This window comes from Centruroides vittatus, unplaced genomic scaffold (genome assembly GCF_030686945.1).
Source record: "Centruroides vittatus isolate TY-2023 unplaced genomic scaffold, ASM3068694v2 contig_815, whole genome shotgun sequence".
Lineage (NCBI taxonomy): Eukaryota > Metazoa > Arthropoda > Arachnida > Scorpiones > Buthidae > Centruroides > Centruroides vittatus.
In genome coordinates, this window is record NW_027122531.1 from 107,706 (window position 1) to 240,950 (window position 133,245).

The 133,245-nt window shown below is 33.0% G+C and overlaps 4 protein-coding genes across 6 annotated transcripts; 3 read left to right on the forward strand and 1 right to left on the reverse strand.

Moving 5' to 3' along the window:
• The first annotated feature begins 9,114 nt into the window (after window positions 1-9,114).
• On the forward strand, window positions 9,115-115,375 carry LOC136982159 (piwi-like protein Ago3). Of its 3 annotated transcripts, none has more exons than XM_067278582.1 (21): window positions 9,115-9,188; window positions 28,855-28,979; window positions 29,062-29,100; window positions 29,292-29,427; window positions 29,534-29,756; window positions 29,832-29,915; window positions 29,994-30,198; window positions 30,297-30,496; window positions 30,568-30,681; window positions 37,474-37,662; window positions 41,433-41,532; window positions 41,623-41,709; window positions 49,845-49,985; window positions 52,317-52,430; window positions 63,396-63,584; window positions 87,015-87,227; window positions 87,344-87,538; window positions 87,742-87,933; window positions 102,101-102,165; window positions 102,233-102,410; window positions 115,047-115,375. In XM_067278582.1, exons 2-21 carry the CDS (start codon window positions 28,872-28,874, stop codon window positions 115,131-115,133), a joined length of 2,859 nt encoding a protein of 952 aa, XP_067134683.1. In that variant the 5' UTR covers window positions 9,115-9,188; window positions 28,855-28,871; the 3' UTR covers window positions 115,134-115,375. The 3 variants fall into 3 exon arrangements, with proteins under 3 accessions (XP_067134683.1, XP_067134686.1, XP_067134684.1); XM_067278585.1 differs by having other exon boundaries at window positions 29,838-29,915; XM_067278583.1 differs by having other exon boundaries at window positions 29,065-29,100.
• On the forward strand, window positions 11,604-13,484 carry LOC136982153 (uncharacterized). The gene has a single exon (XM_067278577.1). The coding sequence runs from the start codon at window positions 11,604-11,606 to the stop codon at window positions 13,482-13,484; it is 1,881 nt and encodes a 626-aa protein (XP_067134678.1).
• On the forward strand, window positions 15,869-16,429 carry LOC136982154 (general transcription factor II-I repeat domain-containing protein 2-like). The gene has a single exon (XM_067278578.1). It carries the CDS (start codon window positions 15,869-15,871, stop codon window positions 16,427-16,429), a length of 561 nt encoding a protein of 186 aa, XP_067134679.1.
• Window positions 115,376-130,804: 15,429 nt separating the features above from the next.
• LOC136982149 (uncharacterized) lies at window positions 130,805-131,951 on the reverse strand. The gene is made up of 2 exons (XM_067278571.1): window positions 131,842-131,951; window positions 130,805-131,250 (listed from the first exon to the last, which is right to left on the reverse strand). Exons 1-2 carry the CDS (start codon window positions 131,931-131,933, stop codon window positions 130,923-130,925), a joined length of 420 nt encoding a protein of 139 aa, XP_067134672.1. The 5' UTR covers window positions 131,934-131,951; the 3' UTR covers window positions 130,805-130,922.
• Between the last annotated feature and the right edge of the window lie 1,294 nt (window positions 131,952-133,245).

The window sequence follows — 133,245 nt, forward strand, 5'->3', positions numbered from 1 at the left end:
TTTTCTAGTCATGGATAGGCTTCCCTTTTATGGTAGAAGATCCATATTTGGTTCAGTTTTTCTTTCATGTCGTTTTTACTGATAGGAAATTCGTTTTGTTTGTGGTGCAAGGTTTGCTCTGAGCTAGCTTGTCTGCTTTTTCATTGAAAGTAAAAAGGAGCAAGCGTCACAGGGCGACCGAAAACCGACCAAATCGTGAGCCAACTAATTTGAAATGCTTTTAAATTTTAATTTATTTTTTAAATTTCAAAAGTGGGAAGAAGCTGTTAATTTACTAAGGTGTTCTTAATTCAAATAAACAGGCAAAGTCGACTTCGAATTAATAGGAGAATTTTTCATTGAATTAAATAGGAATCAGACAGGAAATAACGTCCAGCAACCAGTTCGAAGTAACGAGAGTCTACTGTATATTGAAATTTAATCTCTTCTTAAAATTTTTGACTCAGTACTCAAATGACATAATTCATCATTTTGCACCATTAATAATTATTTTATTTAATGTATTAAAATTAATTTAAAAATGGTTTTCTTTATTCGATTCTTTAAAATCTGGAAGAAATAAATATCTGGTATAACTGTTAACGTTTAAACATTTAAGAAAGCGATACAAACACAATATTAAGGAAAGAAAAACATTTATTGTTACATAGTTCATTTTTAGATACAGTTTGGTGCGAGGGTCTGAACCCCCCCTTTCCCTTTTTGAATAGTATCGTTCTTTTTATTAACTTTTTAATTTTATGGAAGAATTTGAAGTAGGAATTTTAAAGAGACCTTCCAAGGTTAACGACCGCAACGATCTTTACGAAATAGTTGTTAAAAAAATATATATCAACAAGAAGGAGATAATTTGTTTGTATTACAGTAACTCGATAGACGATAGATTCAACAAGACGGGAATAAGCGATGTTTTCATTCTCCCTTTGTTGCACGTGACACGTGGCCGCAGCAATAAATCACATAAATCGTCGTCGAACCCGACATTGGACATAAACAATATCGAAATTGTAGACGAAATTGTAATAGTTATTGTCAGCTACACGCTAATTGATGGGTGAGAACTGTCATGTCTATAGAAATTTATATTTTAAGTTCACCTCTGCGAAGCACTTAAGTCTGTAATTTAAACAAACATCTCAATTCCCGGCGTCCCGTACTAGCCAGATCCAGTCATGAACACAACAACAGGTGTGCGTATAAATCCAGATTATATGACAGTTCACACCCCTTGAATTTGGTATAAAAAGGAATCGCACCCCCTTTAAAGAGAGTAACGTTAAGGATACTAGAAATTCTAGAATAGGACTAATCAACTAGCCTTCGACTCTAATTGACGCCGTCGACAACAGATAGCGAGGTAATTCTTGACTTATTATATGGAAATCTCTCTCTTCCCTCAGCTGCTCGAGGTTTAGTTAAGAATAGATAGAGAAAAGGGTTTAAAAGCCTCTCTCTGAACGCGAGTACGAGCGCCAAACCCCCACTAACCGCCTCATTAACAATTCCGTGAAGGATTATTGTCGCGTCTAATACTATTAGTATTATTATTACCATTATTATTAATATATGTATCTTTTATATAATATCATTATTAAATATGTTTAGAGTCTTAAATATGTGTGATTACTCGAACACGGCCAACACCTTATCGACTTATCCGCGACCTCCCACTCGATTTTTGCACTCCTAAACTGCCATCCACTGACCACGTGAGCGAGACTCTCCTCCCCGTTGTCGGATAACGGGTTAAGCCTCGTCGCTTAATTAACCCCCGATTCTCACATTGGTCATTCATTTCACATCACTTGACTTTCCTGATAACAATACAATAAATTTATACTATGTATAAAACATTTTTATACTTTGCATTTCTATACATTATACGCAAATATGCATATTTTAAAAAAGTTATATTAATTAATAATAAACAATATTTCTTTTTTTACATTTTAAGTTACTTATTTTAAAAGTGTTATCGGCTTATTATTTGTAGTCGTCATTTCATCGTGCAGATACTATATTTATACATGTAGAAATCTATTAGTACTTTAGTAATAAATATATTTTATTCGTAATCATATTCTGTAATTTCTATAGAACGAAGTGTAAAGACTACCACAGAATATCAAACAGTTCTTTGTTACTTCCGTACAATTTTTATCGATATAATTATCAACATAATTATGTTTAATGATAGTAATAACGATAGATATATTTACACTCGAAGATTAAGAGTGTAAAAACTCTTAACAAAGTAACAAAAATATTGAAATTCCAAAATTTTCTTCCCTCGCTAACTGTTGAGAAGCATCTGTATGACGTATATCCGGAATCTGGCAGGAAGTGGCTAAACCGGCTGTATGAGGTAACCTTATATTCTAGGACAGGCCTGGCCAACCCGCGGCCTGTCATGTTAAATTGTGTGGCCCGCTAAGCGATATTATATATCTATTACAACTTTTGTTTCCCGTTATGTGTGTACCAACAATAAATAAATGAAAATTTGCATGTGTCATTGTTATAATGTGCAAGTGCGAGTACGAACTCTTGGTATAACAATAAAATCTTATTCATTTTGTATTTGTTTTACTTTTTTAAAAGCATGTTTGCCTAAATTGTGGCCCACCTTAATGTTACACGTGATCAAAGTGGCCCGCGAAACAATTTGGGTTGGCCAGGCCTGTTCTAGGACCTTGGGTTAGTACTACAAACTAATTGCCTTTTATATGGAAGCGAGCTTCTGTCACATGATAGAACACCTGCGGAGCTACTTCAAAACTTTCTTGGAATTTCAAAATTGTCTGGAGAATTCCCACTCTTTGAATCGCGGTATTCTTCTAATTCTGTCTATGTAAATGGTTTTTATTACTTTCGAACTAAATGAAATTCTACGAACGAACAGTTCAATAAGACGGATTAGCAATGACTAATGTAGGAAAAAGAACTAAGGAATGGAATTAGAATAGATAAGAATCTATTTTGATTTGTGATTAAAAGTCGGATTTTACAGGTCTAATTACAGTGGCTATTCGAAGTACTCGTATACTCTGCTGAGAATTGTTATATCTTTATTGCTGCATAAAACTCCGTATTTCTAATGAAGAATTTTATCCAATTGTAACTATAAAAGAATGTAAACATTCAATTTTAAATTAGAAGCTTAATGATTACCTATAAAACCAACCGATATATGTTAAGAATTTATTCAAACGATTCATCGGGATTTTTATCGGATCATTTTATAGCTCGATAAGAATCCGGATGTATCGTGTTTTAATAAAATAATTAATAAAAGTGTATTTGATGATACATAAAAATGATTTTCATAAAATTTATCGATTAAATAAATTAATACAAGAGTGGATTAATAAATGCACAGCCGGGAAATCAGCTATGTTGCTGCTTTTGGCTGGTTATTTATTTATGACCCTTAAATCAAACTTTTATTGCCATTTTCATATACATATATTCAAATATGTATATAAATATTATCAAATGCAAATAAATGTTACTCTTGTTGAAATTATATGTGAACTTAAACTGGAACAAACGATACAACCTTAGGGGATACTTACAGTTGTGAGATCGAGGACGATTTTGCTCTATTTTACGGAAATTCCTAACATATTTCTCCATCGCGATCGTTAAGAAAAAACATCGCGCAGAAAAAGGATTGAATGTCGTCCTTCTCATCAACAAACGCTAAGAAAGTATAGCAATCTATTGTTAAAGAATGAGAATGTCAACGTCCAACCGAATAAACAGGAAGAATCTAGCATTTCACGAACCAAAGATTACACTATATGTACGACTTATTATCTCCCGGGACACCTGTTTCCCATAATTTTGTAAACTCTCTCTCGGCTCCTTACTCCCTCATAGGAGAATTTAGTTAGATAAAGCTCTCTATCCTGTATACGCGGCTTATTACTCGCTTTTGTATCGGTACTCGTGTAGCCTTTTGTTAGATTTTAATCGTTCATTAAAAGTTAATTTTTTAGTTTGTTATTCGTATCTCGCCCACGCTTTATCAACGACCCTACTCACCCTTCCACTCGACCTGACAAGCCTTAACCCCGGCTCTTCACACAGTAATATATGACAGTTGTCCTTAGGCGATTGATAATGAAGATTGACAGAACGTTGTGGAGGGTAAGGTAACAAATATGGGAAAAAAGAGACAATGATTTATTTCAAATAATTCCAAAAGAAAATATTTTAATTAATCTACACAGATGATATCGTTATTACAAGTTACGCCCGAAATTTAAGCAATTTAGAAGCCTACATATTCTTATATCATTATTGTTATACTAAATATATTATACATACATCCATATAATGTCATACTAACTATCATATACATATACATCATAACGTCATACACCGTAGAACAATAAACTAATAATGATGATAAAATGAAATACATACTGTGTAAGAATAAAGTAACATAGCTGTAACAGACAATTTGGAATCGATAAAAACAGTGTAAATATTATTAAATAATTTATGCTACTATCATTCTGTCTGCCTATTATCAACAAGAATATCAACAGATTGTGTTACGTTAATTAAGCAACGTTCCTAGGCGGTAGACATACTTTCCGTCCTGTGATTTTTCTGCTTTGCTTCAAGAAGAAACATCAGCAGTTAGTTTGAAATTATATGATTTAACCGTAGTAATTCTGTACCAAGAAAACAATATGGTCTAATTTATAAATAATAAATTATTTTTGTTATTAATGTTAATTATTTTCTTTAAAATTTAAAAAGAACACGTTATTTTGTATAACGTAATTTGTTAATTTTTGCAATATAGGTGTTTTACATAGAGTAACACAATACATTAATAATAAACGACGCTTTTAGCCCACGATTTTAATTTAGATAGTGTTAGATAGCTTAATAAATAGGATTTAACAATTTGGAGGGCTTATCACACCAAGGCCGACAGAAAAAAGGACTAGATCTTTTTCTGTCGGCCTTGGTGTAACAAGCCCTCCAAATTGTTAAATCCTATTTATTAGGTTATCTAACTCTATCTAAACAATACATTAAAGTAAAGAGGGACTGACTGACTAGAAAATATATTTAAGTTTTGTTTACGTTTTGTATTATTTTTTAATTTAATTTTTAAATTCTTTCCATATAAAGATTAAATCTCCAAATTCCTTCTTATGTATGAAAGCATTCTTCATTAAACTTTAACACAAGTATTATTCTAAAATTTTGCTTAGTTGTGTTAATTAAAGAATATTCATTTTTTAATGTGAAATCAATAAATCCTTCATAATTTGAAATTTTGCTAGTAATATCTAAATTTGTATTTAAAAAAAAGCACTTGGAAATCATTTATTTGATGTTTGAATACCTTTCTGTTAACCGTTAAGTTCGGAAGGTAACAGAAAGGTTACGCCCGAAATACCCTTCTGTTACCTTCCGAAACCTTTCTGTTAACCAGTGACGTGCCGTGACATTTGATGATAGGGAAGCTGTGTTTCTGTAAAAAGCCGACTTACAGGAGCAATCAATTAATTGAGCGTCAGGGCCCGTTCGTATTCGTTTGTTCAATAAGCCAGTAAAAACCGTATACTTCTTTAAATGTATTTTTAATAGATTATTTGACGTACTTAATAAATAAGAAAGTTCAATATAATTACCTCCGTTATTAGATTCAATAAATTCCCTATGCCCTCTAAATGCCAATTCTTGCTTTGAGAAAAAACATATAACATCTATTAATTTAGATATATCTATTAATCGTAATTATCTTGTTATAATTTTCAATATTTATTTTATATTGTCTACCAATGTTAAATTCTATTCCTTTTTGATTTGCAAATTGCTTCAATTTTACGAAAGAATCGTCATTCGTCATAAATTTTATCGTCAAAATGTCGAAATTTTTTGTTGACGTATTTATATTTAATTTAGGCATTGGTCTTTCTCTTTTAATAATGTTTTCTTTTTCATTATATGGTCTTAAGCCAAAACTTTTTTAAAATAAATTTTTGAATCACTAGCTACGATATAAGAGCTAAAATTAAAATTATAAAAAAAAACTTACGTGGTAAAACAAAATGTGTGATAAATATACAGTAGAGCATCAATTATCCGACCCGCGATTAACCGACTTATCGGTTAACCGACCGCGTTCTAGTCGGCAAATTCAAATGTCCGCTAGTGATGTGGCGCTACAATATTTGGTTACGTCTTGCTACTTTAATATTATTTTTGTTAAATTTTTGCATGTTTTAGCTGGCAGCACTGGCTCGACCATGAAAGAGAGGCTAGTATTTAAACCAGGCGTAATACACTATACTAATAATGTATTTTTTCATACTTTTCGGTTATCCGACTTTTCAGTTATCCGACCAACCCCAGTCCCCAATTAAGTCGGATAATCGATGCTCTACTGTACATACCTAGTACAAAAAATTCTTCAATTGTATGAATATACTTTTAAAGAAACTTATAATTAAATATAACTTTGCGAAGAAACGTACATAAAAATAACAAAATATTCTTTACTTTTTAAATCTTAAAACAATCCACTTAGTGAAATAGCTCCCTACGAGTGGCTAATGAATAGAATCAGAGACGGTCCAGGTAGGTGTGTGCGTGCCAAATCCCGAGGGTGCCGATACCGGTCAATGTCAAATGCCTCTTTTGTCGCATCCCTAGTATATATCAAAGGAGGCGACAGGGTTGTTGTAGATTTTAAACGTTCTGACCATAGCTGTAAAAATCTAAATATGTTAAACTTAACAGATTGTCCGTCGTTCGTTTTCTAACTAATTCGTTTTAGGACCAGTGTCCACGGAAATGTCGAAAATTTACAGCTTTTCGGTCACTCTCATTGAACTGGAAAAATTTCTATCTTTATTACATCTAATATTATGAAGAGATCAGACCCCACTGTACTCGGCAAGAGATTGGTTCAGTTAAGCTTCTGTTTAAGTAAAATTTCGGCTCTTTTATCAGGGTTTTATTTATGTCCTCATTCCCTAATCTCTTAATTATTTAACTACTTCTTAAGTAGAAATAAGTTGAAACCGGTTACTTTGTACTTGAATATCTGTAGTCTTGGGAAAGAAGTGGAAAGAAATTTTTATGACAACCGATACATAAATCGTAAATTTAAGGAAAATAAATTCTAGAGCTTTTTTCTACCATTGTACGTCTCATTCATTAAATTTGGTTGTAAATGATGCTGCCAAAGTAACAGTTAATTTTTTAACACTGTACTAGAATTGTACACGTTTTTTCTGCATCCCCTTACAGATGGGACATACTATAATCGTAATATCACCGGTTTAACATTGAAATCCGTAAGTAATATAAGATGGGAGAGCAGAATAAACCATAAATCGAATATTTTAATGGATTTTTTTAAAACTCCTGTCAACTATACAGAACTATCATAAAAACATGCCAGTAAACTCCTATCGGTTGGGATAAGTTATAAATCTAGTCTAGGGTGGGCAACTTTTTTTATAACATGGGCCAGAATAAATTTTACGTTTTTTCCGCGGGCCGTAGTAGTCAATTGACGCCTTCTTGTGACTCGTGATTTTTTAGTCTGCAAATATGAAATAAATAAATAAAAAGTTTATACTACATTTATTTCTCTTATCGTTTTCGAAAATTACAAAGAATTGGAAAATTAACTATTAATTAGTTATTTTTCCAATTTAATAATCTATTAAAGATCTCGCGGGCCGGATAGAAACTTTTCGCGAGCCGTAGCTGGCCCGCGGGCCGGGGGTTGCCCACCGTTGATCTAGTCTACTCATGATTCACATAATCGAGCGAGGGCGGCCGAATATCTAGCAGGCAGTCGGCTAACAGCGAACAACGAGTCCGCGATATAAAATTAGAAACTTTATGTGTGAAGCATCCGCCAGCTAAACCGGGTGAGGTTGGTGCTCTGTAAACCGCATGTGCCAATGCCTATATAATCTGGCTGATTGGAAACCGACCCGGTTTCGACACTCCTTCCGCCACCGAATTATTCGAATATACAATAGCAATCTTATCGTTTTTTTCACATGTAGTATAGAAATTTGTAAAAGATACATAATGCAGTTATAATAAAATATTAATTTTAATTAATTCAAAGTACGTTAAACTTCTTTCTAATATGAAAATTTATATTTTATAAAATACAAGGGAAGGTCATTGGAAGGTGGAATCGGCGCTTCCATCGCTTCCAATGACGGCAACCCGCTGATTATCAATTATAGCACAGACTGAAGGAACGATTGTAAAATGGGAAGAGGCTAAAGTCATTTAAACGGTGCACTTTCCATCCATTGCGTTGGAGATGGAAAAGGTGGAAATTTATAAAAGTAAAATGAAAAACCGTTGCCTAAATGCTATGGATGCTAATGCGCTTCCAATGGTGTGGATATATATATAATAGAAATAAGAATGGCACTTAAAAACCTTTAAATCATTTCTTTCTACTTAGCTTTGTTTTCTATGTTTTATTTGTTTGTTTATTTATTTAATATACACACTTCTCACAATATATTTTAAAGTTAAATTATTTTTTTGAATTTTAAATATGTAAAATATTCGAAAACGGTACGTTCCATTTTGGAACATTTATAATATTAAACCGGACGATGGCCTATATTAGATAGGGTGAACACTTTGTATTCTAACAAACTACTTTATACCCATAGCAGCCGCCATTATGTAGTTTGCGCTAATACCGCTAGGTGTCAGATCTATCGTTGGCACAAGCGAATCACATTCATTTTCGGAATGAAAAAATTTTTATTATTTAAAAAATTATTTAAAATATAAGATTTAAAGATTACTAGAATAAAACTATAATAACTAGTAATAAAACTAGAAAAGACAAATCATACAAAAAAAAAAGAATTTTGATATTAAAATTTTAAATAATTAAAAAAAAAATAAAAGTTAAGTTTTTCGAAAAATAATTATTTTAATTATCAAAATAATAATATAAAAATCACAGAAATACTAATTTAATAAATAAAACAATTTATTTTTAATTTATTAATTTATTAACTTTAACATATTTTGGCGGGTTTACTAAATCAGAATCTGTCAGCAGGAAGCTTCCTGCAGGATTTTACGGTAGTTTCATGTTTTGGTTTCTGTTTTAGATTGTCGTGTGATTGGGAAATATTTTTCTCTTCAGATTTTGAAAGGTGAGGATTTTTTGTAAAATATATGATGAAGTACAGTTGTCCTGGTGAATATTGAATGCTTTTATGTTAAATTTCGTTTTTATATTGTCTGAGAATTGTCCGTGGTTAGTTGACTTAATTGTTTCACTTAAGGGCAACGTTTTGTAGGTCACCGATCTTTAATTAAATCAGTTTCTATTTCAGCGTCATAAAATTATATACAAACAGAAAAAGCTTGACGCTTAAATTCTATCTAGGAAGTCCCAATGGCCGCTTCCGACTGTTCGTGTTCCTAACGGACTTCTCACGTAGAGGAGCCCCGAGAGTTTAATGTCACTAGTTATTGATTCACGGTAATTCTTGAACAAAAGAAAAAAGGGAATGTCTACTAAAAGTATAGTTAATCTAACCTAACCTAACCCTAACCTAACCGAAGCGCTGCCATTGGGACTACCTAGATAGAATTTAACCTGAGTTCAAATTTGGTAACACCTGAAGATGGTCTATTGCATTAGGTTGTAAACCAAAACTAAGTTTTTGATTAATGGTTTTTGGTAAGTTTTATCGTTCATTAAAATGCACAAATGAATGAATCTGATGTTTTAGAAGTCAAATTGTCAAGATTGTAGTTCTGAATGAGGGGATAATGGCTGCGTTCGGCAGAGTCGACATTTGGAACTGAGCAAAGATGTTTCAATTGGTAACTGTTATGTAGTTACATCTGCTGAACGATGAGTGACATATCTGTTGAAACAAAAAGCAGCCGTCGATGGTCGGTTTCGGGTAACGTAAATGAAAGATGCTACTAAATGTCAGCATTTAGCAGACTCTACAGTTCTGGAGCTGTTTGGTATTTTTCTGCTGAATGCCCTCTACAGTAGCTCTTTTGGAATATGTTTGGTGTTTTGATATCACATTCGGTAGTGTCTTTTGTTTACGCTACCTATAACTACCTGAAACTGACCAACGAGGCTTTTTGTTCCAACGCATGTGTCACTTGTCGTTCGGCAGAAACATAACTACGTAAGGCCAGGAACACACATGCGTAAAATTCAGCGTAAAATCTAGTGTAAAACAGAAAGCGTAAAAATTTTTCTGAAATTTTGGCTGAAACAGACTGAAAATAGAGTAGAGCATGTCTCTACTTTTTACGCCAAAATTCCTCGAATAAAGAGAAGTCTTTTCTGTGATGTCAAAGTAGACACATGCTTTTTATTCTAACAATGGTGGCAATGAGGGTTAACCCTACAATTGTGACGGTCTCGAAAAAACAAAAAATAAATGAAATAGAGGAGTTTATTGAATCCATTCGACCACATCAGTGTCATGTATAAAGCCACTATATTTAAACAACGTTTATGGATGGCTATAGGTGCAAAATTTCACACAACAGGTAGGTCTAGTAGAATTGATTTATACGCACGCACGTTCTTTATTTGAATTCGGAATACAAGTGTATTGATTTAAATTTTCTATATTATAGCAGAGGAAGTGGAAAAAAATGGAAGGTACAAAGGAATAGATACATGACAAGAAAAAATTAATAAAATTAGCACTGTTGGTGGCAGTGGTGTTTCCTATTTAGTCATAATTTTTACGTATGTGTGTTCTGGCATAAAAGCGTAAAACAGAAACTGAACTGAAAGCTGATTTCTGATTTAGTTTTCTGCCACACAATTTTACGCATGTGTGTTCGTGGCCTAACAGCTACCAATTGAAACATCTTGTTATCAGGTGCACAAAATGTAGAGGAATGTAAGATGCTAGTTAATCAACTAATAGGCTTGATGAATAAGGGAGGATTTGTGTTGCTCAAATGGGCTTTATATGACACAAGCCATGGAAAAGATCACTACAGTAGAGCATCGATTATCCGACTCATTTGGGGACTGGTTGGGTAAGTGAAAAAACAGATAACCGAAAAGTACGAAAAAGTACATTATTAGTATATTATATTAGTGTATCCCATGTAACTAGTATATTAATATATCGCTATTAACCTACTTCGTGTTGAATTTTCATCAATGTTAAGCCTAACAAATTTTTAAAAATAATAATCGTCGTTAAGTCTACTCCAATAACCTTAAATTAGCTTCGCAAGTATATTACTTTCTCCACAAACGTTTTCGGTCTCTTAGGACCTTCTTCAGGTGGGATTTAAGCTGAGAGTGACCCTACGAACTAAACTCACGTAACGGATACATTCCAAACCCCCACTCCAGATGTGTACTATAAACAAACATCGCCGCGCATGCGCGGTTACAACGCCGGGTCGTACATCGCTTGCCACGCCTTCGAAAGTTGTATTTCGTCTTTAAAGTTGATAGAGAGGCCCTGGGAATCCGCTTTAAAGATCTCTAGCGCTTCCAAATACTTAAGGTGTTGAGCCTGCCTAACCCTCCGGAATGTATTAAAACAATACTTAGGAAAGGCCCTATGTTTGTGCCGGGATCCTACAAATTAACACCGGAAGCTGTCATGCCTGGTGTTGAGGACCTCATTCGAAACCTGAGCGAGACCCGAAAAGAATACTTCAGATGGAAGGCACACTTCTGGATGAGGAGCTATAACCTAAAAAAGCACGGTAAGGAGGCTGAATACCTGAACGCTTTGAAGAAAAGCAGGAAGTGGCTACGGGAAAATAACATAGTCTTCCTAAGGGCGGACAAGAATAGGGCTCTAGTTTTGATGAAGAGAAACTCCTACACCGCCATTCTGCAGAAATATATAAGAGACACAGAATGTGAAGAAATAGGGAAAGACTTCGTCGATAAGACCCAATCGAGGGTCCACAGGTTTACTCGTACTGGCTTGGCAAAGAAATTACAGCTGGACAACGCGACCGTGGCCTCACCGATGGTTCCGAGACTCTTTGCCTATGCCAAAACACATAAACAGGGGATTGAACTGAGACCGATTTTAGATAAAGCCAACGCACCCGCCAGAAAGATAGAACGTAAGATCCACTTGCTCCTGTCGAAGCATCTCGAAGGCTATCAGTTTACAGTCTCCGACTCAACGCAGATGATCGAGGCTATACGCAAGTGCCAGCCGTCACCGGGTGCCTGGATTACTATTCTGGACTTTAAGGCGATGTACCCATCAATTAAGCTTGAGCCATGTTTCTGCGGTTTACGGGATTGGCTTATGGAGGAGGTAACAGGCAATGCTGACCACAAGCAGATACTAGAGCTTGCGCATATTCTCTGCTACACCTCGTGCTTCCAGCTAGACGGGAAAGTGTACCTCCAAAAACGAGGAGTACCTATGGGTAGCCCCTTATCTGGGGACTTGGCAGAAATGGTAGTTCGTCGTTTGGAGGCCAAGGTCATCCCTGAGTTCCTCGATAACATCGGCCTATATAAAAGGTACATTGACGACATCTGCATCATCTGGAAGAAGAAACCAGACATCGACAGATTTGTGTGCTGTATGAATGACAACCCATACGGTCTTTTGATCGAGTTAGTACAAATGAGCGACGAAGCGGCTCATTTTTTAGACATTAATATTACCTTTAGCGATGGAAGTTACGACACTAATGTATACCGAAAACCGAACGCCATCCCAATATACATCCCAGCTGACTCCAATGATCCGTATAGCTACAAACTGGCGGCATTTAGGGCCCTTACTAGAAGAGCCTACACGCACTGTAATAGGGAGAGGGATAAGCGGAAGGAGATAGAGAGGATAGCAAGGATAGCTGAGAACCATGGCTATAGCAAGAAGCTTATACTGAGTATAGCAGAAGACCAAGAGCGCAACCCTGTAAACCAGCCTGATGCGGTTCGGGAGTATAATCGGCAACAGGGTATGCCTCCCCGCCTGGTTGTTATCACGTATGAACGGCATCTACACTCCTTATACCGTGAGATCGGTGCGTATACTAACACAAAAATAGCCTATAAGCGGAAACCAGACGTCTTCTCCCTGCTTAGGAACGGGAAAGATCCGGTGGACGTTGAAAGGGAGCCGGGGGTATATAGAATTCCACTCCGAGACCATAGATTCGGTAGGGATCTAGTGTATATCGGCTCCACAAAAAGATCCCTCGGCCAACGCATCCGTGAGCATAAAACGGATATCGAGAAAAAAAAGACCAATACGGCCTTAGCTGTTTACGCTAGTGAAAACGGCATTACGCCGGGACTGCAGCGCGCGACCCTGATAAGGAGAACTAGGCAGGCTCAACACCTTAAGTATTTGGAAGCGCTAGAGATCTTTAAAGCGGATTCCCAGGGCCTCTCTATCAACTTTAAAGACGAAATACAACTTTCGAAGGCGTGGCAAGCGATGTACGACCCGGCGTTGTAACCGCGCATGCGCGGCGATGTTTGTTTATAGTACACATCTGGAGTGGGGGTTTGGAATGTATCCGTTACGTGAGTTTAGTTCGTAGGGTCACTCTCAGCTTAAATCCCACCTGAAGAAGGTCCTAAGAGACCGAAAACGTTTGTGGAGAAAGTAATATACTTGCGAAGCTAATTTAAGGTTATTGGAGTAGACTTATTTGCTCTTGCTTCGTTTTCTTACGATGGATTTTAATAATCGTCGTTATTGTATCGTTAAAAATTATTTCTTTATTTTGCACAAAATAAATACAGTACTGTACTGTATATTGAAAAAAATAAAACAAAAAAATATATATTCGGGTAACATATTTTACATAAAGTAGGCCTATACATTAGAAAAAGAAGTCCAAAATTTTCTTTTGCTTCACAGCTGACACTTCGTTTTTTTGCCGCTAAATTTCGCACATATTTTAAAAACAGCAATTGGATATCGTCGTTAAATAAAATTAAGCATTGTTTAAATACTGGCCTCCCTTTCATAGTCAAGCCAGTGTTGCCAGCTAAAACATGCAAAAATTTAACAAAATAATAATAAAGTAGCCAAGATATAGCCAAATATTTAGCGCCACACTAGTGGACATTGAATTTGCTGACTAGAATGCAGTCGGTTAACCGATGTGACGGTTGATTGGGGGTCGGATAATCAATGCTCTACTGCAGTGATGGGCCAAGTACGGCCCGCGGGCCAAGTACGGCCCGCGGGCCAACTCCGGCCCGCGAAAGTATTTAATCTGGCCCGCCGACGGTTCATCGACATGGATAGCATATGGCCCACTATAATTACGTTTTGACAGTCGAGAAGTATAAGGTAGATTCTACTTAGTAGAATAATAGATGCATAATCTATAGGTGAAGCTAAACTAGCCGCGTAGGTCATGTGTTGCGTAATACGGGGCGAAAAGTGTGGTGAAATGAGAGGCGCGGGCGGCGGGGGCGAGTGAACTCAGTCGCCACTCGCCAGCTGTCACTGACCAAGCCGCACGTTTTACGTTAATTTTGTCTCTTGTTCTTGCTTGTTCGCGTAACGCTTTACATTCATAATCGTTTAAAAAAAATCTGCGCTTTTGGGATAATGGTGTATAAAAAACGAAAAGTCGATTCCAAGTGTCGTCTGTGCAAAGAAGAGTGGGCTTGAAAATACTTTTTTATGGAATACAACGGTAAGCCAGTATGTCTTATTTGTAATGAAGCAGTGGCGGTATTTAAAGATTTTAACCTTGCTCGTCATTTCAACACCAAACATTCAAAAACCAAATATGCTTTGATGAATGACGCAGAAAAAAAGGTAAATGCGGAAAACCTAAAAAAAAACAATATCTGCTCAGCGGAATGTGTTTATAAAGCAAAACACTGCTCAAAAGGCTTCTTCACTGGCTGGATATGTTGTGGCTTATAAAATAGCTAAAAATAACAAACCATACTCGGAAGGAGAATTTGTAAAAGATTGTATGGTGAGTATGAGTAAAATTTTATGTCCAGAAAAAATTAAAGAGTTCGAGTCTGTCAGCTTATTGCAAAAATAGTAACAACGCGAATTGATGCCATTGCATCAAACTTGTTGACTCAATTTAGGTAGCGTATAGAAAACTTTAAATATTTTTCCGTGACGATGGATGAAAGTACGGATAGAAGTGACACTGCTCAATTATTAATCTTCATTAGAGGCGTTGACGACGAATTTAATATTACTGAAGAGCTAGCTTGTTTGCAATCGATAAAAGGAAAAACGACGGGGCAAATAATTCATAACGAATTTTCCGAAGGTTTTCAAAATTTAAATGCGCCTATTTCAAAATTATGCAATATAACTACAGATGGAGCCCCAAATATGGTTGGAAAAAACGCGGGATTTTCAGGTATTTTTCGGAACCAGAATCCTAATCACGATGTTGTATTTTTACATTGTATAATTCACCAGGACGTCCTTTGTAAAGCTGCAATAGATATTACGCATGTACTTAATGTGGTTTTAATATTAATTAATACGATTCGATCTCGGGGCTTGGTACACCGACAATTCCAAGAATTTCTGATTGAAGTCGACGCAGATTATTCTGACTTTCTTTACCACACGAAAGTAAGATGATTAAGTTGTGGATATGCATTTGAACGGGTTTGGAAATTAAAAGAGGAAATACAAGATTTCTTAAAGAATAAAACAGAAAAATGGTCTGATTTCCAAATCTTAGAAGACAAAGATTGGCGTACCGATTTTGCATTTTTACCGATTTGCTGGAACACTATAACAAATTAAATAAAAGATTGCAAGGAAAGAACCAATTTATAGATGAGACTTGGGGTTGTCTGAAATCATTTAAAACTCAGCTTTTTCTGTTTTATAACTGCATGGCAAAGAACGATTTAACTCACTTTCTGCGTTTAAAATCCATGTCACCAGTGAGTGAGAACAAACTAAAAGAATTCAGTCAGGCGTTGAAAAAACTTCACACAGAATTTGAAACTAGGTTTCAAGATTTTAAGAACATTCAATCATCGCTAGATGTTTTCTCGATGCCGTTTAATGTGGATCCGGAAAATGTATCTGCAGAATTGCAGTTGGAAATTATTGAAATGCAGTGCAGTACCCATTTAAAGCAATTGTTCTTGAATTCCACAAAACTAGATTTTTATAGAGCACTGCGGAAAGCTGAATTTCCAAAGATGATTGCTCACGCCCAGAAAATTATGGAGATGTTTGCATCGTCTTATGTGTGCGAACAGACTTTTTCGACCATGAAATTGCGGAAAAACTCAATCAGAAACCGATTGACTGATGAACACCTTTTCGCACTGCTGAAAGTTGCTTCGTCACAGCTGGAACCTGCTTTCGAAAATATTATGGAAAATCAAAAACAATTCCATATGTCTCACATGCCTACCATGGCAGGGCCTTCGAATAAAAGTTAAATTAATTATTATTTAAGGTAAAAGGTAATTTGTAACATTTGTGTGTAATGCTGTAATGTTTTTATAATAATATGATTAAAAGCTTTAATACAAAATACATTTTTTCTATAATTCTGGCCCTCCTCTAGAATTTCTTAAACTTTGTGGCCCTCCCATTAAAAAAGTTTGCCCCCCACTGCTCTACTGTATTCTCATTATTTTTAAATTTGTCACTTTCTCTCAACTATTTTGGCTATATATCACTATTTCCCACTTTTTCTGCTGTTACGGGCACATTTTTGTGATGCCAAGCTGTCACTTGTTACTTCATTAACTATTGATTAAATATTTAAATTTCAACACCCATAACACCTTTCTCTTGTTGCACGTTGAAAACTTCTTGTTATTACAAGACTTTTGAGGTCTTAAAAATGTTAGTTATGCAATGACAAATACGAGAGCACACAGTCTAATGTCGACAAAATTATTTTCAAAATAGACTATTTTAATTCCTTCCAAGCCTATCACAATTAACCTTACTCCTTCAATTTGAGGCCAAATGTTAATTAACCAATCTAGAAATGAAAACCAAGTACAAAAAATGATAGTGTTGTTTTATATTATGTTTATCATTTTTCAATTATTGTTTTAATAATTTTCATAGTGTAAGGCCGCGACTCCACTAGCCGTAAAACCCCTCGCCGTAAAAGCTTTTAATCATGTGACCTATTTGCGTTTGCGCTCAGATTGCGGTGGAGGTCCAGCTAGCGAAGCTTTTTACGGCGACAGTACTATTACGGTGTATACGTGATATATCAATATAAAGACAATAATTATATTCTACGAGTTTTCTTCTGTACTATAATTACAAATGTAGTAAAAGTAATATCTTTACTTTCATATATTGACTTTTATTATTATATTATTAAGATAATATACAGCATTTATAAGCTTAGCTTTTTTATTATATACTCCTCTAAATTGAAGGATTTTCCTTTGGCCGTTCATATCGCGTGTTTTAGGCATCCATTATTATAATTGGGATACCTCTTGTCATAGATACATGAATACTTTCGGATGTTTTCGATAAATCTTTCCAGATCTTCTAGAGTAGCCACGAGAGAACGTACACAAAAGCTCGTTTTCTGCCATTTTCGCACCGTGTCACGATGACCTAGATTTCCTTCTGATTGGTGGATGGTACCGGTTTACGATTGTATTCACTTCGAAAGTTGAACACTGCTCAACTTGCTTTTACGTTGGTTTTATGACCTGCTCAGGCGTAAAATATCATGGTCATGTGATTAAAAGCTTTTATGGCGAGGGGTTTTACGGCCCTTTTACGGCTAGTGGAGTCGCGGCCTAACAAAATTGCTGATTAAATTTTTTTCAAGTTTGTTAATAATATATAATTTGGAAAGTTTAAGGGACAATTTAGTAAATTTATAGCTCTAACAGATTACAGGATCTATTGATATATAATAAATGAAAACAGTGTTTTACTTTCCCAGCTTGTTAATATATATATATAACAGAAAAATATTGGAATCATGTTAAATTTGATCTTCTGAGTTTTTTTGCAAATCTTTGCATTTTGAGAAAAAACATTTCTTGTGTGTTGGTGTCTATTTCATTTAATATCTCAGGATGGGTAATGATTAAGAAACGAAATTCAGTGTGGTAGCATGTGTATAAAGGGCATTGATCAAAAAATAAAGAAACTGAGTAAAGAACAGATAAAAATATACAGATATAGCAAAGGATAATTAACGACACCTTTCTCAAAGTTTGGTCAACAGACTCAGATACCATGCACTCAAAAACGAAACCAGAAATTCTAGTTTGTTTCACCAGAGACTGGCATCCATTCAAGTCTTCACTATGAAGAGATTCGCCTTGTCGTACACACATACGGCATAATATACATGTGTTAGAAGCATGTGTGTTTCTATAGAATAAAGAATAGAGATCACAAGAGACTGAATAATTTCAAATACCATTCCATTCCATATAGGGGTTCAAAAATGGAATTTTTTCAAATAATGGATATTTTCCTGGCTGTGTGGGAAATGTTGTTTGCGATATAATGGATTCTTGGAACAGTGGATTATTTTTGGCAGCCCAAGCAATCTGTGAAAATGAGATTCTTCTGTATATGTTTTAATTATAAATAATAAAAGTTTATTATTTATGGAAAATTTCACTAGTCATGTGTTGGATGGTGACCATATGAATTACGTCTAATTATAAAATCATTCAATTTGGTTAACGTGAGATTTTATGTTTAAATACAGAAAGCTCACTAAGATTTGATTCATAAGTTTTACATAGTAATTTAAATTTGAAATGGATTAATTATTTTTGTTTTATCTGTAATGGACCATTGAACCATTCCAGTGTTATAAAAGTTAAAGTTAATATCATTTGTATTAACTGACCCGTTCATCCCACTAGATGGCGGGAATTTGGTTTTTGTCGAGAGTTGGCAACACCAAGAAAAAAGTTGTTAAGTTCCAAAAGGCGCGGGAACATAGTGGAATGCTCTTGTAACCGAATTAATGTAAATAGTTGATTTTTGTTTTGTGTGGAATAAAATCTAAAGATAGATTTAGTGGACTTTTTGCTTGATTGGACATACGACAGGGAACCTGGCGTACGAACAAGACGGTCAGGTGAGAGTTACGAAAATTAATTAATCATTACACGAGACTAGGATGGGCCTGACGCGACAATTAACAGTACCTTCTATTACAAGAAAAAAAATATTGATCTTACATGAACACACCCTTAAATTTTAGTATAGATATATCAGTAAGTGTTTTATGCAGAAGATCAAGTAGGTGATAATCATATAGTGAGCCTGAGGTCACTGAGTTCTCTGACCCACTACAGAGAAGTTCTCTTTGCCACCTTTGGCCAGCTATTTGTGCGGTATACTTCAAGGATGGTGTTATTTAGTTGGTGGATACAGTCCTCGATATTCTTCTTTGACATGTTGTTTATGGGAGGACAGATCCATGAGCTGTGGATTTTATCCTGGAAAACTGGCCAGTTTGTGTGTAGATGATTAGGGCTGTTATGAGTGGTGGAAAGAGCATCAAGTGTCGTTCTAATATACTTGTGATCACTTGCACTGGGGGTTGTGTCAGTGCGACAGAAATTGATTAATTGGGCCATTGGAATTTTGACCAGAACCATGTCAATCCAGCTTTCACCCTGCGAAGAGAAGAATGTTGACAACTTGCTGGTATTACATGAGGTTAAGTTCAGTGCAGCGATCAGCTTGTGGAGGGAATAACCTCTAGGATCCTCTGTGGGGCTCCACCAAAGTGGAGACTTGGCGTTTGGGTCTCTGCTGAAAAGCCAAGGATTACTTGCTGTAGTCATATTGACAGTTTCCAGGACCGTGTTCAGTAATGCGGAACATCTAAGTTAGAATTCTGAGTGGCTTAGTGGGCGGAGCTAAGAATGTTCTGAGCATCATTGATTGATTATTCTTAATTAGACAATTGGGCAAAGTGGTGGGCGAAGTTAAAATTATGTTTGCAACAATTGTGACAAACGAACTGGTCTAAAAGGATGAAGTAACCAATAGAATTATTCAAATGGAAGCTGCGTCAGATTGTGATAAAATTAATGAAGCAATTATTAATTTTTATTGATGAAATGGACCGCTGTCTTCTGTTAAAATGTATTCAGAATCTGTTATACTGACATATGATAATTTTACATTTCAAAGTCATTTTAGAATGAGTTAATGATTCGAATGAGAGAATAGCATTGTGATTGTTATAATAAAATACGTTTAGTCCAACATGATCAGCCATCTTGCAAATCGTACAATGAGAGAAAAACAATGATGTCACTAGTAGAAGTTAGCACAGATGAAAGAAGCTGACTGAACTAGTGGTGGGAGGAGTCGAGCAGTACTTTGAAATGAGTTCAACATTGCAGCTTAACTAGACTTAGCAAGAATTCTGTTACAGAACACGGCCCAGGTCATTTATTAGAGGCTGGATGTCTTGAAGTGGTGAGCAGTATATGGAGAAAATGAAGACTAGTGTTTTGGATGCAAATGGTGATAGTCGTCATGAAGCTGGTGGAGAGATGGGGCATGAACTGTGAAGTGTTGCCCTTATTCCTGATAAGGATAGCGATCTTGATTTTTTCAGTATAACCTTTAGGGGGATAGGTAAGCCATCCACCAAAATGAGGAAGATAACTGTTGATAATGTAGGGTTCCTGTATGGTTATTAAATCAATTTCCCAGTCTTTGACAGTTTTGAGAAGAAGGGATCAAGATCTCACTTTCCTGTCTTGTGTTAACTCTTATGCAGAAGCCATCATTTTTTATTTCTCTTTTATTATTAACATTTTTAACACTAATTTTCAGTTCCTGTGGCAAATTGTCTCCATTATAGTGGATGTGATGTCTTTAATATTGGCCATAGGGGCATCAGAGTCTGTGTTGGCATAAACCAAGACCGTATGATTACCTCCCAGTACCTTCCCTATTTAATTTTTGGGTAAGAGATTGGGAAATTATTCTGGTGGTAGAGCTTGGTTAAATGTTAGAATTGTTTCGAAGTACATCAGCATAGTTTGGCTCGCTCTGCTGAGGTACAGGTGATATGGTTTGATTACCCTTGCCTGGGTCACCCTTCATTGCTCGAAGCATCCTTGGGGATGCTGTACATTTTATTAGTTGCAGCAAACATCTGGGTCACCTTTTTTCTGATTTCTTTTTGTTCTTCTGTTTTTGGGTGAGAACGGGATGATTCTGGAAGTAGGTCCAGAATACACCACATATGCTGGCCGATGTCTAGAGTAATTGATTCTTCAAGTGAGCAGGAAACATCCCCATTGTTTATACTTCCTGTGGGCATGCTGGGTGTAGGCCAGTGGTTCTTAACCGGTGGTCCGTGGACCACTGGTGGTCTTTGAAAGCACCCGAAGTGGTCCGTGAAGTCATCTTAAAATTATTAAATAAATGACGACGAGTTTTGTCAGTTCAAATTTCAAATACATTTTGCTTATTTAGTGGATTTTTTTGCACAAACTAAATAAATTGAACCTTCAACTGCAACGGTCAGGAAATATGAAATTGGAAGGCACTAGCAATATATTTGCATTTGAAGATAAAATCAGTACGTTTATTGCTAAAATCGACCTATTGATCAGCAAAGTTGAAAAGAGAATTTTTCTGCGTTTGATACATTGAACCCAATTATTGACAGACAGTGTGCTGAGATGCCCACCAGTGGCCGAGCGGTTCTGTCGCTAAACACTGAGAGTTTGGTCGCAGGTTCCCAATGCGTTCGGATGGGCTGGCACGTGGAGTTCTCCGGGTTTTCTCCACGTTTGTAACACCTGAATAGGGACCAGTTTCCGAATAATGCCTGGAAGGCATTATTTGGAAACTGATCCACAATCCTTTCATAGTCAACATTTCTGGGGTGCTGGATAAAATACAAGAAGAGTTAATTGAAATGTAACACGATAGTAACTGCAAGGATACTTTCGAGACAGGAATTAATCTTGAAGATTTTTGGAGCCATAAAGCTATTGCTTTCTCTAAAATTCGAGAAATTGCTTTACGGTACCTAACTTTATTTTCAACCACATATTTATGCAAGCAAGGATTCTCAGTGCTTTTGATAATTAAAAGTAAACATTGAAATCGGTTGGATGCCAGTGCCGACATGCGTTTGGCTTTGAGTAGCACTGAACAAAGAATCCAGCAGTTGGTAAACACTATGCAGTTACAAAAATTGCACTAAAATAATATAATTAATGTAACATTTTTGCAAATAATATAATACTCTTGGTTTCGAATAATTTTATACATGTTTAATTTATAGAACAACCTTATAAGAACTTATATTACTGCCAAACAGCTCGTGGTCCATGGCAAGAGAAAAATTTTGATAAATGGTCCGTCATCACTAAAAGGTTAAGAACCACTGGTGTAGGCAGTGCTGTACAATCTTCCAAAGGATCACCAACAACTCTTAGTTTTCTTGTGATAGTCAAATAGTGATGCTAAACAAAAATACTCAATCGGAACTTTCAGAAAAAGTAGATGCAATTGCTAATTGGGCAAGAGACAAAGCCTGAAAACTATGAAAAACCAAAAACTGATAGTAGGCCTGCAGTAGTAACTGAAAGCTCGCCAAAAACTGAGACCAGTACTGGTAAATTAGTGGCCAAAAAACAGGAATAGAAAAAAAAAACGGAGGCCTGCGGGCTCTCCGGCAATGCCAGGCAGCTGTAGCCCTGACACCAGAAGCGAAAAACACCAAAAGAATGCCATTAAAAGTGAGAAAATCTCCTTAAAAACCAAAGAAAGCGACCACCGAATGGGCTGAATCAGGGACGATAGAAAATAACAGCAAAATTGGGTTAGGGCTGTATAGGATGGAGGCACATGTTCCTTTGTCCAGTCCGTAGAGTAATGGACCCTATAACTAAAAAGCTAATAAATGTAGAATAACAAAAATTGGTACAAACACAAATAAAAGCCCCTCTGACGACCATCTAAATATGATCACCTAAAACTAAGCGAAACAGCCAAAAGAATGGCCTAAAAGCCAACTGGAAGTGTCACGATATCCCCTACTAAAAGTACCAAAAGTATAAAAATAATATATAATTGGAACCAGGATTTAATGGTGAATACAATGATAAGCATGAAAATAAGCTATCACTAATAGATTGAGAGAAAGACACTATGAAATGGGCCATTAGGCCAGCCCGTGGCACAAAATCAGTCATTACTCCAGAAAAAATTAACCAAAATAAATAAAATAAATGGTGTTAGACATAGCTAAGTATCACTAATAAAATGATAACAATTACCCAGGGATGGCTAAAAGACCCAAAGATAACTTAGTCCAAAAACAGAGCTGATGTGTATCACAACCTTTCACCTTTGCAACTTGATGCCCTCTGAGCCCCAACAATAGTAGTCTAGGCTGGATGCAGATTGAAAAAGCTTGTAGAGAGGGCTATATGAGCTTCTCGAGAGATGAGTGACTGCTTAGGAAATTGCTTTATGGCATAGCCTAGTCTGTAGTTGGATGTAACCAGTCTGTGTAGAGAGAGAAAGAGAGAGAAGCGACATTGTTGTGGGCACACCCAATGCCGTGCGGAGGGCAGTGTGGATGGTCGTTAGAGGGGCTCCGTCCAGGAGCGGTGCACTGAATTCTGCCATAGGTCTGAGAATGATGTATACAAGGCAAAGGAAGTCGGCTTTGGGGGTGCCGTTTTGGCGAGACACAAAGTACTTGAGAAACGAACCTGCCTGTGTCATTTTTGTCTGCAGGAAAGTTTAATGGCATGTGAAGTGAAGGTCTCAGCAAAGTGTAAACCTAGGACCTGTAGGGAGGTGTGTTGGGGAATATGTCCCGAGCGTAGAGAAAGAGCAATTGGTTAGTGGTGGTGTTTCGGAGAGAAATTGATTTTTGCTGCAGAGAATGATAAGCTTCATTTAGCTGCCCATTGCTCTAGGTGGTCCAGTGCATGTTGAGCACTGCATAATGCCTGGGAGGGCTTGGTGCTAGAGGTGATGGGGTGTAGGTCATCTGTATATAGTATTATGGTGACGTCTGAAGGAAGGGCTGCCCAGAGGTCCACCATGTATAGGGTGAAAAGGATGGGGGTGAGGACACTGCCTTGCAGGACCCCTTGAGAGAAAACATGGGGCGACATCTCACCCTGCCAGTGGATGCAAAAAGTACAGTGTGAAGGATGAAGAAAGCCTCCCACCTATACCAAAGTGTGCTAGTTTGGTCAGAAGCCCTTCCTGGCAGACAGAATCATAGGCTCCCTCCAGATTGAGGGTGATTAAATACATCCAATGCCATTGCGCATGGGCAATGGTGATGTAATGGTGAAGTGTGATTCAGGCCTCCTCAACCCCGTAGTAAGGGAGAAACCCGAAGTGGTGGTGGTGGAAAATATCTGAGTTTGCAACTACAGTTTAACCCGATTATAACGTTATCAGATGTAACGACAACTCTAATATTATGTCAAATTTTTATCAGTTCCACGATTTTGCTATACTAGATAATGTTAAAAAAACCCACTTGTAACGACATAAAACCCTATTTTAATGTCATATTTGAAGCACTCCCAAATTTACAAAATTAGATTACAAATTTTATTTAACAAAAAAAAAAAAAAACACTACATGTTCAGTCCTAGGGTCAGAGTTCACTTTCCTAGAACGACTGTGGGTGGTGCTCTTTCCACCTGACTTTGGTGGGGTGAAATTTGCCACTTTTAAACAACGTGACGATCGGTTATTATGTACTCATTTTTAAATTACTTTATGCTAAATTGTTAAATATTATATTATTTTTAATATAACATATTATATCAAATAGTTTATAAAGAATAAATAAAACTATATTTCCTTACTGAAGAGACAATATAAAATAAAATAAAATAATCAACCATTCCAACTTCAGCAAAAATTCTTTAATCCTAAGAACGTTTTAAGCGTCCATCTTCAGTTACATCTTTAAATTAAATATGAAATTCGAACTAATATTAAATTCGAACAAATATTACATAAATTAACGGTACAATTACAATAAATAAATAAATACATAAAAAATAAAAAATAAAATAAAATAAAATAAACAGGATTATCGTAATTTACAAAATTATGTCAATATTTCATCAACAAATAAAAATAAAATAAAAATAAAACAAAAAATAAAAACGAAACTAAAAAACAACGTGCGGTTTAAACCAATCACGGATTATCGCTATATTTCTTTACAAATGCCTTCATCCGTCATTAAAGATTTAAAACAATATCAGCTCTAGGATTTATCGTACTTCTATGTTTAGCCCAAATCATCGCACAAAGATTTCCAAGCTGTGGAAAGCCCATCAGCGTCCCTATAATTAATGCATTGCGTACTTCTCTGCGCTCTGTGGATCTCCAATTTTTCGAAAAATTTTATTGCGTGTCTCGATCTAGTAGCCCTGATGATAGAGGCTTGGTCCCAAAAGACCGTGATGCCTTGCTGCTTAGCATAACTGGCCAGGACGGTACTATCAACTGATTTTTCCACCGATCGCTTGTGTTCATTAATCCTCTTTTTTAAATTTCTCAAAGTTGCCCCTATATATACTAATTTAGAATCGAACCTATGATCCCTTAATGGTATCGAATAAATTCCTGTTAGTGAGTTACGCTCATACTTCATCTTATCATTCCTTAAAAGCTTGTATATGGTCGGATTACGTCGATAAATAACCTGCAAATTCCTACTCTTGGAAATCCTTTTAACTAACGGCTTAAGAAAAGGAATGTAATCGAGGATCACTTTCTCTCTTGGTTGGTTTCTACTCCTCCCACTCGTTCGGTTATGGTGTTTCTTGATGAGAGCATCTATTTTTTCTGTTCTGTAGCCATGTTGCAAAGCCGTTGTTCGGATGTATTGTAGCTCTTTAATTGTATCTAAAACATTGGTGCAGTGTGTGTGCGCTCTCTGTATCCACGAGCGAAATACTGCCATCTTGATATGCCCCGGGTCTGCAGAGTTCCTAGGGATAACGATTGGGACTGATATCGGTTTCCGATAGACATTCGTGCAGATTTCCCCTCCTACACATGTTATAGTGAGATCCAAGAAATTAACACTATTATAACTTTGCTGATCTAACTCTAGAGTTAAACCATAGGGGTTTTGATTCATTAAATCTATAAACTTTTTGATGTTGCGATTGTCCTTCCACACGATAAAGATGTCGTCCACGTATCTCACGTATAATAAATATCATCTCCTACTATCGGAGAATACTGCTTTCTAGAATGCAGTATTCTCCGATAGTAGGAGATGTATTTTATTATACGTGAGATACGTGGACGACATCTTTATCGTGTGGAAGGACAATCGCAACATCAAAAAGTTTATAGATTTAATGAATCAAAACCCCTATGGTTTAACTCTAGAGTTAGATCAGCAAAGTTATAATAGTGTTAATTTCTTGGATCTCACTATAACATGTGTAGGAGGGGAAATCTGCACGAATGTCTATCGGAAACCGATATCAGTCCCAATCGTTATCCCTAGGAACTCTGCAGACCCGGGGCATATCAAGATGGCAGTATTTCGCTCGTGGATACAGAGAGCGCACACACACTGCACCAATGTTTTAGATACAATTAAAGAGCTACAATACATCCGAACAACGGCTTTGCAACATGGCTACAGAACAGAAAAAATAGATGCTCTCATCAAGAAACACCATAACCGAACGAGTGGGAGGAGTAGAAACCAACCAAGAGAGAAAGTGATCCTCGATTACATTCCTTTTCTTAAGCCGTTAGTTAAAAGGATTTCCAAGAGTAGGAATTTGCAGGTTATTTATCGACGTAATCCGACCATATACAAGCTTTTAAGGAATGATAAGATGAAGTATGAGCGTAACTCACTAACAGGAATTTATTCGATACCATTAAGGGATCATAGGTTCGATTCTAAATTAGTATATATAGGGGCAACTTTGAGAAATTTAAAAAAGAGGATTAATGAACACAAGCGATCGGTGGAAAAATCAGTTGATAGTACCGTCCTGGCCAGTTATGCTAAGCAGCAAGGCATCACGGTCTTTTGGGACCAAGCCTCTATCATCAGGGCTACTAGATCGAGACACGCAATAAAATTTTTCGAAAAATTGGAGATCCACAGAGCGCAGAGAAGTACGCAGTGCATTAATTATAGGGACGCTGATGGGCTTTCCACAGCTTGGAAATCTTTGTGCGATGATTTGGGCTAAACATAGAAGTACGATAAATCCTAGAGCTGATATTGTTTTAAATCTTTAATGACGGATGAAGGCATTTGTAAAGAAATATAGCGATAATCCGTGATTGGTTTAAACCGCACGTTGTTTTTTAGTTTCGTTTTTATTTTTTGTTTTATTTTTATTTTATTTTTATTTGTTGATGAAATATTGACATAATTTTGTAAATTACGATAATCCTGTTTATTTTATTTTATTTTATTTTTTATTTTTTATGTATTTATTTATTTATTGTAATCGTACCGTTAATTTATGTAATATTTGTTCGAATTTAATATTAGTTCGAATTTCATATTTAATTTAAAGATGTAACTGAAGATGGACGCTTAAAACGTTCTTAGGATTAAAGAATTTTTGCTGAAGTTGGAATGGTTGATTATTTTAGTTTATAAAGAAATAATTGAATTATTTTTAATTGGCATACATTACTTTAAACTGTATTTTGTGAATTCAGCCCAACGTGCCATTGGGATGAATCTAACACATGTTAAAAATTCTGAAAATTGTATATAGTAGAGGAATATAGAATTTTAAAAATGTGTTAGATTGGTTACTTGGTATGATAAACCTTTATGTAAGATAACTTTTATAGTTATATAAATCGAGTACTGTAATGTAATATAATAAAAGCATCACAAGTATAAAAGAATCTAATAGAGAGATTGAAGTGCATGTATTCAGCCCAAAATGTGAACGGTGGACAGATGATCGGTGCCATCTGGCAATTCTATACGGTCGATAATGACATTTGCTATGTCTAGAATGGCGAGTAAATGATTGGCTTAAACTTCATTTTTTTTGTGTTTGTGGTTAAAATTATGATGTATTTTATTAAAATAATGTTTACTTAAGCATTTATGAATAGTAGTGTAAAGAAACAGACAATTTTAATCCAGAAATTATTTAATTATTCAATTTTTTATCAAGTGATATGAAGTGCCTGTAGAATTTACATATATTTGTCTTCATAATAGCTTATCTTAAGGTAGGTTTGTTCTTCTACAGCATCTTCTACCATCAACAGTATAATACATAATCAAACATCTTTACTACACCCGATACATATAAAGCTATATAGTATTATAGCCATTTCTCACTTGATTATATTCGGCTTTGGTTGGTGTATAGCATAATACATTTGTAAATTTTCTAAAAATTAATGTTTCGAGATGCTTTTGAATTTACATAATACAAAACCACTACTTCCCTCAACAAAAGTATTAGGTAGTCTTATCATCCGATCGTATGGTAGGAGACACAGTGCTAATTAAGAATAATTATTTAGTGTTTTTAAACATCCTATAAATACTTTTAAACAGTTTAATTTGTTTATTTACATTCACTGGTAATCCTCAATGTTAAATGTATCTGCCATTTTTTCAACAAATTTCCCATGAATCAATGTGCAATATTCACTGAGTTGTGATGATGTGAATAAGCGTCACAAGGTCTTTTACTTGGACTTAAAACGTCAAACGTGTACTTCTGCTTGCTGTATACGTTTAACGTTTGTACTTGCACCTCAACCTCTCTAATGATCTTAATGTTTGTACTTATTTTTTGCTTGGGCAATGCTGGACTTACTTGCTAGTAATATATTAATTAAACTTTTTATGCTGTAGATTAGATGTATTAAGAGATGGCAGAGCAACGAACTTTTGGATGTGGTAGAGGAGGTCGTGGTGCACTTTTATTAGAGGCGCTTAAAAGTCACACCCGTAGACCAGGAATAACATCTGAAAGCAAGGTTTTGATAAGTTTCAATTTTTAGTAAGAAAAACATTTTATATAGTATATTATACTAATTTAATTTTTTTTCTAAAAAAAAGAAGGAAGCACCTGTTTCAGAACATGAAGCTGGAGACCAGGTATTTTTGATTTTAAATTTTAAATATTTAGAATAGTTTTAAATTAACAATCGATATGTTTGTTTTTCTGAATTTGAATAATTTGGAAAGTATTTTATTAAAAATTTATATTTTGAGCTTTTGCATTTTAAGATAATTTGATTTAATCTGACAAACAGTTTTTGTATTTATTATAAAATTAATAATTATAGACACAAAAAGTTACAATTGGAAGAGGAAAACTATTACAAATGGCAATGCAAAAAGCCTCAAGTAGTAAATCAAATGAAGACAGTAGTCATATTAGTAGTCAGAGTTCTCTAAGTAGTCAAAGTATTCCCAAACCAGGTGACAAGTTATTTATATAAAAATTGATTGTTATCAAAATATCTAAATCATTTTAACTAAAGTTGGTTGTGTTTTGTTGTTTAATCATAATTGTATTTAATCAAAGTTGGTCGTGGCATGCTTGGAAGAGGAGCTTCTCTTTTAAGTTTGAAACAAGATACTTTAAGGCACTTACCCTCTTCATCTGCTGCTTCAACATCAGGATCAGCATCGTCTTCATTTAGTGCAGCAGGATTTACTCCAGCTTCTGAAATTAGTACTAGGATTTCTTCAAAGTTTACTCCACTTGATTCCTCAAAGTCAGAAATTTCTTCTGTTCAAGAATCAATGTATTTATTTTTATTTTATTTCTAAAATATAAATATTACTTACAATATAATATATATGTATGTATATATTTTAAGTGATAGTAAAGAATCATCATCTTTGAGTGATAAAATGTGTAAGTTAGCATTAAAACAGAGAAATGCAGAAAGAGGAGGACAGTCGTAAGTTATCTTGAAAATAGGCCATATAATTTTGTTACTTAGATAATATATTGTGATTGTTTTAACTTTTTTTTATAGGATGGAAGTAGAAGTAAATTATGTGAAATTGCATGTTATGGAAGGAAAAGGTGTGTTTGAATACCATGTTAATTTTATTCCACAAGTTGACAGCAAAGGAATTCGATTTAAGCTGTTAAATGATCCTAAAGTGAGAACTATAATTGGGAAAACTAAAACATTCGATGGTGCAAAATTATTTTTACCTTTCAAATTGAATGAGAAGGTATAGTGTTATATTTTGACTTGAATATGTATTATATTTGAAATATAGAAATTACATTAACTGCTTAAAGAATTATATGTAAACATGTTTCCCCCCAGATAACAGCTGTATCTGTAACTTCACCTATAGATCAGTCAGAAATAATGGTTAATATTAAATTTGTTGGTAAAGGCAGTTCTTCTGATTATATGCATTTATATAACATATTATTTCGAAAAATTATGTACAAACTTAAAATGACAAACATTGGAAGAAATTTTTTTGATCCAAAAGGAGGTATTACTGTTCCACAGCATAAGTAAGTAGCTATTTATAAAAACATAAGTTATAAAATAGTTTAAAGTTGTGACACATTTTATATGTTACTAGATTAGAAGTTTGGCCAGGTTATATAACTGCTATACAAGAATTTGATGGAGGAATCATGTTAAATTGTGATGCTTCTTTTAAAGTTTTGCGTTCAGTAACTGCATGGGATATTTTGTGAGTATTTATAAAAAATAAATTTTAAGCTTTTAAGTATATTTAATTTTGAAATTTAGCATTATAGCATTTTTAGTGTTGTATGAATGTTTCTCAGTATTTATATTTATTTTAAAGTAAGTCAAGGAACACACATCTCTGATTGCCACAAAACAACATTTAAAGTCAAATATTTTGATTCTTAATTTCTGGAATTTTAGATCAGTGGTTCTTAACCTTTTTATACTCAAGGCCCACCAAATATTTCATAATTTTTTTGTGACCCCCATTTTTTTAATAATAATTTATATTTGTTAAATTATCTATAATAAATTGATTTTTTTATTATTGCTTTATTTTTTTATATAAAAAATATAAATCATAACTTTATTATTTCATTATCTATTTAAATAACATTCAAACTTCACAATTAAACATAAAAACTCATTTATTTTTAACAAAAATTAAAATAAGAAACATGTCGATAAAATGATCCAAAGTCTATGCTAAAACTAAACTGAAACTAAAATACCCACAACTTGTTGTAAAGATTTTGCATATCTTTTGCAAAAATATTTAAATTTTCAAAGCTTACTAGTAAGCTCACTATTTTTCCTAATTATTTTTAAAATTCCAAGCATTAATAGTTTCTTAGAATTGCTTTGGAATAAAAGAAGTCAATACTGTGGTGTAAGTAGCATATTTGCTTTTATTTCTTCTGTACTAACAAAGTTGTATGTAGGAAGAAATAAAAAAATAAATAAAAAAAACTAAATAGGGGAAAACTTTATCTTTCTTATTTCATAAATATATAAAAAAAAAACGTTTAACAAATTACTTTGCTTTTCGTTTATTCTTCCGTCGTTCGCTACCAGTTGACCAGTCCACATTTCCACAAATACAGAAGGCGACCTTTCTTTATAGGCTACTGCTGCTGTAACAAAATGTAAAATAGGTAAAACGTCCTCTGGTGCTATCGCCATTTTTCGTAAATTACAATTTAAGTAAATATAAAATATAACACATGGCCGACAGTAATACATTGTATAAATATATAAAAAAACAACGTTTAACAAATTACTTTGCTTTTCGTTTATTCTTCCGTCGTTCGCTACCAGTTGACTCAGTCCACATTTCCAGCAAACGGAAGAATAAACAAAAAGCAAAGTAATTTGTTAAACGTTGTTTTTTTATATATTTATACAATGTATTACCGTCGGCCATGTGTTATATTTTATATTTACTTAAATTGTAATTTACGAAAAATGGCGATAGCACCAGAGGACGTTTTACCTATTTACATTTTGTTACGGCGGCAGTAGCCTACAAAGAAAGGTCGCCTCCGTATTTGTGGAAATGTAGACTGGTCAACTGGTAGCGAACGACGGAAGAATAAACAAAAAGCAAAGTGATTTGTTAAACGTTGTTTTTTTTATATATTTATACAATGTATTACTGTCGGCCATGTGTTATATTTTATATTTACTTTCTTATTTCACTTTTCAATACGATATTCGGTTATACATCAATTTTCTTTTTATTATATTCTGAAGGAAATTTTGCATAATTTGGCGGCCCCTGGCAAACTTCTTATGGACCCCCAGGGAGCTGCAGCTCCACTGTTAAGAATCACTGTTTTAGATCAGTCAGACTGCCAAAGAGTAAGATGACAGTAGGTGACAGATTCGAAAATTTATCACAGGAAGTATCAACTACAACATTGTTTCTCATTCCATAGTGGCTACCCTATCATGAGTCATTATTCACAATAAGTTTGTAATAGTTTCTCCTTGTGACTGACCATACAGGCTTAATGTAATAGTGCTGTGTTGGGACATCCCAATACCACAAAAGTATTGATACTGGTATCATGAGTAGTTTTAAGGTATCGATAGTGGTATTGGCATTGGTATTGTTCTTAAAGTATTGATACCAACCAGTATTGGCATCAGATAACTGGAAATCTTGCTGGCTGTCACTTTTTGGTCTGTGGCTTGATTTTGAAATGTTTTGTATAATTGAAACTTTCAAATTTAACATAAATAATGTGATTTATTCTAGTTAATTATTATTAACAAATTATTAAAACTGATTTTTAATCGAAAAGGAAGTAACCCAAGGAAAAGTACAGATATCAAACCAAAAGTATTGAGTACAATAAGTACTCAGTATTAAAGGAAATTATTGATATGGTATTATATCAGCAGTATCAGGATGTCCCTATGTGTTAATAAGTCATTTAATCTAAGCGAACACCTAGTAATTTCCAGAATGTGTCAAAATACAAAATAAAGAAATCAAGCTTTGAACTATTATTGACAAGAACTAATAAGTATTGACCCTCTCATATTCAAATTGACTTGTGCAATGTTTTATCATGTGTCACTTCCAGTAGCAAATATAGAGAGGTTTCAAGGTCTCGTGTCACGTGATAAAACACGTTTGCTCTGCCCCTTTGCCATTTTTGAGGTTGGTTCTGCTTGCTTAGCTTGCTGTTCGACAGGTTGATAGTGCCTTTCTTTTCGGTTTAAACTTATAAAAATACTGCAGTTCTATTATCATGGATAAAGTTAAAAAAGATTTTTTTCTTGCGAGCTATTCTAGCAGTCTAACAGGACAAGATGCAGTTTTACAGGAAGAAACAATTTCATTATGTCAAGGTGATCCATATGAAGCCAGCTTGTCAGACTTTGTTGTAGATCAAGAGTTGTGGCCTTTGAAATATTAAATCTGTAAGCCAAATCTTCCAAACTTAAATTTAAGCAAATCTCATCAAACATACTATCACCTCTTGAAAAGGAGTTAATTTTCTGGAATTTAGATGATCGATTTGTTTGCAATAAAGGTTCAGCACCAATGTAAGCAATTTAAAATTTCTGAATCTAGTAAAAAGTGAACCTTGTTGTCATCACCCTCTTCATTAAGAACATGGTTTTTTTTTTTAATAATGAAACTTCGATTTTTAAGTTTGTACACTCATGTTGCAAGCTTTCCAACTCTTATCCTTATAAATTCAGTCTGGCAAGTGACAGTTTCAACTAAAGATGATGTTTGCATCCTTGCATTACATTTTAAAGGCTCTGCTTCTTCCACTTCTGCAATTGTTGAAATCTCTACATCTTTAACAGTAAAAGGTTGAGAGCAAGCTTCAGTTGCCTTAGAAGTTTCAGCTTCTAAGGCAATTTGTTGTCTCTGCGATTATGTGCTCTTTTATAATGCTCCTGATTTGCAGTTGGGTTGTGGCCACTCTCGTACCCCATGTTGGCACCCAGTCTGGTGATGACTCATTGTGCAATGAGGAAGGTCTTCCTTTGGGGTAAAAAAACTTTTTAAATAATATATTATGACAATTTAATATTAAATTATTATTATTAATATACTGTATGTAAAATTACTAACATTAAACAATATTAAAAGAACTTATCATTATGGTATGTTATACTGTATGTAAATAAATAAGAATTTGTCAGGAACAAGTTGAATGTTACTATTTAATGATTATTTGTTACTAATGTAAAAAATCATTGTAAAAAGTAGCATCTTAAAGGAATGTTAATGTTGCTTACCAAAATAACTTGACTTAGCTATTTGTGAAATGAACAATGGAAATTATTGGTTTATATCTTAAAAAATACACACTTTTATTTATGTAAATTAGACTGGAAGAACAATTGGTTTAAATCCATTTCTAATTTTTCATCTGCTAAGCGATTATCTTTGCTTAACACTTTAATATTAACTCTACTGTATATTACAAGCAGGCACTTTATGATACTCATGAGAAAGTTTACCTAATTTATTGATAACTAGTAATATGAATTATTGCTTAGCTGAAATGAAATGTTTCTGACAAACTCTGGTATTGATATTCACTTTATTCATATCGAAATTTTTCTGGTTAATTCTCGAGAGCCATGCAGATTGTCTTCGTCGTGAAAGCTCCTCGGCTTGGGGTCTTTGATGACAAATAATGCCAGGAATTTTAAAAAATGATGTTCCTTTGTTCTTGAGTGAACTAGCATTACACCCAATTACACAACAAATTACCATAGTGATATTCGAGACGAATAAACAACACAAGAACTCCAGCTAAAGCGCATGTGAACACACACAATACGTAAACAAGTCACAAAGATGGTGCTGGACAATTGTGCATGCTCATGACGTCACTCATGATGTCAACATGAAACCTCTCTATAGGAACAAAATATTTTTACATTAACTAGCCAGAAATTGTTCAAAATATAGGTTAATATTCTGAGGTAATTTAATATAAATAAAACTGTAGTGGTCAAAATAACTTTCATGTTAATAGTTTGTATTCATATATGACATATTTATCTCTTTTACATAATTAAATATGTATTATGAATATTTTTTCCATCACTGCAATCTTGAGTGCGCTGAATTATTCAAATAATTAAAAATAAACATGGGAAGATGTTCTATCATCTTGTCATTAAAAACAGCAAATGACTGGTCATTGTAATTAAAATATTCTATCATTTTATTTATCATCAAAAGTTTAACTTCAGTATGATTGCTAAACTATTTTCTGTGACTATTTAGTAAACTTTATTAATGTATGAATTATCATGATATTTTTCAAACTTGCATACAGTCTCATTTCATTATGATGCTATTAGAGATAAATAATTTCTGTATTGTTTAATTTGAAAAGTTGGCATAATTACTTGAAATTATTTTAATTTAAATTTTATTGTAAAGTAAGGAAAAACAGTAAATTAACAAATATAGTGACAGCAATTTCAATTCTTAACAAATATGAAAATATTTCAAAAATTAATTTAAAAAATGTCTCAAATTAAATAAATTGGATTTTGATAATCACAGAGGTCAGCATATAACATTTGTTATTGTTGCTTATTTCCATGAAGTCATATTGCATAAGACTTGCATTTTGTAAAATTAATACAAAAATTAAAAAAAATTCAATATGAATATTATAAATTGTGAAGTTTACTTTATTATTTGTATTATTTTTCAGTTGAAATTTTTAATTTATTACATTTCATAATTTTATCGGCATCAATTAATGGTGCAATATCAACTTAACAAAGAATGGAAAATAATTATGATACTAATCAATATTCCTTATACTTCAAATATATCAGTTGAAACTTTTTCAGTTAAAAATTTTCTGTTAGATAAACAATAAATGTATGTGTGTGACTGAAGGGTTGGCATGTCACGATGCCATGTCAGGACTGATACCACTATGTCTGGAGGGAGACAGAAATTGCTATGGCCGTTATGTTTCGTTCTATGCACGAGCAATCGTGACTGTAGGCAGTCGGATTTGGAATGGAGGAAATTGTGTGACAGCACGCATCCGAAAGAAGTGCTACAGAGTTAATGTAACAAATAACTGTTTATTTACCCGTAAGAATAGAAGTCTTTAAGTGAGAGAGAAAGAGTTTACAGTTGGCCACACGATTATAAATACCTGTACTTGTTGGATTTCCTTTGAGGTCAGACTCTTGATAGGCTGGTTGTAATATACACCTGGTGGGTAGGTTTTTTGTTTGCTGGCAATACAATGCTAAGTTTGTCTGGATGTTAGGTAGTTTGATATAAGCTCTTCTGATGATAGGTAGGTAGATGAACCTTGTCAGACAAACTGATAAATGGCAGGTTGGATTAGGTGGTAATCGATGGCAATGTTTATCCACAACAGAGCAAACACTCAATGTCAGCCAACTCTCGGTGATGGATGAACAAACTGTCATCATTGATCCCTTTTTCTTTTTTTGAGGGTTCTCCGCTCTAAATTTCAATGCCCTTTTTAAGCAATGCTGACTAGTTAGACCAGCAGTTCCCAACCTTTTTTTGACCAGGGACCACTTTGATTTCATTGTTGTTAGCAGGGACCACAAGGTTTAAGAAAAATAAACTGTGTCAATCTAAAAATAAACTTTAATCAAAACTTTTAACATAAGTAATCGTTAAACTCAAGAGTAACATGCTTTAACAATACTATTATAAGAGAAAACATAACATTTTTAGTAAAAATTAAATTCAGTTTGTATCAATGTAGGAATAATAATTTAAAATGAATAAATGTTTTAAATCTTTTGCGGACCATATTTGAGCTCTTGCGGACCACTGGTTGGGAACCGCTGAGTTAGACCAATGACAATTTTTTTGTGTTATGTTCTTGATACAGTCAGTTAGATGTCATCTCACGTATGTAACAGACCATTAGAAATTGTTTTCTTCGTTTAAATGCAGAATTTAGATGATTACTGTATTTGTTTAATTTAAATTTCATTCTATTTATACTGAATATCATTATACTAGAGATTATAATTTTCTTTTTTCACTAAGTTATCAGAAATACTGTATAATTAATTTTTTAATGTTTTATCTGTATAACTATTTAACTTGGATTTTCCTGGCACCAATACAAAAATTCAAAAATATTGAAATTTTTCATATACAAATATAATTTTCGTATTAATGAAAGTTTTATTGATATTCAATCTGTGTTAAAATAAATTTTTTATTTTTGTGGATAAAATATACGTCATTGACTTTTGTCAATGTGATTAATAATGTACTTATTTCAATAGTGTGTATATTATTTATAATTTTTGTATATAATTTTTGCCATTAATATTTTCCAATATAAATTTCATTCAATGTTCATAGTTGAAAAATCATCATGTGAGATTCCTATTATTTTTACTTTTTATTAATTGTTAAAGTTCAATTGAATTTATGTAAGTCCTCGTTAAAACTGAAATGTCTTATTTTATTATGAATTAAAATTTGTATTTTTATATTTTACAGAACTGAACTAACTCATACTCATACAAAACAAATTCAGGATATGGCAGCAAAACAATTGTTAGGATCTGTTGTGTTAACTAGATACAATAATAAAACTTACAGAGTTGATGATATTGATTGGAATCAATCACCATTATCTACTTTTACTAATAGTATGGGTCAGAGCATAACTTACAAGGATTATTACAAGTGAGTGATGGTTTTATTGTAAAATGTTTAACTTGCTTAATTTCATTTGTAAATTTGTTTTTTAATTTATTATTATATTTTTCATTTGCACAGTTAATATTGAAATATTTCATATACAAATATACTTTTTGTATTAATGAAAGTTGTGTTGATATTCAATCTGTGTTAAAATAAATTTTTTATTTTTGTGGATAAAATATACATGTCATTGATGTATATATACCAGACATGGGCAAATGCGGCTCTTTTTGAGTTACGTGCAGCTCTTGCTGAAAGTGTTAATTTCTGCTTTTTATTATTATTTTTACAATTTTATTTCCACAATTTTGTCTAAATATGTAATTGTATATATGTAATATTTAGTAATTTATTCCCAAGTTGGTGCAATAAATTAAATTGACATTTCAAATCTATTCTTTTAAAACAAGTTCTCGACCCGGATGGAGGACACCCTATCCTTCCCTGCCTTACCATACTATCTGTCACCACAGTACAGAACTGTGACTCCAATGCATTTTGCAAAACCTACATTTTGTCTCCCACTGAACTCTTGCTTGCCCACCTCTGATATATACAATGATGTTCAATTTTTCACTAGAATAATATGAATATTGGTTAAAAATGTTTATTTAAAATTTTATATGAATTAATGACACAATGAAGTTTTTTATATAAGGTACATAGATAACATAAATGCCTGAAACTTTGTTAAATTCAGATTTTCTATGTAATGATCATATTGCAATATCATGTAATTTATAGATAACTGATTTGTAAGCATAAACTATATTGTTCCTCATTTAAGTTACTTCTATTATGTGCACATACTTTTACACTCACTCACACCGCACACACCAGGTGCAAAAGAGTTTTTTTCAGTATTGCACAAGTATATGCAAGGTTTGCACAGATCTGGAGAGTCAAGGAATAAGATTTTAGCAGGGAATTTGTCTGTCGCTCTTGCTCTTTTTTTATCTCAATACATCTTTAAATTTGATTTGGTACAGGAGGTCTATGAAAACTGGAGCGAGTAAAAGAATGGCAAGATTTGTTGTACTTATATGTCATAAACTATAAATGTTAATTCAATGATTAAAATTTTGTTGGATACAGGGTTTATGTTTGTATTTAAAGTGGTGGGTAGTGGGTCATGCAGCTGTGAGGTGAGGTTGCAGTTGCACGTGAATACCGAAAATGGCAATGCAGCACAGCATTTGGGCAGTGTGTAACATCAGATTGCACAGAGATAGGACATTGAAATTAGTGTTGATTTCTACAGGTATGGAAAGGAAGAAGGTCGTACTCATAGGTGTAGCCTTTAAATGAAAAGAAAAAATAGAAGGGAAAGAATGAGAGGAAGATTTGTGGCAGGGGCCAAGACGGTGAAGATGTTGAAGAGTAAGGAGAAGGGGAAAGGGAGGTCATGTGCCGGATCAGGGACTTTATTAAAATAAAACAAGTTACAGTATACAAGATGCCAAATACAAAATACATAGATACATATTGGTAACTGATGTTAAACAAAATTCGTGGCAGGTAATAGAGTACACAAAAAATAAAGTATAGTGATTAAATGATTGTTAATTAAAATACAGAAAAATACAAAGGTAAACAAAAAACATGATATGCAGTGGATACATTTAACCAAAACACGATATAACTACCTGGTAAAATATGAAGATTAATAGATGGATATAAACTGTATACAAATACATCACAAGTCAGAAGTTAACTATATTGCAGATATCATAGGAGAACAGTTTTAAACAATAGACACACACACACAAGACAATTGTGCAAGAAGCAGAACACCACTTAGAGTTGATAAGGAGAGTGGTGGAGCCTAATCTAATATTTTAATGTTCTTTGCAAAGTCCCTAAGATCCTTGAGAGTGTTTTTGTCACTAGTCAGTTCATTGAGCTTGCAAGGCCAGTGGCGTCCTGTGCTGTATACAATGTCTGTCAGGGTTTTCCTTTGCATGCTGTAAAGAGGACAATTGAAGAAAATATGTACAGTATCTTCTTCCTTGTTCAGATTGCATGGGCAGAGTTTGTCAGTTTTACCCAGGAACCTCTTAAGATAGGTTCTAAGATTCCCATGGCTGGTAACCAATTGGGTGAGTTGAAAGTACAGAATGACAGGATCTACAATAATATTCAGCAATAATAACCAATAAAATAAAATTTATAAAGTTATAAGCTGATAAATGTGCGAGTTGTTGAAAATTTTAATAATGCCAAAGAAATTGCAAAGGAAATGTGAACAGAAATGTAAGAAACATATATCATTGGAAAGAAAAATTTAAAATGAATTAGAAAAGCCCAAAATGACTAATGCTGAACGATGCAAGTCATATAGAGCTTAAGAATACTGAGCATGTCAACTCCAATACGAATACTTTGAGTGCACCCCTGAAATGATAGATATTGACTTATAATGTGATAACCATCAAAACTTTTATTTGTTTACATTTTATTCGCCCTTCAATAACATAAAAATAGATTTACACCTTAAACCATTGCAATTGTATCCTGGTACACAACCCTCCCAATTTTTTTGACCTGCATGATCTGCATGAAGTTTTGATTAACCTTTTGCAGTCAGTTGATGCTGTGGGGGGGACAAAGAACTGTTAGTAAGCTTAATGATATTGTGTACAGGACATTTTGAACTGCATGGCAGACTTTACACAATTTATGTATTATTATTCATTACATTTTTCACTGCTGGTCACATACAGTATGTGGAGAACATAATCCTGTTAATTTTGATGGATTGATGATCTATGATATGTCTTTTCTCTAACTGCAAATTTTCATCTTCAGATAGCCTGCAGAATTTTAGAAGCATTTTTCAGAAGTATTATACTAAAATATCACCATAGAGTTAAAGTTGAATTTTCAAATACTTATCTACAATGACCCACTTTTCCGTCAAAACTTTGCTTCTCCCATTGTAAGTGTTGGGAAGAAATGTAATGACTTTGAGTGGGTCTATGCTGGACCAAAAATAGCATGCAATAAACAATTTCTCCCTCTTATGGCGTGCATGATTTATACTATTTAAATTATTCTGAATTTCCTGCTTCTTTGATTTAAGAAAATTCAATTTTATGATGTAAAGTGAGTCTTTTTCTTATTTGAATAAACTTTATGACTTCATTTAAATAAAATGATGAAATTTTTTATATGACATAGCTAATTATGTAATTGATTTTACACGAAGTTTTTATTTTTGTAAAAGTGACTAAAATGTCTTTTAATAAAAAAATTTATATAATTGTGTGCAAAATGGGCTTAAGTAGACTTGGCTGAATATTACATAATGGAAAAGTGAAATGCAGAGACCTTTCAGGAATGTCAGGGAATCATAGATGGAATTACCTGTATGGATTCTGTGTATGCAATGAAATAATGACCACTTTCAATGGCAATTACTCAAATTGACAGAAAATGCTTTTTCACTGATTCCCCTTATCAGTAAATTTGTATACACTTACATCACTCCCTTCAGAAGTTGCCATACAGCATTTCTACTTGTACTTGTTCTGTGTCTTTATAGCAGCAAAAAATATCTGTACTCATGAATTCCTTAAATTATGGATATGAGTGTATATTTTTATGAATGAAAAAATATATTATTATTTAATGTGCATAAAATGAATATATATATATATATGTGTGTGTATGTATTTTCATTAAATATATGCATTCATGTGTATATGTATTTATTCTGAAAGCTATAATAAGATGAGTACATTTTATTTCAGGAAATCATATGACATTGATATTAAAGATAATACCCAACCATTACTTATTCACCATCCAAAGAAGAAAAATATTCCTGGTGCTGCAGCTGGTGGAAACCAGGTATGAGTTTTTTTTGTATGTAGAAAGTTATATTTAATATCATTAATAATCATTTAATCATTAAAATAATAATAATATTTTTTATTTTAGGATTCAAAATTTCTTTGTTTAATTCCTGAATTGTCATATTTGACTGGATTAACAGATACTATGAGATCTGATTTTAAAGTTATGAAGGTAATTTTAAAATTATTTTAAATTACATATTCATATAAAAAATTATAAGGGATATGCAGTTTAAGTGATGTATGTTACTGTGTTAATTAGAAAAACATCACTTTGGATATTTAGTGGATAAATCTTGTATTTTGTTGTTTAACCACTCAGCAGTGAGTGACAGATATATCTGTCAAGGGCAATCACATGGTACTGGTAAACAATGTCTATATCTGCAAAAAAATTCATATAAAATACTTGGATCATTTTGTGAAGTTATAGAATTTTTACGAGTGGTTGGATTCTCCACCTTTGTTTTGGAATATCCTTTAATTCTCAAGAAATTACAATAAAAGAGAAAATTAAAATAAATATGAAATTTTAGAGGGTTATCTATCGACATAAATTGAATTTAAACCTCCTGCCATTATCTGATTGGTTAAAAAAATTAATATTCCTAATTGGCTTGCGTCAGAAAAAAGTAGGTGTGACTTCTGTAAATCACACTATTGTGAGAGCTCTGATACAACCTGGAAAAGCTGACAGTCTACGTCATCAGTCTAGTGGTCCTTGTCTGACCTACTTTTTCTGAAATCAACATCAGAGTAAAACGTAGTAAGACATAGAAATTTATAGTAAAATGGTTTTCTCTAATATTCGTAGTAGTTTGTAAAGCTTGAATTTCAATTTAATAAGTATTATTTAGTTCGGAAACATTAAAAATACATCATTAGGTAGGAAAATAACATAAAACTTTATTTTTTAGTATAATACAATTTACAAAATCAGAAGTTCGTATATCATAATATTACGAAAAAACTAGATCGAAACATACAAAATCAACTAATTTGCTTAAATTCAGTTCATTATACAACTGTTGATACGCTTGTCTTCATCAGTTTCCTAAAACAAAATTCAAAAACTTCAATTAATCCTGTAAATATTTTAAGCACCATTACTATTCAAATGATATATTATTATATCAAGCCTGAATTTTACATAATTTGTAACTGAGATTACAAATATAACTGAAAAATAACTAAAGCTTCTCCCACACCGGGTTGTATAAAACAAAAGATAGAAGGTATATATTTTTGTTTTAACTGAAAAATATTTTCAATATAAACACTGGGCCATAATAATCAAAACAAATTCTTAAAGTACAAGTTCTTCTAAAATCCTCCAATCGGTCTTTGACATAGTTCTACGTAATAGCACTAAATCTGTAGAGATGCTAATTAACAGGCTTATAAACACTAAAAACCATAAATGTTTTGAAATTAAGACTAGATAATTATATGCACAAATAAATTAGTAGACCTATAATACATACCTTCATCTATATTCAAGTATTATATCCAAAAAAGATCAGTTCTTGCTAATTGTCAAAAATAAATTATAGAAAGAAAAGTTGAAAAGTAAAGTAGCATATTCTGAAACTAGTTCTAAATTCACAGTAAACTTTCCACCTTTTAGCCATTAAAAACAATGCAAAATTTATAAATCCATGTAATAAAAATTTATCACAGTGAACTTCAAAAAACGAGAAACACCAAACGCATTCTACAAAATCTGGCGCAAAGTGATTCCTATGGGATGAGCTAAGAATGTCATGTGACCAAAAGTTTCCTGGATAAATATTTAGTTTCAAAAAGTTCTTCCATGAAACCCGATGAATTTAATTAATACAGAATAACTAAATCTGTTTAATAAAGATTAGTAATGTACTATCACAAATATGTAAATTAAATATGAAAAAGATGCTGGGAAATCTCCTGCAAAGGTGATAAATATAGAACGATCATGTGACCAAAAGCTAACACTAACTAATATGAAGTAATATGTTTAAAATTTGATGTTTCTGTACAAATTAATAAATTTTAACACAAATTTCATCAAAGACAACAGAATAATTTTTAGCTTACATAAACTGTACAATAAATGATTATTTCTTCAAAAGAAGTCAATATACACGAATCAATAATAATTATTTAATAATGTTCTTATCCATTTTAAGTTGATATTGTAAAAACTAAGCTATTTCATTTGCATTTGGCTTTAATAATTTAGAGTTTCCAAGTATTTTACTGTAAAATTCAATTTAGTAAACAGAAACAAAGATGAACTATTAAATATAAACAGAACAATACAATAATTTTTACGTAAAATGAGTGTAAATACAGGAAAAACGAATTATATCAAAGATGGGACAAATAAGCCGACATCCCTCAAACAGAGCTTATAATTCATTGTCGTTTTTTGCTTGGTTACTATTTCGACTGTTTTTTGTTGGTAAAAAGTTAATGTTTTAGGATAAAAGTACATATTCTTAGTGAAGGAAGATAAAAGTATCAAAATAGAATATTCACACACACAAAAATATTCATGTATGTCATGTTTATCCATTAAAACATTTGCATTGTTTTAATGGATAAAAGGTGGAAAGTTTACTGTGAATTTAGAACTTGTTTCATAATATGCTATCTTATAGAAAGAAAAGTTGAAAAGTAATTTATTTTCAACAATTAGCGAGAACTGATCTTTTTTGGATATAATACTTGGATATAAATGAAGTTATGTATTATAGGCCTACTAATTTATTTGTGCATATAATTATCTAGTTCTGATTTTGAAACATTTATGGTTTTTAGTGTTTATAAGCCTGTTAATTAGCATCTCTACAGATTTAGTGCTATTACGTAGAACTATGTCAAAACCAATTGGAGGATTTTAGAAGAACTTATACTTTAAGAATTTGTTTTGATTATTATGGTCAGTGTTTATGTGTATTGTTGTACTGTAACTTGTTTCGTTTTACTATGTTAGAGAAAGTAGGTCACACATTAGATTGCTGACATAGACTGTCGGCTTTTTCAGAGTGAAGTGGACTCTCTCAGTGGAGTGTGTTTTAGGGAAGTTATGCTTTTTTTTTCTGATGCATGCCAATGGTGAAAATTGGTTTTAAAATTAAGTATCGGTCAATGAAGGTAACGTATGTAATAAATCTGAACTTGAATATAAAAAATATTTCTACATTTTTTTTATTGTTTTTTTGTTTCTTAAAATCTTATTTATTTAAATTTATTATACATAAATTAAGTTTACTTACCAAATGGTAATATTTTAAACTGCTTTAATATTTGGGTGTAAATATCAATGATAAATTTTAAAAGTAAATAATAGATATACTGAAATTTTCTTTTATTTACAATGATTACGTCACTTCTACAGAAATTAGAACATGAGACGACCTACACCTCTTTTCAGTCTGGGGATAAGACCGCCAGGCATGGTAGTTGTAAACATAACAACCGTTATGTCATCTACAGTCATGGATGAAATTTGTTAACTGTCAATTACATTTTCTTGAATTTGATTCGCAGGTTGCAAAAATTTGTCATGACTTAAGTGCCTAAAACTTTAAAAAATTATATAAAATTGAAAATAAATTCAAAACTTTTGAAAAAATTGTAATGGATGGAAAATCATAAAAGAATTTAATATAAATTTGAAAAAAAAGGTTTTAGCCAAAAATTACTCCGAAAAAAAAATACATATTATGTGACAATAAAGAAAGATTTTTTCTTTACTAGACATAACTGTTTAAAAAATTGTTTTCTGAAACGGAAATGAGAAAAACGCGTAGGAAAATTCTTAAAAAATTTTCCATGCTTATTCTCCATTACCTTGTGATAGCGCCACATCTGACTAACCCACTGTAGAAAGGCTAAGTTTATTTTCTTCTGGAATTGTTCTGATTCTTTGTGTATTTGGCATGTGATATTAAGTGAATAACAATTATTGTAATGTAGATTTATTGCTGCAGTTGTATGTTTTGAATTCAGATATAGCAGTGAGTTTAATGTGTTGTTGTATACTTTAGCTAGGATTTTTTATTTATGTATGCTCTTCAAGCTTCATCTGTTGGAATCCTAAATAATGCTAGACCTCTCTTGATCATTCATTCTTAATCAGAGAAACAGATATCACTTCTGAGTGCAATATCATCTTCCTACAGAAACTTTTCTGCAGAGTTTTCTACACTGCTGGCCATTAAAATTGCAACACCAAGAAGGAAAACAAATAAAAAAAAAAGATATTTATTGTATGTAAACAGTATGGCATGAAGACAAAATGATTAAATTTGCAAGCAGTTTGGGGGTTTACAGAGGTGTGAAATTAGTAGAAACAGTTGCCACCCCTGGCAGCTAAAATGGCCTTTATCCAGTTAGGCATGAAGTCGAACTGGGCTTGGATGACAGAAATGGGCAACTCATTCCATGCTGCTTCAAGTCTATGCCACACTTCATCAACTGTATTAGCTGGAAAGGGGTGGCAGGCCAGTGTCTCAGCAACCCACGACCAGATGTTTTCAATTGGTGAGAGATCTGGAGACTGTGCAGGCCAGGGCAACAATCGAATACCCTCTGTATTGAGGAAGGTCAGAACACGACATGCAACATGTGGTCTTGCATTATCTTGTTGGAAGATGGTGTTTTGCAGGCCTCGAAGATAGAGCTGGACGTAAGATGTCAGAAATGTACCAATCTCCATTTAAATTATCGTCAATCTGAACTAGAGATGTGTGTGTCGTGTACCCAATGGCTGCCCATACCATCACACCAGGTGCAGGGCCCTTATGCTGATATTAAATGCAAGCAGGTGACGAGCGGTCTCCTTGGAGCCTCCAGACATGTATACGGCCATCAGAATGCTGCATGCAGAACCGAGACTCGTCTGAAAAGATGACATTGTGCCACTCCTGTATCCAGCTTTGTCATTGGGTGCACCAGAGTTGCCATCTCTCTCTATGCTGCATTGTCAAGGGAAGCTGAAGTTATAATTGCCATGCTGACAGTCCATGCTGCTGCAAACAAGCCCATTTCCTGACTAATGGTCTGTGATGTGGTTGTACGGTTTTGCAGGCCAACCTCACAATGTGTGTGTCCTCTTGGGCGTTAGTCATGGGAGGGCGTTGAGATTTTGCATGCCATTCAGTATGACCCTCAGCAACCCATTGATTCCATATTTGCATGACTGGTTGGATTTCGACCAGTGCGAGTGGCAATATCCACATGGAATGATAATCCACACTCTCGATAGGCAACGATTCTGCTTCTATTGAATCTCAACACTTGCTGGTAAGCATTTCTTCTTATTCGAGGCATAACATGATATTCTGATGAAACCCCGACTTTACAAAGCGATTTCCGAAGGAGAAATCCACTACACAATTTTTCTTTTATGTAGTGCTTCAGCATCATCTAAATGCGCTGAAATACTAATCATTTGCATATCCGAACCTCTTCTTCCGTTTATATGATTTTGATGTTCATACAATCATTCCTTCCTGGTGTTGCAATTTTAATGGTCAGCAGTGTATTTATCTAGACAAGGAGCTAGCAACCTGTAACTCCAGCTAGTAGCTCTGAGGTGTATATGACTCTTTGAGTGTTTTTATGGTTCCTGATACCATTCTCTCTTTCTTTTTGCAGAATGTCTTGATTATTTTAGCAGCTGGTGAATTATTACATTTTAGAAAATGTTCATTAAGAAACTATGTCTTGTAGAGCAGTGGTGTGCAAACTATTTTCATTTTCGACTCCCCATTTTGTGTAAAATTTTGTCATGACCCCCTAAATATGCATGCATCAACATGTGTTTCTGTTGCAGCGTGTTCTACTTCTGTTGCTGCAACATTATCAGTATCACTGTCTGTTTGCCTGCTGGTTGCCAAAGTATAGTTATTAGGTACTAATACACACAATTGTTTTGTAAAAAAAATATTGTTCTTATAAATAGTTTTTTTTATAGTTTTTATAAATAATATAAAGTCATTTCACTATTTTACTAGTATCTGATACTTGTTGAAGAAAAGCCTTACCTTTTATTGTTAAATAAATTTCTCTGAATTTGGCAATGCTGAAAAATTTTCTTGCAATCCCTCTGGGGGTCATGCACCACTACTGTAGAGTATAAATAATGAGCTACATTTTTTAAAATTAAGCCAGGATGATTTAATTTACAATAAAGAAAATAACTTTCTCTAGTAGAATTGTCTTATCCCTCATCTGTGTGAGAAATGATCGATTGTATAGACACATTATGTAAGTATTGTCTACTAGAGAAAGTTATTTTCTTTGTTGTAAATTAAATCGTCCTGGCTTAATTTAAAAAAATAGTTTTATTATATTTAAAATGTTTTTTCATTTACATATTCTGTAGGTGTGGATAAATTGATTTAAATTGAAATATAAAAAATTGACTCTTGTAAGAAAGTTTGTCAGAACCTAGTTTAGACTAATTCCCATTTCTATGTCTTGAATGAATGTGTTATTTTAAAAGTCATTTAGCTCTGTTTGTAGGGAAAATGAACTTTTTCATCTACTGAGTTGTAATAATTAAAATAACCCCATTCAGTGCTGTCTAGAGAGATATTTAGCAGTCCAAATGAATCATATCTATTACAGAGACATTTCAGAAGACGTGGAAGACATTTCTGTAATGAGTTTGCATCAAAACTTATCATTACAATACCTTTGGCATTGCAAGCAACAAGCATTTTATTTATATGATACTTGTGATATACAGAGACTTAGCAACCCAGAGGATACTGCTTAGAATAGGCGGTTCCTATTCTGAAAGTGTTTAATGGTTTACCATAATTCTCCATGATACTTTTCATGTGCCATATGGTGCTGTTTTTCAAGGCTGCCAAATTTACAAAAAGTCCTCAACAAAGCATACTTTTTAAGTGTTTGCAAAGCCAAAAATTGCATGGATTCAGCTATGGAATTTAAGGACACTAGCAGTAAGAAATGCATGACAATCTTATATTGGTGAAATATTATCACAGAAACTGCTGTTCACAGTATCCAATATGTAGGGGTACTCCATCTTGCATGTAAGCAGGTGACTCAATCTGTTTATTCTGTTTATTGAATGTGAAGGTGTTGTAAATCAAGATTTAAAATGTTTCTAATTAAATAATATAATAATAATTCTAATGTTTTGGTAATTTCAACTTTAGTAGTTTATCATATTGGTGCTGGGTTTTGTGTATTTTTATGACTAAATATATCATTAAGGTTATTCAATTATTCTATTTATTATTTTTTTAAGATTATGAATTCATACAATTGATTGATATTATTGTTAAGTGTAAGTTACTCATACCTTCAAAAAAATTTTCTCTGAACTCTTAAAAGGTGAGCTCACCCCACTCTGATGATTACTAGTCTAGTTATAATTACAAACCATTATAAAATAAGTAACACATGACCAAATTTTGAGTCAGAAACAAATTGCTGTCATTTACTGATGCTTTTTATACTTATTTCAAATAATTTATAGTTTAACTTATCCTTATATGTGGCTAAGAAACTGATAAATATCCAATGAATCAGAAGCAGCTCTTAATTATGATTTTTCATATATTTTATTGAATGGTTTATGCTATCGGAAGTTTCCTTTCTTACTGATATTGCTGTATGTGTAATTAGAATTATTTATCTCTTGCATATTACAAATAGGTAACTAGTGAGTTTTTATATTATAGTACAAATAATATATTTTTATGATCTTTCTTAACAGAAAAGTAATGGTTATATATACTGGTATAAAGTCATGTAGAAGTCAACTTTTTAAGCATGAAAAATATCTTACCAAAATGAAGGGTTGACTTTTATAATTGTATAAATCTAAACTAGAATTTTTAAATATAAAATATAAATATGACTTTACAAAGTTGGAACTTTGTTTTGTCTTTACTTCTGTCGTTCACACCATCAGCAGTCCTTTTGAATTCACAGGCATGTTTTACATTCTTTTACGGAGGCAGTAGCCTCAAAAGAAAGGTCGTCTCCGAGAGACTGTGAATTCAAAAGGACTGCTGATGGTGTGAACGGTGGAAGTAAAGACAAGACAAAGTTCCAACTTTGTAAAGTCGTATTTTTATTTTATATTTATTAAATGTGAATAATGCTGGCCATGTTATGTATTTTATTTTTATCTAGAATTTTTAGCTGAAAATCTTAGAAATTGAGATTGACTTATATAACTGCATTTGTAGTTCAAATATTTATTTATACAATACAAAGGTATAAACTGTGGCAATAAATTTCTAAATAAATTTACACTTGTGTTTTATTTTACAGGATATAGCAAGCCACACACGCATAACTCCCAATCAAAGACACCTTGCAATTAAACGATTTGTTGAAAATATTAATTCTAATCCAGAAACAGTTGAAGATCTTTCTGCCTGGGGTCTTCGTTTAGAAGATGCTGCAGTTAATGTAAGTTGAAATAGTAACTAGTTATACATACTGTATATAAATTTTTATGTTCTTGGCTGTTATAACATGATATAGGAAAGTATTGTAATCATATCAAATTTCACTCTGGGTTTCTTGAAAATCTTGATATTTTGAGATCCCTGAACCAAAAAAAAGTAAAAAACAGTAAAAAGTTTTTCAGATGTTTGTGTGTGTTTGTTTGTGCATCTGTGTATTGGTTTGTTTGGAAAGTTCATAGCAATTTTTAAGAGAAATAAAAGAAACTGTTTTAAGACTAAAAATAGACTTTTATTCCATTATGTATGCACCATTGTTTTTAACCTATTCAATGTTGAATTTTTTCTCTGTTGTCTGTGACACCATGTTGAATTTTTGTCGATGTTAAGCCTAACAAAATTTTTTTGTAAATAATAATTGTGGTTACTGTGTCGTTAAAAATTATTTTTTTATGTTTGCACAAACAAAATAAATATATTGAAAAATGTAAAACAAAAAAAAATTACTTGTAAATTCTAAAAATAAACTATTTTTAGATTAAAAGACGAGTAAAAAGAAACACACTTTTATAACCAACTTCGACTAATTAGCCAACAAATGATTAACAACAAATACTAACTTCTACTAGAACCAATTTTTGCTGTTTATTACTTTCAACATCTCCAAATGCATTTTGCTTTGTCTAAGCCTCTTCAGTGGAGAACCCAACAGCAAACTGTTTGTTTATTTTATACTGGTTACGCGTTCCCAGCATGCATCAATGTTCATCCCGACATTTACGTTTATCAAGATTACATAACCCACAATACAAAAGTGTTGGATGGTTATAAAAGTTGGTTATAAAAGAGTGTTTCTTTTTACTTGTCTTTTAATCTAAAAATAGTTTATTTTTAGAATTTACAAATAGTTTAAAATACTACCGATCCCATTGTTTTTTTTATTGAACAACAAAAAAAATTATATTTTAAAAGTTTGTTTTAATATAAAAATTGTGACGCATAGTGACATGTAGTATCAAAAACGTTCCAATGCAGACACGAAAATATTTGGGATTGCCCACGCTGGTCAATGAGGTCAACACAAAAATTTTCGGGATCAACACAGGACAGTTAATGACGTGTTGCTATCTATGGGGAAGCTTCATGATACTATCTTCATAGAACTTTCCAGTTTTTCCCACACAAAAACTGATCCATGTGGTTTTTGCAAGCTTCCAAAGTATCTAAGTTTTTATCATGAAGGGAATTTTGCAGAGGATGGAACAAATGGTAGTCTCAACTGTCGGCTATCAAAAATTGCTACAAACTTTCTGAACAACTCAATATATTATCATAAATATCTAAAGAATTTATTTCTATTTTTTCTTTGAAACCGTGTTTTGTTGATTGTTGGACTATGAACCCAAAGTTGAGTTTTAATTATACATTTGGCTTTATTTCCATCTTTATTTAGTTGAACTAAATAAAGATGGAAATAAAGCCAAGTGTTTAATTAAAACCCAACTTTCAGTTCATAGTCTAGAATTTATTTCATTAATTCTGTAATAATGTCTTGCATGCAAAATTTAAAATGCTTTCGGAAGTCTCAGAAAATGATTTACAAGTAAATTTTTATTTTTAATAAAGCTAATTGTTATTCACAGAAAGGATAGTGTAATGATTATATTTTATTAAATCCTTTTTTACTTGGATTTTATAGGATAGACATAATTGGGTCAGTAAGTCCTTGCATTTGCATGGATGAAGAAACAGAAAACTATTAAACTTTTTATTACAGTAGAGCATCGGTTATCCGACTTAATTGGGAACTGGGGTTGGTCGGATAACTGAAAAGTCGGATAACCGAAAAGTATGAAAAAATACATTATTAGTATAGTGTATTAGGCCTGGTTTAAATACTAGCCTCCCTTTCATGTTCGAGCCAGTGCTGCCAGCTAAAACACGCAAAAATTTAACAAAAATAATATTAAAGTAGCCAAGACAGCCAAATATTGTAGTGCCACATCACTAGCGGACAATTGAATTTGCCGACTAGAACGCGGTCGGTTAACCAATAAGTCGGTTAATCGGGGGTCAGATAATCGATGCTCTACTGTAATAAAAGACATTATTAAATAGCTCATATATTGAAAAATAAAGTATTACATATATTCATTTTTCAATATACAAGCTGTTTTTTTTTTTTTTTTCTCCATCGATGTGAGTCTGAGGACTTAATGACCAAACTGTATTGCTATGATCTAGTCATTTGTATTTTATAGAAAATAACTTCAATAAATTATGAAATACTACATTAAAGTGTTGATTATAAATTGAAATTAATTATTTTTAATAGTTAAATGGGACTTCCTTGCCATTTGAAGTTATCTACTTCAAAGATAATAGGATTGAAACTACCGAAGAATGCGACTGGGGTAGAAATGTAACTCGAAGTGGTGTTATTGTTGCTGTAAGTATTATAAAATGTTTGTATATATGGCCTATTTATTTAAGAGACAGATTTATAGACATATTTAGCATCTTTATTATATATTATCTTTATTTAAAAGTATGTTAAATAATTTCACATGTTTTAACCATTAAGTGTTATTTGTTAATTAAATATATAGAATGGTTTTATAAGATATTTGCAGAAAAAATTTGATTTTGAGAAAGTGAAAGGAAATTAATATTGAATTATGTTCATTGTATTTATGGTACCAATAGATAGATTATTTTTTTAATGATGACGTAGTAAAATACAGAGGTATAGAAAATGTCTGATTGCATAAACAAGATTTATGGTAACTACAACAGTCCCAGGGAAACTTGTGATATTATTATTATGTTTTGTAACAATAATTGCAAAAATGTTGCAATAAAATGGAGTAGGGTCTCGCTAATCCTATAGACATTAATTAGGAATACTTGCCAAGACACACAGAAATCACCTGTTTTGAAATTGAAATGCTTCTTACTGTGTTTCTGATCAGTTTTGGTACTTGTTATATCACTGCCTACTTACACAGTTGTGTTTGCAGTAAAGATGAATCTGTCTCAAATACTGAACCAAGGTTTTGACTTTTAAGAAAAACCAAAACCAAGAAATTGCTGTAAAAAACTGGAAAAAGATTGTTCTTATTTCAAAACTCTTTTTGATGCTATTTAATGGGTTAAACTGTACATCAACATGAATTAAAACAAAATATTCACACATCCCTCGTGTGGAAAATTTGCAAATTAATAAATTGCATATAAAACTTAATTTAGTTGCCATCAAATCCATCTAGCAAACAAAGTGATAATTATAGATATGACTTACTAACCTTGTTTAGTTTTTCTGGTGCGACTTCAATTTTTGGAAAAATTGGAGTCTCACCAGAAAAACTTATAAAACACCTGAAGTGGGTTGAAAATGTTTGTGTTACGTTTTTAAGTAGTAACTGCAAAGCTATACAAGGCTAGTAAGTCGTATCTGTAATTTAGTTGCTTTTACATCCTTATCTCTTGTTTTATTCTATTATAGTCAACTAAAAGCTATCTTATTAATGGGACATTTACACTGGTGTGATAGTTATTTGCAATAAGTATGAATTCTTAATGAGAAAAAACAAAATCTTTATTTTTCACCTGTTGTTCCTGTACACATAATACACATATTACACATATTCGTGTTTTTCGGACACATACGTCCCTCATCAGCAGATTTACAACGATGTTCTAAAAAGTATGTAATAATTAAATTTTATTTTACAATGGTTTAAAAAAATTCTCGACAATGATATGGTAAAAACTTACAAATTTTTTGTACTCAATTATCTCGAAATATGCATAAACTGCATATAGAATAATCACCAATTTTACATTCTTTGAATACATATTTTTGCATAAAATTTTTTTAAAAAATGGGGTTTAAAATTACAAAAACAAAACATTCTTAAAATTAAATTGAACTAACATAACCATCCTTAGCTCGCTTGAACAGATAATTACCCATCACCTATCACTTCCGTCTTTTTATATCCCTTTGCCTAGTATTTTCGTCATCGATTATGCTCTGCCATGATTGGTGGATTTTCCGTCCTAAGTTATTGTTGATTTGTCTTTTTATATAGATATGTTTAAATAGCTGGTGTTTAAAATTGTTGCTTTTTTTTTTCTTTATTTTAATCGTGTTTAAATCTATTTCACCATCCATTGCTGTTATAGTGGTGGAACACTGTAACAACAATGGCTAAAGCACTGCAGAATTTACATATTTTCCCTTTATTGACTTTACCTGTTCTTTTATATGTATTTTTAATTTTCTTTTTGTTTCACCTACATATGTTTTTCTTGGGTTACAATTACAGTTAAAAGAATAGACTACCTCTTCCATTATATCAGTTTTTTTTAATCTGACCTATGATATAAATATTTTTTAAATAAATCTTTTTTTTTTTTTCGGGTATTAATTTTAATCTATCACTTAAAACTCTTTTAACTCTTTCAAATAGTTTCGGTTTATAAATTAAAGTTATACATTTTTTATCTTTATCAAATGTCTTATTTCAATATTCATTATTAATTATACAATGTAGCCATTTTTCAAACAGTTTTTTTGGGTAGCTATTAAATAAAAACATCTTTATAATTTGTTTTGTTTCTATTGTTGATTTTCAATTTTACTTGTTCTATGTTTTATTTTATCAATATACATTTTAAAAATATCGAATTTCATAGTTATTGGGCTATTTGATTTGTAATTAAGGACTTCAGATATTTGCATAGGTTTGACAAATCTTTTGTATTCTAATTTATTTTCATTTCTTTCAATGGCTATATCTAAATAATTAATACTATTATTATTTTCTTTTTCTATATCAGACTGTATATTTTCTCTGTTAGGTTTGCTTGTTGTAAAATTAATTGCAAATAACTACTACACCGGTGTAAATGTCCCATTAATAAGATAGGTCTTAGTTGACTATAATAGAATGCATATAAAATTGTTTCTGAATAGTCTTGATTAAATAGCTAAATAGAAAAGAAAATAATAATAATAAAGACAATGAAAACAAAAAGTATTTGTCTTTTTGCAAAAATTTAGTTCATCTCATTTCTTTCAGAAAAAAATTGAACGACCATCGTCATTATAAATAAATTTTGTTTTTTTGAATATCAAATAGTCTGTTAATTGTCCTGTGACATTGGCAATGACTAATTATATTGAGTTTATAATTGTGTATGCTATTGTGAGAAACCAGGGGTTAAGGCGCGAGACCTAATCATTTCTCCGATGTCAGCCTGGTAAAGGCTGCTCACTTTGTCACTGGATGGCTATTCTGTTAGATGTTGTCAGGATTGTAAGATCCCTTTGATGTCAGGTCCTGACACCAGTAGGATAGTATTTCTGCAAGTCCTAACTCGAAATAGTATGTTCTACTCTTCTAAAGATATGTTCAAATAGGAGGGTACAGTAAAACGTTGTTTAATGCTACCTCGATGCTACACTGATTCAATATAATGCGGTATGCTCAAAGCCTAAAAAAGAAGCTCAAAATTTATGCTGATTTAAATTAATGCAGTATTTCATTGATTCATATATAATACGATTATTCCCGAACACGAACCAATCAACAAAAGGGGCAATTCATCGCAGCACTGTACTTTGCTTAAGTCTATGTTTGTGTGGTGCAATTTTGGAAAAATATAACATCATGGATGCCATAAGCAATATCGATTTTGGTTGGCAAGAATTAACTGATAAATGCATGTGGAGTGTGGAAAAAGGTATAGCCGGAAGTTTCCATGGATTCTCAATGAGAGCAGCTTATTGTTGTCCAAATTGTCAACTTAATCAATACCAGCAGTACTATGAGATATTGTAGATGAGCAGGATATTGAAGAGTTACTGCAGGTTTCTGGTGAGAGCTTTACCAGTAACCATCTTCAAGACCTGGCAGAACAAGGAATTCATGTAGAACTGGAAAATACTGATTCTGAAAATGAAGAACCCAAAAAATTTCTTTACAGATTTCCTTAGTAAAAGTTTGATAATGATAACTGAAATCATTGATTAAATTGTAGTGAATAGTCCAGATTTTGAAAGGAGTGCAAAAGCAAAACGAGGGGTTTTTGGGTGTGATCTTCTGCTACCAACATTTGCTTAAGGAAAAAAAAAGAAAGCGACAAATGAAACTACATGACTTTATTGCAAAAAACCAGAATTTCATAAGAGCCAGGACCTTCATCACAAAAAATGAACTTTACATCTCTGTGTGCATATGTTTGTGTGTTATTTAACATATATTATTATGCAAATTAATATAAAAATGACTTAAAATTAAAGTAAAATCTGTTTATTTTTGGTTGCATGTCCCTCTTTCCTTATTTACTCTGTGTTAAAATGATCTCATTTAATACTGTTTCATTTAGCTCTTTGTCATCTAGGAACCTATCCTGTGCGTTAAGGGGGGTGTCTTACTGTACTTTGTTGTTCGAGTGGGGAGTGTGGTGGGTAAGTCGATAAGAGTCTGTTTCCTGAGTAATAACTGAATCGATGCCAGGTTCACTAAACAATAAATTTAATAGACAAAAAAAAAGGAAGCATATAATACAATAATATGCTACAATTATAGTTATATGCAGAGACAAGCATATATGAAGCATGCAATGCCATAAGGTTGTAAATGCCATTTTTCTCAAAATTCGTTTTATTGAAGAAATGAATTTTAAATGCAATGTTTTTTCCTACAAAAAAATATTGTGGCGATTGTGGCGCTCTAAGTGGCTATATTTTGAAGATGACGTTATGTGCAAGCCATAATGTTTTAAGCGCCAAAGCGCAAGCCACGTGACTTTTGGCGCGTAAAATGTTACGGTTTACTTTTACATCATTTTGTTATTCCAATTTGTAACGCAGTGAGTTTTTTACGAGTGAAATGAATTCCTTAAAGTATGAAATACCTAAAAGAAGTCTAATCCAGCAACTTCAACCTTTAAATTTCCGGTACAAACGACGAAAATTAACAGAAAAAACTAACGTTTTCGAATCTCCATCGAGATCTTCTTCAGGTTCGTTAATGGAATGAAGAAAGAAATGTGCAGAAAAATGGAAGAAGAACATTCGAAAGAAACAAAAAAATAGTGGCTTAGAGTACATTTCTCCCATAAGCACAGAAAGTTAATCCGAGAAAGGATCCACCAACAGGGGTAAGTAAAAGACTTAATACTTCAAAAATATAGACGTGGATTTGAGATTTGCAAGATATGGATAGTTATTGTGTCTATGCATGGGTGAACAACTTGTATATGACTGTTTCCAACAAGTTTGTCAAACTTTTTGTTTACGTTACAGGTGACATGCAAGTGTTCCTTCGCTTGCAAAAACGTAACGTTGGCTTACCGTCAGGAACTCTTCCAACAATTTTATGAACTGGCTGACTACAATAAGCAACAGAGTTATCTTCAAAGACTTGTTCATCCCCAGATGATAAAAAGGAGACGATATGGGAAGTACCACCATCCTTCTGGAAGTAGAAGGCAACACTCTTTCAGTTATCATTTGCTTCTTCCCGGTGGAAGTGAAATAAGAGTTTGTCTTAAGACTTTGTGTAATACATTCGGGGTTACTGCAAGAAGAATTCAGTTGATTAGAGAAAAGATTTTGGAAGGAAAAATGGATGCTACTGATCAAAGAGGAGGCCAGCGAAAATGTACTGAAAAGCAGTTGTGGACGGAAAAAATAATTGAGCACATTAAGAGTTTTCCAAGTGAAGAAAGTCATTATGCTCGAGCCAAAAGTACAGATAAAATGTACTTATCACCTGATCTCAATGTTAGCAGAATGTATAGAGCCTTCCTTGAGAAATATTGTCAACAGTATGCTGGGAGCAAAGCCCCAGTTACTCGACAATGGTACAACGAAATTTTCCTGACCAAATTCAATCTGTCTTTTCAAAGACCTCGCATGGACACTTGCTCAACTTGTGACCGCCTTGATGTACGAATAAAAGCTGGTGATGCATCAGCAAAAACAGAACTGGAATTACATCATTACAGAGCTGAAGTAACCACAAAAGACATGTCTGATGACACAAAAAATGCTAAAACCTCAGATTCGTATGTTATATCTTTTGACTTGCAGCAGCAAATGTATATACCACAATTAACACACACTGAAATGTATTATGCTCAACAATTGGCATGCTACAACCTTGGAATTCACGATTCAATTAAAGAGAAAGGATGCATGTGTTTGTGGAGTGAGAATTTTGGAGGAAGAGGGTCTTTGGAAATATCATCCTGTATATACCATTATATTACTACTGAGGCTGCTATTGGTGACCGAAAGAAGCTGACTTTGTGGACAGACAATGGTGTTGGTCAAAACAAAAATCAATACGTGATAGCCATGTATCTGGTGTTATTGGCCAATAATGTATTTTCAGAAATAACACATAAATACCCTGTAAAGGGTCACACATTTCTCAGCTGTGATCGAGACTTTGCTCTAATTGAAAAACGGAGGAAAAAATGCAAAGCCTACACACTAAAGGATCTTGTGGACATCATTAAAAGTGCAGGGACCAAAAACCCTTTTACCTGCATCGTATTTGAGAAATTTCATGACTTTAAATCGATTGCCCACGCATTTTTGAATACAAAAGACCTGGGAATCTCAACAGCATCCCAAATTAGACTCATCAAATAACTTTGGTAAAGTTATGATTGCTAAAGATGGAGGTAAAGCAGCAAGATGGTGCACTGGGCTTAATGTGCTGAAAGATGGAGTTAGCATTGATGATTTCAAAAATCTTCCACTTCCTCTTGCTCGCTCCCATTTTGGGATTCCTCAAAAGAAGAAACCTGACATTGGTAAAATGATACCATTTTTAAATCCAATAGCACAAACCTATTTCAAGGAGATTCTAGCAGAACCGGATAACTAAATGTCAGTTTATTAATAGTTAACCTGTCACTTTATTATTTGATATTTCAAAATGATATTTGGACTTCCATTAATCTTCCAAATTTGAAGTTTTTAAATACGTTTTAACTTTTATTACACTAAATTAATACCTTATTGATAAAGATTACAGCCCAGTTCAAGTCATTAATAGATTATTGTCAGTTTTTAATGTTAAAATTGATATTGAATTTGTAAATTGTGTTTAATAATTTAAATGTAAGTTTTTGGTATTCAAAACTGTTTTTCAGCTGTAGAAACATTAATTTTATGACTGCAATCGTTTTTGGCATTTACAACTTTATGCACTTGCACAATTTTTGCATTTACAACGTTATGGCTCTAACCCTGTTTTTAAACTTTTTTTGTTTCCTTACTATTATTTGTAGGTGTTTGAAATTAAACCCAATGTTTTATTCCAAACTATAAATTGTTAAAATAATTTTTCTAGCATTTGATTAAAGTTTGTTCATTAGAAAAAGTGTTTTTTCTCTCTCCTGAAAAATTTGTTTTTTGGCATTTACAACCTTATGGCATTGCACGCTTCATATATATAACAATCCAATATCTACTGGATATACTTCATGGGCTATATACAATTGTAACTTACTATCTAAGTTGACCGAGAGAGAGTTTATAAACATTTCTAACATAATACCTCTGAGAGATTGACAATATCTTCTATTTTCATCAAGGTGTATCAGTAGGTAAACTTCCATGGAGATAACTTAGCCAGGAGTATGACAAGTAGAGCTGCTTCCATGGTGGTCTACCTGAATATGTCTTGGACCACCTGCTTCTATGGTGTAGTCCATGCTGAACTTCGATTGCGTGCTCTTTTTATCCTCCTAATCATGAGAGTAGAATCAGCTGATTTTGATTTAATGTGGTCTAAGGTCAAGATGTGTCACTACATTGGCTGCAGCGGGCTGCAAGAATTTGACAACCTGGCTGGATTGTTGATACTTTCTTGCCAGGTGTTATGACTCTTTTTACCCTGTAAAGCAAACAAATTCGAAGTTCTTAGATGTGATCGAGATGTTGTGACTTATCTTATAAACTTACTTAAAACAGTGTTAAAGATTAAAGATTTTTGGTGTTGTAAGGATATTAGATCATTTTTTATCTATCAGATCAGAGGGCAACAAAAATGCCAGGTGTTAGAAAAACTGGGGTTTTTCCACTTTCTTAATTTCACATTTTAATTTTAATTTAACTACTTAATTGTCCCCAGGATCTCACACTATCCTATCTATGATGGTGACACATGCTTGAAGTGCTTTTTGAATTTAAAAGTTTTTAAGTGATGTTCAGTGTTGAGCAGCAAATTATACTGTAGATCAGGGGTGTCCAACCTTTTTGTTTCTCTGGGCCACATTGGAAAAAGTCATGGAGTTTTGGGCCACAAGTATATATAATATACTTGTGCCCAATCCTTAAATATACAAGTATATTTTAGGATTACCGTGTTTTATGGACTATAAATGCACTTTTTTCTTCGAAAAATTGCCTCCAAAATTCAGGTGCGTCTTATAGTCTGTAAAATACGGTAACATTTCTAGATTATAGTAATAAGTATTAAAACTTTATCACAAAAAAGGATATTTTAAAAAATCACTTATACAGACACTTTCAATTCTTACTTAGAAATAGATAAATTCATTTATTATAAAGGAGATAAACAAAAATTTATTTGTAAAACACAAATATTTGTATTATTTGGGTCTCTAATTAATAAAAAATGACGAAACACCATTTTAAAGTGCATTTTTATTCAACTAATACATTTATAAATAATATGTAGCCCAAAAATAGCCAATGTGCCAAATGATGTTTTTTATGCCAAACTATTTAAAGGGTAACCAAATCTTGCAATACTGGACGGAATACTAAATAAAGAGGGAGTTGGGACTCAAAAGACCATAGACCCAAATGTGGGGAAAGGAGAGAAAGGACAAAAGATAAAGAAGTGAGATAGGTTGGAAAATTAAGGGTCAATATTTGCATAACAGAAGATTATGCAAATTTAACATTTCTTACCACTTTTCATCTTTTGTCCTTTCTCTCCTTTCTCAAAATTTGGGTCTATAATCCTTTGAGTCACAACTCCAGCTTTATTTAGTATTCCTTCCTCATTCACATATTTCCATGTATTTGAAAATATTCCCTTTTTGCTCAAAAATAAAATATATATAAACTTTGTGAAATTTATTTTTTGAGTTTGTCATTGAAGTAAATAAATAAAAAAATAAATAAAATTTTCAGTTTTGTTTACATGTTTATTGGGCCACATTGGAACTTACCTTAGGCCACATCTAGCCTGCGGGCCGTGGGTTGGACACCCCTGCTGTAGATGCAATTAATTATTTGTATGATTTATTATTACTTTGAATTTTGCAAACTATACAGTAGTAATTATTAATTGATTTGTAAATTGTTTTACTTTGTTTGCTACTGTATTTCTGAGGAACTATTTGGTTCTGAAAATATTCTGCACCTCTGGTAAAATATTACTTGTGTGTGTGTGTGTGTGTGTGTATGTATATATATATATATACACAGTAGAGTAAACCCCCCATAACACAGTAGATACGTTCCGTGTTATATGAATTCCATGTTGTACGAGTCGAGTCACTTAGATTTTACAAATACATTAGCTGTTCACAGCCCGGCACTTGTGCAGTTTAGGGGGTACAGTTGTTTGAAAGGTTTTCTTCCATAAAATTAATCAATTCTAGGCTAATTTGACTCGAACATTTCCAAAACATGTATTTTTTGGGAATAATCTATATAAACTATGCTATAAACAAAAAATTGTAGGATTACTTACCGAGTGTGCGCCATTCAAAGATGCCATTGCTTAAGCTTGTTTTCATTGCGGAGTGGCTCATTGAACAGTGGACGTGTTTCCTGATAAGTTATTCTTTCTGTGAAAAATTTGCTGAACTTTGGAGACATCATTAATAGAAATATAATTTTTATGGCCGTTGAATAATGTTTTTTTAGTAGGTCTACTGCTTGTTTAAACTCAACGGTTTGTGCAATGTCCACTATTGGTCCAGATTCGATCAATCCTGTTGTGACACGAGTCAACCATGACAGTCTGTCATCCTTTTACCATGTTATACAAGCCTCTTTTAGCGTGTTATATGAACGCAATCGCAATTTTTCTGCCGTGTTAAATGAATCCATCTTATATGAATCTGTGTTATAGGGGGGAGTCTACTGTTTACACATACAAGTAATATTTTACCAGTAATATATATATATATATATATATATATATATATATATAATGCTTTGTAGTACTTAGATCTTAGATCTTCTGTTCGTTTAAAAATAGAATATAGTAATGTAATTTTTGTTCAGAAAATATTGGATGACAATTCATAATTCAATAATATAATTCATAACTTTTAATTAGTTTATTAATTTAAAAATTAAAATTAGGGACAGTAAACATTGTTCAATAAATAGAACTATATAAACTTTATAGGCAAAAATAAGGAATAATTTCATAAAATATATTAAAACAAATGAAACAACTAGTAATGTACAATAAATAAGTCCTATAGAATTTTATATCTTTTATGTTGAATATTTACTTCAGTTGTTGCTGACCTATGCTTTCAATATTCATTTCAGTCAGCATCAACTGATATTTTTGATACATTGCTTAGAAAAATCCTTATAAAAAGTTTTAATTGACAAATATTTTAGCTTTTGTTATTCTGAGTAACATTTTGAATGAAATTCATTTTATTTATGCGTTATCTTTATAAGCATAAAATTAAGCCATAAAACTGAATTAGCTGTATGGAAAACCCAGTGAACTTTGACATATTGACCTGAAAGTTTTGCATGCACCTCACTGATAATGAGAAAGGTTAAATTTAAAATTTAAATTTTCTAGACCCAGTATTTTTTTCTCTACAAGTGTCTGCAGTGCTGGATGAAGAAAAAGAAAATACAGCTCTTTTGGTTATTTTTGCACTTTTCAATTGCTTATATTTCAGCAACTGCTTTATAGAAAATCTTAAAACTTTGCACACTACCTAAGAACACAATGTGCTTTTGAATGAGTTATTTGGAACTACTTCAGGTATTTGGGGAACAGAAATTGATTTCTGAAAATTGGCAACTCTGATTCCTGTATATATAGTCAGTAAGTGACTTTTTTAATTTTTAATCTGAATGTTTGGCTCAGCATTATTCAGTACTCATCAAGGAGTCAAAGTTTTTAAGTGAATTAGAAGTAAAAATATTACAGCAAGTAATATATTTAAACAACAAGAAGTTATTTATGAAACAAAAATTTATTAACTATTATATTAAATACAAATGATATTGGATGTTGCTTGTAATATGAGAAATGAAATATACGTATCTATATTGATAATTATGTTGGATTGAATTTAAAACAGTCTACTGTTGTTAAATTTTTTGTATTTTTTTTTCCATTAATATTTCATATATTTTTTTTAGGTTGACCTGGAAACATGGCTAATTGTGTTCTGGAAACGTGATTCTAATAGAGCTCATGATTTTATTCAGATGATGAGGAAAATATCTAATGGTATTGGCATTAGAATAAATGACCCACGTAAAATTGAAATAAATGATGACAGAACAGAAACATATCTAAAAGCAGTTAGAGATAATGTTAATCCTCAGGTAATCCTATTATAATAAAATTAAACAATTTTTTAAAATTTATACTTGAATTAAATATTAATAAGAAAATTGTTATTTAATATATTTATTTATTGTATATAGAGTGTATTATATATTAATATGTCAATGTACAGGCAGTCCTCTACTTACGAACTTTTGAAGTTACGAACAAAGCCGACAGATGGCAGGTTAAAGTGCAGTTGGTTATTTTTTATGTATAGTCAAGTTTATTTTTGAAGTTTTACATTAAAACATTTACAGTACATTACATATGTACAGATACGTGCAATGAAGTTGGCGAGCTGTCGGTCGATTGCGCAGCTCAGGGAGTTGCTCATCCGTGACGTAAGAACGTCTAATCGTCATCCAGGTGGATTAGTCTGATTTCGATCAACAGGGGCGCGGAAATCGATCGGAGGGACGCGTTACAGCACCGTAGATTAATAATACTACTAGCTTATTGCTTTTCTAATGCTTAGCATCGGCCATTTTTATTTTAAAAGCGTAAATGTGCTTACAGCCGATTATCAGAAATTATGATCGAATCTGTTATTTTCATACTTTTTTTTCTTTATTACGTTTTATTTACGTTTATTTCTATGAAATTAGAGACGATACAGCTTTAAAATAAACAGATCAGGTTACATTTCTTAATAGATTATCTCTATTGACGTCGGTTTCTTTGTAATCGGAGAGGAAGAGATTGTGTGTCAATTTCCAGTGTTTATTGCTTTTGCGGTAATCTGAGAAGTCACTTGATAAACCGCCAAGTGTTTTATTACTGTTTAAATAACTGCTCCCCACTTGTTATTCTTAGTAATTAGAGACAGGTAAGATTGTCTGTCAAGGTCGGTGAAAGTTTATTGCTTTAGCAACAGGGTGTCATATGAGCTGCCACCCACTCCCCTCTGTTAATGACAACAACGCGCTAAGTGCTTTATTACTTTGTAAACAAAAACTTTCCCTGTCAGAACTGGGTCAGATGTCAAGGTCACTGATTAACTGTATTGAACAGAACATTGTCCTTGATATTTAAGAATCCAGTTTTGTCAGAACTGTTTACTTTTAATACATTTCTTTTAATTTATTTCTGCTTCGTTTATAAAATTGTTTTTATCATGTTTTAAATCGATTTGTTTTAAATTATACTTTTATAAAGTTTATGAATTAAAGTGTAAAAACAGCAATGAAAATGTCGTTATTTCAAGATATATTTATTGATTATACAGTTCAACTTTGCAAAAAATGTTTTCATATCTTTTCGTTATTATATATATAATATCGCCATTTTATAAAAGAGATGTTATTGAATCGTATATTCAATTGTTATATTGTTTTGTTTTTATATTTATATTCTATTCGAATTTACCTTTTACAATTTGTAATTATTCGTGTATCACATTATATTTCATTTATTTAATTCTATACTACTTGTAATTATGTAAAAACTATTTTTATATCGTTAAATTTATTTTCTGTTTATGTCCCATTCTCCTACAAGGCTGCAGCCTTTAATACTCTGGTTAGAAGGGCGTTTTTCCACTCATCCACTTCACAAGCCCTAGTCACTGAGTTAAATTACATTAAGAAGATAGCAGCCAGACACAGATATTCTAATCTAACACACTGGCCGGTTGAGCAACATCAATGCTTGCAATACACACCCACTACGCATGTGAAGGCCAGCACTTACCCGGAATATCATATCCGAATATCCCAGTCACGTTTAATGTATATGTTAAAGTGGTATATGCAGAGATTGCCAGCAAGCATCAAATACAAATAGCGCATAGGAGATGTCCCACAATCTTCAACATCTTCAGAAATGGAAAGGACTCTCCTGATTGTAATACCCTGTTCGCACCAAGCATTTCAATCTAGATTGTGACCAAGGTTGGCAACTATGCCTTGATGCGACCTCTCTCGACCGTTTCTGTCTCAACTGAAACAAGGTTCAGTTGCAATCAACTCAAGAGAGTTGTTGAAACTAGATCCAGTTATAAGAGAGATCCCACAATCCCACGCACACGAGAAAATACAAGATGGCTGCGGAACACGTCAGGCTATCGAGATAGAAATAAAAAAGATATTTGGAGAGATGATGACATCTGTCTATTATTAGATATATGGCAAGAAAAAGTATTTATTTCTAATCAAAACTTCCATTTTGTTGTGTTGGTGTTCGTAACTTACTGAGTAGTTATGCCAGTTTTATCATCGCATGTAATAGCCAGGTTCTTCTCAAGCAAACTGCCTGTGCGAACAGCACAATGTTCGACTGGCGACAGTCACAATCCAGATTGTAGGTAAATCGAGATCGAAGTGAGTTGTGGATTGTGTGTGAATGTAGTATAACAGATGTGACTAGAGCCTTATATATATCAGTTCCACCAAGTGCTCTATAAATACCAGAATATGTGATCACCAGGTGGACCTTTGACACAGGCGACACATCACTGCCATGGCCACCTATGCGTCTGATCCCGACATTGAGGTGGAATTCGACAAGGCCAACGTTATCGTCACTGCACCCCACCTAGAACATCTAAAATGGCTAGAAGTCGTATCCATCTACAAGGCTAACCATGTGAGCACCTATATCAACCGAAAGGATGAACTTAGTCTTTCCGTAGCATGGCAGGCCTTTATAGACTGCAACCTTTAAATATTGCCATCCGCACACGAGTGCACGTGCCCATCTCAATGAGTTTCGTTATGTGAGCAGTCGGTTTTGTTTTAAATCTCCACATTCTTTTTTCAAAGCATTTCATCGGATTTTTTGCCTGAGGAAGAACTATCTTAGAAAGTTCGAAAACGTTTGTGAGGAAAGATTTTTTTTCACACGAATTACACTGGTAACAGATTATGGATTTAGTGTTGATTATAATAATATATAAAGCGAGAGTGTTTGCTTGTTTGCTAGAGGTAATCACAGAATCTACTAAATCAATTTTTTAGAATATTTTTGGTTTTAGATGAACAAAACAGTATGTAGCCTATGCTACATAGTGTTTTTATATTAAAAAAGAAAAATGCACACGAATAATGATTTTACCACTGCATCTGTCTTAAATTATTGTGTGTCTTTCTGTTTAAGGTCAATCTCCTTAAACACCTGGTGGGTGGGCAGGCTATTTAAACTTATTTTCTTATATTTCAGATTTTGGTTTTGATTCATGCAGTTTGGGTAGTTGTATAGGCCTATATGCTTTGTGTATATTGTCATGGTTGTTCATTTCTTATAATACTCTTATATTACATCAGATATAGCCTGCCGAAATCAACCTACTTCTTGGTGTGATCAGGAGTTACGCTGCATGCTCCACTATGACTATCACATTTAACTATTCAACCCAGGTGACTATGTCAGCTTTGAGGCTATGTTAAAGGCACTGATTGCTATTCCTAAAACATAACTTACTTGGAAATGCAACATCCACAAGCAGGATTGTGACTGAAACTAATGCTATTGAGGTTCCATATTTGGAGGCAAATATCTTGCCAAGCAGGGCCGGATCATCGAATAGACAAATGAGGCAAATGTCTAGGGCCCGGTTTTTTGAAGGGCCCAGTCAAACTGTCTACTGTATTTTGAAAAGATTTGTAAATAAGATAGTTTACTTTTCTGTTGGACAACTGTATATAATAAACAAATAAAAACATATTGCTTCTTATATTGTTATTATGAATTCTAAAATCTAAAAAAAATATCTTCTTATGTTTCTTCTTATTGAAAGTAATTCTTCCAATAATTTAGAATTTTTTATAGCGATAAGAATAATAATAACTATATGTATTCTTAACATCCTGTGAAATATTGTTAAACTAGCCGCCCGAAACGCTCCTAGTGGGCATTTATAAATAATAATATACTCAATTATACTGAATAAAAGCTGAAAATCATAGCTGGGGTGCCCTTGTGGATGTTTTTGGCAATGTCTGTAAATCTAGTGGCAGCAGTGTCATTCTGTGACAATAATATTTATATTGTTAATTTAAATAGTAGCTAGGGGCGCCCCTAGTGTTTAACAGTATGAAGTTCGTTGCAAGTGTGGATTTTGAATTCTTTACTTTTCTACTGTAAGGCAAGTTGAGGTTCAGAGGTAGGTGATTTACCATTATTTTAATAGAGTAGACAACCGTATAACACGGTAGATACGTTCCGTGTTATATGAATTCCGTGTTGTACGAGTCACTTAGATTTTACAAATACATGAGCCCAACACTCGTTCACTTTAGCGGGTACGGCTGTTTGAAAGGTTTTTTCCCATAAAATTAATCGATTCTGGACTAATTTGACTCGAACATTTCCAAAACATGTATAATTTTTTAGGTAAAATTCATATAAACTATGCTATAAACAAAAAATTGTAGGAATACTTACGGAGTGCACATCGTTCGCACACGCCCATGCTTAAGCTTGTTTTCGTTGCGGAGCGGCTCGTCGAATGGCGGACGCGTGTTTTCCGATAAGTTATTCTTTCTGCGAAAAATTCGCTAAACTTTGGAGACGTCATTAATAGAAATATAATTTTTATAGCTGTTGAATAATAAATGTTTTTTAGTAGGTCTGCTGCTTGTTTAAACTCAACAGTTTGTGCAATGTCCACTATTGGTCCAGATTCGATTAATCCTGTTGAGACACGAGTCGGCCATGACAATCTGACTCATTCTTTTACCGTGTTATACTGGTACGAGCCGCTTTTAGCGTGTTATAGGAATCCGTCTTATATGAACCCGTGTTATAGGGGGGTCCTACTGTAATTTTATAATTTTGATTATTTGAGCTTGTTAAATTATAAATTTTAATATATTAGAGAAAATGAATTATCATCACGCTTCGGGTTCTGAGAAAAGAAAGTGCGTGAAGAAGTTGGAGGAAGAAGCAAATAAACAGAAACGCTCTGCTAAAATATGTTATTCATACAAAAGTAGACGATATCAATGTGGAAGTTGAGCCTGAAGAAAAGGACGTTGGTGAATATTCTGGAAACAGTGAAAATCAAGAAGTACAAATAGAGAAGACAGAAAACAATGAAAATATAATTGAAGTAGTTGAAATGAAAAATATAGAAGACAAAAACATACCAGAGGTTGAGAAGAAAAACGAAAATGCAATTAATGAAGTAGAAATACAAAATGTAGAAGGTAGATCCAACATCGTTAATGATATTTTAATTTTTGACAATTTGGACATTTCATTATGGCCTTTAAATTTAACAACAGACACGCAACATTATTTGCTTAAAAATAAACCATCGTCAAATATTTCTCTTGTACACACCGCTAAAAAAGTAGTGACAGAAGGTGGAAAAACTGTAACTCGGTCATTAAAGAAAAATATTTTTACTCGTAACAAGGCAAACGGTGAAAAAATTGAGCGAGAATGGTTAGTGTATAGCCCAAGAAGTAAAGCAATGAACTGCTATGTTTGCAAGATATTTGCGATCAGAAGAACCGCTTTTACAGAAGGCTACTCGGACTGGAAAAATGTAAATGTAAGAGTAAAAAAACATGAACGTTCTACTGACCATAGGCATTCTATTGAAATTTTGATAGGAAGAAATTCAGTTGAGGGACGTGTAGATACTATAGTTGAATAAAAGTATTTAGAAAAAAAAAATACTGGAGAAAAATACTGCTGCGGGTAGTAGCAACAATAAAATTTTTAGCTAAAAATTCTCTTGCATTTCGTGGCTCTAATGAACTCTTTTCTGAATTGACATTCAGAAAAGAGTAAGAGGGAATTACATTAGAACTCTTGAATATTTGTAGAATTTGATGAGTTTTTACCATCGCATATAAAACAATATGGGTCAGCTGGAAAAGACAACGTGAGTTATCTTTCTTCGACTATTTGTAATAAATTTATTGAAATATTGAACAAGAAAATGTTAGAAACGTTTGTGTCAGAAATTAAAGCTGCCAAATATTTTTCTATAATAATTGACTCTACTCCTGATACGACACATGGAGACCAAATAACTTTTATATTGCGCTATTTATCAGAAGATGGAAACCCAATCGAGAGATTTTTTGGGTTTATTCCCATTTATTCTCACTCGGGGGAATCATCAGAAAATGAACTTTTACAGAATATTGTAAAATTAGGACTTGATATTAGCAATTGTAAAGGACAAAGCTACGATAATGCAGCAAATATGTCCGGCAAATACAATTGGCTCCAAAACCGCATTAAAAGACAGTGAAACAGCCCATTACGTTCCTTGTGCTTCGCATTCATTAAATCTAGTAATAAATAGTGCTAGTGAATCATGCTTGCAGGCAATAACATATTTTAATTTACTGGAAATCATTTATACCTTTTTTCGGCTTCTACGTATAGGTGGAACATTTTAGAAAAAAATCCTTTTGCCGCAAATAATAAACATTTTACAGTAAAAAAGTTATGTACTACGAGATGGTCTTGTAGAGCTGATGCAGTTAAAGCAATTCGCGCTGGGTTCGACCAAATAAAAAGTGCTCTTCTTGAAATATCTTTAGACGAATCTCAGAAATGTTCTGTTAAAGAAGAATCACGAAAAATAGCAAGCAAACTGAATACTTTAGAATTAATTTTGTTAACAGTTATTTGGGATAAAATTCTTTCCAGAATAAATGCAAGCATTTTGCAGTAAATATTTTTGACAATTTATATCATTACGTTAATAGTTTAAGAAGTTCATTTCTGGAAATAGAAGCAGAGGCATTAAGCATGTCAGAAATAAAAGTGTATTGTGATTTTAAAAAAAGGTCCCAAAAAGAAAACGTTTCTTTGATGATGCTTATAATGATGAGGGAAATGTAAGTTTTTGTCAGAGCCAAGAAATGTTTAAGCGAAATTGTTTCTACGTAATTTGTGATAAAATATCTCTTCAATTAAAAGTTAGAAGCAAAAGTTACAAAGATATTGATGAAAATTTTTAAAACTCTTCGTACAAACATAGCTGCCGACGAAGACGTATCAATTAATACCGCATTGCTAAAAAAAATGGTACAGTGGCGACATTGATACTGAAGAATTGGACGAGGAATTGTTGCAATTTAAATTAATTTGCAAAAGCCAAAATTTAACGTTGCCATCTGATATGCTGCAATTTATAAAGAGCACAAAAATAGTATCAACATTTCCAAATACAGAGATATTATTACGAATATATTTAACTTTGCCTATATCAAATGCATCTGGTGAAAGGTCATTCTCAGTATTAAAACGTGTAAAAAATTATTTACGAAACTCACTGAATGAATCAAAATTAAATTCGTTAGCTGTTTTATACATCGAACAAAATGCTTTGGATAATATTAATTATGATGAAATAATTGATAATTTTGCTGAATTAAAGACTAGAAAACAGAATTTTTAAATAAAGTTTATTTAAACAGTAATACCTCGGTTTTTGTTGACTTCGGTTATCGTCGATTTTTTCGCGAAAAATTTGTCTTTGTTTTCGTCGGCTGTGCTCGAGTGACCTCGCTGCTAATTTTGCGAAAACAAAGGGCGACCCACGCGTTTTCCGGCGCAGTGTGGCGTTATTTCTCGTTGTGTGAATATTACCCCGCGACGGCCGACCATTGGCCAACGGTTCTGTTTCCTGAACACTGGGAGTTCAGTCGTGGGTTCGCGCTTTGCCAGGGCAGGCTGGCCACGTGAAGTTTTCCGGGTTTTCTCCTACGTCTGTAACGCCTGAATAGGCGCCAGTAACCCTTAAACGGAATTCCCAGAAGGCATTATTCCCTCGATACGACCATCATAAACGCATACAACTACTATTACATGACAATTACGTCACACTTTACCACGGGGCGATATAGGCTAGAAGCTCGTGTGCAACTAGCTTCTACAAGATAAGACCCTGCGTGTCTAGCCGAACAATTCCATTGCTTTTATCTTTATGCTAATTAGTTTTTTATATTAATTTCTTATTTCTTTTAGTATTTAACGCTATATTAAGTCTGTATAAAATGTGTTTTTGGGATGTATTTTGGAGTGTCTAGAACAAATTAATTGGATTTACATTGATTCGTATGGAAATAATTGCCTCGGTTTTCATCGGTTTCGAATTTCGCCGATTGTTTTCGGACGGATTATCGACGAAAACCGAGGTATCACTGTGTTTATATACTTACTTTTTCAAAACTATCTTGGCTTTCATTTAAATTATTTTTTTCATTATTCAATTTACCTCTCATGGGTAAAATATTATATTATTTAAATATTAACCAAAAAAATTAAATTAAACTATTAATATTTTAAGGTAATATCGTTATTGTATAACAACTTTTGTTAGACATTTAATAAAATAAATTTCAATTTTTTTAAATTTATAAACAAACTTTTCTAGAAAAACTAAAATTTTTTGTTGTATATTAAATATTTTTTATTAATAAAAATTTAAGATTTGTTTTAGTTTTTCACATTACAGTAGTACCTCAGAATACGAAATTAATCCGTTCCTAAACTGTCATGAAAATGTCGTAAGGTGAATCATTTTTCCTCATATGATTACGTGTAAAACCAAATAATCCGTTCCAACACGAAAAACACACTCAAATTAAAGCTAAGTAGTACATTGAAGAAAATAACTTTAGTAAGGAAAACACTGAAAAATGCGTTTTGTAGTTGTAAATGTATAAATATCCATAATAGAATAACAGTTGATAAAAAAATGTAGCTTTATTTGCACTTTTACCTTTGAGGATAGACGACGATGGAGGCGTAAACTGGTGATGGAAAAGAGGGAGAAGGGAAATGATACTAAAACTTAACTTACATAACATAATGTATCAATAACTAAAAATAACTTAACACTGATTTTTTTAAATCTTCTCTGTTTTATATATTTTCTAAATTTTTTATTCACTGCTTTTTGCTTTCTTTCCTTCACTTCCACCAGCACTGTCACTGGAAAGAGGTCGCTTGGTAAAATATCTATCCAAAGAGGTTTGGCTTTGCCTACTTTTTAAAATGTTTCTAAAATGACTTAGGCAAGTATCATTAAACTGAGCAGCAATGCGGCCAGTGTGAACCTTTTCGGGATGTTTCTTTTCAATAAAATCGGTCACATCACAATCAGAAAGAACACGTGATCATGACGGTGGCGCTGCGAACTAATGTAACGTCGTATGGTGAGCTTTTGTTCGTACCGTGGAGCAAAAATATGTTCGAATTTCATGTCGTATACTGAAAATTTCGTACGCTGAAGCGTTCGTATGTAGAGGTATTACTGTATTAGTTTTGTTTTATATTTGTTGTGTGCATTATTTTTTGTGGGAGAGGGAGGGGGCCCGGTAGAAAAAATGTCTTAGGCCCCAAAGTGGGTTAATCCGGCCCTGTTTGCCAAGGGTTGCATGACAAACTTTTCTTTATTCTTTACTGATAAATATCATTAGAATGTCTGACCATCATGCTGGATTGTCTGTTAAATTCATGATAGGCTTAGTGGTGTACAAAGCATGACTCCCTATAGAGCAGCGGTTCCCGATGTGAAGGTTCGAATATAAGAATAATGAATTTTTATTTTATTTGCCAACCGATTTTCGACAGTTAGGGTTAAATCAAACACAGAAACAAAAAAACGGAAAAACACCGACAAATTTTCTCGTAAAAATTAATCATAAACTATCGTTCCCACGGTAATACTTCCTTGTAGAAGATGAGTTAACTGTTGAAAAATAATTATATCATGTAATTCACCATTGGTCAAAAGGGACTTCCACCCTTGACGTACTTCACAAAATCTCGAACCCAAGATCCCGAAATAAAAGGAAAAACGAACGAAGATGACGAGAGAGGAGAGAGAGAAAGAGTTTCGACAACTGTCAAGTGTGTGTGTGTGCCGTGGATTATCATCTCCCGCCGTTGAAGCCGTCCATTTCATCTATCTACAGTCCATTGACTCTTATTTTCAAGCGAACTCTCGTTCCTCGGACTTTGTGCAAATCTCAGGATCACTAAGGTATTTATCCTGCTCGCGATGTTTTGTAAACTCTCTCTCTCCGTTCACTCGAGACGCGGTTTAATAATTCGATTCGATGATATAAATACTTCCAAATATGTTAATTGATGTATTCCCTATTAATCTCAAAATAAACGGGTATTTTTGTTTAATATTAGAAGAGTGTGCGTTTCTTCCTCCATTACCCTCATCATCGGCATCTTATGCTTCCGAAAAACGCGTATCTATCCGCGAGAAGTTTGATAGATTGGTGTCAGTTCCTGACGTAAACCGGATCTTACGATCCCAAATCCGTAACTAATCATTGACCGCTCGAGCCTTAATCATCCTTTCGACAACCGAGGTCGGACCTCAAGGTCTTGTGCCGTTAAGAGGTAGAGAAGATAGGAATCATCCTCCATCTCCTACCCTCGGTTAACCTCACACTGGTTGGTCAGAAGTGGGATCTGTTTCGATTCGTTCCGACATCTCACCCCCATACATCTTTTCCGGCGATTCTAAGAATCGAGAATGGAGACAACTGGAGACGGTAATCCAGGAGGAAGCGCATTCTCCGGAATGTCGGGAATGATTCCCCTAACTCCCACATTTTCAGGAGACACATCAGGGTTGCGTATAAGGGACTTCTTTGACTCGCTAGATGAAATAGCAAAACTGACAGGATGGACAAAAGCGCAATGTCTCGGAGTTGCGAAGCTAAAACTGACAGGCATAGCAAGAGATTTCGCGTGGAAAGATGAGCGAATGCGAGCGATCGACACGTATGATGAGTTCAAACAGCAGATGACGCGGAGATTTGAAAAGGAGCCATATGCACTTAGACTGCAAAAATTCTATGCATGTATACAAAAACGCGATGAGGATGTACAAACATACGCGGTTCGGCTGCAAAGCCTAGTTTCAGAAACGATACTCGAACAGACAGGGGCCGACGCGCGGGAAACGGAAATAATCAAGCGATGTCAGGCTAAAGAACGAGACGAGAGACTACTCGTCCAATTTGTAAACGGTCTTAATGACAAAATAAAACGTACCGTAATGTCTAAAAATCCTGAAACATTTCAAAATGCAGTCAAAGCGGCCATTTGGGAAGAGACGGTGCTCCAATTAACAGAAACCCCTCGAGGAATAATTAGAACGATTAATAATCCGGAACACACAAATAGCAATCTAACCGCAACGATAGCGCATTTACAAAAACAATTGAATGAACTAAAATACAAGGAGGAAAATCGGCGGCGGAGAGGAATACAATCGGCGAATAGAGGGAGACAACATTACTCATCCCCATCAGAAGGACGCGGTTATGTTCGACCCAATTTTTATGGTGGAGGTACACGAGGCGGAAGGCAACAAACCCGACGGGAAGACCACAATAGCTCAAGCGAACAAACAACCCAATTTCAGTCACGACAGACTCCATCTCAATCTCGACCCCTACCGCAAGGGAGAATTAACAAAATGAGCTGGCGAAGAAATGGCGGAAACTGCAGGAATGTTGGACAAGGTTCCTCATTCTCCTCCCGGACGAATTCACAAACTACAAACAGCAACGGTAGGCACAGAGAATGTAAACCTCGAGTAGGAGTAGGAATAGTGGCCAAAAACTTTGAACCTAGCTTATGTTGTTCTATCAATGACTACCCGGCTCGACTGGCCATAGATACAGGTTCCACGGTAACCCTTTTATCTCGATCCTTCGCTCAACGAGCGACTAAACACAAATTCGAACAGAGGGAAAGAAAGGTATTATTTCAAAGCGTCACAGGACACGGAATCAGAACATATGGAGCCATGGAATTCCGCTTCTTAATAGGACCCTTGCATTTTTCGTACTTATGTTACGTGGTAGAAGATCAAATACCTTATCCGTTCGATGGCCTGTTGGGACGAGACATAATCAAAGCTCAAGGCCTCACTATAGATTTGGCACGGGAAAAAATATTATTTCGAGGAGGAGAGGAAATCGATTTCCGGAAGGCAGGAGTAGAAAGGATAACGCCAAACCGGAAACGCGAAAAACGAAATCGCAGAGGTAAACCAATCCAAGTTGTTTCTACATCACCCACACAAAATGAGAAAACAACACCTCTCGTTTCAACGAACCCCATCAAGGAGGGACTAATCCGACAAGTATTATTATTGACAGATTGTAATATTCCTCCCAGATCAGAGATTTTTGTCACAGCAAGGATCTCCGGAATAAAACGGAAGGGTGAAATAGGAATTATAGAAACAGAAATAAACAATCGAGAAGATGTAGTGGGAGTCGATTCTGTAGTTAAAACGACAAGGGACGGTCAAGTCCCAGTTCGAATAGCGAACTTATCTACTCAACCAAAAAAATTATCAAAAGGGGACTGCATTGGAACTTTCCATGAGGCAGTAGAAGAAACAGAACCTCCGAACATCAACCCAATCACTAACGCCCAACCCTCTACCTCAATTCTAAACAAGCAAGAATTTGGACAGTTATTCGATTGGTCCAACATAGGAAAGGACAAAAAGAAACCTTTATTAGACTTATTATATAAATATAAACATGTATTTGCCGTCAACGACTATGATTTGGGATACTGCCCGATCGTGGAACACGAAATACGCACCGGAGACGCTACACCCATATATCAGCCACCTTATCGAATCCCTTATGCTCAACGGGAACAAATGAATAAAATCATCGACGGACTTTTAGACCAAGGTATCATTGAACATTCGAAATCACCTTGGTCTGCTCCCGCTCTCCTGGTGAAAAAACGTGATCAAACATGGCGTCTCGTTGTAGACTATAGGAAATTAAATAAAATAACAAAGACAGATCCTTATCCCTTACCACTCGTGCAAGAAGCACTTAGCCTAATCGGGCAAGCGAAATACTTTTCTACCATGGATACCCTGTCTGGTTTCTGGCAGTTGGGGTTACGAGACAAGGAAAAATCCGCATTCTCAACACCGGACGGTCATTACCAATGGAATCGTATGGCAATGGGACTTTCCGGAGCCCCCGCGTCTTGGCAACGGGCTGCCGATTTTATACTACACGGTCTGAAAGGAAAAATTTGTCTGGTCTATATGGATGACATACTGACCTTCAGTCCAGACTTCCAAACTCACTTGATTCGTCTAGAACAGATTTTCCAAAGACTCGCAGATGCAGGACTAAAACTAAAACCAAAAAAATGTCACTTCCTTCAGCGACAGATAAAATTCCTCGGACACGACGTCTCGGAGGAAGGGATCAGACCAGATCCAGATAAAATCAAATGCGTTTTACAGTTTCCCCGGCCAACAAATGTACACGACATTAAGTCTTTCCTAGGATTAACGGGATATTATAGACGACATATCGATTCATACGCTAAAATAGCAAAACCACTGACTGATCTACTGAAGAAGGATACCAAGTTTCAATGGGGAGAAGAACAGGAACGTAGTTTCGAAAGGCTAAAGGAAATAGTCACTTCAGCTCCGCTTTTAAAATCTCCTGATTTTGCGACTCCATTTATACTTTCGACAGATGCTTCGAACGAAGCGATAGGAGCAGTTTTATCCCAGGAGGATGAAAAAGGAGAAAAACCTATAGCCTATATTAGTAGGATACTTCGAAAACCCGAAAAGAATTACAGCACAACTGAGAAAGAGTGCTTAGCTGTAGTTTGGGCTACAAAATACTTCAAACCATACCTATATGGGAGAAAGTTCACAATAATTACAGATCATCGACCATTGAGATGGTTAATTAGCAACAAGGACTCTTCAACAAACTCGCGAATAGCCCGATGGATCATTTTCTTACAAGAATTTAATTTCGATATTAAACATAAGGCAGGAAGTTGTCATAAAAACGCAGACGCGTTAAGCAGAATCCCTGTCCGACATATTTCTACAGTCAACGATGTTGACCCCATTTATTCAAAATCACAAATCGGGGAATTCCAAAGACGAGAGGAGAAATGGAAACTTATTATTCAACGTCTAGAAGACGGAGATGACGCAAAAGACATACAACGCTATTTCCTCGACGAAGAAGGAGTGTTATATCATGAATTTCCTTCCCCACAAGGAAGATTCGTAAATCAATTAGTCATCCCATCTATACTGATCCCTTACATTCTACGTATCCATCACGATACACCTATAGGAGGTCATTTAGGATCTCAGAAGATGCAACAAAAACTCCAGTCATTGTTTTACTGGCCTACTATGAAACAAGATATCAAAATTTATTGTCAAAGCTGTCAACGTTGCGCTATACAAAAAAGAAAGGACAAGCGACAAGAGGCGGAATTACAATTATTTCCTCCTTTAACACGATTATTTGAACGAACTGCTATGGATATCATAGGTCCTTTACCTATTACTACCAAAGGGAACAAATATATACTCGTCTTTATAGACCATTTTAGCCGTTATGCCGAAGCTATACCTTTAGCAGATACCCGAAGCCAGACTATAGCCAAGGCTTTCGTTACTCATATCGTCTTAAGACACTCAACTCCCGTTCAACTACTTACTGATCGAGCACCTAATTTGATATCTAAAATGTTTAAAGAGGTGTGCGAATTGTTACAAATCAAACGACTTCTCACTACAGCATATCACCCTGCATGCAATGGAGTAGTAGAAAGATTCAATAAAACCTTAATCGACATCCTCGCCCATTACGTCGCTAAGGATCAGCGAAACTGGGATGAATGGATCCCCTATGCCCTTTTTGCCTATAACACAACCATTCATGCATCTACCAACGACAGTCCTTTTTTTTTATTATATGGGAGAGATCCAACCTATCCCTTTGACCTTGTAACCAGCCCCACTCGAACGAAATATGACGTCACCGACAACTACGCATCAGAACTTAGATGCCGAATGGCTGAAGCTCATCAGGTAGCACAGAAACATGCCGAGCAAGCTGCTCAAGAAAGACAAATACACCATCGACAAACTCACAAAATACCCACATATCATGTAGGCGACCGAGTATTTCTCAACGAGGTTACCATACCTATTGGATTAAAACGTAAATTAGCACCTAGGTGGTCAGGACCATTTCGAATTGTAACTGAATTGAGTCCCGTCAATTTTATCATCGAAAATATAGATACAAAGAAACAAATTCAAGTGCACGCCAATCGTCTCAAACATGTTATTGCTCGACAAGAATTCGACCAGAAAGAACTTGTAAACCAACCTTCGACTACCACGACTATCCAACAACCTTCCCTTTCGGAAGAACCCCCTTCCACCATTGATCCATGGGACGAATTTATCTTTGCAGAAATGGCACAATCTCAACTCGAGTCTTCATCTGAATCCGAATCTGAGGAAGAACAAGAAACAGAGATTACACCCTCTATCGAGGAACAACCAACTACATCTTACACCTTGAGGAGTCGAGGCCCAGTAGAGGATCGACCTTGGGTCCTCCCACTTCCTAAACGAAGTTGAATTCCTAAACGAAAGGCCAGCCCAATTAAGGAAGGGAATAATGGCCAACTTCCCAAAATCACAAAAAGGGGATCCCAACAAACCGAAGAGGGAACGCAATAATGAACTCAATAAATTTAACTTTACCCAATAACCTTGTTTAATTTTGAAAATTTTGCATAATAATAAACTATATTTTACCGCTTTAAATCGTAATTTCTTACAAACAAATATCACGCTAAGCGCGTCACTAAACATGTCAAAAACGTGTTATAAAAAAAAAAGAGACATTAAATGTGTTAAATTAAATAAAGAAATTAAATAAAGAGTTATTAAATAAAGAGAAAAAGAGAGAGAGAGAGAGAGTAATTAACAACGAATTGTTAACAACGTAATCGCGACGTGTCAAAAACTTCCGACATAACGGGAAATAATACTGTAACGCGGTACAATATATATAAAGAGAGAGAGAGAGCCGGAACAACTTCGTTAACTCATCCGTTTCATAAAAATCCAGCTTGCTCGTCAAGAGTAAGCTTGATTTTAGAAAGTCCGCGGTGATGTGAAGGTTCGAATATAAGAATAACGAATTTTTATTTTATTTGCCAACCGATTTTCGACAGTTAGGGTTAAATCAAACACTGAAACAAAAAACGGAAAAACACCGACAAATTTTCTCGTAAAAATTAATCATAAACTATCGTTCCCACGGTAATACTTCCTTGTAGAAGATGAGTTAACTGTTGAAAAATAATTATATCATGTAATTCACCATTGGTCAAAAGGGACTTCCACCCTTGACGTACTTCACAAAATCTCGAACCCAAGATCCCGAAATAAAAGGAAAAACGAACGCAGATGACGAGAGAGAGAGAGAAAGAGTTTCGACAACTGTCAAGTGTGTGTGTGTGCCGTGGATTATCATCTCCCGCCGTTGAAGCCGTCCATTTCATCTATCTACAGTCCATTGACTCTTATTTTCAAGCGAACTCTCGTTCCTCGGACTTTGTGCAAATCTCAGGATCACTAAGGTATTTATCCTGCTCGCGATGTTTTGTAAACTCTCTCTCTCCGTTCACTCGAGACGCGGTTTAGTAATTCGATTCGATGATATAAATACTTCCAAATACGTTAATTGACGTATTCCCTATTAATCACAAAATAAACGGGTATTTTGTTTAATATTAGAAGAGTGTGCGTTTCTTCCTCGATTACCCTCATCATCGGCATCTTATGCTTCCGAAAAACGCGTATCTATCCGCGAAAAGTTGATAGATTGGTGTCAGTTCCTGACGTAAACGGGATCTTACGATCCCAAATCCATAACTAATCATTGACCGCTCGAGCCTTAATCATCCTTTCGACAACCGAGGTCGGACCTCAAGGTCTTGTGCTGTTAAGAGGTAGAGAAGATAGGAATCATTCTCCATCTCCTACCCTCGGTTAACCTCACACCAACCTTTTTTTGACCAGGGACCACTTTGATTTCATTGTTAGCAGGGACCACAAGGTTTAAGAAAAATAAACTGTGCCAATCTAAAATTAAACTTTAATCAAAACTTTTAACATAAGTAATCATTAAACTCGAGAGTAACATGCTTTAACAGTACTATTATAAGAGAAAACATAACATTTTTAGTAAAAATTAAATTCAGTTTGTATCAATGTGGGAATAATAATGTAAAATGAATAAAAGTTTTAAATCTTTCGCGGACCATATTTTAGGTCTTGCGGACCACTGGTTGGGAACCGCTGCTATAGAGCCTGGAAGTAGGCTGGTTTCGTGAATGCTATATCTCTTAAAGGGTCACACATAGAATTATAATTATTTTGAAGTTTTTGTTCCTATGAGCAAGCTCTACAGTGCTGTTAAGGTCCTAACAGTGTCTTTCACATCTTAAATCTTATTCAAACGAGCCTTACCAATGATAAAATGCCTTAAAAAAGTCACAATTGTCATGAAATACATCTGTGTCAAGGGACCATTGGAAAGTATATTACTTTCTTTTGTACATAAGCTACTTTGAAAGATCCTCACTACTTCCTGCTGATTTCATCTTTCCTACAAACTCCCAAATTCCTCAGGTATTTTATGGGAAACATGGGCTACCATAAAACTCTGAACCCTCTCTCTTTCTCTCTGATTTCTTCCCTACCCCAAAACTCCCAAACTTTTTGAATGATTAGGGCAAATTTTGCATAGTTAGTCTCTATAATCCTCCAAAAATTATAAACTACTTTCAAACTTGGACCCTCACTCCTTTCCCTGATTTCATCCACACAAATTGACAAACTCTTTGATTTGCATTAAATTTTACATAGTTACTCTTTGGCACCCTGCAGAAAACATATACAGGCGGCCCTCGACATTCACATGCAATTGGTTTCTGAAAGTGTGTGTGAATGTTAAATGTTCAAAAGTAGAGGGATGTAAAAAAATATGCACCGAAAACTGTTTTTAAAGTGTTTGTTTATTAATATGTATACATAATGAAGTTAACAAAGTGTGTTTAAGTGCTTTCAGGTGTTTTCTTTATAAATTTGTCAAGAGTTAGTTGAATACTATCCCCTTTTTTTTCTTTTCTTGATAAAGATTTCTATAACATGCCATGTCTTTTGGAAACAATCTTTGAAGATACATTTTCACAATTTTGAACATATTCCTTAATTTTACTCTTATTTTTCAAAATTGAACATATTGTAGATCTGTTTACCAGTGACGTGCCATGACATTTGATGATAGGGAAGCTGTGTTTCTGTAAGAAGCCGACTTCCAGGGACAATCAGTTAATTGCACATCAGTGAAGGTCTAAGGTCCATTTGTACGTGCATGGTAGTGGAGTAGACAAAGACAATAAGTATCTGACAAAAACCATTTATTTTAACATAAAATAAACGTACACTATGTACAAAATAGTTTGCTTTAGGACAATCAGCTGTTCGGATGTCCTGCGCGTCAATGTGGTTCTTTGATTGTCGATCGAAGATGGTGTTGACAAGTCTGTAAGGCAGAGGGAGACTTCCTCTGTTGGCATTGGGGACACAGTCTAAGTCTGAAGTGGCACAAGTTATAGGTTGGCACAATAGATGAGAAACTGCATTTTTTTGCACGTTGACACACAGCATTTTGGTTATTCAGAATGTTAATCGAGTGCGAGGTGTCCTTGATTGTCGGGGATTATATCAATCTTCGTTCTTTCTTTCTTCGTCATTTTGATTGGTCGTTCTTTCTCAATCACACTTCCTGAGTGGCTGGTCCCTCGTTACTAAGCATAACAAGACTCCTACCTAGAGTGCGAGAAAAAACAAAATCGAAGATGAATTCGATCTTCCTCCGATCATAAGACGACTTCCTTCTGCGATTTATAATTTCTGTGTCACAGTTTGATATAAACAATGAGTCTTCGACTACAAATGATTCTTTCCTGTTTTTTTTAAACTAATAAATTTTTTTGTAAATTAACCATTTTTTTGTGTCTTTTGTGACGGTTCGGATCTTTCCAGAACCTCACATTTCCATAAAAATTTTAAACAAATACTGGAAATGACAAAAATATACAATTTATGTATTTTAGTTCTAAAATACAAATAATACATACATAATACAAATTGATATGATACAAACAATGATAGAAAAACTTGTTGTTTAATTTTTTATAAACTAACTCTATTCGGCAATTTTTTTTTTACACAAAGTTGTTAATTACTTTATCATTAAAGTTTCTGGTCATCGACTCCATCAATGTATTTGAAAGCTCTTTTTCTATCGAAAGAAATGCTAGCAACAATTTTTCCTCTGACTGAGTGTTCCTGGCCAATGTATGAATTTGCTTTGTGGTTGAAAAACTGTGCTCAACAGATGCACTGGTAGATGGTACCATAAAAATTAATGATATTAAATCATATAATTCTTTTAGTACATCTTTGTTTGGATTGGCATTAATTATAATACTTTTTATGTCTAACAAGGGGAGGGCACGACCTGGGAAATTCACTTTGGGATGAGACTTGGTATATAGGTAGTACTCCTTTAGGATGTTCAATCCTTAAAACAAGAAAGTGCAATGGCCAGCCAATTTTAAGAAAAAGGCCTTTAAAAATTCGAGCTCAGCTTATGTACTAATAAGTTTTGCTAGGTCGGCAGCTGTTGAGCAGCTCAGTCGACATCGTTCTTGGCTACTGCCAAGTTTTCAGGGTTCAAATCTCGGTCTCGATTAGTATTTTTTTTTTTCTTTCTAAAAATTTTTAAAAATAAGTATTTTGAATATATATAAATATTAAAATTTTATTATAATAAATAATTTCATTTAAAAAGATGTTTAACACATATTATGTGTCATTTTAATTATAATAATACAAAATAATTAATAATAATAGTTATGAAACAACAGTTTTCATTTATTATTCTATTGTATCAAATTTTTCGATGGTTACTACACTTATTAATTCTCACCACTTAAAAATAAAAAGTATAAAACATGTCTTTTATATTCATCCTTTACTTCCATTTTAACAAAAATAAACAACTAAAATGTTTCCAATTCCAACAGTATTATATAAATGAGATCCAATTTAACACTTCAGTGTGAAAAGTATCACATTAGACTGACATTTTCAACAGCAAAACAAGATTTTTCTCAAGGTCATAAAAATGCCCATGGACTTATGGACTGACCTGATATTTAGAGTGTCAGTTTACTTTTGGATTTTGAAGAGATCATAGTGTTCCGTAATATATCACACCATAATACAAATAGTTTCAATATTTTACAGTAAAATGTCTGTGAATGAAGATACTATCAATTTACCAACAGTTGATGATGATGATTATTAATACACTTATTAATTATTTTGTATTATTATAATTAAAATGACATGTAATATGTGTTAAACATTTTTTTAAATGAAATTATTTATTATAATAAAATTTTAATATTTATATATATTCAAAATACTTATTTTAAAAAATTTTTAGAAAGGAAAAAAAAAAATACTAATCGAGACCGAGATTTGAACCCTGAACGACGTGGCGGTAGTCAAGAACGATGTCGACTGAGCTGCTCAGCAGCTGCCGACCTAGCGAAACTTATTAGTACATAAGCTGAGCTCGAATTTTTAAAGGCCTTTTTCTTAAAATTGGCTGGCCATTGCGCTTTCTTGTTTTGAGGATTGAACATCCTAAAGGAGTACTATCTATATACAAAGTCTCATCCCGAAGTGAATTTCCCAGGTCGTGCCCTCCCCTTGTAAGAGTAACTTGTCAATATAGTCCGGACATGAATAAACAGTTGAGAGTCGAAAATCGGAATCAATTGGGGACTGGGGTTGTTCCGATTAGTCATTTGTTCCGATTACTCATTATGTACGAAAAAATACATTAACCTGTCCGATGTTCAAATTTTTCTCCGTTGCGTTGTCGCTTCGTGTTGAATTTTCGTCGATTTTAAGCCTAACGAAAATTTTTATAATAATAATCGAGGCTATCGTATTGTTAAAAATTATTTCTTTATTTTGTACAAACAAAATAAATATATTGAAGAATATAAAAACATGAAAATTATATTTTAGAAGTAAATCTAGTATCAAAAACGTTCGATTCAGCAGGACACAGTCCGACTGAAAATCGTTCCGATTAACGACTCTCTACTGTAAATATTGCGATTCAATATGTAATTTAGATAAATCAAAAAATTCTCCATAAAATTTACTTAATTTAAAGAATTAAAACTCGCTTGGGAAAATTGTTTTTCATAATATTTAAAATTATTAACATCTAAAAGTGATGAAAAATTCTAAAGGTTTTATGTCTGAAAATCTGTCAATATAATTATAATTAAATATAACTTTGCAAAGAAACGGACATAAAAATAACATTGAACACTCTTTACTTTTTAAATCTTAAAACAATTCACTTAGTCAAATAGCTCTACCAGTGGCAAAGGGATAGAATTGTTGGAAGCATTATGGTATGTAACATCCACCAGCTAAACTGCCAGAGGTTGGTGCTCTGTAAAGCACATGCGGCAATGCCTGTAAATTGGCTGCTTTACACTATTCAAATATTTTTGCCCTGGAAGCTGTCCCATATTCGACAATACAGCACTTCCATTGGGAATATGCGCACACAAATTTAGATTCAAATATACAATAGTGATCTTATCATTGTTTTTCACATATATTTTATTACAGATATTGTATTATTATTATTCTGCATTATATATTTTATTACAGATTTCATATAGAAATCTGTAATAAAATACATAATGCGGTTATAATAAAATATTAATTTTATGTAATTCAAAGTACATTCAAATATGAAAATAATTGCACAATATGTATTTATATTTTAGAAAATACAAGGAAAGCGGCGCTTCCACAGCCTCCAGTGACGGCACGCCACTGCTGTTTACATCGTCAAACATTCGATTGAAGCAAAAGATTCACTGTTTTCAGAACGTTTAATTATTTCCATTTTTGTCTCAATCATATGAAGTTTGAGTCCTTAATTTCTTTTTGTTCGTATCAACACTGCAGTTTCCCCGTTTCTCACTCATGTTTATCAATTTATAAGGATGAAATATTTAAATATAAACAAATAAATTGGCAAAACACATAATACGTTGACTCACGCCCTAATGCAAGACTGAAACTGTTTAGACCTCTTGCTTGGAACAACACGGTAGTGATTATGATTCTAAGAAGTCTGCTATTGTAGGAAATAGTGTGTGTCTGAGAACATAGAGCAAGCTACCACACTTGTAGTGTATGAGCATTCTGCATGGAAGCAAATTTTTTCATTATTGACAAAAGTATTTAAAAAGTTGAATTTTTAAAAATGTGTGAAAGTAGAATGTGCAAAAGTCGAGGGTTGCCTGTACCACTATAACAAAGAACTCAATCCTGAGTTCCCAGGCAAATCTGGGCATTCTTTGCTAGTAATTAATATCATCTTAGTCACTACCACAATACTGGTATAACATAGTAATAAGTACACTTATACACTAATAACCAGCAAAAATGGATATATTTTAAACAAAACAAACTTTTTCTTTTGTTTTAAATGGCATCTTCAGGTTAGAAGAATTTAAATAGAATTGGATGCATATTCTAAAAGTAAAACACAACTACAATTTTAAAAATTGAAACTGTTGTGAATGTGTATATGCATATTGTGTAAGTAACTTGGTGGATCGATTAAAGAAAAATGATAGAAATTTTACTTTTTTTATATAATATTAGAAATACTGAGATTGTTATTTCTGACTTAAAGTATTACATTAGAAACAGTATTAACCTATAAACATAATGACAACGAGTGACATAAATTTATGGTTTTAAAATATTTTATTTATTTTAATAATTTATCATCGATTTCCAAGATAGAAGGTGTAGTCCAAAACTAAAAAATTTGAAAAGAATTTTAGTTAAACACTATACACCTTACGTTTATCCTAAACTACATTTCACTGTAATACTTCAACATGTTTCCCACACTTTTCAACCTGGGGTTTATTTTTAACAGCATCTTTATTTTCCAGGGTTTAATCAATGAAACAGTAATTGGCAATTCTTGATACATGGTGGTAGTGATAACAATTTAAACTACTTTTGTGGAAAACAATCTTGTTTATATAAATTGTGACTTCATCAATAAGCAAACAAATTTAGAGAAATGATTGATTTAAATTTCATTTTTTGTATGTGGTAGTAAGGTATTTGGTTTGAATCCAATATAGTCTTGCAAAATTTATCACAGATAGGAATCATCTTATCCATACTATTCTCTCTATCCATTCTGGCTGATCCTCTTGTAGGTCAGGCCTGTCTGCAATGGGAATGTAGTTGTAATCAGTCAAATGGAATAAATATATATGCTGTTTTTTTACATATTAAACTACTAATCACTTAGTAATTTCCATTTATGTAATAATCCAAGTTATTCTGTACATTCAATTTTCTAATAATTATTGTTTTATTTTCATTTTGTAATGTAATTTAGAATTTATATTAGTCAATTATTAAACTAACAGAATTATTATTATAGGTACAAATTGTAGTTGTTATCTTTCCTACGGCGAGAGATGATAGGTATAGTGCAATTAAGAAATTGTGCTGTGTTGAAATGCCTGTACCCTCTCAGGTAATTAATTCAAGAACTATTTCTGATCACAAGAAACTTCGGAGTGTCGCACAGAAAATAGCATTACAGATGAATTGCAAACTTGGTGGAGAATTATGGAGTCTTCAAATTCCATTTGTAAGTATTACATAAGATAAGATTATTTTATATTAATTTTATTTGTTGAAATAATTCAATGAATTTTGAGAAGTGCACAATGTATTCTTTTTCAAATCTTTGCTTTTTCATTTTAGAAAAGTGTAATGGTCTGTGGCTTTGATAGTTACCATGATCAAGCTGTAGGAAGAAGATCTGTTTTAGGGTTTGTAGCTAGTTTAAATCAAACAGTTACCAGATGGTTCAGCATGGCAAAATTTCAGCAGAAGGGACAAGAATTGGGAGATTATTTAAAAATTTGTTTGTTATCAGCTTTACGAAAATACTATCAAGTAAGCACAACTGAAGTGTGTGTAGTTTATAACATCATGTTTGGTTTACTGCATTTTTGACTCATATTAAAATATTTTATAATGTTTAAATTTCCATCTCAGGATGTTTCCTTTTATTAATTTGCAATTATTTTTTATGAAGTTTACACTGATTTTTATACTTTATATTTGTTGATGAAAGTTTTTCGTTTGTTTAATTATAGGTAAATCACTTTTTACCAAATAAGATATTTATTTTTCGAGATGGTGTCAGTGATGGACAATTAAATCATGTAGCAAAATATGAAGTAGAACAGTTTACAACTAGCTTCAAACATTTTCAGCAAGATTATAATCCTCAATTAACAGTAGTTGTAGTTCAGAAAAGAATTAATACCAGAATATTTCACCGTTTGGTAAGAAAGCTTTTGTTATAAATGTCTTATATTATAAATGCTGGTTTTTTTTTGTCAGAAAAAAAAATTAAATTATTGAATATTGAAAAAAGTATTTTTAAAGAGAATTTTATAATTTTCTCTACTCCAAAATTTACTTTTTGCAATGAGCAATATCATTTTATATTATATCATGTGAAATATAGAAATATTTACATATTTTATATTTTATTTATTTATTGACAAGACTATGTCTTGTTTATAAAATTGTACTGTCTGCTGTCTTATCAGCTTAGAGCAGCGATTCCCAACCCAGGGTATGCCATATGTTGTTTAGGGGTACAGAAAAAAGTTAGTTATTATGGCAGAAAAAATAATATATTATGTATCACAAATTAATAGTATTAAAAAATTATTAGGTATAAAATGTTCCTTGAACAATCACAAACTTTATTATACATTTCAAAATGCAAAAATAGAAATAAAAACTTATGCTGCCAATTGTACAGTACAATGCAACAGATCAATAAATGTTGCGCAGTTGGTCAATGGTAGTGGGGATACCATTATGTGTGATTAGTGATTATGCTACGGACTTTCGATGGTGGGGCATGTTACCATTATTATTATTATATCTCAACAATATTCCCACGTATTATTTGTTTATAAAAAGTATTTTTTATTGTTAGCAATGAAAAGGACATAGCTAGTTTCTCTAGATTTTCTCTACAAATGGTAATTTTTTTAATTATTTATTCAGTATTTTTATTAATTTTTTATTGACAAGACTGTCTTGTTTATAAAATTGCACCGTCTGCTGTTACCAGCTTAGAGGTATGAAGGAGTACATGTCAGAAGTTGCAATTTGGCACAGAGTATTAGGTGCCCAAATCATGCGTGCATAAAAAGAAACCAGATTTGTAGGTATTCGTGGGACCGAGAATCTAGTCAAAATAAAATTCAAAATGGCGACACTCTACAAACAGGCAATGCGAGATTTGCGCATGCGTTGCTCGTTGGGAAGTTGGAAATGCCATGGGGGTACACTAATGAAAAAAGGTTGGGAACCATTGGCTTAGAGGTATGAAGGAGTACATGTCAGGAGTTGAAATTTGGCACAGAGTATTAGGTGCCCAAATCATGCTCACATAAAAAAAACCACACTTGTAGGTAGTCAGGGGACCGAGAACCAAAACACAATAAAATACAAAATGGCGACCCTCTCTACAAACAGACATTAGTGCGAGATTTGCACATGTATTGCTGGTTGGTAAGTTGGAAATATGAATATTGTGAAATCGAATTTTGACAAACACGTGCGTTGGGAAGTTCGAAAAGCGAATGTTGTTAAATTGAATGTTGACAAACGAATCTTTGAAAAAAACCCATTTACCTGTCCCATGTTATTCTCCACATATTTCTGGTCGCCACATGCTAACCTCGACCGATTGACCAGAGATATCTCGTTTCATCATCGGAACTTTTTGAAACTAGATGGTGCATTATTATAATTTTATATTAAAACTAACTTCTGAAATAGAATTATTTTTTCTTTTTACATTTATTAATATCTATATATATATATATATATATATATATAAGCCATTGTTGTGTCATGTCTGTAGCGTCTATAACAGTATCCACTCAACCCCGGATATACACCCTGATTTTCACACCTCTCCACCAAGTTGGACCCACCATGTCGCAAAGGGGGTGGCAGAAAAAGATGTAAGGCACAATACATCACCTGTTACAGTAATCTGTATTTATGTCATATATTATCGATATTGTACATATTATTTACATATTATATTGATTACATGATATATATATATATATATATTAATCTGATTTATTTATTAAGCATTTGTTTTTTAAGATAAAGAATTGTATATACAGTCGACTCTGCATAAGTTGACACCCCAAGGGGAAGTGGAAATGTGTCGAGTTATCCGATGTGTCGACTAAAGCAAAGTTGGAAAAAAAACCATAAAACTACAATTAATAAAATACAGTAGTGCTTTATACAGTAACATAGACTTACAAAACATTGTGTTCTCCATTTACAATTATTCTGTAGATGATAAACTGAAAAATTTGTTTAGTGTTGTTTGTTTTGAGCACTATCTTGACTTTCTTTTTCAACGAACATGAATGCCTTGAAAACATCATCTTCGCAATTGTCACTTGTTGGCAAGTAATGTCTAGGGATTCTTTAATGCCTCTGGCGTGAGAAAATGCAAAATTGGATTCTGGTGTGACGATGTAGATTGTATATTTTCTTTTTGTTTATCTGTTATTATTTTATACATAAAAATACATAAAGTGTTAAGGCATTTTTATTAATATGTATATATATTAATAATAATAATGTATTATTATATTATTAAATATATTAATATTGATATTGTCTTAAAAACTAATCTTAATAAATGAGATTAATATATATATATATCGTATATATCAAATAATTAATATTAATAAATAAATCGACTCCCCCTCCTGAAAAAAATGAGTTCACACCTCACGTGCGGAGTGAATTCATTTTTTCAGGAGGGGGTGTTGACTTATCGGAGTGTGGGACAGCAAAAGTATGTTGACTTATCCAGTGGTGTCAAGTTAAACGATGTCAAGTAAACTGGAGTTTTTTAATATTAATGCCTATGTAAGTCGGCCGGGACCACAGAAAACTGACTACTTAACCAAGGGTGTTGAGTTATCTGGGTGTCGACTTATCGCAATTCAACTGTATTTATATATATTAAGAATGCCCACTAGGGGGGGTCCCAGGCTACTAGTATATATATATTTTGTTTGTGCAAAATAAAATGAATAATTGCGAACGATACAATAGCCACTAAGTTTTTTCAAAAACGGGAAATTTTTGCATTGGCAAAAATTCAGCCTGGGGCGTCATGCAATGGAGAGAAATTTAAACATTCGATAGGTTAATTTCAATGAAAATGCATCGTGGAAGACCTTATGATCGTGGCTGTGGCCGGCGAAGTTTGAATGATCTGCTCAAAACCAGCAATACCAAAAATGATTGGAGAATGAGAACGAGACCTGTGGTTAGCGTTGAAGTGATCCTGCTTAGTAGAGTCTTCGAGACATAGTCTTGTCTGAAATACAGCCTTGCCATTTTACTTGTTTAAAATATTACTGGCAATGTCATTAGACAATGTTTGCCAACCTTTATACAACAAGGGAACAACAGAGTCAGTAAAATAAATAAAAAATGTTATAATACAGAAATAAAAGGAATAAAACATAAATAAAAATAAAAGAAAACAATTTTTTGCAAACAGCCTTAAATTTAGTAATTCAATATAAAGTTTATCTTTAATTTTTACAGCAGTAAGTAGTGGTAAAAAAAAGATTTAATGGTATTTATTGGTAACATTTTAAGATAAATCAACTATTAGTAATCTAGAAGTGTTGAACACAAGAGCGTGTTAATAACAATCACATGGCTTTTTCCACCTTTATTTAGTTGATACGGTACACGTTTCGGGCCTTGTGCCCCTCATCAGTCAACAGTCTTCTCCCATTATTAGTAATCTGTTTATGCTAATATTTCTTCTTGCACAAATAATAAGCTGCATAATTCTTATTTCATAACTAATCTTGTTTAATTTAATATATTTACATTTCCACATGTTAATTTTTATATTTGCTTTTTATATTAGATTGTGTTTTTTAAGTGAACATTTTAGTTCACTTAAAAAACACTTGTAATAAAAGTAACAGTATTTGTGAGTTCTAACAGAATTTCTTTAGTCTGTGTATTTTTTTACACCAGTTTATTATATTGTGTACAGGGTAACTATTCATAAATTCTGTGATGAACGTGTGCAATTATTTTTAAAGTAATTCAATGCACAGACCATTTACATTGAGCCACAGATGAACTACAGACTATCTATGTCTTTATCTATTTCTCATCTTGTAAATACCATCTTAAATATGTGCCGAAATATTGAGTTGGTCAAAAAGTTTGCTATTATGTAAGATATCACTAATAGTGATTAATGGTTATGAATGGAAGTTTATATTTAATTGTTTGGTCAGTTTCAACATAACACTAATATTCTGTAACATAGATTACAAAACACAAATTAAAAGTAAAGATGTATGACTGCCAGAGTACCCCCCCATTTTTCGGCACCATGGAACCAAAGGGTCGACATCACATTTGTGATGACTAATTTGTCAGGACTGACACCACTGTGTCTTTAAGGATAGACATAAAAACCTTGATGACCACTAATTTCATTTTTGCACGAGCGGTCGCGTTTATAGGCACTCAGATTCAGGATGGAGATGGCCTGAGAGACATCTGGAAGAAGTGTATGCTACTATGAATTTAACAATTAACAATACCCGTTTATTTATATAGCAAAGAGATACAGTAGTGGGTAAAAATGCTTAGCTAGTGCTAATTCTGAATAACAATTATAGGAAATTACCCTTCTTCATTAATATTGTAGGTCCCTGTTAGAGAGAGTTAACAATCGGTCACGCATTGTCATTGCACCTTAGTAGTAGAAGTTGGTCCTTTGTCAGCGTCTCAGAATTGGCCTAATGCAGGTTTGCCAAGTGGTTTGGAAGTCTTGGATGTTTTGAGAAGGGTAAAGGATCAGCAAAGACTTGAGCAGTATGCCCACGGATCGGGTACAAACACCAGTCAAAAGTGAACTCATGATGATGGCAAACACTCCTTTTTGTATTTGGAGGTCTGTCGTGGGTTTTTCCCATGACATCATTAGGAATTATCATACAACAGTCCAATTGTTGAATTTCAATCATCTCTTCCAGGTGACACATTGAAAGTGTCACCTCAAACAAGGAAACAAGTCCGTGGGAAAAGTTATAATCATCCTCTCTGATTTTTCTCTTTTTTGAAAAATTTTTGACTAAAATTTTATCAAGTCTGGGCACTCGCAGATGAGATGATTATTAAGTTAGCTGATTAATGATGAACAATTAATTGGGATTGTATGATTGCCTGATCAAATGATTAGTCATTAACTAATCTTTGTTAAATATTTTTTAAAAATATTAAATTTTAGTTTTTTAAATTTAGTGTATGTAATCTTTTTTAGTTTTAACATTTTATGACAATAATTTTGCTTAGTATCTTTCAATTAAATATATACTTATACGTATTGAAAAATAAATTACATAAATTGTCCTTGATCAAGTTGGGTTACTATTATGAAGTTTACTAGTCAGAGATTTGATATGTATACAAAGGAGAGAGGTTTTCATTGTTTTGTAGTTTTATTTATTTTTTCCTTGTGTTCATTGGCATTGGCTAGTAAGAAAAATAACAATTGCTAATGTATTGAATAAACCAATAAGAAGTGCACAATATGATTTTATATTTAGTGTCCTTTTACTTAATATCCTGTCCACATTGTGTTGTACCAGGCCTGCTTGTTTGATGTGCAAGATGCAAAGAGAAGTGTGTAGTTAGCTATGTAATTAACTTAACTGGCACATAAATAACAACTGTATTCATTGCTAAACATGATTCTTAAATTAAAATAGAGTGCTATACATGCTATCATTCTTTGCTCTCATAATGTTTTCGGTAGGTTGTTCCCTATTACTGGGAAATATTAACTAACCTGACTTATCTGTAATAAGTAGGGTTGCCACAATTTTGTTCTGAATGAAACTGTCTGGTTCTATGCATCTTATTTGGTATTCAACTGATAAGTCAAACCAAACAAGAGTTTCATCTGAATAATGTAATGTGGTAATTTTCTAACAACTTATCATAATCAAAATTATCACAGTAAACTGTTTCATAGTTTTTTGATATTGATTCAAGATAATATGATAATTTTATCTTTTTCTTTTATCTTTTCTTTAGTACTTTGATTATATGCTTTTTTGGCAAGTCTATACCGATGCCATTCTCAGCAAATAGGCACAATGGAATTATTTTAGTATTTCTGTAGTTATGTTTTTCCATTATTATTAAATATATTCATTGAATTAGATCACAATTACTTCCATACATCAGACATTCTTTTGAGTGCAATGTCATTAACAAAACAATATAAAATATTAGCAATGTAATAACAATCTACTTGTTTAAAAATGAAAATTTTCTTTTAAAAATAGGCAGATGGTAATGAAAATTAATTAATCAGATGTGAAAATTGGCTGTGAATGAGATTGAAGCTTATTGTTTAAAAATATATTACTACTAATTTATTAGTATCCTAACTGAACATTTTTGGATTGAACAAAAATTTCAGATTGAAAGCACAGATACAAAAAGCTAGTAGTTTCTAACAGAATTGGATATCTTGTCATGATTATGCTGAATTATCATTATTAATAAAGTTATCATTTCTTTAATCATCATTTTTTAATGTTATTACATTTTATATTAAATATTATTATATTGTATGTTTTTGATGGAATGATTATTTACTAATTATTCTAAATATTAGAAAATTAATTGTCACTTAATGATTAATCTGTACAAGACCCTATTAGTATGATTAACAATTAGCAAACAATTAATTGGTTTATCTCTAATAAAAATTATTTCTTTTTTGTTTGGGTATATTTAAAATTTTGGATTAAAAATGAAGGATTTTAAGTTACATTTTTGTTGTGCTTTTGTTTTTTTACTTCTATAAAAAGAAAAGCACTACAATTGCACAAAAAAGATCTGTGCTGCCAATGTTTGTATGTGTAAGAGTAGTTTTGCACAAGGAATTTGTCTTTGGAAGATGCACCATCATCTAGAACAGTGTTTCTCAAACTTTTTGGTTCGCGACCCCCCTTTTGCACTTAAAAATTTCAAAGGACCCCCGAAGAATGAGTATGTGTAGAAAAACATCCCGGAGGTAGGGGGTCAATTTAAATTCAGGAGGAGTTAATTCCTTTTGTTTAATTAATCTATCCCATGTTGAAATTTCTCTCCATTGCGTGTCGCTTTGTGTTGAATTTTTGTCAATGTTAAGAACTAACAAAATTTTTTTTTTAATTATTTGTTTATTTTTCACAAACAAAATAAATATATTGAAAAATATAAAAACAAAAAAAAGTTATATTTTGGAAGTTAATCTAGTCTCAAAACGTTCCGATTCAGCACAACACAGTTCTCAGAAAAACTTACCACTCACGATGGGAAAAAATTCTCGTTCAAATATTGGTGCGTCCTTACATACCCTCTCATAGTCCCGCCAGTGCTGCCAACTAAAAACGTATATCAACTAAAATAATATCAGAGTATCCCAAGACATAGCCAAATATTGCAGCGCCACAGCACTAATGGAAATTCAAATTTGCCGTCTGAAATGCTTTTGGTTGATCGGTTTTTGGGTAATCAACGCTCTACTATATTTCTAACTCGACTTGCCTACAGACGCAATGCTGCTAGCGAACACCGTTCCAAATGACAATGTTGTTCTACAATAGTTTAGGCGGAGAGTGGAACTCGGGGATTCCCCAATAGTGCACAAATTTATGAATATTATATTTAGGCTCATATTTAAATATTTATATTATTTTTATTGTTTATATATGCAATTTATTTAAGTAAAAATTATTTTATATATATATATTTTTTCTGTTATTTTTAAACATGAATCCATAGTAAATTTTATAAAATATTTGAAAAAAAAAAGTGATCTGGAATCAATTTTTCAGCGACCCCCCCCCCAAATATTTTTCACGACTCTCCACTTTAAGAATCACTGATCTAGAAGACCCTTAACTGTTGTTGTTGAAATCTCTGCATTAATTTAATTACTAGGAAAAATTATTGGAATTTGGATGGGCTTTTTTGTCATTTCCCATATCTCTCAATCTTTTGCTTTCAGATTACTATTTACTTTGATCTCGCCACAATAGTTTGCAGAAGTTCAGTAATTTAAGAGAATGTGAAAAACCACTTAGAGAGATATTTTGATGAAAAATTTTCAGAATTTTTTGCTTGTGGAATGACAATCTACTCAACAGATGAGCTAAAGTTTTAGAAAACAAAAATGTGTGTACATAATTTAATAAAGTCAGTTTTTAATTTTTAAAATTTGAGTATTATTAGTTTAAAAAAATGAACAAAATTTTTGATCAACCAATGTTTTGTCTATCTGGCAATTTAATGTATGAGAAATGTAATATGCAAAAATATTTTTCCTCTGGTTAAACAGTATAAAATTGCATTTTGATAAAATGACTAGGTCAGTCTGTGGATCACCTGGGACATGTTCACAGAACTACTGAACTAATTAACTGTTTATTATTATTTATTTTTTGTAACTAAACAAACACCTCCTTAGTATTGTCCTAAGTTAAATTCAGTTTTATAAATAGCAAAATGTTTGCTTGTATTTCAATTTGTAATATATATAATACTTGTAAGATGATGCAGAATATTTAAATAATTTATATAAAAGGAAGGAAAACTCACTGAGTACTGCATTCATAGTATTTTGTTATTGCTAGTGCTTTCAATGAACTTATGTTCATTGCCATCAGGCGAACGAAAATTTAAAAATAGAATACAATGTTTTAACATGAGTGGAACACACATTATTTAAATTAAAATTAAAAAACCGTTACGAGCATGCAACAAACTTTGATTATGCTTGATGTTATGATGTCAGTCTATGCATACATGGGTATAGATCTATGTTAAAGGTGTGATAGCATATGCAAATGGGATACCCCCTCTATTAACTTCACTCGGGAGAAAGAGATTGATGTAGCAATAACATTCTTGCATTTGCACATACATAGACTCTGATGGGCTACTGTTCTCGGTTTACCATAAATTTAATAAGGTGCCTCATATCATCCCAGCAGACTCTTTCTAACGTTCACAATATGTTGATGCCACTATTGCTGCCCTCACTAGAAGAATGTTCTTGTTACTGTCAAGCACTTGTTAACATTCAGTTAAGCACCATTAGTTTGGCAGTACACACAGATGGTTTTTCAAAGTTCACGCATGTGCTTAACACGGTCAGGAAATCTCTATTTACAAGCACAACACTATGTAACAAGAGGTAGGTGTCAGTATTTCAATCACCATTACCATACCTCAGACCTCTTTCCAAACATATTTGCTATATATTCAGGCAACATAACTTTCTCCTGCCTAGGGTTTCTCGTTTCCCGGTGTTTTGCTTGTCCCGGGATTCCGGGATAAAAGTGAACTGTTTTCCGGGATCCCGGGATAGAATTAATTACTTTTAAGATATACAAAACATCAGGAAACAAATGATATAATTATTTTTCATTTTTTAAAGTAATCTAATACATTCTACAACCTCCAAAATCACATTAATAATGCTGTGTAAGATATATATTAAAAATTATCTTTGAATTACGTAGAAATGTTCACTAATAGAAAAAATGTATTAAAGTTTGCTGGAAACTGCATACAACAACAACAAAAAAAAAAAAGACTTTGAATTGAGTTGAAAATTTAAAGAAAAAATGAATTTAGATCAAACTTCTAACTTAGAAGGTAATTTTCGTTTTTTAAATAAAACAAAAATTTACAATAATATTTTGTATTATAAGATTTTAAAAAGCAAAGATTGACAATACTCTGATCACTCAATCTAATTCTTATTTTAGTAATGAAAAGTCTTGCTACCGAGAATGCCCTTTCCAATTCAATTGATGTGATTGGAATCGTGTTTAATGCATTTAAGAGAAAATAGATGTTATGTGTTTTTTCACCCGTAGCTTGGAAGATTTCTAGTTCGTTTTTAAGATTGTAGTACTTCTTTTGCTCTCTAGTATTCTTGATTTGTCTACCTTGGCTGCTTTAATAGTGGTATTAAGCTTGTAGCCCAATAATTCGACAGTTCATTTGTCTTTAATAATCAGGTTTATGAAGAAAAACTTCATACTCGATTTGCATCCTTGCCAATTTGCACAATCTGGCATAATGCAGTTGTTGAAGCTACTGGGCATGGTTAAAAATTAAGACAGCATAAGCACAATTGTTCCAGATATTACAGGTTCTGACAAGTAAAGAATTTTTAGAGTCCTGCCACAAATAAGCTACGCATTGATTATTGACCATTTGTAACATGCCATAACGAGGAAAAAATTTAAAAAACTAATAAGTAGGTTTAAAATTAATAAATACAAATTTATTCTGACAGTTTATGAGTTAATTATGCTTTCTATTTGCAAAATTTCCTGAACTTTACACAAAATAACAAAAACGTGAATTTCTAAGAAATTTGTGGGATTTCCCGGGTTAAAAAAACGGCTGGGATCCCGGGATCTTGGAATCCCGTTTGAGAAACCCTACTCCTGTCCCTATCTCCACTACCAAATTTGTGTGGACTCATCCACAACAATCAGGATAAATTCTCCAGCTTTGAAAAATTGGGAGTCTATGCTGTACCATTGGAGAATCCCATAAAGGGGATGAACTTGAGATACATTGGGACCACAATACAAATGCTTGATAGCTGCCTCACTGAACACCAAAATGATGTGGTGAAAGGAAAGCATACCACAGAGTTTGCAAAATGGTGCTTGAACAGAGATACAACCTGTTATGGGCTCAAACAATGCTGCTCAGATGCTGTAGTGACTGGAAACTCAGGTTTATATGGGAATCTCTCCTCACAATAACCTTGGAACCATGCAACATTCTTATGCTTGACCTGCCCAACATATGGTTGCCCTATATAAATGGTTAAATAGTGATATACATCTGCTATCACACCTTTAATGTGGGTCTATATTTATGAATGTGTTGCATGACATCATAACATTGCGCATAATCAAAGTTTGTAGCATGCTCATAACGGTTTTTAATTTTAATTTAAATAATGTGTTCTCCACTCATGTTAGAACATTGTATTCTATTTTTAAATTTTTGTTTACCTGATGACAATGAACATAAGTTTGTTGAAAGCACTAGCAATAATAAAAAACTATTAATACCATACTCAGTGAGTTTTCCTTCCTTTTTATCTAATATTTGGCATGAGGATCAAGCTGTATTGTGTTAGACATTGTTTTAATCTATAAATTATTTATATCAAAAATTAAATACAATTTTTCAAAGCATACATTATCAATATAATTGTTAGGATTTTTAATATAGTTACAAAGAAAATGGCTCATGAAAACAGTAAGTGAGAATTTAAAGAAATAAAATAGTTTGATGACTAGATAATTTGATTTTTCTGTTTTCTAGACTATTTTCCTCCTTTAAATTTTTTGCCATTCTTTTGAAAAAACCAGAGAATTAATTTGAAAAATATAATGCATAATAATAAACATGCCATAAAAGATATCTAACATCAACTTGTCTTTTTGATATTTGAAGATTCATTTTTGTTAATTACTGATATAACATGTTTCCAGAGAGTAGACAGGAAAATCAATAGAAAATTTATAAAAAGCAAGTAAATTGCTTTTTATAAATTTTCTATTGATTTTTCTGTATATAATTATAGTTAATTATATTAATTTATAGTTTTAATACAGTTTGTAAGAAATTAATTTTCACTTATTAAAATTAAACTGATTTAATAATGCAGTTTGCACTGAAAATAGAAGTGATGGGGTTTGTATTACATGTGTATTTTGGTATGAAACAAATACCTATATATTTGTCAAAGTATATTATAAACTTCATTTAACAGCAGTGTATCAAAATTAAATTATAAAAATGAAGACCTAGTAACCTCTAATCATTTTTGACGACCTAATGTCATCAAAACTGATGTCTGAATGGAAAATCACCATCTTATGCATGCAATCATTGACAATAAACAAAAGTTGTGCACTATCTCATATTGCAAGGTGGCAAATTTCCACAGCAGTTTTTGGGGGCTTGTGATAAACAAAATTTTTGACTAAAATTTTTCACAGGTGGATAGCATGTAGCATGAAGATAGCACGAAAGTACAGTTCAGTGGTCATTTTGAAAAAATGGCAGTGAAAAATCAAGTAGGCTTGTAAAATTGCTAATATTGCATGTGATCACAGGTTAAGTGAAATTGACTTATCGTGTTGCATAATCATTTTGAGTAAAGTGATATCTGATGAGTGAAATATAATCTTGACATTTTAAAGCTGGATGTGATATAGTAATATAAAGAAATGAAAACACTTTCCTGTTTCGGCACATTTTTCTGTTTAGCTGTTCTGTCATCATCCAGGCCTTTCTATTGGGAACATTTTGATATACAGTGGTGCCTCGTATAACGTACGCCTCGAATAACGGACGCTGCGAACAATGGACTTTCTGTTTGGCCGTTATGTGACTCGAGCAATGGACTGGCTGCAAACAACGAACTTTCCGGCATAACTGGTAACTGCTGCATGGGTTCGTTCTTTAATAGCGGTCGCTCTGCGCCTCCGCTACTACGGGAGTGCGCTGCTGTTTGTAGGCATTTAGGAACGACGGTGAAAGAAAGAAAGATGGCAGCGCCCGCACTATCGATAGTATCGTGATGGAGGAATCTATAATTCTAAAATATGAGCTTTTAAAGGCAAAAGAAGGATTCCAATTGTAAAATTTAACCATAAAATGGATTATTTGTTGAAAGAGCATTCAAAATAGCCACAAAAAAAATTAGATGCCGGCTACCATTCAAAAAAATTCGTAAAGACGCTTACATCACTGCATGCGCTAACTTGCGCTTTCACAATTTCTAAATTTTCATTCATAAAACCACATAATTGACCCGAAAACGAAACTATCTGAGCCATGGAGGACGCCATGTTGCTTTCCACTGTAAACTACTGCTACAAACGCCGTTTTTGCCGTTCGACGGTGCGCACTCCCACCGGAATTTAGGAACGCGTTCCGCAGGAATTTTTAAACGGATGTCGCTCGCGCAGAGTTACGCGGAGGAATAAAAGAACGCACTCCATGTTCATTTTTTTATGATACAGTATGGTTATTTAATGCTGCGGAACGAATGAGATGTTTTAACATGTATTTCTATGGGAAAATGCGTCTCGTATAACGGACGTTTCACTTAACGGACATGCACCTGGAACGGATTAAGTTCATTATATGAGGCACCACTGTACTGATATATTGGTTTTTGATTAGTGTTATTTACATTCCATTACAATATTATTTACAATAAATTCATATGCCTCATTGAATGAATAGTTATTTAATTATATTTTGTTTAATAATCTTATTTTTAAATATTTAATTTCTAACATTATTAGATTAAATTTATTAGAATAACATCAAATTCTTCAAACTCAGACCGGACAATAACTATGAATGATTCAGTAATCTTACATCCATATGGTACGTTAGCATTCCAGTTTAGAACTCTGTTGTTACCGGGGAAGGCTTTTGGTATAGGCCAAAAACATTTGAACTAATTTGTTATTATCCTGCTGGATTGGATGTAAGGTTACTGAAACATTTATTAAAATAACATTTAAAAATTTTTAATATACAGCAGAATCCATTATTTTAATCATTTTGGGACTGATTTAATAACAACATCAACACTGATATAAATAACTGACTAATAACATTTAAATGGGGCAGTAAACTGAGGCTACAATTAGGTAGACTTTTATTGACTATGATATCAAAAAGACACAAGTTGTTTTTTAATAATTTTAAGATTCATTAATTAATACTAATTCATCTAGTATATAATTGAAGCAGTTAATGCCCAATTTAAATTATTGTACTGCTAGTAAATAATGATTAAAACAATGTTGAAAATAGTAGTTAATATTGATGATTATAAAACTTTTAATGATTGTGCCATTATCAATTGTATATTGAAGCTTATAGCATAAAAACAAACTTAAATATACATACCATATGTTTCTAAATTCAACACTGATATCACTGGTGAGTTATATAAGTGTTGAATATCCATACGTTTCTATATCACTGCATATAGAAATGTATGGATAGTTTCCTGAAGATAATGATAGTTGTAACTGATTTTCTGATTACAGTAAGTAGTTTTATAAGTCTGTTTCAGTTTATATTTTTTGAGATATTGAATTAATAACAACCGTGATTACAACAAGTGGATTCTATTATGTTACAATTGGTTTAATTTTTGCAATGTTTAAATAATTAAAAAATTTAATTCAAATATTTAATTAAAGTTCTATTTTACTAAAAGTGAGATGTTATTTAGCAAAAAAGCAACTAACTTCATATTTTTAAAAATATTTATAGAGAGGAGATTTGAGTAATCCTAATCCAGGTGCTGTTGTTGATCATACAGTAACAAAAAAGAACTGGTAAGTATTTATATAGTAAGAAGTTAAAAGAAAAATTTATTATTTTTAATAAGTTAAATTTTTATAGGTATGACTTTTTCCTGGTTTCACAACATGTGCGACAAGGAACCGTCAGTCCTACTCATTATATAATTGTTCACGATACCAATGACTTGTCACCTTATTTTATGCAGCGATTAACATATAAAATGACCCATCTTTATTACAATTGGCCTGGCACTGTACGTGTTCCAGCACCTTGTCAAGTAAGTATTTTTGTGAACTTGGTTATGATAATATTAGCTTTTTTCATTATATTTGAAAATATAATTTATAAACAATACTTAAGTCTATAAACTAACTTATTATCTAGGCATGAAAGTACAGTAAACTCTTGCTTTATGACTACTTACTTTATGTTAGGTTGTAAAGGTAAAATTTAGACATTTTGATAAAATCTTTATTTTCGTTTAGTAATCTGAAACTGTGCTGTAGACTTTGTTATTGCTTTGGACACAATAAAGTGCTATAATTCACACACTTGATGAGAAAAACTGCCAAATGTGTGAATTATAGCATTTTATTGTGTCTGAAGCAATAATAAAATCTTTACTGTTAACTTAATAGTGATTACAGTTGTCTTGTAAGGTGCATTTTTCTTGAAATTTTTATTCCTCTCCCATTGTTCAACTTTCTGAAACCCCTCCCCTCTTTGGACATCCAACAAAACTCAATTTCCCTTAATACTTTTAACACTTTATGAATTATATATATCATAAATAGAAGCAATGGAATTATGTCCAAATTGCTCTTACAAGATTGCAACCTTTCTAGTAAGTTATGACAGTGTTTTTCATGATGCATTCATTATGCAATTGAAGTAATATCTTCAGAAGCACAGAAAATACAGCTGAACATTTTGTAAATGTTAATCCTTTCATATGACCCTCTTCCTTGATCATGCTTAAATTGTTTAAAAAAATTAATTGTTGCACATTCTTTTTAAAATCTTTTAATAAAACTTGGTTTAAATTTGACTGGGTTCCCATCAAGGAGGAGGATGTGTTCCAAGGAGCAGATCAAGGAAGATCATTCGTCACTGGGATCAAAGACGCAAAGATAAAGAGTAAATAGATGCAAAACACCTTTTTTCATTGCCGAGATATGTTTAATTTAGAAACAAATGTTTTCGGCCTCATCCATAGGCCATCATCAGGTCGAAAGAAGAATGAAATTGGAACGCTTACGTTCCATGAATGGAATACAAAATTCAAACTAAACAATTTTACAACGGAACAAAACAACGGAAAATAAACTTAGAATGAGATAATAGAAAAATAAATAAAGATAACAGTAACAAATTAATAAAATAACATAAATATTCAAATAACACTAATATAAATAAAAATGATAAGTCCCATTAGTTCAAGTTTCTTGCAAACTTCTTAACCATGAACTTCCATGCCAATGGTAGGCTTTCAGCATCCCTTGCATTCAAACAACCTTCTTCCAGCCTGCTCCTATATATCTCAATCTTCTCTGCAGTTATTGCCAATGTTGGGGAAGAGATAGGTTTGATAATAGATGCCTCATCCCAGTTCACTACAGAGCTTTGGGTCTGTTCCATTTGGGACAGCATTGTTGTATTAGACTGCTTTCTGATATTATACATATGTTCTTTGCAAGAAACTTGAACTAATGGGACTTATCATTTTTATTTATATTAGTGTTATTTGAATATTTATGTTATTTTATTAATTTGTTACTGTTATCTTTATTTATTTTTCTATTATCTCATTCTAAGTTTATTTTCCGTTGTTTTGTTCCATTGTAAAATTGTTTAGTTTGAATTTTGTATTCCATTCATGGAACGTAAGCATTCCAATTTTGTTCTTCTTTCGACCTGATGATGGCCTATGGATGAGGCCAAAAACGTTTGTTTCTAAATTAAATATATCTCGGCAACAAAAAAAGGTGTTTTGTATCTATTTAATGGTTTGCTGATTATCATCTACCTGTCTCCACCATATTTCAGTCTTTGCCATGTTGTCTTTCAAATTGACTCTTCCTCAAGATTATCTCAAATAATTTTCAAATCATTGCTAGTAGTGTCAGAATGCTGAAATAATCTTCCTACAATACTTAGACACGACTGCTCAACAGGTTATTTCATGTGCATAGGTTTTGTTGCTTACTACCTATGTATATGCAGTACAGTAGTATGGTAATACTTGCATGTAGTACTGTACCTGAAATAAAGAGGTACTTGAAAATCCACAAATTTCATACCATCTAAAAATTAAATAACTCAAATTTCTTAGGATTACAGTCAATCTATAGAGATTTTTCCACTAAGTGGTATACCAACTTTTTAAATATTAGTAGATCAACATTACAACATATTTGCTAATAATGTTTAAAAATTAAAATTTAGCCATACTCTCACTACCAGCTGAAGAGAGGTATTTTGAAAAAACATCTTTCCTTAAAAAAGAAATGTACAAGAAATTTTGAAATAAATATAATAAAATGCATAAACTGTGTAAAATTTAATGAAATAAAATGAATGTCCACTGAAGCTCAACCTTCCCTTGTCTGACTTTGTCCAACTTGTCATAAACCCTCTCTCCCTTCTACTGCAGATGTCATTTATGGACAGCCTCTTCTAATCACCATCAATATCAATCATATCTTGCCATCTTTGCTGCAAACTTTCAATCCCAGGACGATGGAATGACAGTTTCTTTGAAGAAAGTCTCAAGTGTCAGGTATTGCCATTGAACTATATACCAGTCATATGGTTCTGCAGGGTGTGAAACAGATGGTAGTCAGTTGGTGCCAAGTCTGGGTTATAAGATGGATGAGGCAGAATATTCCAGCCAGATTGGCTGGCTTCTTTAAGATTATCTTTGCTGTATGTGCTTATACATTGTTGTGATAGTATTGGACAAAGTCCAATACTATCACAACAATGTATCAATGTAACAATGTATCAATTTTTGGAATGTATGGGAACACTCAAGTTGTGCCAATTCTCTGATGATCAACTGTAGATTATTTCAGATAGAGTTAAATAACCTAAATAAATAGGATTTAACAATTTGGAGGGCTTATCACATTAACGCCAACAGAAAGAAGGACCGACCAGATCTTTTACAAAAAAGTTAGTCTTTAATAATTACATTCAAATTTAGGTAAGAATGCATTTTGGGTACAAGGACCCCTCATCAGCTTACAAACACATGGCACCAACATAATAATTATAACACTAATAGTTAGCCAATACAATATATATAGTATATATACAATATATATATATAATAGTAAATACAGTGCACTGTATATATGTAATATATACAGTGCACTGTATTTACAATTTTTAATGTAACCCATATACTACAGAACTAAAACTATCGAGCATAAAATTTTAATACAGTGACAATGTGATATATCATCTTCTGGAAGAAAACTCACTATGTTCAGTGTTAATAAAGTTCCTTTAGTATTAGCACAAGCACTTTCGATGAATGTATAATTGTCATAGTAAAGTGAAAAGAACAATTTTCAGGTGAAAAGAACAAAAAATCATTTTTTTTTTTCCACCTGACGCCGACGATTATATATTCGTCAAAAGTGCTTGTGCTAATACTAAAGGAACTTTATTAACACTGAACACAGTGAATTTTCTTCCAGAAGATATCTAAACGTTGGAGCGAGTCTTTAATTTTATTTTTGTGATATATCATATTATTTGGGACCAGTAACTGTCTTATTTTCTCTATTTACTGGTCCCAAATAATATGATATATCACATTGTCACTGTATTAAAATTTTATGCTCAATAGTTTTAGTTCTGTAGTATATGGGTTACATTAAAAATTGTAAATACAGTGCACTGTATATATTACATATCCCTTTGTATTGGCTAACTATTAGTGTTATAATTATTATGTTGGTGCCATGTGTTTGTAAGCTGATGAGGAGTCCTTGTACCCAATATGCATTCTTACCTAAATTTGAATGTGATTATTAAAGACTATAACTTTTTTGTAAAAGATCTAGTTGGTCCTTCTTTCTATCGACCTTGGCGTGATAAGCCCACCAAATTGTTAAATCCTATTTATTTAGGTTATTTAACTCTTATCTAATTTATAGTCATGGGCTAAAAGCGTTGTTTTTATTATAATTGTAGATTGTTTGTTTATCAATTGCAGGAGAATGTTGTCGTCATTGGTCGAATTGCTACCTGGATGGGGGTTCATCTTGAAGTATACAAATTCTCCATCCTTGAATCTCAAACCAATATAGCAGGTCTGCCTGTGGACCATGTCCTCACCATATGCCCCTTGCAGATGAGATTGTGTGAGCCTTCATTGCATTGTGTTCACTTTTGAGGTGATAGAGCAATAGTACATGAATGTATTCTTTTAAAAGTTTCATATTGTCAGACATTGCTGATGTATCCATTTCAAGTGAAATATGGTTACTTATATACCTATACTTGAACATTCTAGAATATTTTTTGCACTTGTTTCTAGAAAAAAATTCAAAATGTATAAGTTTCACCTTTACAACCTAATATTTCTTTGCTATCATGACTATATGAAATACCATAGTTTAAGTAAGTACTGTATTTCTAGTAACTATGTTTATAGAAAATACAACAGTCAATTAGCTCATAAAAATAGAGCCCTACTGTGATCTTAATGATAAATTCTTTGTTTATATGAAATGGGTTTATAGCCTATAGTTAAATCAAATTTATCTGAATTAGGGATTGCAATTGCTGGATCCCTCATCCAGCAATCCAGCTGGATACTGTGCATTCTTCAACCTGCTGGATCTGCAAATACTCAATTAACTTTCTAAATAATGGTGCAAAAGTCTACGTTGTCGGTGTTGCCACTTTGCACGTGTGCTATCACTCTGCGGCAAGAGTGACGTTGTCATTCAGTGTGGCACGTGCTACACCCCCTCTCTATACTGCTCCGCCCGCCCTTTTACCTTTGCTGATCTAATTGCCAGTTGATTTTCCACTCTCGCTAAATAAAGTGTCTTTGCACTAAATAAAATAAGTAAGTCCTCTCCTAGCCTTAGTGCATATTTCTAATTTATGATCGGTTGTGATGTCAATGAATCACGTGGCAGAATGATTTATTATTATTTGATGACCCTGAAATCAATTAGTGTAGAGGTAGAAAGGGCCTTCTTCACAGTGGGATATATATGCAATTCATTAAGAAGTAGGTTGGGAGACAACACCATCAATACCATTTGTTTCTTGAGATCCTACTTCCAGAAAAGTTAAAAAACATAACAGAAGTGATTGATTTAATTTTATTTAATCCTTTAAAATATTTTATTCAAGACAAGACTAATATTTTATAACTTCTACTCTAATTCTATTAAGTAAGAGTTTTTAACTTTTATTCTATTAGGCTAGGCTAGGCAATTTTATTGTGAAAATTAGTGAGAGACTGAGACTACCTAGTTAGTTAAATTGTTAATTAAATGAATGAGTATCAATATCTTAGATATATGATGATATGAATGTATGTGATTCATGATTGTGATAATAATAACTAATTACTTACTCACTACTTTACTAACACTAATAATTAAATTACTTATAAATAACTACAGACTGATATGTAGAGCCTATATAAGAAAACTGGTAAGACTGATAGCCACTTAGCCACTGATTATTCGTCCTTACATTATTATAACATATTAATACAAATTAATTAGTAGAATTACTTTTGCTATTATTTAACTTAAAGATTACATTATAATTATAATCTAACTAAACATTTAAAGGTAATTATTTCTATCTCAAGTGTTAAACTGAACCAAAGTTAAGTTTACTACCTAAATGTGTAAGACGTTTTACTGATTTATAGTGACCAGTCTAAATTATAAAAGTTTCTTAAGTATTTTAAAAAAATGTTTTATTTCTTTAAAAAAAACACCATAAATTGCTGGAGAGAGAGATAGATAGACAGATAACACTTTATTGCACCAAAAATACATCTGCACTGGATCCAGCTGGAATGATGTTGGTCCAGCAAAAATCCAGCTGGATTGAAAACACTGCTGGATTGCAATCTTTAATCTGAATATACAAAGTTCTTATTATAGCAACATTTGAGTTTACTTGAACTGATAAATAACGTATTAAACAACATAGTGATTAGGGTCATAATTTGAATTTTTTTTAATAATATAGAAAGTGTGTGTGTGTTGAAATATTTTAGCCAACATAAGCATAACTTTTATTTGGTTTATTGTGTAAAACAGTAAATATTTAATTCATAAAAAAATGATAAATGGATGAATTTACATAACAATAATTTAATAATTTCTTTTCACTCACATCTTACTTTTCTCCAGCTCATAAGACAGACAGTTAATTCTCATTTTTCAATTATCTTGTTAGAATATACTTGCAAATTGATAGTATTCCCATCCATGATTTCATTAGTTCCAGAGTTCTTGCACTTACTGAATATTATTATTTACATATTTGTTTTCTCTTGATATATCAAAATTCTTATTAAAAATTTTTATTTAGAAATTAAAAATCTGATAGGAGAAATGCGATCTCTCTTGGAGTTTTGTCTTTCTGATAGTCTTTACTAGTTATTACAAACATCTTTCTGTATATCATGTAGCTTTATATTTATTTTTTTGAATTGATGCTTTTGCAAATTGCTCAAATATTGTTTGACCAATTTGCAGACCAATATTGTGGTATTTTTTTCAATTATAATCCAAAAGTTTATGCTCTACATAATGTACAGTACATTATATGAAATAAAAGTATAAACATAAAAATTATATGAAAAAGTTGTGACAGTACTATATTTTGTAACTAACTTTTTAATTAGTTGACTTTATTACAAAAGTGCAGAATCTTCTGAAAGCATCACAATCACTGGTTAAGATTTATTATGGAAGGGTCAGATATACTGTTTTTTTTTTTTTTTTTCAGATTAAGTTTAAAGAGACTTGTTTTCTTTTCTTGTTAGATTTCCCGGGATGAGAAAAATTTCCCATGTCAAAAAACAACTGGGATCTCATTTGAGAAACCCTAGTGGGAACATATAGGTCTTCAATTTGAAAACTGTAGTCCAGTAATCTCATCAATATAACCTATGTATGATGAACACACTAACTGTTATAGATACAGTCAAGCCTTATAAAGCGAAAACCTGTCTACTACGGAGGAGTTGTTAGGTCTCTTGGGATTCTGTTATAGACAGGTTTGATTGCATATTGAAAACTGGACAAATTAAGTCAAATTAAGAACAATCTATTTTACAAAAATAGCATACTGTAGCAACAACATATATTAAGAAATGGTGTAATTTGAATTTAAATTAGTATAAGGTTGATTATAATGCAGTCAGTTGCATATACATAAAGAAAATTGTTCATATTGCATAACGTTTAAAGGATAGAAATCCTAGAGCAAAAGAGTTATACCATAATGGTTATGTTTTGAATGGGATAAATATTATTCTGAATTACATAAAGTATTAATTGCAAAGAGGTTAGATACCCTTTTTGGCTTGCAACAATATAATTCTAATACTCAACAAATTAACTTTGGAGCAACTAATTTCATTTGTATTCAAGGAAATGCTATTGTAAAATTGTTATTAAATAAATATTATATTTGATAAAGTACCTACTTTTACCTTTATTTTTTCCCTAATTTGTCACAAATATACAGATATGTGTAAACAGATTTAGCAATTATGTTGTATTCTATAACAACTGGAAAAAAGTAAAAATAATCACAAAACAGAATCAGTTAAGGAATTAGTAAAATTTTTTGCCAACATAGACACCAACTCTTTAAACTACTAGTTCCATCTACACCATTTCCCCAGCCTTGGTTTTTCTTTAATAGAAAAGATGCAGACAGTACAAAACTAGCATAAGATTTAGTTATGCTTAGTGGGAAAGCATATTGCTACAGTCAACTGTAAAAAAAATACATACTTAACTGAATTTTTAAGAAATAACACTGATCTTATGATAATTCATCACTTGCTTTAATGTATTACTATTTTTTGCATGGAAATATATTTTATGTTTATAAGTAAAAATAGTCCGGCCTACATTTAAAGATAATATAAAAACCTCCTTTGGACACAGTATTTTTGTCCTGCAAGTGTCTGTTACAGACAGATTTCATTGTATTTACTTTTTGACAGTGTCAAAATTGTATAAACTACAAATTTGCTCATTACTACAAACTTCTTCATGTTTACCGATAATAGAAAACTGTTTTCTAAAACATTTTTATTTCTTAAAACTTTTGACAATCAAAGTTTTTTTCACTGCTGAGTCTAACACTCAGCAGTGAGAAATAGCAAATTTTCATAATTGCTATCTTATGCTTACTGAGAAGTACTTAATTATATTTCTTGGCAAATTTTATGTCAACATCAGGTATATTTCTGTATCCAGGGGTATAGTACTATACATTTTGATGATCTATAGAATTTAGGTTGAAACATTTGTAATAATATAAATAAATATTGCTCAGCAAACATGAGGTGGTTTATAAAAATTTGTCGAAACTTTGTTAATATGTTCAAAATCAAGTATATTCCAAAATTTTCATTTAAGTATAAATACTTGATAAACAAAAATTGTTTGATTGTGGTTACCAAAATTGACTAACCTGAAACATTTTCTGTTTTTGGTTCAGGCTATATTCAGCATATTTGAATCAATAAATCAAATAATCAGGCATTTTTTGTTTATCGAAAATTATGATGCCAAGTTTTATGTATTTTCATCTAAAGACTTAAATATTCAAATTTTAAAATAAAATTTCCTTTAGATAGGATAGATTCCTTTGCTTTAATAATGTTAGAGAATAAAATTAACATAGTCTAATTTAAGCTTGTATGAATATTTATGTATTAATTTCTGAAGGTTTTCAATAAATCAGATATAAATTCAAATCTTTTAAAAAAACAATTTGAATCTTCTCTTTAATTAGTCATATATGGTATGGAATCAGTTTTCTTGTTTAGTGTGTATAAAGGGTGTCCCTAAAAGAATTTAGTGATTTCAGAAATGTACAAGTCCATCAAGTATACCAATGGATAAGCAAATTGCCAAGTTTCCTATTTCTTTTAAGGGTCTCTTGATGTATGCTTCTCTGGGTATTATATATGTTATGGACAAAGTGATTAATACGGGCATTATGAATAATGACCAACAAAATCGGGCATTGTAATAAATTTCAACAATTTATCAAATTGGCCGGTCATTATGAATACTGCTACCATCTAGTCGGGCAAAGTGATAATAACATGCTGAGAAGTGATCATGTGATATACGCTAGCCAATCAGAACTTACATCTTAGTAGCGCATGCGTATTGCATTTAGTTCCGAATTTTAAATTTATGTGACCAGTAGTTAATCTTTCTTCTTTGACAAAAGTAACGATCATGGAGGAATCATTAAGTGATATGAATAATCGCTTCAACAACTGATTAAACAAGTTAATAGCAAAAAAAGGTGAGAACAATCAAATTTTTACAAAATCAGCATATTTGTCAATGATAGAAAAAGTGAAACAGTCAAAAATGAAAGTTACTTCCAAGTTACCAGAAGAATATCAGCATTTACATAGATATGACATTGTATCTATTGGAAATTTATAAAAACTAATTATGCCTGTAAAAGAAGGTAATGTGATTAAATATTACGTTCACATGGAAGAAATATTTAAGATATTGCACGATGCCCATATCGCTATTGGACCGACATGGTGGTAGAAACTGTATGGAAAAAGAATTAAGTACGAAATATAAAAATATTAGGGAGATGATTGTAATTTATTTGAACGTGTGTGAAATCTGTCAGAAAAAACGATGTTCCTAAGAAAGGCTTGGTAGTTAAACCGATTTTATGTAATAAAATGAACTCAAGATGTCAGGTTGATCTTATAGATATGCAGTCAGAAGCTGATGAGGATTATAAATTTATACTCGTGTATCAAGACCCTCTAACTAAATTCGTTCAACTACGATCATTAAAAACCAAAAGGGCTGAAGATGTAGCCTATGTTCTTTTAGACATTTTTACAATTTTCAGTGCACCGAGTATTCTACAAAGTGATAACGGCAGAGAATTTGCCAATAATGTCATCAAAGAAATGTATAATATGTGGCCCAAGTTAAAAATGGTGCATGGAAAGCCCAGGCACTCACAAAGTCAGGGTTCAGTAGAAAGATGTAATCAAGATGTAGAAAATATGCTTAGTTCTTGGTTGGAAACTAACAATACTTACAAATAGTCAGAGGGATTATGTTTTGTACAACTGATGAAAAATTGAGCACATCATACTGGTATAAACTGCAGCCCTTATGAGGCCATGTTTGGAGCATAGTTAAAAGTTGGACTAAAGAATTTTATACCCAATGAATCGTTGACCAACGTTAATATGGAGGAGGATCTAGAGAGACTTTTTAAAACTATCAACAAAGTAAGTCAAAGTTGTTCAAACTGAAAGTTCAGGTACCATCCAAGAAAACATTATAAAAGATTATTCGATAATGCCATCCTCACATAGCAATATAACTGGTGAAGTTCAAAGATCTACATTGTCTTCACATGAAAAAAATCTAAACCAGGATGTTATTAGTATTACAGAATTGATGAGTGAAGAAGAAACAATCCAAACAATTGATCCAAAAATAGAAGAAAAAATAAGAAATATAACTAAAACAAGGGAGATGGCTTTGTTAAATCTTAAAAAGCAAGCAGAAAAAATGATTGGTACATCAAATTCCAAATACACAGCAGCTAATGTTGGTGATACAGTAAGGATTTGTGTACCTGATGTAGATCGAGCCCGCAGTGATGGAAAAAATATTTTAGGTGTTGTCGTCGCGGTTAAAGATAAAAACCTTTACAAACTGGGTACCAAATATGGCATATTAAATGTATTATATTCCAGAAACCAATTTACTGTTTGTAAAGAAAACTTCATTTCTGTTGAAGATGTACCAGGTGAAGAAATTTCGCTTAGAGAATGTGCAAGAATGTCATCAATTTCTGGAGGTCAAGGCTATAGTCGATGCTGCTGCAAAATTGGTTGCAAATCTAATAGATGTAAATGCTACAAAGAAAAAAAATTATGTAATTCCAAATGTCATCAAAATCTTAATTGCTCAAATAAATAAACTAAAAAACATTTTATATTTTATATAATTTATACCAAAAATGAAATTCCAGAAGTTTCCTGTAAATTGATTTTTTAATTAAGTATAAATTTGTTAATAAATACTTTTTGTTAATATTAGTTTAATTAATATAGTTAATAGTACTTTGAAATAATTTACAAAAAATAAATATTTCTAAATGAAATAAGTGGAGTTTTTTTTAATCAAATTTAAAATTCGGTACTAAACACGATATGCACACGCAACTGAGTGCCAATTGGCTAGCGTATGTCAGATGATCACTCCTCAATGTATTATTATCGCTTTGCCTGACTAGGTGGTAGCAGTATTCATAATGACCGGTCAATTTGATAAATGAATGAATATTTATCACACTGCCTGCCCTTTTTGGTCATTATTCATAATGCCCGATTAATCACTTTGTCCATAACATACACATCTAGCAGTACTCTTAATTCCTCCCAGATACATTACAGCTGTAGCAAATCCATTGTGATTGCAGTCACAACAGCAGTGATATTGTTGCAATGCTCGTTGAGATTTTTGAGTGGTATGCAGTCTGTCTTTTTTACAAATAAATAGCCACAAGGAATAAGTCACATGGTGCAAGGTCTAGGAACATGGGTAGTCATGGAGAATCTGAAGGCTATGGGCACTAAAGCATTCAATCCGGCAATGAGAAAGAATGCAATTCAAGAATCTTCAACTTCTAGATGACAATGAGGTCTCATCCTGTTGGAAAATGTAGTTTGCAGAATCATCATATAATTTAGGGACTAGCTAGTTTTCCATGTTGGGTTAGATGGTACTAGTCATTGTATTTTTGGCAAAAACTGAAAGAGGTACACTAACTTTGATGTTGGAAATAGCACAGAACAAAGCCTTTAGTGAATCCTGTTTATGTCCAATACAGCATGTTAATATTCTGTGTTCCAGGTATGCACATTATGGCAGTTTACCTTTTCCATGATATGGAACATTGTCATTGCTGGACATGAGATAGGTAGAAAAATTCTTATCATCTATTTCACTTTACATGTTTGTGCAAAAATTTGCTCTGTCTTGTCAGTGGGCTATAATGCTTGAAGCAATTGGAGCTTGTAGAGTTTTGTCATCAAATGCTAGTGTAAAACTCTTCACTCTGTTTTCAGCATTTATGTGATTGGATCTTCTTATTGACTTCCTTGGGCTCCTTGGAAAGGAGTGCCAGACTCTGTCAACATTGTCATTGGAAGTATGTTGATATCTTCAAAACTTTTGCTTTTGCACAAACAGTCTACATCCGAAAGCTGTCAGTACCACTGACAAATTTTCTCATAGGATGGGTCTTTGTCAAACCATCAATGGAGCTTATATCTAACAGTGAATACCAACTCAAGAGTTTGCAAATTGTATCACACAAAACACTTTCTCTTGCTATGTCTCCATTTTCGTTTTCAAACAATTGTCAAGATCCAAAGGAAACAACACCCCATAACATAGAACATACAAAACAGAAATTTATGGTGTATTGGTATATATTAACATACCTGGAAGTAAACTGTATTGGAAATAGAAAACATTAATTAAAATCACTACATTTCTTTTATGGACTCTCTATATTTATTAATAATATAGTTATAAGGTGCATTTGTTCATTATTTTTTCTATTTTAAGTTTTTTATGATTCTCATTTTTTTTTATTACAGTATGCACACAAATTAGCATATTTAGTGGGCCAGAATATTCATAAGGAACCAAACGTTCATTTGACAGATAAATTATTCTTTTTATAAACGTACAACAATCATTTACATTGTCATCATAGCTCATTGTGAAAACTATTTGTATTTTACATTGTATATTTTCAAACATCATGTATCATCTGAATTTGACGTTAACGGATGGTTGTCAAATGGAAAAAATATATATACATTTTATAAGTTTTTATAGACATGCTAATTATGCATGATTTTGTACTTTGTACTTCTTAAAGTTTAAGATGTACAGAATAAAATTTTAATTTTATATAAATTAAAACAAAGCTTGTATTTTATTTGCTTTACAAATACACTACAGCAGTACAGTAGTCATGATTATACTTCATCTAAATGGAACTACCGGTATTAGTAAATTATACTTAGCTGATAATTTGCACAGTACAGGTACTGAAATAGTATGATTTCGGTTTAACAAAGTTGATAAAATGTGAAAAATTTCATTGGGCTGCAATTTGAAAAAATTATAGACCTATAAATTTCTACTGTTACCTGGTCACCTGTCCGCACGCCCGTCTTTTCTTGATCTCGAGAACAGAGTTAGATAGATAGAGGACGAGACCAGATATGGAAACTTAATCGGGGTCTCCTGCCCTTAAACTATATATGAACTTCCGATGCAAACCGGAAGTCACGTTATTTCAATTCAAAATTTGCCCTGAAAGCAGTTAATAGATGCTGGCACAACTGTATTGTTAAAGGAAAAGTATTATGTACAGGGGCAAGCCAGTACTAATTTGAGGTGAAAGTGTACAGTAAAAACTGCTTAGGTGACCACCTAAGAAAGTTATCATATTTACGATTTCTTGCCTTTCACAATGCATTCTACGCCATCTTACAGTTTTCCCCTAGGTGGCGCTGCTTGTAGTTCAGTGTACGTTTCCTTTTTTTTGCGTTTGTTCAAGAACTACCGTGAATCAATAACTAGTGACGTTAAACACGGTGGCTCCCCTCCGGAAGGAGTCCGTCGGAAGCGGCCATTGGGGCTACCTAGGTAGAATTTAACCAAGTCTTCATATAAGTTACTTGTATTAAACGACTACCTGTGTAACGCGTACACGGGCATCGATTTTTTATCGGAAACAACATACAACAACTAATAAGCGACTACTTCCGCGAATATATCTGGTCAAACTATTGTTCGAATCGATCTCAACAGCGTTTCCCACTCCTAATATAATGAATTAGTCTAAACTAGGACTTCTCATTTTCCGGTCATTTGCTTGTCCCGGGATTCCAGGATAAAAGTGAACTGTTTCCCGGGATCCCGGGATAGAATTAAATACTTTTAAGATATACAAAACATCATGAAACAAATGATATAATTATTTTTCATTTTTTAAATTAATTTAATACGTTCTGCAACCCCCAAAATCATATTAATAATGCAGTGTAAGATATATATTAAAAGTTACGTAGAAATTTTCACAAATAAGAAAAATTTATTAAAGTTGGCTGGAAACTGCATACAACAACAACAACAACAAAAATATTTTGAATTAAGTTGAAAATTTAAAAAAAAAAAAACTTAGATCAAACTTCTAACTTAGAAGGTAATTTTCATTTTTTAAATAAAACACACAAAAATTTGCATTAATATTTTATTAAGATTTTGAAACCAAAGATCCGATCACTCAATCTGGTTATTTTAATAATAAAAAGTCCCAATACTGAAAATGCCTTCTCTAATTCAATGGATGCGGGTGGAATCGTCTTTAATGCATTTAAGACAGGGCTTCTTAAACTTTTTTTATTCACAACCCCATTTATGATTGTGATTTTTTGCGACCCCCCAAAAAATATATATATATATAAAATAAAGATATATAAATATTTTGTGGTGATTTATTGATTAGGTAACTATATATATATATGAAAGATATAGTTTTAGAATTTGTTTAAAAACATACAAAAATATAAAATTAAAAATTGCACAGAAAGTTGTAAAATTGTATTTATTATAGTTACAAAAATTATATACCAGAAATGGGCAAATGCCGAAAGCCGCATGCGGCTCTTGCTGAAAGTGTTAATTTCTGTTTTTTATTATTATTTTTACAATTTTTTTTATAATTTTGTGAAAATATGTTTATTTAAAAAATTTAATATTTGTTTTATATTATATTTATATTATATAATACAATCACGCGTCTTACCATACTATCCGCCACGACAGTACAGAACTGCGGCTCCCATGCATTTTGCAAAACTTACATTTCGGCTCCCATTGAACTCTTGCTTGCCCACCCGTTATATACCTAATTTTCATCAAAACTGCATTATTTGCAATAACATAAATAAAAAAGAATATTGGGCAAAATATATCGCCGCTGGTATATATTCGAACCTGGGCATTTTGGCCGTCTTCGTTCGAATATATTCGAGTATTCGAGTACAGCCGTTAAACGGTTAAGCTTGAAACTGGGTGAACAAATCGTGCCTCCCACACACAATAACGTTAGTTTTTTGCATTTCTCGACGTTTCAGGTCTCGAACCCAAGATTTTTACATTACAAAAAGAAAGTTTGTTTTTGTTTGTGAGAAATTAAACAGTTAATAAATACGACAGTAAATCGAACCCATTGTTACGCGTTATTGAAACAATACAACAATTAAACATTATTAAAATAATATAGACGAAGGAAAGATCAGAAAAAAAAGGTATTGAAACTTTTAATTTAGAAAATTATTGAAAAAATTGAGTTAAGGTAAGAGTAAAGGGAGATATGTTGAGGTCCTACCTCCACCCATTATAGTTGCGAACTGAAGACTTAATTAAGCACGATGTTTTTCCATAGATTGTTCAACACGAGAGAGATTTAACAACTTTTCAGCATGGATCTCAAATTAACAACAATTTTGCTGATTATGTATTTCGTCGCAATTTCATCGGCCTGGAAATGCTCGAAAAGTATTTTTAATCAATTATTTACAAATTTGGTTACGTATTTTCGTGATAATTACCTGTTATATTCTACAGGAAAAGATTTTGATGATACGAGTGAAGGTTCTTTCGCTTCGACATGCCACTTCTTGGGGGAGACGTTGGTGAACGTGTTCAATTACACAAATCGGGCTTTTGCATCGGCATGTCAATGTTTTATGCATTGGCTGAAAATTTTCGTCTATCGCATTTTGTGCGCAGCCGAGAAGTGCATTTCTCTGGCTAAATGCTACGTACGACCGAACGAGATGGAAAATTCCGCATTCGAATCGGATTTTCGTCCCAAAGAAAAATCGTTTTCGATTTTCGTGATGGTCGGTAAAATCCTCCTAATTCCCGGAGTTATTACCATTTTAACCTTCATAGGAGTGAGTTGGACGTAGTGTTAGCATTAGCATGTAGATTTTACAGCTTCGTTCTTTAACGATTTCGTCTTTGCGTTTCAGTTCGTGTTTTTCCAGGAGTATAAAGATCAGATTTCCAACGTGATCAACGCTCTTTACGAATTGGGAGCTGGAGGACAAAATTGAAAGGAAATGAGAATATTTAATAAGAAAAACAATATATATATGTAAATTTAATTAAGAACATTTAAAATCAATCTTTGGCAAATATCAAATAAATAATGAATAAAAGTTTATTATTTGAAAATTTCCTGTTTATCAAATGAATATTGAAGCAATTTCCATCGCGAACCGATCAAATTCACGTCACGTATTTCATTAGTTATTTATAAATAATTTTTTAAAATTTAAATGCGTTATGGTTAATGGTTGTTATTAATTAGCAATATAAGAGAATTTCAAATACAAAGTGAAAAAGTCAAATATTGCGGATAAAATTAGGTTTTATTTTAGGTAACATTTTAGGAAACGTTTTAAATTTAGATTAAATTGGAAAACAGAAATAAAAAAAGTTCCCAACAAAACCACTAATTTCTATAATTTTAATTAATAAAATAAGAATTATTATATATTGAAATCTATCGTGTAATATTTTAATACATTCAGATAGTTCAGCTGTATTAAAACATTATAGATTACGAAACAAATTTCTTATAAATAAGATATTGTCATCACTTCAAAATCAATTCTATACAGGATATATTATATGTAAAGTTTAAATTGTTTTAATATTAATTGGAAATATCTAACTTTAATCAAATTCTTGTGTTTCAATAAAGTGCCGAAAAAGGAGGAACACAGAGGGATTTTGAAGTAAAATCGCTTTATTGGAAATGTACAATGAAACTTCTCTTATGTGGCAATCTCTGAAATTCCCCGTAAAACTGCACGTTTTAATACAAATCAAACTCCACTTAACCTCACTTAACTGGCCAAGACAGGAACATCCTAAAGTGACATTTATCTCCGTTTACGTGGCCAACAGAACAAAAATCTCACGTTTATAGACTGACAACATTGTGTAAAGCGCTTTAAACGGAATTGAGTTTTCTTGCTATAGGTTTGGGACTGTTTGCTGAAATCCCTCCTCCGGCTGATGACGTTTAAATAAAATAAACGTTTTCTTCATTTAGCTTCTTGTTTAGATCTGTATCAAATTATTATTTCAGCAATCCAAATAGTGTCGGTTTTTCCCAAACTTATCACCGACGACTTTTGTAAGTTATAACTCTTTTTTTTATTATTATTATTCTTTTTAAGTACAGTAGAGAGTCGAAAATCGGAATCAATTGGGGACTGGGGTTGTTCAGATTAGTGATTTGTTCCGATTACCGATTATGTACGAAAAAATATAACAACCTGTCCAATGTTCAAATTTTTCTCCGTTGCGTGTCGCTTCGTGTTGAATTTTTCTCCGTTGCGTGTCGCTTCGTGTTGAATTTTCGTCGATTTTAAGCCTAACGAAAATTTTTTATAATAATAATCGAGGCTATCGTATCGTTAAAAATTATTTCTTCATTTTGTACAAACAAAATAAATATATTGAAGAATATAAAATCATAAAAATTATACTTTAGAAGTAAATCTAGCATCAAAAACGTTCGATTCAGCACGACACAGTCCGACTGAAAATCGTTCCGATTACCGACGGTTCCGATTACCGGGGCTCCGATTAACGACTCTCTACTGTACCTTTAACAAAATGCATTTCGGACTCATATCGTCCCTCTTCAGTTGTTATATATTAAAATTTGGTGTACAAATCAAATTATTAAATATACATTTGGCTTTCAAATCTTCAAATACATTATTAAAATTAACAAGACATATACCTTAAGATAAGCGCACGTATTTCCCGAATATTACTTTGTGAGGTGAATTTCACCTGAAAATTTTTCATTCAAAATTGTGAAGTTTTGAACTCGGGTTCTGACCTACAACATTTCACCATCTGCTCTTTTCTCATCTCCCTTCTTTATGCACGAGCTGGTGTTCAGGATAAATTATTCCTTTGCTCATTAAGTAACAGTTAATTTACCTCAAATAAAAGGCAATCTCTGTAAGTGAAGATTGTGAAACGACGGATTTGTGAAGACAAATATTTTTTGTATTCTTCAGTAATCTTGTGTTTGAGAAAAAGAGATAGGTTTGAGGACTTTAGCCCAAGTTGTCAGCTTGGTTTCTAGGTACAGGTGACTATCATAACCAACGACAAAATTAAACTGTCTGTTTAATGTTGGAATAATACAGATGATACTAATAATTACGCTTTAGGTCTCAGGTTGGTCATATCAAGGCATTTTCTTTTCCTTTATTTAATTCGGGATGCCTATATAAAGATACTCTAATTTAAAGTCGATTTTTATCGAGTATTTACCGTAGTTTGACGAGCAAATGACGAGAATCGTATTTTACAGCTTGAATTTTAAATACTATAGTATTGAATTTATTCATTTTTTTTTAAAAACTTGAAAAAATTATTTTTTAGCACTAGTTTGCATTAAGTGCAGTATTTTGTTAGTTTTCGTAGCCTTTTTTATTTTGTTTTTGTTAATTGTTTATATATAATGAAGATGTTTATTCGTTAACACTTTCCTTATATGTATTTTTTAGATTCCAATTATTTATTATGATTATTTTTCATATTTAATTCTTTTTTATATTTGATTATAATTTTTAACAATTATAATTTTATTTATACTCGTAAATAGTAACTGTTTTTCACGTTAAGCAAAACACTGTCACGGGTTCAAATAATTGGGCTGTAATTTGAAAAAATTGTAGACCTAGAAATTTCCATTATCGACCGTTGTCCGTCCGTCTTTCCTTAATCTCGAGATCGGAGTTAGATAAATGAAAGACGAGACTAGATATGAACACCTTAGAGGCAGGAGTCCCGATTAACTATACATGAATGTACGATGTAAAACGGAAGTCACGTTATTTCAATTCAAAAAGTTTTCCCTGAAACGTATTAGATAAATGACTGCACAATTCTATTGTTAGAAAGAAAAGTATGGTGCACGGGGCAAGCCACTACTAATTTGAGGTGGAGAGCATATATTTTAAGTTCAATAAATTAAAAGTATGATTAAAAATTTCAGCCAGGCATTGTGTCGATGTCACAATAAACATTTGCTCGTAGATGTACAATTTTTCAAATTGCAGCCCAATAATTTGTATTTCATTTACTTTTAATGACGATGGGTGCTACTTATCGCAGCCATAAATCACCTCGTTGTTAGAAGGGGAATAATTTTTATACGTTTCATAAATATAAATATAAAAAAGTATTTTTTCTAATTCACGAGTTTTACATATCGTTAGTGAGAAGAAGTAATGTTAAAATTGAATTCATCATTAAGTTTTTTGATGCGATGATCATAACTTCACAATAATGACATTAATTTATGTCATGTGATTCAATAACCAATAAGACTTATAATCGAGATGGGCTGAAAATAATAATAAGCGCAGAGCCCAAACGGTTAGAAGTTGAAAGTTGAATTTGGAACACAGTCAAGGTACTGTACGTCATGAAAATGTACACGAAGGAGGGACTTTTCGAAATCCCCCCGGGGGAGAGGGAAAGGATTAAGGCTTACCCTGAAGGGCCACCAGTGGCCAAGCGGCCTTCGTTCCCTGAACACTGGAGTTCGGTCGTAGATTCGTACCTCGCTCGGACCGGCTGGCCACGTGGAGTTTTCAGGGTTTTCTCCACGTCTGTAACGCCTAAATAGGGGTCAGTTTCCCTTAAAAAGACCTCCCGGAAAACATCCCCCCTAGACAGCTCGCCAAGTGTTGCATTGCCATAACTAACTAAACAAACTTACCCCGAAGAGTTCGGCTTCTACTGTACTATTTTAGATATGTTTTTTTTCTTTTTTTTGCGTTTTTGTGGGAAATCAAACATATTTTTAGACCTATCTAAAAATTCTCTAATTAGTCTCGGAAGAGGGTGAACCTAATTCTTGCACCCGGTGAAAAATAGTAAGATCGGCTATGATCTAATAATCTTAATCTTCGCTACCGTTACTTTTTGCCCGAGCAACGCCGGGCTCATCTGCTAGTATACATATTTTATACCAAAACGTACAGAACAATATTTTGTATCCTGCTGCTTTGGTCTGAGGAACAAATAAATTGGCAAACTATGGGTATCGTCTCAAATATGGGTAAACAAAGACGTATCGAATTTCATTTAATTTTTTTTCAAAAAGTTTATAACACTAACAATAAAAACATATTACACCTAAAACTATTTTCAATAATAAATGAATAAAACCTTTCTTTATACATTTACAATAAATAGCTGATTTTTGGCGAATTTTTAAAAGGGACATGTGCACAGTGATTTTAAGAGACCTACATTCCTGTAAGGGTTTGCGTTTCCGAAGACAACCGTTACTCCACTTGACCACTGGTGGGCATTCCATTAAGTATTGTACTTTACAGTAACTGAGTGAACCCTACTGCGAACAGCTTGCATTAACTGTAAATGCAATGTATATTTCAATATTCTATTATTTAGTATAAATACAGAACTCTATAGGTACTAAATATTGCAAAAGATTATCTAAATTATTTATTTTTTTACTTTTGTAATCTGTACTAAACTTTTAGCAGGATTCAGTATGGTACTCTAATTAGTTTTGTATGTCAATTTTTTTTTGGGTGACCACCTTACTTATGTGGCCAGAAATTGTATAACCCGAAGGTGGCCACAAGTGAAATTTGAATATCTTTTGCTACGATTAAAGTCGTCTCTCCAAATCCTATTAATGTATCACAAACTTCGTTATCTACTTTTTATACATAAAACTATATACAGTGGGCGATCGGTTAACGAACACAATCCGTTCCAAAACTTTGTTCGCTATCCGAATTATTCGTTAACCGATTATCGATTTACCATAGGTTTTTTTATGGGAATTTCATTAATTCGTTCTGGAGACCCCCAAAAATAAAAAATATATACTTTCTTACTACGTTTATTTATATGTAATAATAAAAATACATATATACACAGTCTTGCATTTTTATTAGTCATGTTTTTTCTGTTTGTGGGGTTAAGGAATCTGTCTAATGTCGATTGCTTTTCTCTTCTTCAGGATTTTTCAGACATAATTAATAGCATTGTATTGTAGAGATCCCCAAACCTATTAATCTCAACCTGGTTTGGATGCCATTCTAAGACCGTTGTCCCACTTCTTGAAAAGATGTTTAATAGCAGATGTTGGTATTAATCCTCTTTTTCAGAAGAAAGCATATCTCGCCGAGTTTCTTGTTCTTCATTCAAGAGTTCTTGGCATTCTTCTGTCGTCAGATCCGTTTCAGGTTCCATTATGAGCTCTTCAATGTTCTTTATTTCTCAGACGTAATTTTTGTTACTCCTTAAGCTACTTGAGTCTTCTTGATAATATAGTATCTTTCTTAGATAAGATTGAACTGCGGCCTACTGTAGACCTGTTCAAGCCATACTGCCCAGCAACATCAGACATCTTCTGCCCACTCTCTACTTGCTATTATACTCTCACCTTTCGAAAATAAAAACCGACACAAAACTAAAGGAGTGCCCGCCCGACAGTCTCGCGAATACTATAAAAGAATTGTTTTTGTCAGAAAAATAAAGACTGGAATTACAAGAGAGAGTTTCAAAGTTCCGGAAAGTTGATCGGAGGAATACTATCCGATCAGTATATACTGCAGACATGGGCAAATGCGGCTCTTTTTGAGTTACATGCGGCTCTTGCTGAAAGTGTTAATTTCTGTTTTTTATTATTATTTTTACAATTTTATTTTTATAATTTTGTGAAAATATGTTTATTAAAAAATTTCAATATTTGTTTTTATATTATATTTATATTATATAATAAAATCTGTTTCCCATATAAACATTAGTATAATTGACGCGAGTTCGATTCATATAAAACGTAGTCCAACAAATTTACCTTGTAAATGGAAGGTTAAATGTAGCTGAGTTCGGGTATCCAATAACATTTTCCAGTAAATATAAAGGCTATTAATAAAAGCTGGAGTTTCTTTGTCTGTCGGCCAGGTTAAGGTGGTTAAGGCATTCTACCGCTCAGGGTTGGACCTGGAATCGAGTCCGGGCAAGCAACTCCAGGAATTTTTCAGGTGGTGGTTTTTCGAAAAGACCCATCACCTGAAAAATTCTTGAGATTGCTGGCTGGAGTCGATCACTCATTGATCTTGATAAGAAAGAAGGCAAGTTAGCAGCTTGTTGAAGGTATATTAGCATATCACACTGTCTTTTATAATCACAACTATTGGTCAATGGATTGCACATCCAGACCCTGACCGAACCCACGATGAGTATAATTAAAAAAATTCTCTTGCTGCCCACAGGAAAGCAGAGGGTCTTTTTAATACTATCAAATTTTTATAGAAAGTTTTTTCTGAAACTACAGGTATCCCTTTAATTAACGCGCGAAATTAATTGCGGTAATTCCTTTATATACGCTGCAGAAGTTTTAATTAATTAACCGCGTTAATCAAGGAATACTTGTAATCAGTGGTGATATTCAGCGAATTCGCACAGGTTCGCCCGAACCCGTTGTTAAAATTTTCAGTTTTCCGAACCTTGTTAAACACACGGAACATTTCTCAGTAGTTTTGTTTTTTTTTTTTTTTAATTATATTAAAATATACGTATTATACTCTGTAATACTACTAAACTAGAGCCTTATACCCCGTTCGCACCGAGCATTTCAATCTAGATTGTGAGCAAGGTCGGGGACTATGTCTTGGTGCGATCTCTCTCGACCGTTTCAATCTCAACCGAAACGAGGTTTAATCGCGATCGATTCAAGAGAGTTCTTGAAACTAGATCCAGTCATAAGGGGTCGTCCATAAATTACGTATGGGCGATTTCGGCCATTCTAGACCCCCACCTACCCCTGTGTAAGAAACCGTAATATTTTCTTTGATCCCCCCTCACCCTTCCCTATCTTACGTAATATTTAGGCACGATTTTATAGAAAGATTTTAGCAAAAAAAATTTTTTAATGAAACCCTAAAAACCTTAGGTCCAAAATATATAAATATTAATTAGTTAATTAATATGTACTATTATTTATAAAAGACTATGTGAACAAATTTAAAAATATAAAAATTTAATGAATTCGAATGAACAATTTATTTTAAGAACTTTATTTTTTAATTATTAACAATCTTTTTATTATTATCATTAATCAACATCATAATATTCATTTTTATATTAATTTTAATTTTCACAAAAAGATGCAAAAAACTTTGACACATCGACTAGCTAGTGCACATGTAAACAGAAACGTCATACAAAATAAAACAAGAAAGAATAGAGAGAAACCACATTCCGTTATCATATTGATTACATCTTGGCTAAGGCCAAGAAAATAAACATGTTGCTAAAATGTGCTAGGTGCATCGGGGAACTAAATCATAAAGCTTATAAAACTGTATATAATGGGGCAATACAACCAATGCTACTTTACGCGGCCTTTAGCTGGGATCATGTAACTAGTAAAAATTCAGTAGAAAGTAAATAACTCTCTTTTCAAGACAGTTTGCCATCAGAATTTCAAAGTGCTGCAGAACTGTTTCTACTAATTCTCTCTGATTCTAGCAGAACTCCTTCCTTTGCCACTATGTATTGTAGAAAAGGTTCTAAACTACTACATCAGAACTACAAATATCAAGACTCAACGACAGTCTCTACTCCTATCTACGGCTGTTCAAATGCTACCATATTGCAATTACCCTATCTCTGATCATCACCCTGTAAACAAGGTTATCCCCAAGGTACATTCCTCTATGGATAACCATGCAGACATTAATATCTACACAGATGGGTCCAAAAGCCCCTTTCATGTCGGCTCAAGTATCTGTATCTTCCTCCAAACTGACATATTTTGCCCAAAATATGTTAGAAGGTATAGATACCCCCACATATCAAGCTGAAGAAAATGCTGTCTACCAAGCTGTTCAGTGGGCCACTTCACTACCAAACAAAACTCTGTCTATCAACATTTTCAGTGATTCTCAGTCTGTCCTAAAAGCTCTATTAAATCCCAATTGCAATAGCAATAAAATCACATATATCCAGCACCATATTAAAAATCTTGTAAATAAGATAACTTTTATATTTGTTCCTGGCCATACTGGTATACTAGGAAATGAAAAAGCCGACTTTGAGGCTAAGTCAGCTGCAAAGGACACTGACTTGACACTCCTCTCTCATGTAGCAGCCTTAAAAATTATATTCGTGACCAAGAGCGTCGCCAGCCAATGGGCCGGGGGGAGCAAGATGATGTAAATTGATAGAGAATATGAATTGTATGTAGGTAAAATAAAAACGATTCATAAAGTTTTAATCATTTACTATGTACCGGAAAAGAAATGTCTTAATTAAAACATTTTTTTTAACTTACAAGAAGCCTAAGAAGATTATTTTAATTAAAACTTAGCATCTAAATAATTTTTTCGAATTTCTAGGGGGCAGCTGCCCCCTAGAATTCGAAAAAATTATGCCCCCCTTGTTCATGACAACGCTATGCAAAAGTGGAATCAACAATGGTTGAGCAGTAAAACTGGTAGAATAACAAGACTTTATTTTCCAAGTATTGAATGCAGGCTCTCATCGCCATTTAAAGATTTAACGTTTGCTACTGCTCAACTTCTTACTGAGCATGGTAATTTTAGAAGCTACCTAGCGATGTATAACCGGGCAGAAATTGCCTCTTGCTATTGTTCTACAGAAAACCTAGACACTTTATGTTTACTTTGTATCATGTATTTTGGTTTACGTATTCTTAGTGTTATACACCCATAGGAGTGGTTCACTTATTCTAATAAAACAAAAAAAAAAAAAAAAAAAAAAAAAAAGAAAAGAAAGAAACCTCCACACGGCCTTTCTCCCATGATAAAAAATGTGTAGAGCGTAAGCTGCTAGTGTTATTATTCTATTACGTCACACGAGATGACGTTATTACAACGAGCATTCTTAAGTAACTTAACATCCTTCTTGAGAACGATTTATTTTTGCATTTATGACGAATTAGAAACTTCATTCTAGATGTGTTAAACTATGCCTCAGACTCTGTTTTCTGTTAAGACTGATTGTAAAATCGGAAAAAAAGTTCTTCAAATGATTATTGCACAAAGCAAATATTTACATAAGTTCAATACCGTTTTTAGGGGAATTTTGTGATAAGTTTACTGTTTGAGTTTACTGACACCCTCTACTTTACTGTTAAGCTACGTAATTATAATAGGACAAGCAAACTAGACGCTTATTGAGTTGCAATCAGAAAATTCCGCCTGTCTGTCACTTTTCTCGAGAACGGAGTTAGATAGATGAAAGACGAGATCAGATACGGAAATTTAGGGGCAGCAGGAGACCCCGACTATGTACCAAGTATGTACCAAATTCCGATGCAAACCGGAAGTCGCGTTATTTCAATTGAAAAATTTTTCCCTTAAAGCAGTTAGATAGATGACTCTATTGTTAAAGGTAAAGTATGACGTACAGGGGCAAGCCACTACTGATTTGGTTTGGAGATTTTAAATTAAATAAATGAAAAAGTTAACATTCCGACGTTGTGACGAATAAAAGAATTGCTAGTGGGATTTTTAGATTGTTTATTATTTATAATATTACACATATAATAAGTCTTATTAAGTTAGTAAAATTGACTGATATTGTCAATTTTTAATGAACTTTTTCCCCCATCGATCCTGTCGATGTGATATCGAACGCTTTAAGAAAACCTGGTTTAAAGTGGAATGTGGTGGGAAGAAGGACAAAAAGCGATATTCGAGGCGCGAATTGGGTACGAATATGCATAAGTGATGCTGTGCAGGCGATTTGTCTCGGGCAGCGGCCATACCACGCTGAAAATACCGGTTCTCGTCCGATCACCGAAGTCAAGGAGCGTCGGGCCGGATGGCCGAGCGGTCAAGGTTAGCAGCCTGCCGCCCGGAGGGACCCGGGATCGAATCCGGACGGGTCGAAAAATCCCCAGGAATTTTTCGGGGGGTGGTCCGTCCGGATATGTCGGTCCCCATCCCTCACCACCCGGCCGCCCCATTGTGGGCCTGGCCGAACCCATAATGGGCTTGCTATATGAGGCCCTCTTAGTGTCCACTGGGTGGAAAGAGTTACCAAAAAAAAAAAAAAAAACAAGGAGCGTCGGGCCCGCTCAGTACTTGGGGCGGAGACGACCTGGGAATACCGGGTGCTGCTGTCACTATTCTTTTTCTTTCATTCTTCGACCTATCTCTTTTTCTTTCGTCTAATAAAATTTATCACTTGGCGCAGTAATTTTTCTTTAATACATTATGTCAAGCAAACATTTCTTTTCTGTAACCTTTAGCTTCCTGTACATTGTTTTAAAACTTCTCGGTAAGTATCAATTAAAAAATGTTCTTTTACACGTAATAAATGCGTTTATTACGTGTAAAAGAACATACTTCGGCTATCATCAAAATCAAGCAATAGCCTATTATATATGAGGGAATAGTGATTGAGATAAAAATAGAGAGAACCAGAATTGACAACAGTCTTGCAACCGTCTTGATAGAACGATAATCTTCTTCGTAACATCTTTTGTCCTTTCATCGTAACGTCATTCGTTTTTTTTTTCCTTTCGCGCCGTCACCAACTGTCGTCTTTCCCACTTCTTGCCTTTGTCGTTCTCGTCTTCCCCGCAACCCTCGTAAATCTTAACGGTTTAGGAATGTTACTCGTCTAAACCCCACATATATATTTTTTTATTTACTAAAAATACACAAGTCATTAAATGTGAAATAATAATGTGGGTTTAGAATTAAATAGAATTTGTATATAGTTGCTGGATACTAAGCATATAGGAGGGAGAGCGACGGTAATACTGCCATGGCGAAAATTTTGGTTTGCAGTAAATTTCAGGCCGCAATCTTTTAATAAACTCTTTTTTATTTACAATGTTTAAATGGTATCTGTAAGTTACACAAAATTATAACTTTTGTAAAGGATAGTAGCCTAAACTTAATTTAAAATCGGGCATAACTTTACAGCGCTTATGGAAACCGTTTAATTTACAAACGTTTACGATTTACTTTATAAGGTTTTGCTAAGCTACGAACTTCCGAAATCCCTATAGTTTGTAGTTTCAAACCCGAGGCAGCTACGACCAACAATTCCGAGGGCGCTGGGCGTCACGACGGCCACCCACAATATGCTGTTAGTGTAATCGCTACAAAAAAGTTTAATTTGCATAAATTTGAGCTTTTGTTATTCTGAACAACAACATTCGTTCGGATTAATTTTATTTTAAGAAGCGATAAAAGCAAGGGATAGGACCCCGCCAAGTTTGATTTATCCACCCGCAAGTTTCGCCAGCACCTCACTGATAACGAGAAAGGCTTAAGTTTAAAATATGACCTCTCTAGAGCCAGCGGTGTTCTTTCTCTAGGAGCATCTGCACCGCCAAATGAATAAGAAAGAGAAAAGTTACAGCTTTTATGAAGATCTTTGCACTTTTCAACTGGTTATATTTCGGCAATCCCTTTACAGAAAAACCCGAAATTTTGCACGCTACCTAAGAAAACAAGTATCTTTCGAACGAGATATTCACATTTACTACAGACGTTTAATAGAGGGAGAGATCGGCAATTTTGATTCGTGTATCAGTGAATTTTCCACTTGGCGCTGTGTGACTGCGATACTGCAGAACGGCCTTTTTGCTTCGGAATTCACTAATTCGGCGTTGTAAAAGCGGGAGAGCAGTTTTGTTGGTGAATTCCCGATATTTTCCAATTCATTGCAAAACTATGGTACTCATTTTAATTACTTTATCGCCCGTTTCTATATTAAAAATAGTCACGTTATTGTAAACCTAAACGATGACAGGGATGGAAATAAATATTGATAAAAGTAGAAACGTTTTAATGAATCTAAAAGTGTGCAATTTTAATATTTATTTTGATAAATAGCCAATCTTTAAAATTAAATTTCATATTAAAATTTATTAAATATGAAAGTTTATATACACTTCAGACAATTCGATTTACAAATTGAATTGTTGAAGTAATTATAATTCTGGTTCGGACTACAATGACAGTCGAACACCGGTTTAAATACAGTGTGAATGTCCGTACAATATAAGTTGCCTTGTCCATTTATAGACAATTAACAGAGTCTTTGAGCTGGTAAAAACATTGCTTTATGTTTTGGTTGTCACTTTGCAGATCATCAGACTTTAATCTAATCGAAGTAAGTTGTACAACCAGTGCAGAAATGTCTGTCCGTCAATTGAAAACGAAGAAACCCAATCAGGGATGAAATGTCAAGTCCAGTAAATTAAGTCGTAGCCGGGTGAAACGTCATTTCCGGGTGACAAAGTCGTATTCGGGTGGCAGAGTCATATCCGGTGAAAAGTGGAACGTGGGTGGAAGTGATCTCGGAAGAGAGAAGATTCACTTTATGCAGCAGAAGAAGAGCCTTTTCCACCAAGGTTTCTTCTGCTCGACGGATGTTTCCACGACCACTTTGGACTCCCCTCGACACTCCACCGTCCATTCTGCAACTTCCGGGTATCGCAGTCCCAGGTAGTCGACCACAGTCGAGGCGCTATCGTCGGGAGTAATGACGACCACCCGTTTGACGCACTCTCCGCTCTCCTCGACATCTTTCGGGAGCACCCGAATCACCGGAAACGGAACGGAAGACGACGAAGAGCCTTCCTCCTCCTCCTCACCATCTGCCGAGGTGCGCCACTTCTTTAATTGCTTGAAATTTTCCATTCTGCAAAAGAAAGAAACGACTATTATGAAAATACAACTCGTATTCGTTTTGTTAATTTAATTTTATGTAAATTGTAAGATTTCTAATGAAAAAAATAATTTTAAAAATATCGTCTTAATTATAACGAAAAGTCACAAATGAATATTATAATAAAATCTCTGTTAAATATAGTAATTTTAACTTTCAAACGATTTTTAATTTTCGCTATAGAAATCAGTTTCTACAAATTGTACAGTTCTGTCCATTGACTAACACAAAACATTTGTGAAAATGTAGACGAATAATCTCGAATTATTCTGTTTAATTAAAGTTCACACTATAACAGTGCAAATATCATATGGGATATGATGCGTATATAAACTATAGCGCGCTAATACCAATGTAATGTATTTATTAATTTAGATTCCATTGGATTTGGGCTTAACGAAGAGTGAAAATGAGTGGAAAGACCCCGTCCGTCGTCTCTGTCAAGACCGATCAATTGTTATGGAAATAGAGATTCGTCGGAAAATCATTGGCACTAATTGTGATATTCGGCTTAACAATGTTCAAAAAATACGTAAAATTAGAAACATCGTAGTCTGTACTTACCGATAAAATCGACGCAAACGAAACAAAACTGAGAAAAACACTCGAAACGAGAAAATTTTGACCGCACGAACTAAAAATCCAACCGTTCGCATTAACAATCAACGACCGCTCGCAACAATAAAACTCTGACAATTTGTAAGTACACAGAGTTTTATTGTTGCGTTGCCACGAAAGTTAATATTAAGAGTTTGGCCAAATTGCGTGATTTTCCCTGCATATACTCGTACATTGATGTTAACGTCAATATGTACGCAAAAACCTAATATTCTCGTATAAAGATGAATAGAAATTTCGATCTTATCATGTCCCTTACAAGCGGAAAAACAATAAACTTCAAGTATAGAAACCCCAATTTTGTCTACCTTTGTAATTTAGTTAAGCAGCTGGAGGGCGCTTTAAAGTTTAGAGTATAGCGGTGTGAATTTCATATCAGATATAATGTGTATATAAACCATAGCGAAAATTAACCATTTAATGTATTTATTTATTTCCATTTTGCTTTAAGAACTCTAACAATTCGATTAAATCTGGGCTAAACGAATATTAACAATAAAGAAAGTGAAAATTATTTCCTAAAATAAGTGAAAAGATCCATTCGTCGTCTCTGTGACGAAACCGATCAATTGTTATCTAAGTGGATCTTTGTCGGAAAATCATAGCCAATAATTGTGATATTCGGCTTAACAATGTTCAAAAATATTTAAATTTAGAAAGTTCGTAGTCTGAACTTACCAATACAATAACTGCAAATGATGCAAAACTCAGAAAAACGCTTGAAATCAATTACTTTAAATCTCGCTCACTGAAAATTCGGCCGCTCTCATCAACAATAAACAACCGCTCGCAACAAATCGTCAGAGTTTTATTGTTTCATCGCTTCGAAATTTAATGTAAAACGTTTGGATTTTTGACCGAATTTCGTGATTTTTCCGCCTCTCTGTGGCTGAAGAGACGGATTATCGCGGATCATTCCTTGCATATACATTCATGTTAACAGTAATATGTATTCGAAAATGTAATATTCTCGTGTTTCGCGTCTATATAAAGACGAATAAAAATTTCGATTTTATGATGATCCTTCGAAAAAAAAAAATAAAATAGATTTCAAGTCTAGTAACCTTATTTTATCTATCATATTGTGATTTACTTGAGTGGTTCTCTATATAGTCTATTAATAAGATTAAACCTCTGTTAAATTGAGGTGTCTGAATATTACATATTAAAGCTTATACATGATAAGGACTACGGAGCGAGTTACGTTCTGAAATATACGAAAGATCAAGACATCTATTAATAGAAACTGCCAAATTCAAAACTCCACCACTCAACGAGATTAAAAAATAAAAATAAGAATATTACGTAAGACGATATCTATTACCCCCTACCCCTGAGTAAGAAATCGTA

Coding starts and splice junctions, on each gene's coding strand:
- LOC136982153 (XM_067278577.1), top strand. CDS start 11,604: ATGTTTGTGCCGGGATCCTACAAATTAACACCGGAAGCTGTCATGCCT.
- LOC136982154 (XM_067278578.1), top strand. CDS start 15,869: ATGGCAAAGAACGATTTAACTCACTTTCTGCGTTTAAAATCCATGTCA.
- LOC136982159 (XM_067278582.1), top strand. CDS start 28,872: ATGGCAGAGCAACGAACTTTTGGATGTGGTAGAGGAGGTCGTGGTGCA. Junction 29,428..29,533: donor TCAAAGTATTCCCAAACCAG/GTGACAAGTTAT, acceptor ATTTAATCAAAG/TTGGTCGTGGCATGCTTGGA. Junction 63,585..87,014: donor GAGATAATGTTAATCCTCAG/GTAATCCTATTA, acceptor TTATTATTATAG/GTACAAATTGTAGTTGTTAT.
- LOC136982149 (XM_067278571.1), bottom strand. CDS start 131,933: ATGCGAACGGTTGGATTTTTAGTTCGTGCGGTCAAAATTTTCTCGTTT. Junction 131,251..131,841: donor CGTTTGCGTCGATTTTATCG/GTAAGTACAGAC, acceptor TTTCTTTTGCAG/AATGGAAAATTTCAAGCAAT.